The sequence below is a fragment of the Trachypithecus francoisi genome, unplaced genomic scaffold (assembly GCF_009764315.1).
Source record: "Trachypithecus francoisi isolate TF-2019V2 unplaced genomic scaffold, Tfra_2.0 Lachesis_group5, whole genome shotgun sequence".
Classification (NCBI taxonomy): domain Eukaryota; kingdom Metazoa; phylum Chordata; class Mammalia; order Primates; family Cercopithecidae; genus Trachypithecus; species Trachypithecus francoisi.
The window spans coordinates 39,602,864-39,747,042 of NW_022681470.1; the positions used below are offsets into that span (position 1 = coordinate 39,602,864).

The following is a 144,179-nucleotide window of genomic DNA, read 5'->3' on the forward strand; positions in this document are numbered from 1 at the left end:
AGAGGAAACTTTCTGGGTCCCACCCCTCACCCACAGTCAGTTCAGGAGCCTGTGATGGGGGCATCACCTCCAGCTCCAAGGACAGAACAAATGACTGTTCTGACGAATTTCATTGCACTGTATCTCCCAAGCACTTTCCCCTGCACCGGTGGATTTCAAATTTGAATTGTAGCAAACAAAAGTTGATGTAAAACCTCACATACATTTGTTTTAAACAAAGGAGAGTTGATGGTAGTAATATTTCCAAATTTCACCCTCTTGGCCTGCACATGGATAGACACTATGTCCTGCACTGTGGGAAAAACAAGGAATAGGACATGATGCCTGACTCGAACACCTTGCAGTGGAGTTGGGGGCAAGAAATAAAAGCACGAAAAGTAATGATGATTAAATAATACTATATAATAATAATAGAAGAAGAAATCTCACAGAGCCTGCTACTTACCAGAAGAGGGTTAGAGGCCTGCAGTTCAGCACTGAGCCTTTTGCTGTCTCTCTTCTTCTAAGCCCTACTCATTGTCTGATATTTACCTTGGCTGTGACCTTCCCCAGTAAGACATTTCTGGACCCTCCTGCCTCATCTCTCACACACACACACACACACACACACACACACACACACACATACACCCCACCCCTTTCAGCCCAGATTAGAGCTCAGTGTTCCTGTAATATCTCTGTACAGGTCTATCACTGCATTTACCATATTTTAAAAGTATGATGTCTCCCCGACACTTCACAGTATAGGCTCTGAGTTTCATAAGGGCACAGAGTGGATACTCTAAGAATGCAGTGAGATTCTCCCTACTCTATGCTCCTTTCTTCCATCTTTCGTTCACGGATGTCAGCCCTACATCAGTCTGCAGGATGTTCCTGTCTGCTCCAACTCCTTCCCCCAATAAGTCTCTCACACATCTAATCCCATCTTAGCATCTGCTTCTTGGCAAACACTAACAAATTATTATAAGGAATTACTTTGCACTACGATATTTATACAAAAAAAGTAGTTTGTTCATGCATTTAGAATATTGGTTTGTTGGTTGACAATGTTAAGCCTAATGACCTATACCTTTTCGGTATTGACACACTTAATTTTGCACTTATTAAAGTGTGACTTTCCAAAAACAAAAAAAAAACTTTCGTTGTATCATTAGGATATGGTATAAGACTTGTTAACATTACAAAAAAAAAACCACCTAAACCAAAAACCATGCTGTAGCCTTTGGAGAACTTGCTTCATGTATCTAAGGGTTTTTCTTTTTCTTTCCTTTTTGTATTTATTTATTTTTTTCCTGCAGGATAACATAGTGTTAAAAGCACAAGCTTCTGGACTACTTGAAATCAAACCACAGCTTAACCAGCTCTATGGCCTTTGGCAAATTACCTCAACTCTTTAAACCTGTTTCTGATCTGTAACATGGAATGATCCTTGCTCATCTGTAACATATACATTTATAAAACATGACCCACCAATGGGGTTATTTTAGGAATTAAATTTTATAACGGCTAGAATGGTGCAGGCTGAGTAAGCACTGAACACAGTACTTATTAGCTATTATCTCTGGTGCTCTGTGCCATGCAAGAACTATTAGAATACATTTAAAAGCACTTTGCAAATTGGAAAGCCCTTTTAACAATTTAGTTTCTCTAAATGTAATAATAAGCATCAGCCATCGCCTTTTACGGAAAACTGAGGTGGAATCACATCAGCAAGAGAAGACTGAGGACTTGTCTCTGGCTCTGTTCCTGATTTATTAACACAGTACATGATCCTAGAATAACAGACTCCTGATATTCCTGAAAGTAGAGGCGGTTGGGTTAAAAATACTTTTCCCTTTCAAAACTCTTTCAGATATTCTCCAAAAGAAGCCAGAAAAGCTCCTGAATGAGTAGATAATTCACTTTAAAATTCGCTCATCAATCCTTAACACGCGAGTCTGCAGGGCTGGTGCAGCGGCGTCAGCCGGAAGAGAGCTGAACGCCGATGGGCAGTTGGGGTGTCTCCGTACGCCTCGGAAACAGCAGCCCAAACCTCACAACGCAGAACCACGAGATAGCGGGGATTGCAAAGCCCTGCGCAAAAGAAGGAAAATTAAGACGCAGCGGAGCCCAGGAGGTGTCCGCACGCAGGAAGGACTGGCCTGCAGACGAGGCAGGGAGACGTTTGCACTCAGCGTGGCGCGGGTGAGCGGCGTGCTCTCGGGCACCCGGCTGCCAGTTCGGATGCTCCCGATCCTCGGGGAGCGGGGGCGCTGCGCCGGAGTCACTTCAGCCCACGTTGTTCAGGTGACACCGGGGAAGAGCAGACTCCAGGTGTGCAAAACGTTTCGGGGTTTTGGGGCTTCGGGGCCGGCGGTTCCGGGCGCGCCTCGCGGGCGGCGGCGCAGAACTACAACCCCCAGGCTCCCCGGCGTGGCGGCACGTGGGCCCGGGACGGGCGGCAGCGGATATAAAGCGCGGCGGCTGCTGCCAGGCGGAGCGGTGGCACGGACGGAGCGGAGGCCTGGTGGGGGGTGCGGCCCGCGACTGCGCGGGCGAGGACCGACGGACGCAGACGGCCAGACGACCTGGGCGTTCCGGCGGAGGGGCGCTGGGGCCTGACTTGCGGGTGGGTGAGACGGTGACGGACTCGGAGGAAAGGGGGAAGGCAGATACGCTAGGAAACGGAGCTGGGAAAGATGTGAATGCGAGAAGTGTCGGGATAGACCAGGGCAGAAGGACCCACTCCCCCGGATTGTTTGCAGACAGCGTATCTGCCGGGTATCAGAAGGTCCTTTCCTCAAAAATAGAGTTAGCAATTGAGCGGAAGGGAGCTTAAAGTTAAATCTGATACATCCCCCCTTCACTTTAGGAGAAATTGATGGTTTTCTGCTTTTTAAAAAATCCCTATTTGTATTTCCTCTTCTCCGAGTACCTGTCGCTTAAGATATTCTCTGCCTGGAGGTACATTCTACCCCTACTTTCTGTCTCTTGAAAAAACAACAACTTTGCCATTTTAAAAATAATTTGACTTAGGCAGCTTTAATTCTTTGCACTAAGTGTTCTTATCTGTGGATGGAGGTATAAGATTTCAAGAGTAATACCCCCTCCCAATATTTCAATAATAATATTCTAAATTCACATTAAGCCTTAGGCTGGAGAACATTTGAGCCATTCTCTTTAGCTACTAGCTCTGAAAACTTCAAAGCATAACATTCCCAAGTTTATCTAAAACTTGAATCTTAAAAATATTGGTAATTCTCTGTTACGCTTCAAAGTATAACATTCCCAAGTTTATTAAAAACTTGAATCTTAAAAATATTCTCTGTTAAAGACTTTTTTTTTGTTTTTGCTTTTGTTGTTTTAAGACAGAGTCTCACTCTTGTCGCCCAGGCTGGAGTGCAGTGGCGGGATCTCGGCTCACTGCAACCTCCACCTCCCGGGTTCATGCGATTCTCCTGCTTCAGCCTCCTGAGTAACTGGGACTACAGGCGTGCACCACCATGCCCAGCTAATTTTGTAGTTTTAGTAGAGACGGGGTTTGGCCATGTTGGCCAGGCTGGTCTCGAACTCCTGACCTCAGGTGGTCTGCCCGCCCCAGCCTCCCAAATTGCTGGGATTACAGGAGTGAGCCCTCACACTGGCCAAAGTCGTTTTTATCCCATTTCTTCTTGTAGGCATTTCACAGTTTGCAAAGGCAGCAAATTTTTACTTATTGAGTGTGTTGCTCTGTGCAAAGAAATTTCCGAAGCTGTCATTGCCCCCAGATGGCAGACAGTCTAGGAGAGGAGCCTAAACCACCCTGCTTAGTAACTCCGATGTAAGGTCTTTAATGAAAAGCCAGCATTTGGGGGAATTCTGAGGTTTAAGAAATTATTTTCGGCTCGGGTATCAGGGAGTCCCCTGGCTTTTAAAATGAGGGGTTTTTTTGTTTTGTCTTTGTTTGTTTGTTTTTGTTTTTAAGCTATACCTGCTGGAATGGATAAAGTGAGCTTTAAAAGCTGGTCAGACTGAAAAGATTGAAGTGAGAGAACCACAGAAACAAAGGCAAGCAGACAGACAGTGAAAGGTAGGTAGAAGGAACAGCAAACAGAACGCTGAGCAAGTGCAGTGCAGGCATGAAGATTTGAATAGAGACCCAGACCCCAGGGAGTTGGGTCTTTAGCCTACTGGCATTTTCTGAACAAGACAAAGACAAGACCAGAAATGCTGGTTTCACTGGAAGATTAACCTGACAACTGGTGTGGATTGAAGGAGAAGAGAAGAGGGATTAGGACAGTGATTCCTAACCCCTATCCTACACTCCCATGGACCCTGTGTTTTGAATTTTTGAACTAATCAAACTACATTTGTGGTAATTAGTTTTATTTCTTTCCATCAAAGACTCATATAAAACTGCCAATTTGAGCTTCTGATGAATCTAAGAACATCAGTGTTACTGTCCTTAGTGTGAAATAAATGCAGGCAAAAGCACAAGACTATGGAATTTTATTTAGCCTGAACAGCCTAGTAGTGTTGGATTTAGGAGATGTTTAATGCTGACTCAAGCTCTCAGGACTCTTATCACTTGAACCTTCTTGGGCCCTGTGGACCTGGGGTTTTGCCTATTTGTCTAGATAAGAGGTAACAAAGGGGCAAATTATAAAGTCGTAAGGAGGAAAGGAGGAATAGCAGAGGAAGAAGATAACAATTGAAATGACTTAGTCCCTAAATAGACAAGAGTAGTGAGAGTTGGAAAGGAGGCACCAGCAGAGCAAAGATAACTGGGAAGATGATGCTGGTAAGGGCATGATAGTATTTTCTGCTGTCCTATACACATCAGGCAAGACTTCATGGAGGGCACTGAACACGTACTCACTATGTGTCTAACGTTGTTAATTACTTTACATGAATTAGTTCATTTAATTCTCTCAACCCTATGAAATATAATTAGTATTATCCTCATTTACAGAAGCGGAAACTGAAGCAGAAAGAGGTTACTTAATGGGCTCAAGGTCACCTACCTGGTAAGTGGTAGAGCCAGGATGCAGATCCATGAGGTCTGACTCCAGAGCTGGCCATCTCGCCCCTCTACAGTAAGGAACAAAGGAGATGGCAGGTTCCCTTTCAGCATGTTAAGTCGAGATGCTTGTAGGAGTGTTAGGTGAAGATAGACAGCAGGCATAGCATCAATCTTCTTTGATGCTTAAACATCCCTCCCAGCGGGGAGATGGCCTAGGTTATGGGCCTTTAAGGCTCAGAGGCTAAGTGGCATGCTTTTGGACTGAGGGTAGTCACATGAAGCTCAAAGAGTGATTAGAGCCACATCTTATGATTTCTTATCTTGTGTTTTCCCATGGGCCAGGTTATTGGATTCAACTTTCTGAACTTCCATTCTGATTTTAGTCTCATGTTTGAACTAGGAAATACAGAGCAAAGCTACATGCAGGACTTGATTTTAGGAGCAACAGCAACTGTTGCTGGGAGGAAAGTATCATGTTGTCTTTCTGCTGAAAGCAGTCAGTGTTACTCAAGGGCTTACCTGAGCCAAGACTCTTGGGGAAGAAAAATAGAAGATGTGGTCGCTGTACTTCAGAAGTTTATTCTCCTATGTGGGAAGATAAGATGAACAATTAGAAGAGCAAACAAAACAAGATAGCTCATGACTAAGTACTATATTGTGTGGATTAGATTTAAGTATAGTGGGCATTGGGTTTTTGAATGTGCCAATAATGTCAGAACCATAGCATAACCCTTCTTGTTGGTCACCTATAGACATCTCTTTATTTGCTACAAGGCCACTGTCTTTTGTAGAATTGTCATCAAATACTATCTGATTATATTTTATTTTCATTTTCAATTGTTAGACATTAAATTTGTGGTTTGGAATTGCATTTGTGGCTTTTTATGTCTTATAGCTCAGAAAACAATAATGCTTCCATAACTAGCAAATGTCAGAGCTGCGAGTTGAACCACGTGGTCTGCCTGTGGAACCCAGGCTGTTAACCAGTCTGTTCTGTTGCTTCTTGTGGCCCATTCAGAGTCTTTTACACTGATTATGGGCAGGTACACTCTCTGCCAGATGGTGAGAGATCCTTTGGCCCCAAATGAGTGGTGTGAGTTTGATTCAGCAGTGAGCTCCCCGTCTGCGGAAGCCATGATCCAGCCACAGTCTGAACACCTCATTCAGTCACCCACATACTCTTCTCTCTTGAACACCTGGTGTCAAGCAGAGGACTCACTGCAGAGAGCAAAGACAAATGAAACATCCCTGTCCTGGGAGCCTGCTCTAGTGGGGAAGAGGGAGGTGTGAATATGCAGTCTACATGGTTAACTAAAACTAGGAAAACTGGACAAAACTGGGCAAAAGTAGGATATGAAAAGTTAGGTAAATCTGAAGGTAGTTATGTAAATCAAGATGAAACCTTAAGACAGTCAGGTTTGTTTTAGGTGAGATTCTAAGAATGAAGACAGTGGAAAGAGAAAATGTCCCCTTTTATGACCATATTTCAGTTTAAGTAATAGTGCAGTTGACCCTTGAATTAAATGGGTTTGAAGTGTGCAGGTCCATTTACACAGATTTTTTTCAACCAAATGCAGATAGAAAATCAGTATTTGCAGGATGCAGAATTCTCATATGCCAGGCTGGGGCTGACTGCGTGACTTGAGTAGGCATGGATTTTGGTATACACGGGGGTCCTGGAACTGATTTTCTGTATATACTGAGGCATGACTATAATTCACTGTATGTTTTACTTACCTGAGTTAGGTTCAAGCTCTTTCTTGGGTCTACTGCTGTTTACCTCTATCCTTTGAGGTTTTAGATTGCTTCCATCATCTGTGTAGATAAAATGGGAGGCTGTCCACATAGTATTTTCTCAGGTCTACCCTCTCCTGTCTTAAAGTTTCCTCCTCAATAGAATTAGGCTCTAAAATTTCACTGTCTTGTACTTGCTCTGTGTGTTTGTGTACTTGTAAGCACATTTTACAGTTCTAAACTAGAAATGGACTTTGCCTAGGAGTTTTATCATTGACATTCCTTGAAGAAAGAGAGAAATTACATTGTATGTTTTCCAGACCTACCAGCAGCTCAATGGCCTTCCCAAAGAAGAAACTTCAGGGTCTTGTGGCTGCAACCATCACGCCAATGACTGAGAATGGGTAACTATCATTTGGGGCCTTGAGGGGATCAGTTCTCATTCAACCAAAAAGAAAAGTTCTTTGTAACAACAGTCACTTAAGACCCTGCATCTCCGTGGAACTGTTGCCAAAAGGCAGCTTCTGTCCGTCATCCCTCTGCACTATCTCTGATCCCCAAGTCTGGGGAGGCATTATACCTCTGACCCCAAAGTCAGAGAAGCACTATATCACCTTGCAGACAGGGAGAAGGTGAGAAATGGCAGCTTGCCTTTCTCTCAGTGTCTGTAGAGCCACAGAGCAAATTCTCCTTGGATTTCACGACAGCTCTGGCCTTTCTAAACAGCACCAGTAGCATTGGATAAAAATCCCATTTTAGCATAATTGGATGTCAAGCACTGATCTAGCCCCTCTCAGGATCCTATCTCTAGACATCAGCATGATTCCACTTCAGGCTGTTCATAGACTTGATAAAAATGTCCTACCCTAAGGAAAGTGGGAAGTTATCTGCAAGATGGACTCCTTACTCATGTTTACAGCCTCATTTCAACATTGACTAGATGTTGGGCAGCGGGGGAAGGGAAGTAACAACAGTTCATTGTTGACTAATCATTACCCCAAGCAAGTATTTTGACCTCCAGATGAATACAGTGGCAGTCCTTCTGCTCAAAAATCAGATAATAAAAAGACCCTGTGACATAGGGAGCCATGCGCTATGTGTAACTCCTCCTTGAACATCACCCCGACAAAAGAGAGTTCATCCACCTCCTGGATCTGTATGTTTTTGACCCGTCAGAAGAGTCAGGCTGCCACAACAGTTAGAATGCTGGTTTATTTAATCTTCTCCTTTCTTTCTGTGTAGTGTAATAATCATACCTACATAATGAATTATAAACATTAAATGAGATAATTCATACAACAGTGCTTAGCACAGGGTCAATATGCACTTAGGTCAAAAAGTTTGAACTGTCTTTATAGCATAAGACAGAGGCAAAAGGAAGATGTATTTAATACACCTTTTACAAGGGACTGTCTTTTTGGTCTTGCTGAATTTATAAACCTTCATCTTACCCCTTTAAAGGAGATGAAATTTCTTATGTCTTTTAGTATTCTCCTTCAAAGCTGGCCATTTTGCAGTTCTGCCTTAGAGACTCTCCAGTGAGTCCAAGATTTCTGACTTCTAAGATCCATGAAAAATCACATCCGTACTAGGTCTAAATAAGATTCTCGCTGATATGGCATTTAGATTACTTAGCTGGTTAATAATTTTTTTCTGTTACTTCCCCTTTCCACAAGTTTTAAGAAAGACTGGCATCAGCTGTTTCTCAATGCATCAGTCATTTGTTCGCAGATCAAAACAGAAGACATGTGATTGCATGAATCGGCAGGATTTACTTCCTGTTACAGAGTGAGATCCTGCCTGTAATCTCCTAACACTGCATCTGGTCCATGCTACTTTAACCTTTTAATAAGACCCCTCTTATCCTGGAAGTGCCTTCTTAAAACAGTTTTGTTTGTTCATCAGGGACCCATGGAGAATGTCAGTGTGTTCTTCCTCCCTGTTTTGCTGTTTTCCTGGAAGGCCAGATCCTATGATTAGAGATAACTAAAATGACTGTTTTTCTGGATCTTTTTCCGTTTCCCAAAAACCTGTGGTCCTGCTGCTTCCATTTTACTATTTTCTCATCAATTCTGTATTTTTCTTCTAGGAACCTTACTTTCCTGAGGTGTGAAATCAAAAAAAAGAATGCATTATGTGTAGGCTCTTTAAGAAACAAATTAAATAGTGTAGGTCAGTGTATAACACAGAGTAGACAGGCATGTGAGCCATGTTAGTTCCCCTTTTCTCCCACCACCTGCTTCATCAAACATTCCTGTAGATACAAAGTAGTTTTGGAACACCCACCAAGAACATGTAGGCATTAATGTACTTACCCACAAGGGAATCTGCACTTCTGGCATGTTTCTAAGACACACGTTGGAAGGAAGGGGCACATGGAATCTAATACCTGGAAATACTGCCAGGTGACCTGCCACTGTGGGAGTTCTCCTAACCTGGCATGTACAGTATACATATCCTCCATAATTCTGAGTGGCTGAACAAGGACTATTTCCCTACATCCTTTATTTCTTCTCAATTCCAATGAATGCTCAGTAACAATTCAGCTTTCTGCATATAGGTTGATGTCCTGGAGTAGGGTAGCTGGCAGAAAGAACATGGATAAGTAGATCTTAGTGAAACGATCTGGTCCTGGATCCCAAGCTTTGCCATCAGTTAACTCTCTGACCCTGGGGAGATCTTGTCACCTTTTAAGAGCTCTCTTGGCCAGGCATGGTGGCTCACGCCTGTGATCCCAGCACTTTGGGAGACCAAGGCGGGCGGATCACAAGGTCAAGAGATCAAGACCATCCTGGCCAACATGGTGAAACCCCATCCCTACTGAAAATACAAAAATTAGCTGGGTGTGGTGGCGCACACCTGTAGTTCCAGCTACTCAGGAGGCTGAGGCAGGAGAATCGCTTAAACCTGGGAGGTGGAGGTTGCTGTGAGCCAAGATCATGCCACTGCATTCCAGCGTGGGCAACAAAGCAAGACTGTCTCAGAAAAAAAAAAAAAAAAGGCTCTCTTTCATATTCTCCAAAAAAAGTTCAACCACATTATCTCTATAACCCTTTCCAACTCTTAAGAATCTGCAGTCCTCTTGTGTTATATCATTGGACATATTGTGGGGATCACCATTAAATAAGAATGTAGAAAGTGCGTGTAATTCCAGTCCATCGTCCACACTGTAGCTCAGTGAGCTTATCCTAGCAAATAAATCTGATCATGTCACTCTCCTCTTTAGGGATCTTTTGACTATTTTGTCTGAGCCTTGCTACCCATCATATGGCCCATGGACCAGTTGCTCCACCACCATGGGAACTTGGTAGAAATGCACAATCTCAGGCCCTATCATACCACAGATCCGTCCTGCATTTTAACAGTGTCACAGATGATTCTTTAGCACATTAAAGTCTCAGATGAGCTGGTCTAAAGATTAAAGCCCAGACTCCCTGGGATAGCATAGGAAGTCCTTCACAGTTTACCTTTCCTGCTTCATTTGTCACCATACCTCTTCTATCCTTCATGCCTTTACTCATTCTGTTTCCTCTGCCTTTTCCTACCACCATCTTCTTTCTTGCTCCACTTGAACACTTCTACTCATCTATCAAAACCATCCTTAGAAATTCTTCCCCAATTCTCTTAAAAGGAGTTAGATGACCCTTTTATAGCACCCTGTCCATATTCTTCCCATGTGATCCCATAGCACACTTTTTTCATTGCATGAAAATTATGTTTATAATTATTACAATAACTTTTTGTTACTTGCCTGTGTCTTGCAGCAGGCTTTGAGCTGCTTAGCCCTGTTCAATAGATATTGAACACCAGCTAGTACACAAGGACTGAGAAACTATCTTATTTATCTTTGTATCTTAAGCATGTGGCATAGTTGTGGTAGCTTTTGTTATTTTATGAGTGAATATACTGCGGGAATTACTAGTGCTGAGAGTCAAGAAAAAGGGAAGGAAGTGAACACTGATTGATGCTATGTCAGTCATCATGTGGGCATTTCATTTACATATTCCCACTTAATCTTAACAACAGCTCTGTGGGGGAGCCATAGGTATCTCTGTCCTGGCAGTTGAAGAGACTGAGATCCTAAAGGCTAGCCCAGCTGCCCCAAGCCACACAGCTAGAAAGGGAGGATTTCTCTACCTATCCAGCCCTTGCCTTTTTATACACTAGCAAGTCTAATGAAAGACTTGCCTTTTTTTTTTTTTGAGACGAAGTCTCACAGGCTGGAGTGCGGTGGCACAATCTCGGCTCACTGCAACCTCCTCCTCCCAAGCTCAAGCGATTCTCCTGCCTCAGCCTCCTGGGTAGCTGGGATTAGAGGTGTGCACCACCCTGCCCGGCTAATTTTTGTGTTTTTGGTTGAGACAGGGTTTCATCATGTTGGCCAGGCTGGTCTCAAACTCCTGACCTCAAGTGATCCGCCCGTCTCGGCCTCCCAAGGTGCTGGGATTGCAGGCGTGAGCCACCACACCAGCCAAGACTTGCTTTCCTTGTTTGTTCTAAGAAGTCACTTTTTCTTTGGGCAGGCTCACAGTCATTAGAACAGAAAGTCCATTTCAGATCTAAAATGTCAAGAACAAAAGTTGTGTTTTTTCCCTCAAATGCTCTTGGCATCACCCTGGGAATCTTCACAACACCCTCTGGTAAAAACAAACCTGTTAACCCCAGTGAGAAAAGGCCTAGCCTGCTTGAGCCAGACTGTCATAGATTATTGTCTTTCTAACAGTGTTTGGGATGCGGGGACCCAGACTCCCAGAACAGAACATTTTCCACCTCCAGCAGGGTGGGCAGGTTAGTCCCTGCCTGCCTCCCTGCTGAAAGAATTTTAAAATAACCAGGTGGCTATTTTGCCAAGAGTACGTATAACTCCTATCTGATTGAATGCTGAGAGATAATGTATAAAAGGCAAAAGAAAATGGAAAATCAGGTTTTCTAATATGCATGCCACATCATGTCAGGTATGAAAATAGCCTGTCCTGTGGATTCTGTCTTCCCAGATGAAGTGAAAGTCTTTCATGGTGGTTTGTGCACCAGGAGAGGAAACAAAGAGCAATAGGGATTTCTCCCTGAAAAGCCACTTCAGAAAAATTCTATTACGCTTTTACCCTAAGAGAAGAGTTGTAGAGTCTACCTGCAGTTTCACAATCCACCCACTCTGGACCTCAATTTGTGGCAAAAAGACCAGAAGACTTTCTTCTGCTTATATAGTTTGGGCAAACTAAATGTCTAAGAACAGACAATTAGAAAAAGGAATTATATTCATCCATAAAATAGAATGTTTAGCCGGTATAGTATGGACAATCTAAAAATGTGGGAAGATGTTAAAATTAGAATGCTGAGTGAAAAATATAAAACTGTCTAATATGGCCATATTTATACAAGAAAATAATATGTGTATTTGTGAGTAGAAGAATATCAAATTAAGAGGAATCATCTCCAGAGATATCCTGAGTGGGTTTTCTTTTTTTATTGTATGTACTTAAGTAAACTATATAGCTCCTGTAATTAAAAAAAAAAAGTTAAATAAAATTAGTGGGGCACAGTGGCACACATCCATAGTCCCAGCTACTTGGGAGGCTGAAGTGGGAGGGGAGGATTACTTGAATTCAGGAGTTTGAGGCCAGCCTAGACAACATAGCAAGACCCTGTCTCAAAAAAAAAAAAAAAAAAAAAAAAAAGCCCCAAGACATGAACCTAAACCCAATGCAAAGAATCTGAATCCCCAGGAATTAAGACATTAAACTGGGTTTAAATATAAAAAGGACTACAGCAAGCATGGAATTTGGTTCTGGGTCACTCTTCCCTGATGTGCCCAGTTGTTAGATGTGTTCTTGGGGCTTGTGAAAGAAGAGAAGATGCAGTGCAGCCTATTCAAGTGAATTGACTTCTGTCAACTCACTTCTGTGAGCACTGACCTCCAAATGCCCAGTGGGTGGGCAGAAGAATAATTCAATCTCATTGTTTCCAGTCTCTCTAGTGACTTCCTGGTAACTGATCATGGATAATGGCCGCCAGTGATGAAAACAGACCTAGGTACCATGACAGTAGGGTGGGAAAACAAGTGAAGGGACAGGCTGGGCATGATGGCTCACACCTGTAATTCCAGCACTTTGGGAGGCCGAGGCAGGCAGATTACTTGAGCCCACGAGTTCGAGACCAGCCTGGGCAACCTGGTAAAACCCTGTCTCTACAAAAAATACAGAAATTAGCTGGGCATTGTGTCATGCACCTATAGTCCTAGCTACTGGGGAGGCAGAGGCCAGAGGATCACTTGAGCCTGGGAGATTGAGGCTGCCGTGAGCCGTGATTATGCCACTGTACTCCAGCCTGGGTGACAGAGCAAGACCCTGTCTCAAAAGAAAAAACAAAAATGGACAGAGTCCTCATGGAGAATTATTTTCACCCTCACCCTGCCTTTTGGGTGCCTGTGTAACAAATGTGGTAGCAGCCCTGGATGATTTCACCCCCCACTTGTGCCTAGAGCTGCTGAGCATCCCAGCCCAAGGCTGCAAACTTGCACCTGCAGAGTCAGGCAGGGATCTGAAATGCCTGAGGGACCTGGGGGCATCCAGTCCTCTGAAGTGGGCCTGCTGCTGCTCTTTCTAATTTCCAGCTGTATGAAAATGTAGCCCTGAGGTTTTTTGTTTTGTTTTGTTTTGTTTTTTGAGACCGAGTCGCTCTGTCACCCAGGCTGGAGTGCAGTGGTGTCATCTTGGCTCACTGCAACCTCCACCTCCTGGGTTCAAGCAGTCCTGCCTCAGCATCCCTATTACAGGCTGAGATTACAAGTGCCCACCAATACACCTGGCTCATTTTTGCATTTCTGGTAGAGACAAGGTTTCACCATGTTGACCAGCCTGGTCTCAAACTCTTGACCTCAAGTGACCCACCCATCTCAGCCTCCCAAAGTGCTGGGATTACAGGCATGAGCCACCATACCCAGCAGCCCTGACATTGTTAGATTTTTCTGGCTTTTCAAATACTCATTTGTTTAAAGAAAAAATATAATGTCAGAGTCAAACACATTTAGAGTTAGCCCCTTTTCAACCTAGATCTCTCTGAAGAGGTCTGGTAGTTCCAAAAGGACTTAAGTCCAAGAACATTTTCTGGATGATGGCCACCGCCTCCAAAATTCTGCCATTAGTGTCATTCTTGTAGGTTAGGGGCATTTTATAAGAAGCAGCAAACTACTTTCTCCTTTCTTGAAGGGGCAGATAATGCATAACCCATTAGACCTCTAACCCGGAGTGAAATTGTCAGCTGAATAGCCTGTCTCCCAGCAAGACCTGAGGGAGAGAGGTGAGTGTAGGTGGAAGCACTATCCAATGAGGCCATCAAACTGTGAAGTTCATGGAGGAAAAAAGAGCTTCCAGTTTCACATGCTGGCCTAGACCTGCCTAAGTGTGCAGCCAACTCCTTAAAAGAGGATGATACTAGAATAGGGCCAAGCAAACAGTATCTCTCAAGAATGTTGGAAGGGTCGGGCGCGGTGGCTCACAGTTGTAATCCCAACACTTTGGGAGGCTGAGGCAGGAGGATTGCTTGACCCCAGGAGTTCGAGACCAGTCTAGGCAACATAGTGAGGCCTCATCTCTACCCAAAATTTTAAAGTTAGCTGCACCTGTGGTCCCAGCTACTTGGGAGGCTGAGGCAAGAGAATCACTTGAGCCCAGGAGGTCAAGGCTTGCAGTGAGCCACAGTCATACCACTGCACTGCAGCCTGGGTGACAGAATTAAACCTTGTCTCAAAAAAAAAAAAAAAAAAAGTTGGAGGAGGGAAGGAGGATCATAGGGTTTTGTCCTGTTTATCTAGATTCAGCTCTTTGATGTCTGCTTTCCAGCCTCCCTAGCTGTCATTTATCAGTCCCTCTTCTGAGCCCCCATACAATTAATTTTTGCCTAAGTCATAGCCTTCATTATATTTTGCTATTTTAATCACGTATATTATCTTCTTTACTCAATTAATGTAATAGTGAAATTTCAAACTATTATGCAAGTGTGGTGCTAAGCAGCTTGTAAAGGCAGAGCTCATGGTGATTTTATCATTGTAAGTTCCCACATCACCACTCCTTTGCCCAGCCTTTGCTGAACACCTGGGCTGTTCCAGGTGCAGACTGAGGCCAGGAGGGAGCAGTGTTAGGATATGGGGCATGTGCCATAATGAGGGAGTTCGCTCCCCTTATAGGCTTTATAATTGCATTAACACACCTTTTCCCAAGCGGCAGGCTCAGGCCTGCTATCTTTACTCTGAGCTTATTATAAGCATGATTGCCTGTGCGTTCTTTGCATTTAGTAGCTTTCCTTTTAGCCTCAGAGTCAGCTGTTCTCTAGCTTTCCTCTTCTTGTTCTTATTCCTTTTGACATATACAATTTGATGTCTTTGTTTCCTAGATGCATCAGATTTTTTGTTTATTTGTTTGTTTTATTTTTGTTGTTTAAGGAATTACAGTAGATAAAGGTGAAAAGAATGTTAATAAGGCCAAACTTCAATTAGGATTCTCTGGCCCTATGGACAAAAGTGCAGTGGCAGCAGGCTAGCACTCTGTGTTCTTGGCAGCGTAACCATGGGCACAGTGTAACCATTTAACCCAGGCTTGCTGCACCATTTTCCTTTGGATTTCACTCTTCATTGCCCATCATTCCCCTCCTACATTTTGATTAAGGACAGGTTGCCTAATACAATTTGTGAATCAGTTCCTAGATTTTGAAATCAGTATGATTTTAAGAGACATTAATCTTAAGCATCAGATCCTTAACAAGGTTAGTGTGCCTCAAATTGCCAAGTGCATGCAGATCACATGGGGATCTTGTTAAAATTCAAATTCTAACTGGGCAGGACTGTGTGGGGCTTGGGATTCCACGTGTATAATAAAGTCCCCTGGATGCTGATGCTGCTATTCTGCCTTTGAGAGGCAAAGTGATGACAAAGTTCCTTTCTAACTACTAACCTTGTGCAATAAAAAGCCAGCAAATACAGATGGGTTTAAGACTCCATGTGTTGTCCCAAATATTAAGTGCCAAAATTCTTATAATATTAAGATTGACTCTTCCTGTCTTGTGAGCCTAAGAAATGAATGTTTCCATCCTCTGTAATGACTTCCTAATAATTGATCATGGATAATGGCCTCCAGTGATGAAGACAGACCTAAGTACCCTAAGAGTAGGGTGGGAAAACACAAGAAGGGACAGGCCAGGCATGATGGCTCCTACTTGTAATCCCAGCACTTGGGATCAAATGGCAAATGTTCTCATTTAACAAGGTCTCCAACCATCATTCTTCCCCCAAAAGGGCAAAAGCGCTGGCCATATGGGCTTTAAAGAGAGAGCATTGGGCAAAAGATAGTTCCATAACTACTTTTTAAATACTGCTTGTGATGAGGTGTAAGTATAAAGCCTGTGTTGATAACTAATAGTGTTTTGCTCATAGAAGTGAGGCATACATGGCTGAGTGGAGAAATCACCAGATTCAGGGGGGAAAAAAACCCAGGCATTATTTATAGCAGGCTAAGAATTTCACAAATGGAGTGGATTTTTAATAACCATTAGCAAGAGGGAGCAGTTTATATACCTGAGGATTTGTTGAATAATAATCTGAAAAAGACTAAATATGCCATTTTTTTCCATTTTTCCCATGTCTTCTAGAGAAATCAACTTTTCAGTAATTGGTCAGTATGTGGATTATCTTGTGAAAGAACAGGGAGTGAAGAACATTTTTGGTAAGTCAACTTTGGGGATGTTTCTGCATGTCTCCAGCTCAGTCTTTAGAAGGTATATGTCACCTGGTTACCAGCCAAGAGGTCATAGAGTCATGGTGTCACAAGTTATGATGGAGCCTGGCTAAGCTAACTAAAATTTGTGAATTTGTAGACCCACCAATGTTAGACCTACAAAGCACCTTAAGAGATTACCTATTTGATAGTGTGCCAATACTTAAGGTATTATTTTTTATCCCCATTTAGAGATGAAAATATGTGACTCAGATATACTCTAAGTTGCCCCAGGCCTTTCAGCCAAGAAGTGGTAGAATAATAACTAAACCCTCTTAAGTAACAACTAAACCCTCTTTTCTTTCTTATTTATTTATTTATTTATTTATTTATTTTTGAGATGGAGTCTTGCTCTGTCTCCCCCCTAGGCTGGAATGCAGTGGTGCGATCTTAGCTCACTGCAATTTCCGCCTCCCAAGTTCAAGCGATTCTCCTGCCTCAGCCTCCTGAGTAGCTGGACTATAGGCACACACCACCACACCTGGCTAATTTTTGTATTTTTAGTAGAGACAGGGTTTTGCCATATTGGACAGGCTGATCTCAAACTCCTGACCTCAGGTGATCGGCCTGCCTTGGCCTCCCAAAGTGCTGGGATTACAGGCAGGGGCCACCGCACCCAGCCTCTTCTCTCTCTTAAGAATGGGCTTTATTCTGTCTTCCCCGGCCTTTCAAATTGTGAATGGAAGGAATACTGTAAAGGTAGCACACAAACAAATCACAGGACTAGCAGTTATCCCCTTTTATTTCATAGAAAGTGAAAGTTTAAAAAAATTAGATCTTGAACATTTTAAGCCTGACAACTATATTTACCTGCGATTGGGCTGTCCCTTGCGTGGTGGTCTGGGCTTTTGGACCCTTGAATGCATTTTTATTCTGAGAACACTACACCTTGGCCCTGACCTATTGCTCTGCCAACAGGAGCCCCTCCAGAGCCAGAGGTACCTGGTCATAATAATCAGAGCAGATTAAAACTTGTGTGAAAAAGTGTCCTGGGCCACATGTCAAAACCGAGACCTGATTACAAAACCATTTAATGTCCCTCTACAGCACTAAGTCATAGTGGAGAAGGCAGATTCTTACTCCACAAAGGGCAGCAGATCTCCCCTGGGTATGAGGAAAAAGCAGGAACATCCCTATGACCAGAGCACACTTGAAGTCAAGACCCCAAAGGAGTGGTTAAAAATACTTTCCGACTCCCCTCCCCTGCCTCCCGAACCTCTCCTCTTCCAGCCCAGTGCTGAGTACTTAGAGATCCAGAGTGCCACCATATGCATGAGACCTCAGTAATGTATCCTACTGCCATAGGCATCTTTCTGTGATCCATTAAGAAATGACTGTAGTAGGCTGGGTGCAGTGGCTCATGCCAGTAGTCCCAGCACTTTGGGAGACTGAGGCAGGCGGATCACCTGTGGTAAGGAGTTCAAGACCAGCCTGCCTAACATGGCAAAACCCCATCTCTACTAAATACACAAAAAACTAGCTGGGCATGGTGGTGGGTGCCTGTAATCCCAGCTACTCAGGAGGCTGAGGCAGGAGAATCACTTGAACCCGGGAGGCAGAGGTTGCAATCAGCCAAGATCATGCCACTGCACTACAGCCTGGGCAACAAGAGCAAAACTCTGTCTCAAAAAAATAAAATAAAAAAGAAATGATTGTAGTAGAAGGAAAAGAGGAAAGAGGATGAGTTTTGGAATCACACAACTCTGGATTCAAACTTAAAGTATTTACTGTTTCAGACGTTATTTGCTGGGTTGTTAGAGTAAGTGGGTATGTAAGAGCACTTGATATAAGAAATATTAATATCCTTTGTGCTTTTTTGTGAAATATTTATTTAAAAAACAAGTTGTCCTAGAGCACTACCATCACGTCAAACTATAAATGGAGATAGTTTGAGATCTGTAGTATATAAAAGTACCCGCATGAGTAACTCCCACTTATTTGACATCCTGGTACTGGATGGTGTTGATTTCTCTGCCATTCAAGCCCAGATATAAAACTGGGTAGTGTGTTTGGAAATTGATGTAAAATGTGGGCAGTCATCTCTGTCTTTATTTAAAGTATTTGCTGACTGTCCCTAATATCAAGGTCAGATTTATAATTACAAGTCACAATTAACCTTCCCACTGCCTTTGACAAGGTGAAAGTGGAAAAAAGATGGAGCCTGAAGTGAAAATGGAAACATGGCATTTTCCCCTCCTGACCATCCTCAGTGCAGCGGTTTCTGACCCTGCACTTTCGGACTTGGGGTTGGAGGAGCAGAGGTGCTCCTTGGTCCCACTGACTTACTCTTTGTTTGAACAGTGAATGGTACAACGGGAGAAGGCCTGTCCCTGAGTATCTCAGAGCGTCGCCAGGTCGCAGAGGAGTGGGTGACAAAAGGGAAGGACAAGTAAGTGGCTGCATGAGGATAAAAATGCCCTTTGGTCATAGCTGTATTAAGTGAGCCTCTTCCCCAGAGGATATACCCTCCCTGCTTTCTGGTCAGAGCTGGGGCTTGAGGTCAGCTGGTGGGAAGATAAGCAGGGCCCTGGGGATCCTGGCTTCTTGGAGAAGAGCCCCCTCCCTTTCTGTGCAGAAGGGCAGCCAGAGTGCTAGACACACCTGCCACCCAGAGGTTCTGTTGGGAAACTGCTTACCTGTCTACAGGGGCAATCCCCTCACAGTTACCCGTCCTTGGGCTGAAGGATAAGAGGGGAGGGTGGTAATGGACTCTGCTGGTCACCTGGCTCTTCCACTGAGCAACTCACACCCCTTCCCTTCTCAGGATGAGTGCCTGATGCTTGTATTGGCCCACTTCTCCTTACAGGTCTCTATGCATCTGACTCAACGTGCTCTTTTATGGTGCTTCCTCTTGTGCTGTTGGAGGATTTTCTGTAGTCCATAAACTTCCGTGCAGTGATATATTTTTGTAACACCCAATTCATGCCATGGTTGAACAAACAGGATAGTATCAGTTCCAAAAGCACTTCCAGTTAACTAAGTTTGTTTTTTTGAGATGGAGCTCACTCTGTTATCCGGGCTGGAGTGCAGTGGTGTGATCTTGGCTCACCGCAACCTCTACCTCCCGGCTTCAAGCAATTCTCCTGCCTCAGCCTCCCGAATACTTGGGACTATAGGCACATGCCACCGTGCCTGGCTAATTTTTTGTATTTTTAGTAGGAATGGGATTTCACTGTGTTAGCCAGGATGGCCTCCATCTCCTGACCTCATGATCTACCCCTCTCAGCCTCCCAAAGTGCTAGGATTACAGGCGTGAGCCACCGTGCCTGGCCAACTAAGTTGTATTGATTTTCTATTATGTTGTTATATGTTATGTACTGTGCTAGGCACCAGCAGTATAAAGTAAGGGCTCTGCCTTCAGGTTGCTGACCATCTGGTGGGGATATTAGATCATGAAAACTAACACCCCAACCCTTCTGATGAATGTATAAAGAAAAAGGGAGTGATTGATGTTGTCTTAGGTGGAGGTAAAAGATTAGAGGTAAGTTCCAAGTGAGCAGAGGTGGTCAGTATGAAGTCCATAGTGTCCCTGGGAGTCCTTAATGGCTTCAGGGCACCTCCAGTACCTGAGATTATGTGCCAAATTTGAGTGCATATCCACAGAACCATTTTCTGGTGAGGCATCAGCTTTCAGTTAATTTTGTCAGATCTAGGGTCCAAAAAGATTAAGGACAATGGGCAGAGTATGAAAACAGGAGGGCTAAGGGCACACATTAAGAACAGTACCAAAAATGAGGGACAGGGAAGGTAGGCAGAGACAGAAAGCCCTCAGAGGGTAGGAGGCCAGTCAGGAGTGAGTCCTGTCACTGCAGCCAGGAAGAAGAATGATTTCAGAGACCGTCAGTGGAGCAGGGGCCATAGAGCCCAACTGCCTGAGTTTGAGGCCCAGCTCTGCTTTTTATTAGCTCTGGGAACTCAGGCATATCACCTAACTTCTGTGTGCTTCATCCCTAAGATAGAAGTAATAATAGTACCTCACTTATGAGGTTGTAGTGAGGATTAGAACAGTGCCTGGCAGGCACAGTTCACAAAACACATTCACACTAATGTAAGAATTCATTGTAACTATTTGCAGTAGATGCTATGTTCATTATAACATCAGTTATAATAACTATTAGACACCATGAAAGTCAGCACAGGAAGACTGGGAAGACTACTAGGTTTGACACATCATAGGAAGTCACTGATGACCTCTGAAAGAGCAGGGCCAGTCAGGTTATTGCAGAGAAGCCAGACTGCAGTGAGTTACAGAATGCAACAGACATCTGCAAGTGGGGGCAGTGAGTGCAGCTGATCCTCACAGAAAGTTTTCTGGCAAAGGGAAGGAGAGATGGAGTAGTACATTAGAAAGGAAGGAATAAGCAAAACTGAAAGAAGCATAGTTTTGTTAAGTGGAAAAATGTTGAGCGTGTTTCTATGCTGAAAGGACACTGCCATGGGAGAAGAGATTAAAGATACAGAAAAGACCGGTAAACCTTGGCTGGGTACAGTGGCTCATGCCTGTAATCCCAGCACTTTGGGAGACCAAGGCAGACGGATTACTTAAGCCCAGGAGATCAGGACCAGCCTGGGCAACATACGGAGACCCTGTCCCTACAAAAAATAAAAAAAAATAATTAGCCGGGCATAGTGGTATGCCCCTGTTGTCCCAGCCACTTGGGAGGCTGAGGCAGGAGGATCACTTGAGCCCGGGGGGACAGAGGTCGCTGTGAGCCAAAATCACACTACTACACTCCAGCCTGGGTGACAGAGCAAAACCTTTCTTTAAAAAAAAAAAAAAGTGGTGAATTGATACCTTTGATGGAAGGTCTTGGATAGGGGGTTTTGGCTAGGGATTTGAAATGCAGATGCTCCTCCACTGGTGATAGGATTACGTCCTGATGAATTGATCAGAAATTGATTCAACTTACAATTTACATTGAGTTTTAAAGACATAACCCTGTCATAAGTCAGGGAGTGTAATGATACTTTCACACCATTGTAAGGTCAAGCCATCATAAGCTGGGGACCATCCACACAACCCAAAGTAGACAGAGTAGCTTTAGAAGACAGCTGAAGGCCTGGCACAGTGGCTCATACCTGTAATTTCAACACTTTGTGAGGCTGAGGTAGGCAGATCACCTGAGGTCAGGAGATTGAGACCAACCTGGCCAACATGGCAAAACCCCGTCTCTACTAAAAATACAAAAATTAGCTGGGCGTGGTGGCAGGCACCTGTAATCCCAACTAATCAGGAGGCTGAGGCAGGAGAATCGCTTGTACCTTGGAAGTGGAGGTTGCAGTGAGCTGAGATCTCACCACTGCATTCTAGCCTGGGCGACAGAGCAGGCCGAAGTCTTAAAAAAAAAAAAAAAAAAAAAAGCAGCAGCTAGGAGGAAAGCAAATGGTGATGTAGCCCTGTGCACAGGTGGGGAGGAGGAAGGGTAAGGGAGTTTGTGAAAGCTTCTTCATCTTTGGTCTCTGGGACTGTAGGACATCTCAGAACAAGGAGTTGGGTAGAATTTAGAGCTTGATAGGAATAGTCAATATTTGGAGTAGCCACTCCAGATAAATGAGTCATGATAGCCAGAAGGCTTGTTGGAACCTCCTCCTGGATTGGGAGATTACTAGGAAATTTGTATTTTAAATTTCCAACAGTGGTAGCTGTGCCTAGCAGCCCAGGAGAAAGAGGAAGCGCGAATGGATGTTTGGCTTCACCTAAGCCAAGAGACAGGGGTAGTGAAGGAAGGGGTCTTGCAATAAAACTGCTGGTGAGAGTTCAACAGGTCAGTCAGCCCTCCTTTTCCCATTCAGAAGTCTTCTGTTATCCTTTAAAAATACAAAACTGATCATGTCACTTCCCAGCTAGGTCCTGTTTTACCTAAGACATAGCTAGCCAAGAACCCCTGGAGGACTCAGTGATTGGGCCTAAACAGGAATGTGGTGTCTCTGCCTCATGAGGGCATGTGTTTATTCAAGGTCCTTCAGAAGACTCACTGGGATGACTGCATTCACAGCTGAACATTACTAATCCCACTTTGAGAAGACCATTCTCACTGTGGCCTCTCCCCAGTTGGGAACATGGAGTACCCCCAAAAATGAACATCAGGGTGTCAGAGCAAATATCCCCTTTTGGCCAAATTCTGAGGAGATTTGCAAAATAGGAAATTGCTTTTTATAGTGAATTCACTTCTCACAGGACTAATTCCTGGTTATATTCTTTGAGGAAACTCTTTATTTTTATCTCCAACCAAAAATATCTCAGTATCATACCTATCTTCATGCACATATACCACCAAACACAGCATCTAAAACAATGCTTAACCAAAATCAGTACTCATATATTGTTTAATCAGTTATTGCTTTTCAAGTTCTGTTTGGTTGAACCTTAAATTCTATTCCCTGAACATTTTTTAAAATCCCTAATGATTCTTTACTGTTTTCTATATTTTTGCAGCATTAAAAGGCTCTATTCTTTTTTTTTCTTTTTTGTTCTCCCAAACTTGTTTTTTTTCTTTAAGTCTCTATTCTTAAGGCTTAACCGTAATAATTGCTAATATTTATAAAGCATTTACTATGTCATGTACCATGCTGTGTTTTACTTGCATGAACTCACATAATCCTTACAATAGCCCTGTGAGACAGGTAATGTTATTATCTGAATTATTACAGGAAGTTGAAGTTAAGATGTTAAGTGCCTTTCTGAGGAGTTCACAGCTGGTTCGTAACAGGATTCCAGCTCAAGACTCTAACTCTGGGATATAAGTTCTTAACAGCTATGTTGCACCACCTCCCAATTAGATTTCTTCCCTAGTGCTTGATTCACCATTGGCATCTTGATTTTTTTTAATTTACATTTGATCTAAGGCAACAAATATTAGCCAATGCCAGATACATGCAAAGCACTTTTATATGAATATATGCAATATCATTTACGTACAAAAATCATATGTAATATCTAACACATAAATTGATTCTAAACATGATTAAACTAGATCATTTACTTCCATTAGAATTTATTTGTTATTTATTTTATTTTTAATTTTAATTTTTTTTGACACATGGTCTTGCTCTTTTGCCCACCCTGGTGTGCAGTGGCATGATCTTGGCTTACTGCAGCCTCCACCTCCTGGGCTCAAGTGATTCTCCCACCTCAGCCCCTAAGTAGCCAGGACTACAGGCACACACCACCACACTTGGCTAATTTTTTGTATTTTGGGTAGAGATGGGGTTTTGCCATGTTGCCCAGGCTGGTCTTGAACTCCTGAGCTCAAGTAGTTCGCCCACCTCAGCCTCCCAAAGTGCTGGGATTGTAAGTATGAGACACTGCACCCAACCTAGAATTGATTTTTAAATTTTGTGTCTTTTATCACAACTTAGAAATGTTTTATGTAAGCATGTATATAAGATTAATTTCTACAGACTCCAATTTAAGATAATGGGCATGGACTAAATTATCTCTGTGATCCTCTGCCTCTAACTTAATGAGAGATGAATCCCATTTATGTACACGTTTAACAGTTTTCAGCATATATTCCTGCTGTTAGTGATATGAAACCTTCATGATACTGAATGAACATACCACCTTCCCACTGGCTCTAAATGAAGGCATTGCAGAAATGGCTGTATTCCTACAGAAAGGAAGAAATGGAATACCATTTTAACCTTGCCTTTAAATACCTCCTCTGGGGCTGAATATTCTCTGCTGTGAAATCAGAATCATCCTAGACACAGTCAAATCACAACCAACCTCTCAGTAACATAACAAGACTTTGATTTCAATGACCTATGTTAAAAAGATCACCATAAGCCCCTTTAGGTAGATTAAATATATTGCTATAGAACTTAAATAAGTGAGGTTAATAAGGTGTCAGTTAACTGCTAAAACCAGCACAAACCAGGATAGTGTAGCCCTTCTGCATGCCTCTAAACTCTAAGCGATGCAGCAGTGTTTTTTCTTTTGTAGGCTGGATCAGGTGGTAATTCACGTAGGAGCACTGAGCTTGAAGGAGTCACAGGAACTGGTATGTATGCAGCTCCATCTGGGAGAGACCACTCAAGGGGCCTCAATTTTTATGCTGCAGTTAAAATCAGTACTATATTTGCTATGTAGTGGATGGTGTGCCTGAAGAGATAAGGTGTGGGATCTCAGGGGCTCTCTGCCTAGAAGCAGGCATTGAGCCATGAAGAAAGGATTGTAGCTCTAAGTGATGATGACTATAGGATAGGAGATGGAGGCACCTTCCTCCAAGGAGAGTAAGGATGGATGCAGCTGTAGCTGAGTTTGCAGGTAAGGAGCAGAACTGAGCCAATTTCAATTTTCTCTGTGAAGTAGAAGGCAGTGCCATCTGCAGGGCACAGGTGGACAAAGCATAGAGTAAAGACTTTAAGAATGGCAAATGCGGGCCGGGCGCGGTGGCTCAAGCCTGTAATCCCAGCACTTTGGGAGGCCGAGATGGGCGGATCACGAGGTCAGGAGATCGAGACCATCCTGGCTAACACGGTGAAACCCCGTCTCTACTAAAAAATACAAAAAAACTAGCCGGGCGACGTGGCGGGCTCCTGTAGTCCCAGCTACTTGGGAGGCTGAGGCAGGAGAATGGCGTAAACCCAGGAGGCGGAGCTTGCAGTGAGCCGAGATCGCGCCACTGCACTCCAGCCTGGGCGACAGAGCTAGACTCCGTCTCAAAAAAAAAAAAAAAAGAATGGCAAATGCGAATTCTGCATTGGAGAAAGGGGGAGGGAGCTAAAACACAAAAGGATTGCTTGGTGGTACTGAAGACCAACTTAAGTTGTAAGTTATAAATTTGTCATACCACCCTTCAGCACAGTTGTGGAATTTTTTTTTTTTTCTGGGTACACTCTTTAGCCAGAATATAGGAACAAGAACACAGACAATCGGATTGCTCCAGCTTTAGGGATTAGCAGGTTAGGTGGAGCAGAAACAAGACAGGAAGCGGTTAAATTTCCTGGCAGAAAAGCAGGTGGTGTGGTGATTCTGAGGCCTGGGTGAATTGGTTAAGAAAAGAAGGCACACACTTTGGGAGGCCGAGGCAGGCAGATCACGAGGTCAGGAGTTTGAGACCAGCCTGACCAACATGGTGAAACCTTGTCTCTACTCAAAATACAAAAAGTAGCTGGGCATGGTGGTGGGCACCTGTAACCCCAGCTACTCAGGAGGCTGAGGCAGGAGAATTGCTTGAACCCAGGAGGCGGAGGTTGCAGTGAGCTGAGGTCATGCCATTGTACTCCAGTCTGGGCAACAGAGCAAGACTCCATCTCAAAAAAAAAAAAAAAAAAAGGCACAAAGATGTTCAAAATTGTTTATCAGAAAGCCCTGTACCTGGACTGCTACAAATTAACCAAGTTTCCAGAACTTAGATATATGACTTTTTCTGGCCCAGCTTCTTCTGAATGGGTTTTGCTTGTTTTGGCTATTTGGATTTAGAAATGGGATGTGTAATATACTTGCAAAAAATTGCCATTTAGTGCTTTAGGCAAGATGCAAAGGAAGATCTATCATTAGCCGTAATAAGTGTAGAATCAGAATTTAGAGACTTGAATTATTCCTCTTACATTTGATTTGCTTCTCTTACAAAAGGTTTTTCAACTAAGGCAGTATGGTGTAGGGTATATTTTTCTTTTTTTATCTTTTCAATTGCTTCTTTTCCAATGTATAATACAAATTTTAAAATATTATCATGTAATGATATGAATGACAGTATCATCCATTGGGCTGAACACCCAAATAGTATAGAAGTAATCTTGGAATGAATAATCCTCTGGAATAGGGATAATCTCCTGGTACAGGGGTAGTCTTGCCAAAGAGACAATAACATTGGCATCTTCTTAGCCATAACTCTTTATTGGATGATGCTTGAATGGACACTGCCATCAACTCTCTTAGGTGTTTCCTCTTTCCTTGCTTTCAGCTAAGGTTACTCTTCTGCTCCTTTTCTAAACAGAGTACTAATCAAATGATTTAAATATATCACATTCTGATCCTGTGTTAATGAAATTATTCCCAGTGCCTTAATTTGGCTATATCCCAGTCTTCTCCTTTTAACTATTCTAGTTTACTTCTGCAGAAAGATAATCACGTCTATGAGATATAGATATTACAAGTCAAAGTCTCAGAAGGAAGCCCTTTTCCCTTTTTAGAGAGTAGGGCATGTTCCGAAACAACCAACAAGCGTCTGCTGGTTCCTTGCTATGTGCCAGGCACCATGATTGACCTGGACTCAAGGGTAAGCAAGATCTGAGCCCTGCCCTGAGGGACTTACACTCTAGTTGGAGGACAGTCACCATACACAACTGCCTTACAACCTGGTAGGTTTAGGTATTTTACTTGAAATAGATACATAGTGTTATAAGGGTCCAGCAAGAGGAAATGTTACTTTTTTCTGGAGGAATTTGAGAAAATATCAGAAATATGGGGCAAAGTATCTTCTGTGATGTATGTAATCTTTTCCTTTTCAGCGTGTCTCAACTGCATTCCCAATCTAATATAAATTTTTAAATATGACTGTCACGTCATTGGACAGAAGAGACAGTATCAGCAATGGGCTAAACAGAAGAGAAATTACATCAGCAGATATCTCGAGTAACAGTTACAACTTATCAAAATGAACCACTTACGTCTCCTTAGCAAGGTTTTTTGTACTGACAAAATATGAAGTATAAGATTAAGTGCACAGCTCACCTTCATCAAGGAGCTCTACTTTGCGACCGGGGATTTTCCTGGCAATGACATTCATTAAATTTGGTTAATTTTCCCACTCTCCAGTGGTACATCAGTTGGCAAATTTGAAGAGCTTGTTACTGATCTTAGTATCTAAGCTATAGGTGACTGTAGTAAATCACTTGTTCCAATATGGTCTTCTTTCTTCCTTTAAAGGCCCAACATGCAGCAGAAATAGGAGCTGATGGCATCGCTGTCATTGCACCATTCTTCCTCAAGCCATGGACCAAAGGTAAGTAGATAGGCCTGAATGCATGGCACCTCACACGGTCCACTTCTTGCCTCCATTCAAAACGGTTATATTTAGTTTGTGAAAGTAAAGCACTATAGATTGGAGGCTTAAAGTTGCAATGGTACAGTGGTTCTCTGAAATATTTGCTCTCCCTGGATCCATAAAAGGGACTGCATTAAAGTACTTCAGTTCTTTTGCCCAGTAATCGATCTGATTGGGTCATCTGCTGAGCCCCGGTTGATGGATAGATGCCTATGTTTGGGTCAAGTGTCTGCTCCTGGACCAGTGAGTTGCATAGGGTGTCAGTCACATGGCAAAGCATGGGACCATTTTTCTTAGAAGAATATAAGTGATGGGCATTTTGAGACTACACATCCTATTCAAGGTTGAGTGAATGATGAATTTTAAGAGATTTCACAGAAATATTCATTGCCTTCCAAAATACAAAAGTATTGCTTTCTCTTTCTCTACTGTCTTCTCTGTGGAAACTATTTATGGTGTCTAAGTATACCAAGTCTTTTTAATCCTTTTTGATTAGCAAAAAAAGAAGTATAAATTTTAGAAGGATAAAAACAGACACTATTTGCCTACATGATTAAATAAATCCATAATTAAGTGCATAATAGGTCTAAATCGTCATGAAATATCACCTATTATTGATACATAGAAAATAATTCATGTAAGTAAGCAATTTAATATTTATAAATTGTGAGTTTAAAATGAACATTTTTAAAGTTTTTAAAATTTTTTAAATTATTCTTTAGAGATGAGGTCTTGCTCTATTGCCCAGGCTGGAGTACATAGCTCACTGCAGACTCGAACTCCTGGGCTCAAGCAACCCTCCTCCATTGGCCTCTCAAGTAGCTGGAACTTACAGGCACGTACCACCATGCCAAGCTAATTTTTAAAGTAATTTTTGTAGGGATGAGATGTTGGTATGTTGCCTAAGATGATCTTGAATTCTTGGCCTTTATCCTCCTGCCTAAGCCTCCCAAAGTGCTGGGATTACAGGCATGAGCCACTGTGTCCAGCCCAACATTTAAAAATTTTTTCACATGGCTTTACAAATTTTTACATGAATATATTTCCTAAAAGGAAAAATAATGTATACATAATAATTTGTCAGAAATATTATCATAGACTGAATACACATCATAACAGTATTCGGATGACGTATATAAAATTCTCCTGTTACCCAGTGGCATCCAAAGCATTGGAGTGCTGCCGGACCTATCATCTGCAGTAGCGTTGCAGGCGAAGCTCACATGAGATGATGCAGGAAACGCCACTTCCTCGGCAAACCAGAGTGTGCTCTCTTTTGTTGTATCTGGATTTCTCCCCAAAGGGAAAAGTACCAAATTTTGCTGGAATTCTTGCAAAATGTGCCACTATTCTTGCAAAATGTGCCACTACTCCTATAACTTCCCTCTTGAAGCAGATATTGTTTATCTTTTTGTTACAGGGTTTTCTCAGTTAAAATCTTATTATTGTCCGATAGTAGTCTCTGTTGTTTACTATCCACACTTAACCTTTTTGGAGTAAGAAGACAAGAGTCTCATGTGATGGACTTATGTTTTTCATCATCATCTCTTAATATATGGGAAGGTTTTCATCAATTTTTTAATAGAGTTTAGTATGGTAGGAGAATAATCATCTTATTTTGGGCTTTCTACAGAAGGAAAAGAAAACTTGAAGGAAGTGAGTTGCAAAAACATTGCAGTAGCAGTAGCAGGGATGGTAAGAGTGGTTGAGAATTTGAGGCTTCTGAGAAACATGGTTGTGTTTCATCAGATGATTCGTTTTTTTTTTTACCAGGGAAAGCCACTATTTTACACCTGTTCTCACCATGACTGTTCCTGCTGTTCTTTCAGATATCCTGATTAATTTCCTAAAGGAAGTGGCTGCTGCCGCCCCTGCCCTGCCATTTTATTACTATCACATTCCTGCCTTGACAGGGGTAAAGAGTAAGTACTGCTTCTTTTGATATTTCTTTCCTTCCAACTCTCACATTTTACCCTATTATGCTAAGAAACTCCACTCCATCCCACCCTACCCCATGCCACAAAAGCACACCACCACTGACTGGGCAGTTCCAGTTGCTTCTAAATGTCACTCTAAAGTCCCAGCCCTTATCAATCATTCACACTGCTGTATAATGGAAGTTGTTAGGTATGAAAGGAAATCTGATCTCTGGGCACTTGTAGCACATACCTTTCGTCTTTACCACACACACCCCTTCTTCTTATTGAGAAGACATGAGTCTGTAAGCCTCACTAGGAGAGGAGTGTGTCTACCTTGAACCTATTGTATTCTTAGTGCCTATAGCACATAGGAAAGTCCTCTGATCTCTTCTGACTTCTCTTCTAGCTTTTCTTTTGTTATTACTGTATTTCTCCAGAGAGAAGAGTTTTATAATTAGCTGAAATTTCTTAGATTATTTTAAAAATCTCACTCTTTTCTAAATTCCATTAGAGGAAAAATGGAGGCTGTACTTTATAAACATTCTGAAGGGAAAAAAAAAACTGCTTTTCCTGTTCTCTACTTTCATACTTAGCACTCAACGCAAAACATTTTACCTCTGGCCACCAAAATGCGTGTGGGCATTTCTCCCCACCAACAACCAATTCTTCATCAGAGACGAACTGGGTGTCCTCTAATTGGATTCAGTTCTGACACTGGCTACTGGAGTTAGCATTGAATCCCACAGGTTAAGGGCTTAGTCCCACAGTACTGCCCCCACTTCAATGCCAGTCTCAAGTCCCAGGTTGTGGCCTGTACTTCCTACCAGCTGGCTATAAATCAGGGTTCCAATTACCTCCTCCTTGAGTTCAATTAATGTGCTACAGCAGTTCGCAGAACTCAAAGAAACACTTTACTTACTATTGCTCATTTATTACAAAGGAAACAGATAACCAGAAGAAGAGATGCATAGGGTAATATATGTGTGAAGGGGCATGGAGTTTCATGCCCTCTCTGAACAAGCCATCCTCCAGGCACCTTCATGTGTTCAGCAACACAGAGTCCCTGTCCTTTTGAGTTTTTATGGGGGCTTCATTATGTAGGCATGATTGAGTACATCATTGGCCATGGGTGATCGACTCAATCTTTAGCCCCGCTCTCCTCCCCAGAGGCCAAGCGTGTGACTGAAAGTTCCAACCCTCCTAAGTACATAGTTGTTCCCCTGGCAACCAGCCCTCATCCTGAGGCTATCTAGGAGATCTAGTCATCAGTAAACTTCGTAGCATACAGAAATATACATATCACTTTGGAGATTCCAAGGGGTTTAGGAGATTTGTGTCAGATGCTCCTATCTCTCAGGAAATTACAAAGGTCTTGGGAGCTCTGTGTCAGGAATAAGGATCAAAGACCAAGTGTTAGAATAAAATACTCTCCTAGCACCCCTGTCTACAAGGGTTTTAGGTACTTTGTCTCAGGAACCAGGGACTAAGACCAAATATATATTTACACTTCACAAATATCCATCTACTGCCTTCAAGGAATGGGAAGTTTAGGATTATAATTGGACAAATACATAGGAGCTGCTAGTCAGGGAGAAGTGATTATGCCTAGTCTGCAGTCAGTTCTGGCTGACAGCAGCTTGTGGCAGCTCACTGCAGATGCGTGGCACTATATGAGATGTTATTTCCTGGAGATGTGCAGATTGATGAGGTGCTTGTTATTTTGAGCAGTTCGTGCTGAGGAGTTGTTGGATGGCATTCAGGATAAGATCCCCACCTTCCAAGGGCTGAAATTCAGTGATACAGATCTCTTAGACTTCGGGCAGTGTGTTGACCAGAATCGCCAGCAACAGTTTGCTTTCCTTTTTGGAGTGGATGAGGTAAGTCACCCCCTAGCATGTTGCAGCAGGTCAGTTCCCTCCAAAACAATTTGTGTAGCTATTTATATAGTAGCATCTCTTTTCTTTCTCTTTTTTATAAAAGCGAATATTCTTTGTTTCTGATTAGCAACTGCTGAGTGCTCTGGTGATGGGAGCAACTGGAGCAGTGGGCAGGTAAGCATGGCTCATTTTTTCCCAATGATTATAAAGTCCCCCATAAAGGTATTCATCACCAAAGTAGCTGTATTTCTTTTTTGTTGTTGTTGTTGTTGAGACAGAATCTTGCTCAGCTGCCCAGGCTGGAGTGCAGTGGTGTGATCTCGGCTCACTGCAAGCTCCACCTCCCGAGTTCATGCCATTCTTCTGCCTCAGCCTCCCGAGTTGCTGGGACTACAGGCGCCCACCACCATGCCTGGCTAATTTTTTGTATTTTTTTAGTAGAGACGGGGTTTCACCGCATTAGCCAGGATGGTCTCGATCTCCTGATCTCATGATCCGCCCACCTTGGCCTCCCAAAGTGCTGGGATTACAGGCATGAGCCACCGCACCCGGCCCAATAGCTGTATTTCTTACATTTGTATCCTTTCTAATAGAAGTTTCCTTTCTTTTCCACATTCTTCCAGTGAAAGGGAATTAAATAGTGCTTAGTTGTTTGTTAGAAATTCAGTCATTGGGCTGGGCATGGTGGCTCACACCTGTAATCCCAGCACTTTGGGAGGCCAAGGTAGGCGGATCACTTGAGGTCAGGAGTTCGAAACCAGCCTGGCCAACATGGTGAAACCCCCTCTCTACTAAAACTTTTAAAAAATGGGCCGGATGCAGTGGCTCATGCCTGTAATCCCAACACTTTGGGAGGCTGAGGCAGGTGGATCACGAGGTCACCAGTTTGAGATCAGCCTGGTGAAACCCTGTCTCTAGTAAAAATACAAAAATTAGCTGCCTGTAATCCCAGCTACTTGGGAGGCTGAGGCAGAAGAATTGCTTGAAACTGGAAGGCGGAGGTTGCAGTGAGCTGAGATCGCACCACTGCACTCTAGCCTGGGCAACAAGAGCGAAACTCTGTCTAAAAAAAAAAAAAAAAGAAGCCAGATATGGTGGCAGGCACCTGTGATCCCAGCTACTTGGGAGCTGAGGCATGAGAATCACTTGAACCCAGGAGACAGAGGTTGCAGTGAGCTGAGATCAAGCCACTGTACTCCAGCCTGGGTGACAGAGCAAAACTCCATCTCAAAAAAAAGAAAAAGGATAAAAAAGAAATTCAGTCATTGTTTAGAAGCATCTGTTGCAGTTAGAGGTGAGACACATGAGCACATGAATTGAGCACATGCACAGGGCCTAGACCTTAGCGGGAACTGACGCTTAGTGCTATAGACCCTGGTGACCAGTGTCTCAAGGATGGACTCACACTTTGTGAGTTCTATCTTTGTCAGAAGTTATTTGGTTACAAGTAACAGAAACCCATTTAAACTACCTTATGTACAAGAAGATACGTTATTATAAAATTCTGGGAAACCACACAGAGCCCAAGAGGAGGATGTAAAACCAGGCCTCAGAGAAGATGAAAGCCAAGAACTGCAGAATCTCAACAGCCAAGGCAGATTATCTTCCATATGTGGTTTTTTGGAGAGACTCACCGCTGTATCTTTCTGCACATCTCTTTATTTCTCTTCTCTCTCTCTGTATCCAAATGGGCTTTCTCTGCTTCAGCATGCACATGGCCAATTATGGCTGCCCAAGCGTGGCATTTTGGGACATCATTAGATAGCACTGCCTAGGCAAGTGTCCATGTCAGGTCCAACCAGAATCATGTGGCCCAATGCCTACTTAGCAAAAGACAGGCAATTCAATTAGCATGTCCACTGCACATGTTAACTTAATTCATTAGAATATGTTTCCAAGCAGATTGAATTAAATGTTTGCATTAACTGAAAGGTACCAGGGGAGCAAAATAACATTTATAACATGTCTTGGTGAGCCTGGCTGTGAGGAAGAGTGACTGAGTTGAATAATATAAATGGCTTGTTCACCAAGCCAAGATGGCCTATGACAGCCATTGTAACTACAGAGCTATTTCTACTGAGGAAATCTGAATGTTGTATTTGCTGACCACGTGTGTTAATTCATTCTCACATTGTTATAAAGAAATAACTGAGAAATGTATAAGAAAAGAGGTTTAATTGGCTCACAGTTCTGCAGGCTGTGCAGGAAGCATGGTAGCGTGTGCTTGGCTTCTGAAGGAAACTTTCAGTCATGGCGGAAGGCTAAGCAGGCACATCTTACGTGGCCAGAGCAGGAGGGAGGAAGTGAGGTGGCACACACTTTTAAATAACTGGATCTCACGAGAACTCACTATCGTGACAATGGCACAAAGGGGGATATGTTAAACCATGAGAAACTGCCCTTGTGATCCAGTCACCTCCCACCAGGCCCCACCTCTAGCACTGGGGATTACATTTCAACCTGAGATTTGGGCAGGGACACAGATCCAAACCATATCACCATTAAACCTTTTTCTGCCTGGAAAGTCTTACTTTTTTGGCTCCTGCTTTTTGGCCTCCATACTAAGCATTTTAATTCTGTCAACATAATCTATAAGGCAAGTACATTTGGTTAAACTTCATTTCTCCCTAGCTATAATCACCTTTCTGTCTAACCAAGGATAAGCCTAAGACCACTGGGATTCAAATTTTAGTATTCTGAAGCTCCTCAGACATTGTTCTTCCTTACTGTATTACCAGAAGATAACCTGAGCTTCACATTCCTGGAATTCCTTGCTGTTGACCCCGGTTCTATATATATAAGTCCAACAACATTTCTGTTATTGATACATCAAGATAAATACATTTTCTGATACTGACTTACTATGGGAGAAGCCATTTGAATTTAAATAACTTGGGGAAATATCCTTATTATGAGTTTCTATAACCTTTTACCTTGCTGGTTTCTCTAAGAATTCAGTGATTTATTTAAGATATTTATAGGTAGAGTTGGAGAGTTTTATAAGTCCACAAAAATATTTTATCAGATCAAATAACTATTCTCACCTTCATTTTTGTTGAATTGTTATAGAAGACAACATGAAGCAATGGAAAGTTTTTGTGGAAACTCTGAAGCCCTTCTTTAATCAAAATAAAAACCAGGCCTACCTTGCAGGGTTTTACAAGGATTAGACATGATTTATGTCAAGCACCTATAATATAATAGGCACTTAGTAAATGATCCCTCATTTTATTATCATTATTATTAATATTACTATCTAGAAACTAGTTTTTAAGTAATATACACATGAGCAAGGAATATGGGTAATTTGTTAGGATTTGCCTCTGCTTTCATGGTGCTCCATCCACCCAGTGTTTCAGCATAAGGCTTTTAGGACTCACCTCAGATGCTACATTTTATCCACAGTTCTTGTCTAGCATTGCACCTGTGTGTACCCTAGGGCAAGAGCTGGCCTCAGTCGCTTGCTAGCAAAGACACCTCCATTTTTTTTCTTTATCTTTTTTCCGCTTTTCTTCCTTTATCCCCTTTTGTCTCAATCCCTTCTCTGCAGTACTGCTTAGTATTGCTGGAAAACTCAGAACTGAAGACAGTCTGATCCCCTAATAGATTAGGACCCAAAAACAGACTTTAGGAGGACTAGGTGTATTTTTTCCCTTTTAAACAGCAGAGGGATTTGAAGATCTGGACCTTTCCTGTTGAGTTATTGAACCTACAGTATTTGTTATTGTCTTGCCAGTACCTATAACTACCTGGGAAAAAAGACAAACCAGATGTTGGAGGCTTTTGAACGAAAGGACCTCTCTTTAGCCCTGAACTATCAGGTAAACGTTTTCTTCCCTTCCCATAAATCACAGCCTTTTTTCTTCCCCACTTGAGGATTCTTTTTCTTCTCTCTACCATGCCTGCCCTCATTAAAATTGCCCAGCTGCCTCTTTCTTTACCTTTCTTCTGTTTTGTACTTTTTCTTGTCTAAAACCAAAGAAAGCTGTCCCCATTTTCTGTGTTCCCAACATGTCTAATCAGGACAGGACCCATACAGGGATGGCTCCTCTCTTCCTCCTAGAAAGGATCTTATTTTTACTCTATCTTCAAAGTACTTTTGTGACTATAATATAATGGCCATAGATTTCTGGGAAAATGACCACAGGCTGTCCCCTTGAGGACATCACACCAGAGTTATCACAGAATATGAGGAAGCTATGAAGATGGTAACCTAAAATGGGGAAGGCTTCATTCAAAGTCAGGGCAGGTCAGTCTTGTTCACCCTGGAAATGTGCTGAGAACTAGAAACATCCACCAGGAAAGAAATAAGAGCCTAGTGAGTGATCCAAAGTAGATACAGGATTTGAGACAAGAAGAAAAAACCAGCAGAAGCTGATATGTTGCTGGGAAGACTCCAGAGGACATAGTGGCTGCTGTGAATGTTCCATGGAGGACACCCTAGCCATCCAGGGAAGGAAGAGCCTCAGTTGAAGGGTGGAACAGTCTCAACAACTTGTTCTTTTTTATTTAGAGATAGGGTTTTGCTCTGTTGCCCAGGCTGGAGCTCAGTGATGTGATCATAGCTCACTGCAGCCTTGAATCCTCCTGGGCTCAAGCAGTCCTCTCGCCTCAGCCTCCTGAGTAGCTGGGACTACAGGCATGCGCCACCATGCCCAGCTAACATCTGGTTCTAACACATGGTTCTAAAGTGTAAATGGAATGAAGTAGCAGAAAGTAGGGTAGACATGAGAGCAAGACTTTTGGGTCTGAGAGGCATGAGGATTTTCAGGATAGTATAAGTGGTTGAGAGGTGTAGCCCAAGAAAATAAGTGGGAATGGAAAGACCTGACTGAAGCAAGTGGTTGGTCCTAATAAAGCTTGGCTGTGGGATCTTTCTGAACAGGACAGGCTGCCATCAGGGTATTCAGAGATTACAGATCAGAAGTACAAAGCATCCTGGGGGTTAAAGGGAGTGACCTGCAGCCCTAGCCCAGACAGAACATGAAGAAGCAGAATCCAGAGTGGTTAATTATTCCCTACCCATAGGCCTCAAAATTGAGCCATTATAAATCTTCTTCCTTAAAGTTTAAATACCATATGTAAGATTCGCCTTTATCTATCCTCAGACCAGCTGAAACTAAGAACAGGAACAAGGTAGGGATCTAGGAAGCTATGTCAAATCAACTAAACATTGACAAGACTTTGGTTTAGATAAGGGTAAGAAGAATGAATTGTGCATACTCTGCCATCTCCTTACACTGATGGTTCCCGCCACCCTGCCCAGTTTCCTAGAAAAGTTATTTCTGAAAATTCTAACCTGTTCTGAGCAGAACAGGGAAATCATAGATAGAGTAGACTAAAGCAGCTATAATGTTGACCCTTCCATTCAATGGCTTCTCTTATTGGTTGATCCAGTCTCCATCTTTTTTCCCCTCTTAGTCCCACTCTAAATAAAACATCCCATTGAAAACGATGTTGGTAAGGAACTTAGTTTACCACATTCTCTGTTTCTTCTTAAGAAGGCACGTGTGAGCGAGTCTTACTTACTCAGTACATAATTTCAGTGAAGGTGGTTTCTGCTCTTAAAGAGCTTTTAGTCAAGTGAAGAAGCAGACGAAAAGTTAGGTCTAAATTGATCTCGTTCACTTTAATGTACTTAAGTGCCCTCTGTTCTATTTACATGAGTGAAATTACAACAACCTGCACCTCCACTTCACGCCAATTCTTATGCTCATCAATTTTAGAAAACAGCATTTATGGAAGTTGAGGATCTAGAAATTGATTCCCATAAATCTTAACCTTGGCCACGTGCTCCTTAGGCATCCTGGAAGGTACCCCAGAGCTATATGTACCCGAGTTTAAAAACCACTGCACTAACTGATAAGTTTACCTATGTAAGCTAGATGGATAAGGGGTGTGATTCCCATCTTTACTCTCTTGTAGAATTCCATCATTGAAGCTTCTTTTCTGCATGGGCCCATTCTGTAAAGCCTACATGTATGAAAAGATCTTACCTTAGCCTGGATGGATCCCAGTCATCTTCACTTGGCTATTTTTCTCCACTCTGACAGACCTTTAGTAAATGAAGGTGTGCAAACTTTTTAGGGTTTCTGTAATTTGACTTCTACATTATTTACATTGTTTACACAGTTCAATAATACTAACTATAGATATGTTTGTTCTTTTCTAGTTTTGTATCCAGAGATTTATCAACTTTGTGGTCAAACTAGGTAAGTGCCACGTGTCTTCTGCTTTGTTTGCTGCTGGAGACTGTAAAGAAAATGGAATACCATCACTTTCTCTGAGGGTTCAACAAGAACTCTCTTTTAATGGTCTGCTGCAAGCAGAGTTCTGTTTCCCTTATTAGCCCTCGGGGCCAACCATATAAAACTGTGAAGTAAACCTAGTTGGAAAATCTTTGGCAGCCTTCTCCATTTTAGCACATACTTACCCCATTTTCCATTCTTTCTCTCCTAAACCGTCAGCACTCCCTCCCTTTACTTGCCTCTGCTTATTAAAATTCTACTACTGCATTGAGGTTGATTTCAGCCTAAGTGCTTGGAGGAAGGCAGTCTAAATACAGATCTTACTACATTGTGAATGATTGACAGCTCTCCCAAGAGTATTTACAATTTAAACAGAGTTTATTAACACAAGTAAGCTTAAATGGATAGAGGTTTGGATAATATGACAAAGTAAAATTGGGGAGCAGTGGTGGGGAGAAATACAGTGAATTTGAGTAGAGAAACCTCTCCAGAGTGTCTTAAATCTCTCATAACAAATGACAAATGCCACCATCCACTCTTCTTCTGCAAGAGATTGGCGCTTGGGCCAATTGAATCTGCGTTAATGCAGGAAAATTTTTAAGTTTATTTTTGGCAGGCCTCCCTGCTCTCTGTCAGTGTTCTGCATACTCCTGGCAACTCCTCCCTCTCTCCCAAGCACCTCTTGTGTGTTATGCCTCTCATTCTTGTAGGGTTCTCAACCTGCTCTCTTCCTCCCTCAAGGGCATTCTGTTTGTTTTTCCACTTTCATGATTTTTGCACATTTGTGTGCCTCCAGTGCTGTGAACTACCTGTTGTTCCCTTGTTCTAAGCAATGTTTTCACAAAATTGTGGGTTTGGTGTGATAATTATTATGTTCCTAAAGTACATTAAAATAGGTATTGAACTATTAAAATTTTAGACAAACTAAAAGATTGATGTGTGCAGTAGTGCCCACTTATCTCAGGGGGATATGTTCCAAGTGACCAGTGGATGCCTGAAATTGCAGATAGTACAAAACCCTACATATACCATGTTTTTTCCTGTACATACATACCTATGGTGAAGTTTAATTTATAAATTAGGCATAGTAAGAGATAAACAGTAACTAATAATAAAATAGAACAATTATAACAATATACTGCAATAAAAGTTATATGACTGTTGTCGGTCTCTCTGTCTCTCAAAATATCTTATTATTTTTGGACTGCAGTTGACCACAGGTAACTGAAACCATGGAAAGTGAAACTGCAGACAAGGGAGGCCTACTGTATATTCAATCAGGCTAATATTTTCCTTCCCAATGCTCAGTTTTTACTGTAACTAAGTTAACTTAGCAAAAGAAAGTTAGTTCTTATATCTTGAATCTGAAAGCAATAGCCAGCTAAGAAAACAAATTACAGACATTTTAGAAGATGAGGATTGGGGATTATGATGGATAATTATTAGTTATGCTTTTTACATATTAACAGTGTACCTGATCTTCCATCTGCGTCTCCAATCTGAAGGCTTTGTCTTTCTTTAGTTCTGAAAAAATTCTCTGTTATCCGTAAAGAATGTTTTGACTGCATGTACTCAAATCTGTCATTCTGAAAGTCTATTAGTTGTATTTTGGATTTTCTCAATCTGTATCTCAATTTAAAAAAAAATATTTAACATATCTTTCTATGCTGTATTCTGGATTATTTCCTTAGCTCTACCTTGAAAATCGCTAATTCTTTAGCTATGTTTTCACTGTTTGATTTCCCTAAATATATTTTTTTTCAATATTTCTTGTTGATTGTTTTATACTCTACCATTCTTCTCGTAGCCTATGACTTCTATTCCTCCTTTTATCTCTGAGAAGTCTCTTTCAGAATTTTCTGTCATCTACTATTAGGATGTAAGCTTTGTCATTTTTTAATGTGCTAGTTCTCATGCTGCTGCTTATCTTCATGCGCTTTGTAATTTTTAGCTTTTCAGCTCATCTTCAGAGACCATTGTTTTCTGGGTAACCCACTGAACATTAGGTTGTAAGGTACCCTATCAAGTGGGTTTACATTTGCTTCTGCTAGGACACTGTAGTTCCACCAGTTCTAACCAGTCTTTGGGTTAATTTCTTAGTATAGTACCTATACTAAGTGTGTAACGTACATTGGGATCCAGCATTCACCTTTGGCTCAGGCTTGAGATTTCTTTCATGAGATCGTTTCCATCCACAAGCCTAGTAGAAGTCAAGTTTTCTTCCCTATCCCCAGACCAGTGGGCTGGGTTTTTTTAATTGCTTTTCATAGAAGGCTGACTACCAGTTTTACATAGGGAGTTTAATTCCAACTTCTTACCATGCACAGATCTAAGGCTTCATTTTCCATTGCCATCCCAGCCGTATAACACCAGCATGAAAACAGCAGCGTTGAGTCATAAGCCACCTTAAGTACTGCATTTCTCAGGGACTTCCTAAATAAGCTTAAACTAAATTTCATCCTGGCAATAAAGTCCTACCTCCTTTGATCAACAATAGTATATTCCTAAATCAGATTATCCTCAAGGGCTGTTTGGCATCAGCTTCTCCTCACCTTTCTGACCTCTTTATTCCTGACACCTTTGGCTTCTCCTTCTTGGGTTTAAGATTAACCTTGAGTCTTCGTTTTCTTTTACTGTGATCAACTTTTAAAATTTTCCAGCATTTCTATGTGTTTGAAGTAGGAAGAGGGATTTCAAATGATTGCTCATCTGTCATATTGACTAGAAATGTTCCCATCTTTTGTTTTAATCTTACCTTGTTGTAGTAGTTGCTATTAGCATATGATCTCCTTCTTTGGGATGTTTGTGGAGAGACAGACAGTACCAGTCATGTTTCCTAATTTATTTTTCCTGTCTAGGTTTTGGAGTGTCACAGACCAAAGCCATCATGACTCTGGTCTCTGGGATTCCAATGGGCCCACCCCGGCTTCCACTGCAGAAAGCCTCCAGGGAGTTTACTGATAGTGCTGAAGCTAAACTGAAGAGCCTGGATTTCCTTTCTTTCGCTGATTTAAAGGATGGAAGCTTGGAAGCTAGCAGCTAGTGCCTCTCTATCAAATCAGGTTTTGTACCTTGAGACATAATCTACCTTAAATAGTGCATTCTTTTCTCAGGGAATTTTAGATGAACTTGAATAAACTCTTCTAGCAAATGAACTCTCACATCAATCGACAAGCATTGAGGTACCTATTGTGAGCCTTAAAAAGTCTTATTTTGTGAAGGGGCAAAAACTCTAGGAGTCACAACTCTAAGTCATTCATTTCACAGATTTTTTTGTGGAGAAATTTCTGTTTATATGGATAAAATGGAATCAAGAGGAAAATTGTAATTGATTAATTCCATCTGTCTTTAGGAGCTCTCATCTCAATTTCTGGTTCCTAATCCTATTTTAAAGTTGTCTAATTTTAAACCACTATAATATGTCTTCATTTTAATAAATATTCATTTGGAATCTAGGAAAACTCTGAGATACTGCATTTAGATGGGCACTTTAATACCAAACTATAACATGTCTCAACTATATATGACTCGAAATACACCAGCTCATCTGGTTGCTCAGTCTAACTCTAGAATGGATGCTTTTGAATTCATTTCGATGTCACCACTTTCCTCTCTTCAGAAACGTTGGGTCAGGTGAGGACTTGTTTCAGTTCCTATAACTAAGTAAAGGGTAGCTTTCTCATAACAAAGGAAAAGGTCTTCCCCAAAGATGAATTTAAGTCTCCACTTTTTGCTATACAGAAAACTCAAAGTTTCAAAGAACCAAAGGGCTCTTCCTCTAGGCACCACAATCTTCCCCTTTCTCCACTGAGAACACTGTCTCTCCCACAGGACCCTAAATTACTGAAATCAAAGGCCGACTTCCTTTCTGCAGTGAGCCTAGAGGCCACTGTTACTATCCTGTCACACTTGCAACCAGTTACTTTTCTTTAGTGATAGAAGATTTGGGGAGGACCCAAAGGACTCACAGCTTTCTCTCCATTCCTCCTTTTACTCTTTTCTTTCTGTGTAACATATCAACAACTGTTTAATCTCCCTTCTAACAAACCTTAATGTAAGCTTTCTGATATCAACGTATATTGACAGTTAACCCTTACTGATTTTAAACTTGACTATCCAGTCTGTTAATTACCTAAGATTTTGTTTTCATTTCATCTCTAATTGTTTTGGTCATTGGCAGAGAAAGAGTATTTGAAATTCATATCAGTTTAGCTCCTTATTTTAATCTCTTTGAATTAAAAATAACACTTTTTCAAAATGCAAATTTGAAATTATAAGTAGACTTCAATTATCTTTGCTAATCCTCTCTTTAATTAGCTAGTTAAAAGTGTTATATTTATATATCCTCAACCCTCTTTTTGCCTTTTTAGCTGTTAATTTCCTGAAAGAAGAAAATGAGTTTTTTGTTAGTTTTTGGTTCTGAGGATGTGATATCCTTACTTAATGATACTAAAGCCAAATTTAAATTTTAAAATTAATTCTTGGGTATCCAATAAACAAAGAACTATTTTTCTATTTTTGCTTTTGTGAAGTCAGTGCTTAGAGGATTTTTAAGATGGTTAATGAGCTTTTGTGAACATAAAGAGAGATATGATTTTAAAATGACCAGGTCTGAGTTTAGCTCTGTTAACATCCAGTAGCTTAGAAATGAATATCATGTAGCAGTAGGCTATTAATAGTGCACTTAGCAAGTAAAATTTTGGAATACTATGAACTTATTGTTTTGTTTATAATATATTCCTAAATTGTTTTTAACATTAAAACTACAGTAATGGCATGTGAAATATTTCATTCAACACAGTACTAAAAGCTGATTTCCAGCCTCTTTGTTTCAAGATAGAAATCTGAGATCAGTCCATTGGGGATGGTTGGAGGGACAGGAGTGATTTTAGGAATTGGTTTTACTTAGGATCTCTCTTGGGTTTATTCAAAGATGTAGGAAAATGCCATGGGGGTGAGGTGGCAGTAGGGTGGGGGGCAGTGGGAGTAATGTATATTTTTTCCTAGAAGGGTTATTTGCCACAACTTGAGAGAAATTTCTTCTTTCTGATCACCTGAAGGGCACGGAAAATCCAAACTCTTAGGAGGCTGATAGACGTCTAAGGCTGGGTTGAGGGACTTTGCGTAGTGACTGCAACCCAAGCTTAGGTCCCCACCTGAGCTCACCAAGGCTTTTCATACAGGGGAGATGGAGTTGGATCTACAAACCCATCAAATCAAGTAGAGGAAACAACACATCCAAGCCATTTAACCATTCCCTTATCACATGCTGGCTCAACCCTCAATTTCCTCCAGTGAAAGTAAGAGGGAAACTTGGAACCAAAATTATGCAAATAGCAGAGCTAAGCCCCAGGTAGAGGCAGAGCACTACCTCACACTTTGGGTTTCTGGGGCTGAGAAATGGCTATCTGGGTGAACAAAAAAACCCAAATCGTAGTTTCTCTGTGAACCCCCTTGGTGACTCTTAGGAAATTATTTGATATATAATACATTTTAGCATTTTAAGTTACACAACCAGAAGGAGAATCCTAAAGCATTTTCTTAAGTCTTAATCACACAATTAATAAATATAATGGAATGGATTCAACAAAATACATAGAGAACTATATCCAACAGGATGTGTTACCTTTATCTGTAGACCAGTTACAGAGAGTGTTGAAGTTTTATTCCAGAGGGACCACCTAAGGAGATTATACATCAATCACACGTTCACCTCTGATATGTTTTCTCTGATATATTCTGCTAGAATGCCCTTCATGAATATCAGCGTCCCATGTTTGAGCCAGATGTTGGGTTAGGCCCTATAGGCACAGAAATTGTCACAAATGCCAGCCTTTGGTGTGAGAGACAAGCCTTCTCATCTATCAGCAAGCACACAAAACAAGGTTATCTTTGAGGTCATGGGGAAGTGGGTTCCCACAAGTGGGCAAGTGCATCAGCATCTCAGTATGGTCTACAGTCCAAGTCCAGTTTGCACCATTTTAAAGTTATCCTACCTCAGGTAGAAGGAGGTGGGATAACGACCACATACTACGTTCTTAAGAATCCTCAGACTAGGGTGACACAAAGTAATCCACCCTCAGAGCTTGAATGAGTGGGCACATTTAAAGCATGTTAGTGAGAGTGGCAAATAATATTCACGGGCTGTTTTAGTTCATTCTCATGCTGCTAATAAAGATATATCTGAGACTGGGTAATTTATAAAGGAAAGACATTTACAGTTCAGCATGGCTGGGGAGGCCTCAGGAAACTTACAATCATGGGAGAAAGGGGAGCAAACACATCCTTCTTCACATGGCAGCAGCAAGGAGAAGTGCTGAGCAAAAGGGGGAAAAGCCCCTTGTAAAACCATCAGATATTGTGAGAACTCACTCTCATGAAAACAGCAGCATGGGAGTAACCACCCTCATGATTCAGTTAACTCCCATCAGGTCCCTCCCACAGCAGATGGGGATTATGGAAACTACAATTCAAGATGAGATTTGGGTGGGGACACAGCCAAACCATATCACAGGCCTAGCTGGTCTTCAGGTTGCAGTTACTATCTGAACTCCCCTGAACATTGACCAATTAGTATTGTCCTTTTCCTAAGGTAATAACCTCAATCAGGTTTGACTTCCCAATTTGAGCCGAACTCCAGAATCATTCAATTAAAACACTAAATATAGGTGCAGAAGAGGGACCAATTTCCACAAGGTGGTAAGAGGGGGCTTCTCTGGGTCCATTACACTTAATCTGAAATTAGAATGTTGGAAAGAAACCAGTCAGGTGAAGAGTAGCAGAGGGTGCATTCCAGGTGGTAGGATCCACATATTTGACAGTTCTGAGCCATGGGAGAGTCTGGAGTGTGAAGAACTGAACAGAAGCCAATGAATCAGAGCTCAGACACCAATGAGAAAGAGTAGGAAGTGATTAATGTAAAGCGACTGCAAAGGAGCCAGCTCCTGTAAGGTGTTGTAAGCCACAGGAACATTAAACTCACAGTGTTTTTCTGTGCTGTAACTTTAAGTGCTATAAATTTAGAGTGTAAAATAACTATAGGCCCCCCTAAAGACTGAAAAATTGGTAAAGAAGGAAGAAAGTTTACAACAAGCCTTCATTACATTATAGTTTGTAAACTGTCTTTATTTCAACTTGTTTATATAAGCTTGTCTCTGGAAAAATTGATTTTTTTGGTCTGAATTTGTTTAGTTTTCTTGGGTTTACACAGAATGCATCATGATTTTCCAGTGAAAATATTATTTTCATTTAGTGGCTTTTCACTTAGCAGTAGGGTTTTCAGGAGTGAATTAAACGTAATAATGAGGAAAAGGTATATTTCTATTCAGCAACAGATAATTCTAGTATCTAAAACATTTATAGATATCTGTCAGTTTTCTTTTTCTGCTGGCACTCAACTCATTGGACTTTATTTGTTTTTTAAAAACAGAGACAGGGTCTCACTGTGTTAGCCAGGCTGGTTTTGAACTCCTGGCTTCAAGTGATCCCACACCTCAACTTCCCAAAGTGTTGAGATCACCCACATGAGCCACTTATACCCTTCCACTCATCAGAGGTACTTAAGATCCTCACCTGTTTTATGATTTTTTGAACTTGAGCTTATGTTCAGTGGAATTTTATAGGAATTATTTGAGGTCTGGATAGAAGAATATTCCACCAAAGAGAATATAATTTTAATCTTTCTAAGTGATTTATCTCTGCTGATTAATAAACACTTTAAATAATTGACTTGAGGCTTTTTTGGATATCATAGGAAATGAGTCTTTTTTTTTTTTTTTTTTTCCTACCTAGCATCTAGTTTTTGATAGACACGTTTCCTTATTCCCCTCTTCTGGTTGGTTTGGTTTTTCATTGTTGCTATTGTTGTTCACTTTTCACTGAAGATATAAGGCATTCTGGCTTATGTGTAGGTCTCCTCTTAGCCTCTGCATGTTGGGCAGTCTCTTTTGTCTCCTTTCTCCTAAGCCCCAATGCAGCTTTTATTAAAAGGAAGCTCAAGTTCATTAAAACTCAGCAGACCCTTTCAGGGTAGGTGCTTACGTCAGGGTTCTCTTGCCTCTCTGGATTCATTCATTCACTTCATTAATGTTTACCTCTAAAGCATTTTCTTTCTTGGCAGCACAACAATGCATTTTTTTATTGTATTCAACATTTTCTGTTTTCAATGGTAAGTTTATTTAGGGCATCTCCATTTTTTTAAGCTTTTGGAATCTTTTGCTTTCAATTCGTCTTCTAAAGACAGCAAATTTATATTTTGCTACAGGTTCCACTCTGAGTCATTTTCTCTTAATAGATTACATCCCATTTACCTTTATTGAAAATCTTTCTAAAGTAGTTTGTAGAGGGAAACATTAATTTGTTCAGGTAAATAAATACAGTAATTCTATACTAGTATCCAGTAAGAAATTATAAATTCTAGATATGTGAAACTAATTAACACTGGAAAAAAGTAAAACCCCATAACCTTATAGAAATGTGTTCTTGTGGTGGCTCATGCCTGTAATCCCAGCACTTTCAGAAGCTGAGGTGGGAGGATCAGTTGAGGCCAGGTGTTTGAGACTAGCCTGGGCAACATAACAAGACCCTGTCTCTACAAAAAGAAAAGAAAGACATGTGTTAGTCTCAATTAAAGCTTGTATAAAGCAAGCAACAAAAATGCTCAAATATACAAATGCATGGGTAAATAAAGCCCTGAACTAACTTAATATGGGAACCATAAAAGCAAATGTGAATATGGCATTTCAAGACTACATAACTAAGAAGCAAGCCAAACTATAAATTAATTCCTGTAGAATAAATATGGAGAAAGCAAATACAACTGTAAAAATGGAGCAAAGCATGTTGCAAAATCCTGTGAATGTGAATAGATTTCTATATAGCCATAGAACTTGTAGATTAACAAATGGTTCAAGAAAAACTGATAAAATGGAGACAGAAAAATGATTTCCAATGTTATGATTGCCTATAGAAAAGACAAATATTCACTTATACATATGTACAACAAGCAATAAAAAAGAAGTCTAATAGAAATTAGCTGTTGAATGACCATAATTATATAACAAGAAAATAATTTTAAAAAGAATCAAATAAGTTCTGTTCTTCATTCTCAAAAGCTAGACTACCATTTCTGCTGGAATTCACATTATATACTTCATCTGTGTCACTCACTGCATTAAAAGCGTCATCAGTCCTTTAAACCAGCGGTCCCCAACCTATTTGGCACCAGGAACAGGTTTCATGGAAGACAATTTTTCCACGCACCAGGGGCCTGGGAGGGATGGTGTCAGGATGAAGCCATTCCACCTCCGATCATTAGGCATTTTCTCATAAGGAGCACGCAACCTAGATCCCTTGCATCTGCAGTTCACAATAACGTTCACATTCCTATAAGAATCTAATGCTGCTGCTGATGTGACAGGTGGTAATGCTCGCTCGCCCTTCGCTCACTTGCTTCTGTACGGCCCCGTTCCTGACAGGCCATGGACCAGTACTGGTCTGCAGCTCAGGAATTGGAGACCCCTTTGTTAAGAGATCAACCAGCTCTTCAATATGTGAAGGTTTATGTGGGTAATTATATCAGAGGAGAGAAGGTTCTGGTCTCATCCTCTTGTAAGGGCACTAATCCCATCATGGGGGCTCTACTGTCATGACCTCATCTAAGCCCAGTTATATCCTAAAAGCCCCATCTCCAAATACCATCACATTGAGGATTAGGGCTTCAGCATACAAATTTGAGGGAGATACAAATGTTCAGTCCATATCAGCATATGGATGGTGGTTGGAATATAGGAAGAATAAGACTCTCCAGGTAGAGGGTATATAGAGTGCTAAGAATAGAACCTGGGCATGACTTGCAATTGGAGTGCACACAGAGGAAGAGAAGTTGAGGAGGAGTCTAGATGAAGTGATCGGAAATATGAGAGCAGAACTATGCTCAAAGGAACTCCAGATGTCTTAAATTTGAGCGACAGTGGTACTCAGAGAACATTTACCTTTAGGAGTTTCATCCTGGAGGAGAAGATATCTTTGTATCTCTTGTTTCCCACCAAACTAAGTGAACTTTCATCTGTTATTTCTAGTCAAAAAGGTAAATGTGAAATGTTATGTAGTCCAGTTGAAGCAGACCTTTCATTATTTGATCATGAGTGACCTATAGCCTCAGTTCCAAATTCTTAATAGGGACAAAGTTACCTGTTTTATAATAAAGCTTAAAAAAATTTCCCTACCCTGCTCTGTCCTGCTTGATTAACCTCTGAAATCTCCCTACTTGGTCAGCTACTGGGAACAGGTAATGGTTGTGGTGAAATCGGCCCACTTTCCATACTTTTGGGACATGTTGTAAGGCTTCATCTGCAAATGTTAAGATTTTAGACAGTGCTAGTTGCCAAGGGCCACCTACAAAGGTAATGCCAGTCCTCGGACCCAAATCCCAGGGGACTGTAGGTCTCAGGTGCAGAGCCTGAATTAAGAACCAACTCAATAACACAATTCTTAATCCTTGGAAGCTAAAGATCCACCTTTGAAAAATATATTTCCATATAATATATTGATACTTTTGTTGTGCTCATTATATACTATAAAAGACTTGCAATTCATTTATGCTAGTTGAGTCTCTTAATTTACTTATTTTGAGATGGAGTCTCACTCTGTCACCCAGGCTGGAGTGCAGTGGGACGATCTGAGCTGGCTGTAACCTCCGCCCCCTCCAGGTTCAAGCAATTCTCCTGCCTCAGCCTCCCGAGTAGCTGGGATTACAGGCACCCACCACCTTGCCCGGCTAATTTTTGTATTTTTAGTAGAGACAGGGTTTCGCCATGCTGGCCAGGCTGGTCTCGAATTTCCTGACCTCAGGTGATCCATGTGCCTTGGCCTCCCAAAGTGCTGGGATTACAGGCGTGAGCCACCACACCTGGCCTTGTTGAGGGTTCTTGCATCTATCTTCATCAGGGATACTGGCCTATAGATTTTTTTTTCTTGTGTCCATATCTAGTTTTGGTATCAGGGTAATGCTGGCCTCATAGGATGAGTTTGAGAAGAATTGGTATTAGTTCTTCTTTAACTGTTTGGTAGAATTCAGCAGTGAAGCAATCAGGGCCTGGGCTTTTATTTGATGGGAGACTTTATATTACTGATTCAATCTCATTACTCATAGTTGGTCTTTTCAGGTTTTCTATTTCTTCTTGGTTCAATTTTGATAAGTTGTATCTGTTCAGGAATTTACCCATTTCCATTTGGTTTCCAATTTGCTGGCATATAGTTGTTCATAACAGTCTCTAATGATCCTTTGTATTTCTGTGGTATCGGTTTAATGTCTTCTAGGCCCCTGCTGCTTTCAACACCCTGAAGGGTACAAAAAAAAAATTAAGGTCTTTCCTTCAATGATTTTATTCTTAATTAAAGAGAACAATAACATGAAGAAAATAATGAGTAAATGCTAAACTATGTTGTGCTGATTTTAAGAATGACAGTTTTAAAGGTAGTGATCACTGTGAGCTAGAAGGATTAAGAAAAGTATAAGGAAAGAGGTGAATTATATCCATAGATATAATGAGCCCAGATAATTGATTATTCTGGATTCCCTGGAACAATCCCAGCTGGAAATGTTGTGTATCATTACCTTCATGGGAAGCACTGGAGTTCAAAATTTAAAGACGACTAGTATAATAATTAAGGATACAATTATTCCAAAGACTTGGAACACAAAAGTTTATCCAATTTAAACAAAAGCAACCTTGCAGATTTTATTCCTACCTTAAACTAGTTTGCTGAGCACTTAACAATGTTCCAGGCACAGCAGAGAGCGACCAGCGTTAGCCAGGCAGAATGCCCGCCTTCACTAAGCTTATTTCTTTCATGGTTTTTTGTTTGTTTTTGAGACGGAGTCTCGCTCTCTCACCCAGGCAATGGTGTGATCTCGGTCCACTGCAACCTCCGCCGTCCCCCCCGGCCCCACCCCGGGGTTCAAGCGATTCTCCTGCCTCAGCCTCCTGAGTAGCTGGGATTCCAGGCGCCCGCCCCCATGCCTGGCTAATTTTTGTATTTTTTTAGTAGAGACGGGGGTTTCACCACGTTGGCCAGGCTGGTCTCGAACTCCTGACCTCAAGTGATTCGCCCACTTCGGCCTCCCAATGTGCTGGGATTACAGGCACCGCGCCCGGCCAGTTTATTTCTTTCAAGAGACGTTGGCGTTGAGACTATCTGAATCAATACAGTAACTACGCCTACTGAACACCTACTACGTGCCAGGTATTGAACTAAGCCTCCCCTTCATATGCCATTTCGTGTAATTATCTCAACAACCCTACCCAGTTAGCAGCAAGGTTTCCAGTTCTGCCTTCAAAGGGAACCTCCTCTCACCAGAGAGCCCTGTGACAGACCCTGCGAAACATTTGCTGCATCAGTATGCTACAGGTCGTCAAATCCCTAACATGCGCAAAAGCGGGTAGCGGATTATCGCGGGTAGCGGATTATCTAGAGTAGCAGGCCTAGCCCGCTTCCCGCCTGGCGCAGCGCATCTCCCTAGCAACGAAACCCTTCCGCGCCGCGAGGTGGCTGAGCCCCGCCCCCTCCATTGGCGCGCCCTCACCATCCCCCGCCCCGGCGCGCGTTCTGCGCATGCGTACGCTCGCTAGTCCCGCCCCCTCGCGCCGCGGTCGGAGCCATTTCGCCGATTCCTCCATGCGAGTTGCAGTGCGTTTCTCTGTTGTCTCCGTGGAAGGCCAGAGTCACACACGGTCCTAAGAGCTGGGCACCAGGAAGCGAAGGCTGGTAAGGGAAAGACTTTCCGACCACCGTGCGGGGCGGCGGGGTCGCGGGCGGGCGGCGTGGACCGTGGCTCCGCAGCCGGCTTTGTTGCGAAGCGCGGGCGGCGGCGGCGGCGGCTGGAGGTGGGGGAAGGGACGAGCCGCCCGCGGGTCCCCGGATTGCGGGTTGCGTGCGCGCCTCGCCGAGGTGCGCTTGCGCTGCCCAGGCCGACTGTGGTCCCCTCCCCTTCGCCCAGCGGTTCCCGCTGCTGCCTCTAGCAACCAAGGCCCGCTTCCTCCTCTGGCCTGCGTACGCCGGGGCACCGCGGCGGCTGAGGGAAGAGGGTGCATCGCCTGTGGTGGTTGCCGCCGGGGCGCCACTCACCTAGGGCCTTTCAGTCATTCATTCAAGCCACAAATAACTGGCGCCGTCATGCAGGCCTTGTGGCTAGAGCAAAAAGGAATTAAAGAATGTAAAGGGAGAGCGCCTTTGGCTAGTATAGCGAGGTGAGGCGTCTCGAAGGAGGGAGGCTTTGAGCTGATAACCTCGGCCGACGCGAAGGAAAAGCAGAGCCTGCAGAAGCGGAAGGGATTAGCGCCTAACGGCAGAGACTGGGCGGGAGCTGAAAGCAGGCCATGTGACTGGAGTGTGGCGAGAAGGCCTTCAAAGGAGAATGGGTTTTAGGGCGGCAAGAGTGGAAACAGAAACCGTATAGGACAATATTTAGCCGGGTGTGCAATAGTGGTGGCAGGAGAGATGGGGAGAAACGAATGGTTAGGGGACGTATTTTGAAGGAGAAATGCGCAGTGGTGGAAGGTAGTAGATCTGGAGTCAGGCAGGCTACGTTTTCTGAAATTCTTGATTTTTTTTTTTTTTTTGACGGAGTCTCGCTCTGTCGCCAGGCTGGAGTGCAGTGGCGCGATCGCGGCCCACTGCAACCTGCGTCTCCCGGGTTCAAGTGATTCTCCTGCCTCAGCCTCCCGAGTAGCTGGGACTACAGGCGCGCGCCACCACGCCCAGCTAATTTTTGTATTTTTAGTAGAGACGGGGTTTCATCATGTTGGCCAGGATGATCTCGACATCTTGACCTCATGATCCCACCGCTTTGGCCTCCCAAAGTGTTAGGATTCCAGGCGTGAGCCACAGCGCCTGCCCGAATTATTGTTCTTCTAATTAGTAGCTCTGTCTTCCTGAGGCAAGATACTCTTTGTCTCAGTTTCCTTCTCTAAGTGGTCTTACCTATACAAGATTACTAAGGATTAAGTAAAATAGTTCCATTTAGATAATCTATTATGAATATTGTTTGACGCACAGTAAGGGTTCTACAAGGGATAACTGTGGAGAATCTTCAGGGAGTGGACGACTCTCAACTTGTGCCAGGAGTAACTTGGTGGATGTTGTGCCGTGTATGGAAACCGAAATGTAGGGTAGGGTGTTGGAACAGATTTGAGGGGAAATTTAAAATTCTGTTTTTGACTGAAATGCCAAGATAGCATGCAGATGGGTGAGTTAGTGCCACAGTTGGATGAACTTGATTTTGGACTTTAAAGAGAAACGACAGGCCGGGGGCTGTGGCTCACGCCTGTAATCCCAGCACTTTGGGAGGCTGAGGCGGGCGGATCAAGAGGTCAGGAGATCCAGACAATCCCGGCTAACACGGTGAAACCCCGTGTATACTAAAAATATAAAAAATTAGCTGGTCGGCCAGGCGCGGTGGCTCAAGCCTGTAATCCTGGCACTTTCGGAGGCCGAGACCATCCTGGCTAACATGGTGAAACCCCGTCTCTACTAAAAAATACAAAAAACTGGCCGGGCGCGGTGGCTCAAGCCTGTAATCCCAGCACTTTGGGAGGCCGAGACGGGCGGATCACGAGGTCAAGAGATCGAGACCATCCTGGCTAACACGGTGAAACCCCGTCTTTACTAAAAACAAACAAAAAAAAAAAATACAAAAAACTAACCGGGCGAGGTGGCGGGCGCCTGTCGTCCCAGCTACTCAGGAGGCTGAGGCAGGAGAATGGCGTAAACCCGGGAGGCGGAGCTTGCAGTGAGCTGAGATCCGGCCACTGCGCTCCAGCCTGGGCGACAGAGCAAGACTCCGTCTCAAAAAAAAAAGAAAAATTTAGCTGGTCGTGGTGGCGGGCGCCTGTAGTCCCAGCTACTGGGGAGGCTGAGGCAGGAGAATCGCTTGAACCCTGGAGGCGGAAGTTGCAGTGAGCCGAGATCTCGCCACTACACTCCAGCCTGAGACTGAATGAGACTGTCTAAAAAAAAAGAAAAGACTAAACCTTCAATATATATATTTGGGCATCGATAGCATGTAGTTGGTATTGAAAATTATGGGGTTGTATGAGACTAGGGAGACAGGAGTGTGATAGTATAGTCCTTCATATTACTCATTCACCATGAGGGCATGTTTAATTATTCACGAGGTGGAATTTCCAGATAAACATCTTCAGCTTTCCACGGCTTTTTTGTTAATAGGACATTCCCTTCACCAGATGGATGACCAGAGTTAGACTGGGACCACTCAAACGTAACAAATTTATGCCAGGGTACAGTTTGATGCATTAGATGTAGGTGCTAACAAAATGCATCAAACGTGAAACGTGAAGCAGACGGTTTAATGCTGATAATAGGATTCGTTTCACAGCAAAATAAATTCATAGCACATTTTATTTTCTCTGGTTATAAATGTGGTCTCAGATATCTTCCTTACAGTTTAGACTCAGCATTTAGACTGATAGGCTGCATATCTTCTGGTATTTTATAGACTGAGGCAGAGAGGAAGTGCCAAGACTGATTTTTGCATTTCAAGAAAACTTTAGTCTCCTCAAATTTTAATAAATAATAAGGCCTAAAGGAGAGATTTGGTATAGAATATTTAAGTTAATAATAGGTCACTGTCTTCAGTACTGAGTGCTTAATGTATTTGAACTTTATTATATTGTTAATACATGACCACAGCTTTGGAAACTGTGTGCTAATGGACGTAATTAGAATGAGAATAAAACATTGAGTTTATATGCAAATAATAGCTATTTCTTAATATATAGTTGTTTGAATTTGAATTTAGGCCTCTACTGTCGGTGACTTGAAAGTTACTTAACTTTCAAAGTCCTAGTTTAGAAAGGAAGGAAGTTTAGGAGGGAAGCTTCCTGAAAAGACAATGATAGTACCCACCATATCTGTGTGCCGTTGTTGTGAGGATGAATTGAGTTAAATAATAAGGTGCCGGTTGTAGAATGTAGGGCCTTATATAAAATACTTTGTAACAAAAGATAAAAATCACTCTTAGTCCCCAAGGATAACCATTTTAGGGGGTATTTCTTTCCAGTCTTGATCATGTATATGTACTTTTCATGTAGTTCAAATCATACCGTTTTGTATCCTTTTTCTTACAACATGTAAAAGTTTCAGTTATGTCATTAAAATTTATTTATGGGAAGTCTTAACAGCAACATGATAGAATATCCTATGTTTAACCTAGATTCAGTAATCCAGATAATTGGTTCCTCCCAGTTTTTGCTATTATAAATTGTGTTTTTAACTGACTTTTGTTTTCTTAGATCTGAAGAAGACACTTGAATCATGGGTGACGTTAAAAATTTTCTGTATGCCTGGTGTGGCAAAAGGAAGATGACACCGTCCTATGAAATTAGAGCGGTGGGGAACAAAAACAGGCAGAAATTCATGTGTGAGGTACTAAAGAATACAGTTTGCATTTATGTGATTTATGAGGTTCATTTTGGGGTTAAAGAATGTTTTCTGTTTGGAGATGTTAATGTGTTGCACATTAGGAAACGACAGTTTATTATTGTGACTTGACTGCTATTCTTAATCATTTTCAAGTCAGCATTGCTTTTAAAGCAATCTGGCAGGTAAATTATTCTAATTAGAGCCTGTATCTTCCTCAGCACCAGTAGTCGGGATGGGAAAAGTTGGATCAACTGTTTGCAGTTTTACAAGCACCTTTAGAAAGCAGAGCAATTCTTGATTGCTTCAAATCAAAGTGCTTAAATACAAATGAAGAGCTTGTTTGTGGATATTACAGAATCAGATTGTAATGTGAACCTTCTGTTATATGAGAAAAAATAGCTGAACCTCTTAACATTGTTTTTGTGTTATCACTATACAACACAATTCAAGCTTTTTCTTTCGAGTATATTTCCTAAAGTTAACTGTTTTGTTTTTTGTTTCTTTTTTTTTTTAAGGTTCAGGTGGAAGGCTATAATTACACTGGCATGGGAAATTCCACCAATAAAAAAGATGCACAAAGCAATGCTGCCAGAGACTTTGTTAACTATTTGGTTCGAATAAATGAAATAAAGAGTGAAGAAGTTCCAGCTTTTGGGGTAAGTATCTATGGCCAAGCAGTTGAGATGTGTGTTGCAAAGTTGTACAAACTTAATATGCATAAGAGACTCAGGATAATAATTTTTCACTGTTTTCATATATATCGTGTTTCTTAATGAAATTTGGTATCTTGTTTTCTCTCAGGACTGGACAAAATTTCTGAAGATGTGGATTGCATCCTTATTATGTACCTGCCTTAGGGGCTTGAGAAATTCCATTGATCTTTGTGTCTTATGGTTTTATTTATTTCATGTATTCATACACCAGAAATTTCAGAGTCTGTTATGTTCCATTCATTTCCAGTGATAATACTTTAAATAGAAAAATCAGTACTATTTTAGACATGTTTGCTCCCATTGACACTCCCTCTACCCCCCACCCCAGGTAAGCAATGAGTCCTTGCTCTGTCACCCAGGCTAGAATGCAGTGGCAACCATAGCTCACTGCAGCCTCAAACTCTTGGGCTCAAGCAATCCTTCATCCTTACCCCTCTTAGTAGCTGGACTACAGGTGCATGCCATCACTTCTGGCAAGTTTGTTTTTTGAGGCAGTCTTGCTCTGTTGCCCAGGCTGGAGTGATCTTGGCTCACTGCAGCCTCCACCTCCTGGGTTCAAGCGATTCTCTCCTGCCTCAGCCTCCAAGTAGCTGGGATTACAGGCATGCTCCATGGTGCCCCCCTATTTTTTGTATTTTTAGTAGAGATGGTGTCTCACCGTGTTGGCCAGGCTGGTCTTGAACTCCTGACCTCAAGTGATCCATCCACCCGCTTCGGTCTTCCAAAGTGCTAGGATCACAGGCATGAGCCACTGCACCTGACTGACATGTCCTTATATAACAAAATAGTATTTTATGCAATAGAGTATTTTTGTGTTTTTTATATCATGATTATTTTAATTATGTAAGTATGCAACAGATACCTCTGTCTAGTAGGTTGTTTTTTGGGGATTTTGTTTTGTTTTTCTGCGTTTTTTGTTTTTGAGGCTGGAGTGCAGTGAGTATTCATAGGCTCCGTCAAACTCTTGACCTCAAGCCATCCTCCCACCTTAGCTCTTCCCCAGTAGCTGGGACTGTGGGTATGTGCCGCTACACTGGGCTTTACTAGTACTAGTTTTTAAGAAATAAGCTTTATTTCTTTTTCTTTTTTTTTTTTTTTTTTTAAGATGGAGTCTCGCTATGTTACCTAGGGTGGAATGCAGTGGCACAATCTGGGCTCACCGCAACCTCCGCCTTCTGTGTTCAAGCAATTATTCTGCCTCAGTCTCCTGAGTAGCTGGGATTAACAGGTGTGAGTCACCACACCCAGCTAATTATTTTTATTTATTTATGTATTTATTTTGAGACAAGTCTTGCTCTTGTTCCCTAAGCTGGAGTGCAGTGGTGGAATCTCGGCTCATTGCAGTCTCTGCCTCCCGGGTTCAAGCGATTCTCCTGCCTCAGCCTCCCAAGTTGCTGGGATAACAGACACCTGCCAACATGCCCAGCTAATTTTGTATTTTTAGTAGAGTCGGGGTTTTACCGTTTTGGCCAGGCTGGTCTCAAACTCCTGACCTTGGCCTCCCAAAGTGCTGGATTATAGGCGTGAACCACCCCGCCCTGCCCACGCCCAGCTAATTTTTGTATTTTTAGTAGAGATAGATTTTCACCATGCTGGCCAGGCTTGTCTTGAACTCCTGACCTTAAGTGATCCGCCCCCTTCAGCCTCCCAAAGTGCTGGGATTACAGGCGTGAGCCACCACACCCGGCCTGTGCCACCACACCCGGCCTGTCTATGCCAGTTTTAACAGGGTCCTGTTACTGAATTTTTTTGTATTCTGACTCGTTATAAAAGAAATCTTATTTTCTTCCATTCCTTTGCCTAACGATAGACTTACTTTTTGGTAGATTAACTGCTGGATAATTATAGTATCTTACAGTCTTTAATTTCATTGGTTTGCCTCTGTAAAATGAAGGGATTGGGCAAGATGATCTTGAAAATGCCTTCTGGTTGAGAAAACAGTTTTACATGTTTGAAGTCCTTGAAGTCTCTCTTCATTATCTTTTAGGCTCTTCCGTATAGTCTTGTAGATCTGCTGGTGACAAATTCTCTTTATTTTCTTTTCTGAAAATACTTTTATTTTACCTTCTTTAAGAATATTTTCACCGGATATAGAATTCTGGGGTGCCAGATTTTTTTCCCCCTTTCAGTATGTAAGTGGGAAAAAAAAAAGTTTTTCTTCTTCTCTCATACCCCAATAATCAACGCAGAAGATTTCTGTGACTAAATGTGGGGCGGGGGTGGGAGGCTTTTTCCACACACACCAAGCCAGCAATCAGTTCTGCAGCAGACACTAGCTGGGTATCCTTCAGTTCAACTCTTGACACTGCTTGGAGATAGCGTCAGATCCCACAGGGTGAAGGCTCAGTCCCACAAGACTCCCCAGCCCCTTCAGACACCACCTGCAAGTCTGGGCCTCTAGAACTTCTGACTGACTAGCTTCAAGTTATGGTTTTCATGACTGCCTCTTTGGGGTCAGTTAATTTACTAGTGTGGCTTACGGAACTAAGGAAAACCTGCATTTATAAATTATAAATAAACCAGTTTATTATAAAGGATACTACAAAATACAGTTGAAGAGATACATAGGGCAAGATATGGGGGAGGTGGCAGGGAGCTCCCATGCCCTGCCTCGAACACCATTCTTCAGGAACCTCCATGTGTTCTGCTGTTTGGAAGCCCTCCAAACCCTGTCCTTTGGTTTTTATGGAAACTTCATTATTCAGTATTGATCGTTTGCCAATGGTGACTTGACCCTCAGCCCTTCTCCCCTCACCAGAGGTTGGTAGGTGGAACTGAAAGTTTCTAGCCCTCTCTTTTCCTTGGTCTTTCAAGTGACCATCCCCCACACTGAAGCTACCTAGGGCCAGCCTGCCGGCAGTCAACTCATTAGCATACAAAAAGTCTCCACTAGGAGATTATAAGGATTTAGGAGTTCTATGCCAGGGAAATGGGATTGAAGACCAAATACCCTTTTTTTTTTTTTGAGATGGAGTTTTGCTCTTGCTGCCCAGGCTGGAGTGCAGTGGCATGATCTTGGCTCACTGCCACCTTTGCCCCTGAGTTCAAGCAATTCTCCTGCCTCAGGCAGGAGTATCTGGGATTATAGGCATGTGCCACCATGCCTGACTAATTTTGTATTTTTAATAGTGATGGGGTTTCTCCATCTTGGTCAGGCTGGTCTCCAACTCCCAATCTCAGGTTATCTGCCTGCTTCAGCCTCCCAAATGCTGGGATTAGAGGCGTGAGCCACTGTGCCTGGCCAGAGACCAGATATGCTTTAAAGATAATATGACATTGTCTACTTCCTGTATTCTGTAAGAAGTCAGCTATAATCGAATCATTCTCTCCTATATATAATGTGGTGGTCTCTGTTTTTAAGATCTTTTCCTGTTATTTTTGGTTTTTAGTAGTTTGACTTACGTTGTGACCGGGCATGAGTTTTTTTGTGTGTGTGCACCATTAATTTGTTCAGGGTTTGCTGAGATTCTTGAATCCATAGATATATGTATTTCACCAAATTTGAGAGACTTGGCTATTATTTAAGATATTTTTTGTTGTATTTTTTCTTCTTTCCTCTTGGGGTTTATATTTAAGACTTTTGATATCCCACAGGTCCCTGAGGCTTTCTTTTTTTCTTTCGTATCATTTTTTCCACTCTTCAAATTGAATAATTTTTATTGATTATCTTCAGATTCTATGATAGTTTTTTTCTGTGCCTTCCATTTTGCTAAGGCCATTCAATGTATTTCAGACACTACCATTTTCACTTTTAAAACTCTCCAGCTTGTTCTTTTTTTAATATATGTTTTATTTCTCTGGTGGCTTATCTTTTCATTCATTATAAGTGTATGTTTGTCATATAAATACGGATTTCTTTTGTGACATGAAGCTTAATTCTAATAGCTGCTTTGAAATCCTTGCCTACTACTGTTAACATCTGAGTCATCTCAGGGTTGGAGTCTATTGATAGGTATATTTTCTTGAGGTTGAATCACATTTTCCTTTTTATATATCAAATAATTTTGGATTGCATCCTGGGCATTGGAATATTATGCTATGGAGACTCTGAAATAGTGTCATACTCCTCCAGAGAGCATTGATTTGGTTGTTGTGTTTTGTTTTTAATCAGGCATTTAATTTGATTGAACTCAAACTACAAGTGCTGTCTTTTGGGTGTTAACTCAAATCTCATCTCAGTTTTCTGATTATTTAAATAGGACAGCCATGGAAGAGTCCTTCAGGTCTCCTTTGGAATCTACCCTGTACATGTGTGGTTTTCAAGGGTTAGCCAGAGATTTCATATACAGAATTTGGGGCTCCTCCTCTCTGGCTGTTTCCTTTCCAGCATTCCCTCACTTTCTAGCAGCTTTGCTTTCCCTGAACTCTAATCCTGATTCTTCAGGCCAAAAAGATGGTTTCCTTGGAGTTTCAGCTGCCTGGGATGGCTTCCCTCAGGCTAAAAGCTACAAATAAGCTGGAAGTAGACCCTTGATACTCTGTGCTTCCCCATTTTAACTTCTCTCAAGAATCTACCTGCTATTTTTTGGTCATTTTTTTATTGCCTGCACATAGTTCTGGTGTGTTGTGTGTGTGTGTTTGTATTTTTTCCCCCTAAAGTTTATGTTATTTGCAGGAGGGTCAGTCTTACAGGAACTTATTTCGCTACAACCAGAAGTAATCCCATATGTCATTTTTTTATTAATGTTTTAACATGGCTCAGATGTTTTCTATTAAATGCTCTGTGGATTTCCTACTTTTCTTCCTTATTTCCTCTGTTCCAGCTACACTGTACTTCTTAATAGGTCTTCAAATATGCCGTCATCTTTCTGCCTCAAAACTTTTATACCTGTTTCTTCTACCTGAAGTACTCTTCCCCAGCTGTCCTATTTTATATTATAAATTCACTGTCACCCTCAGATTACTTCCTAAACCCCTTCAGTGCTTCATTTTTCTCCATAACACTTACTTTTAACTCAGTGTTTCTCAACTGAAGACAATTTTGTCCCCCCAAGGAACGTTTGGCAATGTTTGGAGATATTTTTGTTGTTGTAACTGGAGGCGGCCACTGACATGTAGAAGGCGAAGGCCAGAGATGCTGCTGATAACCAACAGTGCACTCGACAGCCTCCTACAACAAAGAACCAGCCTAAAATGTCACCAAGATGAGAAACCTTGTTCCAATGTAATTTATTTTTGTTTGATTGTATGAGAATGTAAGTTCATGAGGGCAGGGTTTTTTTTGTTTTTAGTTCATTGCTCTATCCCCAACATTTAGAATGGTTCCTGGTCTATAGCAGACCCTTGAATGTTTTTTGGTTGACTGAATAAATGAATGGATGAATTTGGGAGAAGAAATTATAACAACTCATTTCTACTTTTAACCCCATAGTCCATTCTTGCATTGCTATAAAGAAATACCTGAGACTGCATACTTTATAAAGAACAGATTTAATTCGCTCACAATTCTGCAGGCTTTGCAGGAGGCATGGTACTGGAGTCTGCTTGGATTCTGAAGAGGCCTCAGGAAACTTAGAATGATGGCAGAAGGTGAAGGGGGGAAGCAGGGATGTCCAGGAGCAAGAGAAAGTAAAGGGGAAGATGCCACACACTTTTAAATGACCAGATCTCAAGAGAACGCACTCACTGTTGCTAGGATAGCAGTACCAAGGAGAGTGGCACTAAACCATACATGAGAAACCCACCTCGTGATCCAGTTACTACTCTTCAGGCTGTACCTCCAACATTGAGGATTAAAATTGGACATGAAATTTGGGCAGGGACATGTAACCAAGGTGTTACCAGCTACCATCTTCATCTTACCTCCTCATTCTAGGCAAATCCTTTTTCATTTCACTTATTTCATCTGAAACTTGCCCTTTCATGCAATAAATTACATTTGCCAAAAGTGAGCGTGTAGAGGATATTTTAAAATTTTTTTGCTGTGGACAGTTGTAGAATATTGAAACTCTGTGTTTCAATCATCTGGCTGCAGCACTTTCAATTTTATTCATTTCTAACTGCTACCCTTTCTTAGATTATTTTGGAGCATCCCAACATCTTATTCATCTGTTAATATTTCAGTTTTTAATTAAAACAATCCTTTTGTTAAAAAAAAAAGTGTTATAATCAAACCTAAAAGAAAAATTTAAGAATAGTGTCTTAATATAATCAGATATCCAGTTAATGTTGAGATTTTTCTGATCGTTTTATAAGCTTTACTCCTTATGGGAGGTTTGGTAATGTCTGGAGATGTTTGAATTTGAAGGTGTGCTGATGGCATCTAGTGGGTAGAAGCCAAGGAGTTAAAAACTCAGAAAAACTTTCTGCAACAAATTATCTGGTTGAAATGTCAGTGGTGCTAATGTTGAGAAACCTTGATCTGTAACCTCATCACTAGTTTTAGATAACTTATACTTTTAATTTGCTTTTTAAAATTATGAGTGAAATCAAACATCTTTTGAACTTTAAAGGTCATTTACATACATATTTCTGTGTACTGCCTGTACGTGTATCTCCCGTTTTTTTTTTCATTGGATTCTTGGTCTTTTCCTCTGCGTTTGTTTATATATTAGCAATATTAACTCCTTATCTGCGATGTGTCACAAATATTTTTTCTCATTTTGCCCATTATAACTTTACTTGTGTCTTTTGTCGTATCAAAAAATTTTTTTCAATGTAAAATATGCGCACATACCCCCCGTTTTTTTAATTTCATCATCGTTCAGCTTTATTGATCACATCCTCCAACCCAACACATTTTTCTGTTTTCTCTGGCACTGGATTCTCTAATTATCTTTCTGTCTGTGACTGCTCCTTAATTTTTTTTAATCTTCCTCTTGGTAGAATGTGGAACCATATCCTTAAGTATTCATACATAATACTACTACAAGCTTGGGTATTCTGTCAGATACTTGTGTCTTTTTGTAATGAACACATCAGGACTTGACTATTACGTAGGCTAAATCATCCAGCCTGGGTGACAGAGCCAGACCCTGTCTCAAAAAAAGAAAAATGGCATGACAGCTCACACATGTAATACTGACACTGGGAGATAGAGGCAGGAGGATCACTTGAGTCCAGGAGTTCAAGACCAGCCTCAGCAACCTAGACCCCATCTCTACAAAAATAAAATAGAAATATTAGCTGGGAATGGTGGTGGCTGCCTGTAGTCCCATCTACTCCAGAGGCTGAAGTGGAAGGATCACTTGAGCCCAGCAGGTTGGGGCTGCAGTGATCTGTCATTGCACCATTGCACTCCAGTCTGGGTGATGGTATGAGACCCTATCTCAAAAAAAAGTTTTAAAATGGGAACAGATTGTGAGAATAGAAAAAGAAATAAATGGCCTATAGCATTGTCAATGTTGCTAAAATCTGTGTATTTTTGTTTAAAATGTATATTTTAATGTGATAAATATATGTTGTGTATGTTATTTTTATAACCTTGAAAAAGTATTTTCTCATATTGCTGACTTGACTAGGCAGAGCCAAGATTATGTACTGTGACACTTTGAATACTCTTTATACCTAACCTATTTTAATTTATTTTGAAATGTTAAAAAAGGAAATCCTCCCCATCACTGGAAAATAGAAGTTGCATCACTCAGACACCTCAATTCTCATAGGTTAGGAATTTTCTTTTAGGTTGGTGTAGATAGAGAGTGGGGTAGAGAGGAATTTGAGGCCCTGGAGTGGCAAGGTGGTAGAGGAGGACTAGTTAGCATTGTGGTGCCAGTACTGCCCACTGAATTTTTCTGGGCCTTGGTTATTAGGGCTGACCCTTGAGTAGGTTCTACTTTGTCTCCATAACCCCAACCTTGGAGGTTATCTCAAGGTATAAGCTCTCTAGAGGAAAGCAGAAAAGAAAAAAATTAACAATTCTAGCTTTAGAAATGCTGACGTACATACTGGCAGAAGCAAAGTGGTAATGTGAAAAAGTAACAAAGCGGCCAAAAACCCTAATAGACAATTGGAAATTTGAATTTAGATCTAAGTGAAAATTTTTTTTTTTTTTTTTTTTTTTTTTGAGACGGAGTCTCGCTCTGTCCCCCAGGCTGGAGTGCAGTGGCCGGATCTCAGCTCAGTGCAAGCTCCACCTCCCGGGTTCACGCCATTCTCCTGCCTCAGCCTCCCGGAGTAGCTTGGACTACAGGCGCCCGCTACCTCGCCCGGCTAGTTTTTGTATTTTTTAGTAGAGACGGGGTTTCACAGTGTTAGCCAGGATGGTCTCGATCTCCTGACCTCGTGATCCGCCCGTCTCGGCCTCCCAAAGTGCTGGGATTACAGGCTTGAGCCACTGCGCCCGGCGTGAAAATTTTAAATTATGATCATAGACTATTTAGATAACAGTGTCTGTCAAAACTTGGGAATGATAAGAGGAACAGTCATTTATTCAAAAGAACATTGGTTACACTATTGCACAAAAAACAGCTTTTTGAATGAATTTTAGTAAGCTTTCATCTCAGAATAAAACAGGAAGAAATTAATAGCGATAAAATCAGAAATTGCTGAATTAGAAAGTAAAAATAAGTGAAATTTTTAAATATTCTTTGCAAGCAGAAATAGTCCATCCCATCTAGTTAAGGAAAAGTTTACATAGATCTCAGTTCTTTATCCTAAAACCCATGTGGTTAGATGGGTTTGAGAATTCAGAATTTTCCTTAGTTTAGAAAACTAATACATTTTATGTAACAGCACATCTGAGGCAAAACCCTGTGATTAAACTTTCCTAATACAGCGCATTAATGACTTTATAAGAAAAATATCTACTTGGTGATCATTTTAATAAAGGCTTTGGAAAAGGCATTTGATAAAAGTAAACACTAATGACCAATAAAATACTTAAGAAATGGAGTAGAAAAATACTTTCTTGACTGCTTTAAAGGGTATTATCTAAAATCAGTACTAAACACTGCACTAAAAATGGGCCCCGGAGCAGTGTTACTCAAAATTTTACAGTTTGTGAGGAGGTAAGTACAGAAATAAGTAGACATTTAGAAATACAGTATTGTGACAGGTTGTTCCCAGTGGATTAGGGGAAACATTCCGCCAGTTCTTCATTTTAGACAGTTTGAGATGCACTGCTCTACAAACTTAACCTCTAAACAAAGATGGTAATATTACAAAGAAAGGAGGCATGACACATGGGTCTCTCTTAAATATTAAAAGAATGTATTAGTCCCTGTGAAGTCGAAAGCACTGACAACTGCCTTGACTTTTTCTCTTGCAGGTAGCATCTCCGCCCCCACTTACTGATACTCCTGACACTACAGCAAATGCTGAAGGAGATTTACCAGCAACCATGGGAGGACCTCTTCCTCCTCATCTGGCTCTCAAAGCAGGTGAGGGACTTGAATGCGTGCACATGATGGAGAATAAGATATATACAGTCTTGATCACCATCTCTGTTTCTCATTTTGGGTAGAAAGAACTGCAGTAAACTCTTGATGCTAAGAGACAACCCAAGGCCTTCATAAATTTGCACATACTACCAGATCGTTTATTTTTTTCTTAGAACGTGTGGTACAGCATAGTTGTTTGCCATCATTAGCTTTTACTAAATTTTTCTCTGAATAAATAGATTTTGCATAGGCTAGAATATTTGGTGAAAGAATATTATGAATTGCCTTTTCTTGTTCTTTATTCTTAATACATTGTTGACTTGTTTACCCTGTGGATCCTGGCCATTGCTGAATTCTGTATGCAGTAAGTCCTCAGTAGGTTCTTGGAAACTGCAGAATGACTTACAGCAGGTCCTAGAATAACTTTATTTCCTTCAATGTTACTCTCTTACAACATTGTTTAAAGTCTTCGTTTCCAAGAATCTAGCAGTGACGTTAAGTGAGGACTTAAGTGTATAGTCACAGCTTGTATTGGTATGTCTACCATATGGTAGATTAACTAGGATTTTGGTCAGATTGCTTAAGTCTCACATCTGTTATTTATTAAATAACAGTAGTATCTGCTTCATATGATTGCTTTGAGGGATAAACTTTTTTAAATGCATGTAATAAACTTAGAGTTAATAGTGCTAGCTGCTGTTTTTACTTATTTGGCGTTTTCATCAATAGTTACCTTATTTCCGTCGTTAGTCCTAGCAGGTAGCTATCTTTTCAGAGTCACATTTATCAAAGAAATGGTTTTATTGTTCAATCTGTTGTTACATATGTAACAAGTTTAAAACAAAGCTATATTGATAATATATGCTAAATTAGCCACTTCCTGTTACAGCCACTTCTGTCACTCACTACTAAGCTAGCTTCCCCCTGCGTATTAGCCTCAGAATTTGTAGTTGGAACCTGTACTTCAGGGATTGATGTAACACTTTTCAAGTAAGCCATGGACATTTCAGGCTCCTTTCCAAATTGAAACCATAAATTTCTAAACATGGAGGGCCAAAATATAAGTGAGGATAATTCTTTTTTTTTTTTTTTTTTGAGGCAGAGTGTCGCTCTGTCACCCAGAATGGAGTGCAGTGGTGCAGTCTTGGCTCACTGCAACCTCTGCCTCCCAGGTTCAAGTGATTCTCTCACCTCAGCCTCTCTAGTAGCTGTGATTACAGGCACATGCCACCATGCCCGGCTAATTTTTGTGTTTTTAGTAGAGACAGAGTTTCACTGTTTTGGCCAGGCTGGTCTCAAACTCCTGACCACAAGTGATCCACCCTCCTCAGCCTCCAGAAGTGCTGGGATTATAGGTGTGAGCCACCATGCCCAGCCATAAATTAGGATAATTATTTAATGTATTTAGGATTTTTCTACAGTTACGACTCATTAAGAGAACAATTTTTTTTCTTTTAACAGAAAATAATTCTGAGGTAGGGGCCTCTGGCTATGGTGTTCCTGGGCCCACATGGGACCGAGGAGCCAACTTGAAGGATTACTACTCAAGAAAGGAAGAACAAGAAGTGCAAGCGGTAAGGCCAGCACCCTAGGTTACATCTCTGAGAATGTGATTTGGGACTTAGTTAACAGCAAGGCTTAGGATATTAACAAGTTAGTAATTGGGTGCATTTTTTAAGAGGTTATTCGAGACTACTTATTAGCACAAGTCATCATAAAGCTAAGCCATCCATTTACTCTTGTTATTCACATTGCCTATGGAGGAAAGAGTATTTTTTCTTGGTAATAATAAAAAGGTTTCCTCTTCAACTTTATAGGAAATGTAATTATCTCAGGGGACCTTATTTTATGAGCACTTAGAGTAAAAAATGTCTTTAGTAGTATAGCTTATTTTTCCATTAAATGTATTCAGAGTGTTAAAACAAGCACAAAGAAGTCACTTTTTTTTTTTTTTTTTGGAAGAATTTAAACGCAATGTATTAACCAATAGCTTGTTTATATAATAGGGCCTTTAGATGCAGTAGAAACTAATTCTGGTTCAGTTTGACTAGGATTATAAACTATCAAAACAGCTTTTGCATTATAAAGGATAGTACAAAGATGTTATTAAAACTTTCTGGGTCTTAAGTATGTATAACTAAACTTAATGCAGCCAAATTTATCATTGATTCTGCAGACTCTAGAATCAGAAGAAGTAGATTTAAATGCTGGGCTTCATGGAAACTGGACCTTGGAAAATGCTAAAGCTCGTCTAAACCAGTATTTTCAGAAAGAAAAGATCCAAGGAGAATATAAGTACACCCAAGTGGGTCCTGATCACAACAGGTTTGCTTGTTTCGTTCTTTTCCTTCTGTAGTAAGTTAAGGTGGTTTTGGATATTCACTGTTGAATATAATCTATTTTTGTACATTGGTTAATTGTGTGGATTAGAAGTGAGTTGTTAAAAGATACGTTGATTTGCCGAAGAATAATTATTGATATGTATTGTGCAGTTTCCATGGTTTTCACGAGTGTGAATTTTAGCTGTGTAAGAAGTTCAGCGTAAATCTGCTTTTTGTCATGCTAGACATTTGAGATGCTCCTTTGAATCTTAGAGGCAAAAGTCATAACCACAAGTGCTAGTTTGTCCCTAGTTGATTTAAAAACCAGCCAAAGGTGGTGATTTTTTTCACCTTGGTATTGTTAGAGGCCGTTACTATTTCTTTAATGGGTCAGGTTAGATACTTAAGTTTTGAGTCCCAGAAGTACATTGTATTGCATCTACATCCACATTTCACTTAAGCCTTGAAAACTGCCAGCTTTCTTAGGAGTCCTATTGAAATTTAAGGGCTATAAGGTCGAAAAGGAACAGCCTTGGTCTTTGTATGTGGGGTGTACTTTTTTACTGTTAAATATATAAAACTGAATGTAAAGGGAGATCGTTTTAACAGTATGTTTCTCAGCCTGCTTGCTGTTCTTCCTGAGAGCATTCCAGGGTGTAGTAATTATTACTCCCAGGAAGGCTCATATGGATTAGACTTTTCTGGGGAGCGATGTATTTTTATTTGAAGGGAGGGGAGGTTGTAATGGAAACCTTTTTGAATGATTCAGTTTGCTGTCCGTACTTACGAAATAAATTATCCAAATATATTAAAAAATATTTTTATCGAAAATCAAAGTGTTCTCCCTTGGATGCATCTAGCGACCCTGAAATTATTATTATTAATACAAAATTTTGTCACTGATCAAAATGATATTTAGAGCATGGTTCCCCCTTCCTCCCACTGTTTTGTTCAATCCTGAATTCTCAAATATTTCTGGTGTCAGCCTTTTAAAACCCTCAGGTTGCAAAGGAGTGATACATTTGTTGATGATTTGTTTTCTTTCATATTTTGTCTTTCTGAACGGATTGGGCTTGGTAGCACTTGGTGACTTTAAGAACAGTAAGATAACTAAGTGTGCCTGAAGCTCATCGTTGCAGACATTTTTTGTTATCAGTATCTTACCATAGATTTCTGATACAAAGCAGTGAAGAATTCAGGAAAAGACAATGTGGGAGGCACAGACAATTGGGGGAACCAGGACAGCATTGCTCTTTGTATGTCCTTTTATTTAAAGGCATAACAGACAGCAACACCAGAGGTCTGTGTTCATACACACATGTGCTGCTGCTTAGGCTGAACTAAGCAATCACATGGGAAACTATTGTAAACTGATTTCTGGTGTCGCTGTTCCCCCTAGGTGGAGGAGAATGAGATTGAGTGCTGACTTTAAGCCTGGCTGAGAAACATACTGGCATCGATGTCATTAATGAAAGGGTGGATGTTGTTCCCCTGAAAGCCAGTGGCCTTTGACCCCTGAAGCCGCTGTGCCTGAAGGTCAGTTCACACGAGGTATAGGAAGGAGTCTTAACATTTATTTTTTTCTTAAGCCTCGCCCAGCCTTTTATTCACACCACCAAGTCTAGGTTAGAATGTATCTGAGCAGTGAAGGGACCAGAATGCATAGTTTTCAAAGGGCAGTTTTTCCCTAACTAAAACCTAAATTCATTTTTTAGACTCTGCTAGCAGTTTTAGATGTAATGTTACAACATGTGTTTTATTCTCCAGGACCTGATTTAAATAAATGTGGTAAAAATAGGCTAAGTTTTTTGTCATCCAGGGCTGTTTCCAACTGCAGGCAGACATGAGAACTCTGCCTCAGGAGCCATTGATTATGCACAAAGTGTATGTACATGTGTGTTTGTGTATATTAGCTTAATAGATCGCAGTCATTAATGGGTGGCCTATGCAAAGGACTCTTAAAATAATTATAACCGTAATGTAAAACATTTGGGGCCTGCTTTATTTCTTGGCTCCAAGCTAAGTGGAAAATTCCTTTTCGTGGAATGTGTTATAGCTCTTGAGACTCCAGCCTTTGGAATAAGAGTAAGTAAATATAAAATCTAATACCCTAACGTTTTCCTTTCATGAACAATTGGCTCATCAACTTTGATTATAGTTGTCTTATGCCATGTTGTATATTATATGAAGTTTATATACTTCATTTGTTCTAGGGTTGGGCAGTAATAAATGTTGGTAATTTTTTTTTTTTTTCTGTGATTTGCCTAAGCAGTTGGAAAGCCTGCCTGACTTGGGAGACCTGGATTTGCCAGTTTCTAACAGTGAAATTTCTAACCTTGCTTGTATATGTTGTTACAGGAGCTTTATTGCAGAAATGACCATTTATATCAAGCAGCTGGGCAGAAGTAAGTGTTACTGTTTCCCCAATATTCCAAGTCTTTGTATAGAGAAGGAATCTTCACATTTAAGTCTTGAGCCACATACACAGAAGCTGTATTATTGAAAGAGCACATGAGATAAGATAGCATCTAGAGTATATTTTAGAATATTAGTAATTATAAATTAGAGGCAAAGTCTCCCAGTTTGCATGTGACAACAGACCATGTTAGTGTAGTATTTCAAAGGTAAGACACAGTGGGATAATTAGGAGTCTGCCAGCGTCAAAGAATTTTAAACTTTTTTTTTTTTGAAACGGAGTCTTGCTCTGTTGCCCATGCTAGAGTGCAGTGGTGTGATCTCGGTTCACTGCAAGCTCCGCCTCCCGGGTTCACCCCATTCTCCTGCCTCAGCCTCCCCAGTAGCTGGTACTACAGGTGCCAGTCACCATGCCCAGCTAATTATTTTGTATTTTTTAGTAGGTACAGGGTTTCATCATGTTAGCCAGATGGTCTCAATCTCCTGACCTTCTGATCCGCCCCCCTCAGCCTCCCAAAGTGCTGGGATTACAGGGGTGAGCCACTGCGCCTGGCCTTAAAACATTTTTTCATTTTTATGTATAAAATGAGTTACTTTGAGTGGATGGCTAATACTAAGGGAGAGAGGATAAAGGCAGGCTAACTTATGTCAGCTCGCTTATCGAGGTTAATGAGGCTAGTTAGGCAGAAAGATATCTTTGTACTCCTTTGCTTTATATTCATCTCTCCTAAAGCTGAATGATACTGGAGGAGAGGAAACTTTCTATTAATATTTTCTTTAAGGATATGAGTAACTTAGCTTTAGTTTAATGCTGAAGTCAGCAAACTATAGCCCTCTGGCCAAATCCAACGTACTGCCTGTTTTTATAAGAACTGTTTTATTGTGTAACATAGCTACACTCATATTTTAGACTTCACAGGTCACACATTGTTGTTTTCGTTTAATTTTACAACTCCTGAAAAACGTAAAGCCATTCCCAGGCCTGTGGTTTGTCAAACTCTGTTGTCAGTAACTGCTTTCACACATTAAAGGCAGAGTTGAGTAGTTGTGACAAGGGACTATATGGCCTGCAAAGCCTAAAATATTTATTATTTGACCCTTTATGGAAAAAGTTTCCCAAATCCTGGTCTAGTTAACCACTCTGGACCCAGTTACTTTTACTGGTTTATTTTTTACTCTTTGTCTTTTCAAACTGTGTTTTCTTCCCCTATTTTAATGCCCGATGATCTTAACAGTGACAACTTTGTTGAAATAGGTTATTTGCTTTTATAATATTGATTTGTATGAGTCCTAGTATCAGCCCGTAATCAAAACAGTTGGTTATTTAGTTGCTAAGCTGTTGGGCAATTTCTTTTGTTTAGCAGATATTAATAGAATAAAAATGAACTAGAACCCATGGCATACATTGTATTTGAGGGCTGCTTGTGTACGAAAGCCCATAGTTTCTTGTGATGTTTCTTCAGTTAGATGATTTCTTTCTGATAATCCTGACCTTACATTACAGGGATTTTTGCACGAGAACATGGATCAAATAAGAAACTGGCAGCACAGTCCTGTGCCCTGTCACTTGTCAGACAACTCTACCATCTTGGAGTGGTTGAAGCTTACTCCGGACTTACAAAGAAGAAGGAAGGAGAGACAGTGAGTCTTTAGATTTAATAGACTTGTGAGATAGTGTAAGATTCAATTTAGCTCTTGTTTAGTATTTGGCTAAAGAAGTTTAATTTCAAGGAATCTTACCTCAGGAAATGAAAATGGTCCTGCTAATCATCTCTCTCTGGCATGATGTTCATAATAGGCAGTGAGTAAATAATCATTGAAGTAATTCTTGCACTAAAGGGAACTGACTGTTGGTTTAGGAATATTGTAGACTTAGTGTTGACTGTATAGTCTTAGCCCCATTGTAGTAGATTTGAGTAGTGTTGTTATTTGTGATCCTTTTTCCGTAGGTGGAGCCTTACAAAGTAAACCTCTCTCAAGATTTAGAGCATCAACTGCAAAACATCATTCAAGAGCTAAATCTTGAGATTTTGCCCCCGGTAAGCATAAAGCTGTTTAGTTCACATTTGCCTAAAACACTCAGTAGACAAGCAAGTCATATTTTTTTTTTCTTGTTTTTTAATAGCCTGAAGATCCTTCTGTGCCAGTTGCACTCAACATTGGCAAATTGGCTCACTTTGAACCATCTCAGCGACAAAACCAAGTGGGTGTGGTTCCTTGGTCACCTCCACAATCCAACTGGAATCCTTGGACTAGTAGCAACATTGATGAGGGGCCTCTGGCTTTTGTGAGTGCAATATTGTTTTTGAGATGAGACTCTTGTGTTTTACTCTTGACTATACTTCATTAGTATGTCTAGGTAAAAAATGGATTTATTTTGAAGCCGAATTACATGCTTTTGTTTGACCATGTTGGCTTTTTGTTTTACAGGCTACTCCAGAGCAAATAAGCATGGACCTCAAGAATGAATTGATGTACCAGTTGGAACAGGATCATGATTTGCAAGCAGTAAGTGTGAATTATTTAGACATGTAGTGCCCAGAGTTTCAGAACGTTCTAGGTTTGGGTAAAAAGTCAGAGAATAATACATTTTGCCCTTTTTAGGATGGCAAACCAAAAGATATGTACCGAACTGCTTAATCCTAGTTGGCCCAGAAGTTAGTTGCTGTGAGTTGAGGGCCTGGGAGATAATTTCACTTCTTAATGTAATTTAATAAAAGTGGAGAGATTCAGGGCAGTAACTCCTTTTGTTGTTGGGTTTTTTGTTGTTGTTTGTCTTTGTGTTTTCCAAATAAAAAAGTAAAATGTTAGAAAGAGTGCATGTGCGATGTTCAGGGACAATGAGAAAATTTAGTTTTTGGACAACACCAAAAGATACATTCTTCAGAAGTTTAGTGAAAAGAAGCAGTTCTATTAGAGAAATTTTTCTGAAAAAAAAAAAAATTTTATCACTAAGCCAATGGAAATGAGTAAGTTTTTTAGAGATGGAAGTTTGGTTTTTTTGTTTGTTTGTTTTCTCGAGACAGTCTCACTCAGTTGCCCAGGTTGGAGTACAGTGGCATGATCTCGGCTCACTGCACCCTCTGCCTCCTGGGTTCAGGCCGTTCTGCCTCAGCCTCCCAAGTAGGTGGGATTACAGGCGCACGCCACCACAGCTGGCTAATTTTTGTATTTTTAGTAGAGACGGGGTTTCACCATGTTGGCAAGACTGGTCTCGAACTCCTGAGCTCATGATCGTCAGCCTCCCAAAGTGCTGGGATTACAGGCGTGAGCCACTGCTCCTGACCTCTAGAGATGGAAATTTTTTGAAGGATCAAGACAGTTGCTTCTAATGTGTTGGTAGAAATTTAACTAAAGTGTGACTTTTCTAATGCAGATCTTGCAGGAGAGAGAGTTACTGCCTGTGAAGAAATTTGAAAGTGAGATTCTGGAGGCAATCAGTCAAAATTCAGTTGTCATTATTAGAGGTGCTACTGGGTGTGGGAAAACCACACAGGTTCCCCAGTTCATTCTAGATGACTTTATCCAGAATGACCGAGCAGCAGAGTGTAACATTGTAGTAACTCAGGTAAGTAGTAGACCAACCATGAAATACCTAGAGACCAGAGTATTTCTAATTCTTTCTTTAAGTACTTTTTGTAATTATATAAGGTTATGAGAGTTAGAGTGTTGTGCCCTTGAAATTAAATTTAAAAAAAAAAAAGAACCATAAAAAGAACTTAAGTCTTTTTCCAATCTCCAGTATGCTACACTAGTAAGCAGAACTGGACTATGAGGGATTCTTTTTATCTGGGCTAAAGGGAGTCTCTGGGCCTAGAATCAGACTGTCAAGATTGAGAATTCTTTGTCCTAACGTTCATCCAAATCTTTATCATCTCTGTCTTACCACCTTGATATTGAATAAAAACCAGTAAAACAGGTAATGGTTAACTTTACTGTATGCCATGTTCTATATTAAGCAGTAGCTTTTAAGAAAAAACTCAATCGAAGTTCGTAATGACCCTAAGATGTAAGTACTATTTCACATAGTATTTCTCTTTCAGTAAATTAAGGCGCAAAGAAGGTAAAATGCCCACGGTTAATACAGAAAGAAGTAGAACTAGAATTAAAAAACCAAGCAATCTGCCTTTTAGGATTCTTCCTTTTAACTAACACTGTATTACCTTACCAGCAATGAGCAGCGCCTACGAGTTTGTCCCAGTACTTAGGGAAGAACTGATTAGCTGTTCTCAGGTTAAAGCAGTTCCATTGTCTCTACCCTGTACTTCAGGCACTTGGTGGGAGAGCATTGCAAATAGCTAGGTACTACCTCTCAGGCAGGTACCTCTCAGTGAGTGCTTAGTACGTATTATTAGAGCTACTTCAGTTAAACCAGTCAGAAGTGTGAGAAAGAGGTTAGCACTTGGAATTACCTACTACTATGGCTGGACTCCAGGCAAGAGTAGTAAAATTCTAAAGAGAAAATGAGATAAGCAGATGCATGCAATGAAAATTAAAAGAAAAGCACATATCTGGAGGAGAGTTGGAACTATTCTTCCAACTTTCTGTTGGAAAAATACCTTTTACTTTCATCAGTGATACTGTCTAACTAGTCTCATTTTTGTCAGTTCCTGTTTTATTTTTAGCATATTTACCAATCCAAGTGTAACATAGTTAAAATAATAAAAGGTAAAGTAATTGGAAAAAGGATTATATTGAGAGTAAAGAAAATTTGAAGTCTTAAGTCATTTATGTGTCCTTAGGCAAAATCACCTCTTTGAGCTTGTGTTTTTAATCTACTAGAATGCAGCAGGAATAGATTTTACTAGTATTCTGAGGCATAAATAAGGCATATATGCCACCCTGGTTTTTACTGTTATATTACACAAATATGATTTCTAGATGTCTTTGTGTTCTTGATTCTTATTTATATTTGAGGAATATAGAATATGTGTATATTCTTATAATAGAAGTGGCCCTACAGGTATAGGTAGAACTTGTTTTACCTATAAGCCGTGCCTTGTATTTATTCACTGTGGCAGAATATATAAAATAATTATTGAGGCACAGAAGATCATGGGAAAAGCGATAGATTATTTAAGGGATAAGGAGAGCATCTTCATACGCTGTAAGGTGGCATGCAGTCTGAGAAGTGTTTAAATATTCATTGATACTCTCAGGTTGAGCATTGTCATCCCACACAAAATGCCTGTCCTGTGAATATTTCTAATGAGCTAAGAATTAATAATTAGAATTTTTTTAAATTGCTTTTTGTGTACTACAAGAGTAATACATACACCTTGGGGAAATTTTAAGAATAGAATAATTTTTAAAAAATCCAAAACCCAGGCCAGTCTTGGTGACTCACACCTGTAATTACAGCACTTTTGAGAGTTCAAGACAGTTGGATTATTTGAGTGCAGGAGTTTAAGACCAGCCTGGGCAACATGGCGAAATTCCATCTCTACAAAAAATACAAAAATTAATTAGGCGTGATGGCACCCCAGTGTAGTCCCGAGTACTTTGGAGGCTGAGGTGGGAGGATTGCTTGAACCTAGGAGTAATTTTTTGTTTCTTGAGAGACAGGGTCTTACTCTGTTGGGATTGCAGGGACACACCATCATTGCTTACTGCAACCTCAAACTCCTGGGTCGAGCAACACGGCAGCCTCAGACTCTGGAGTAGCTGGGACTAGAGGCCTCTGTCACCAGACCTAGCTCATGTTTATTTTTGTAAAGATAATGTCTCACCGTGTTGCCCAGGCTGGTCTTGAACTCATTGCCTCCAGCATTCCTCCTGCCTTGGCCTCCCAAAATGTTGGAATTCACTGGCTAGCTACTGCACCAGGCTTAAAGATGGTTTCTGATATTTTCATATGTATGCTGGGATGAACATACTTGTATACTCTTTGATTAATTGGATTAAATTCCTAGACACAGAATTGTTGGGTCAGAGGGTATGCATATTTTAACTTTTAAGCATTTTGCCACACTCCCCTCAAGAAAAATTACAGATTTCTAGTCAAATCAACGAGGGATGAAAAATTTCTCTTTTTAATATGTATTTTAAATGTTTCTTGTTTAAGTCAAGAGCTGTTGAGGAAACTGGAAGTTGGTAAATCAGAGAAGCATACAAAATATGGGAAAGAGATTGCAGGGTCATTTATTTCTTTGCTGTTGGAATAGTCTTGAAATTAATGTTCTAGTCATACTTACAAATTTAGCAAAAAGTGTTTCTGATCGTGGTTTACAGGCACCCCTTGTAATTAGTAATACGTGGTAATACAGGCACCTCCTGTACTAGTATTTAAAACCTCTAACGTGGCTTCCTTGGGATTTAAGATGTTTGTGTTTTGTGGGTAGTTAAGAACTAAAATAGATAACTGCTTGGGAAACGGGCCATCTTCTGCGCATATTCAGTTTAGGAGTAATCTGGAAACCACAAGGATCGTAGACTTGAAAATAAGGTGACAAAGCCATCTCTGAGTACCAGTAGCCTGTGAACACAACACCTCAGAAGAGTCAAATATCCTAATATTTTAAGTCTTTCTAGAAGCCAGCTGTTAGTGGAAGTCTTAGAAAAGAAAAAAAGAAGAAAAACTACAGGAAAGACAGTAGTAGAAAAGGGGGGTGATAGATTGTAGAATGCAAGCAACTTTTTGAAAGTATGCAGAAAACTTGGTGGTTACATTTTATACCCTTAATGAAATATCATTTTCACATTCCTTGACTCAAGTATGTAGGACTCTTGATGGAACGATACAGAGCTCATACTTTCATGTAACACTATTTTTCAGGGTAACTGAGGTGCAGAGCACTGTGTATCTCATTTTGTTCTCACTAAATCTCTGGATGAAAGTGTGTATATTTGATGTGTTGATATTTAAACAGCTAATCTGACTTAGAGAAGAACCTTCAGAACTTTGGTAATTTTTATGAAATATAGAGAAATTCAAGAAAATGGTGAAATAGCTGGAAAAATCCTTATCCATTGCTAAATAAGATTATTGAAAGGATTGTTTAGTACAAAGAAGATAGTGATCGGTAAAAGCTACCAAAATTCTACACAGTGTGTTCAACAAAGTAGCTTTCATTCTTTTATCTTTATAGGCAGGATAAATATGAGCCCGGTGATAGTGTACTTTTACATGTTACTAGCCTCATACCCTAATTAACTCTTGTATTAGGAGAATAGAAATTAAAATCATGTTTTATATTAAATATTACATCAGCCTCTGGTTTCCTAGTCCTGTCCTAACATGAGATATCAAATAGGTACTTAAGTATGAAACTCAGAAAAAGTTTTCTCAAACAAGGAACTGAAATCTAACCTGTCATCAGGAACTTTTAGACAGAATCAAACCCAAGGCAACTTAAAAGCATGCAGTATATAAATCTTCGTGTACCTCTGTAGCTGTGCATTAGGCATGTCCTCATAGTATCCACCAAGTAAAGATTGTTTTTGTACTTAGAAGACATGGAACACTTCAGAAGAGTTTTCACAAAAAGGTTCAACACTTAATCTATAGCATTTCCCTTAGAGTTTTGTAGATTGATTGTTGGAAATAGCAATACACAGTCAGTTTTTCCTGCTATGTGAGCTCATCAAAAACAGTGATTTCAGTTTCCTGTCTCTAGCACCTTCTCTGGCACCTGATGCAAAAGTGCATTGAATGTTTGTTTACTGAGTTAATAACTGAGCAGAAGGTGGTCACAGTACATATGGCAAAGAAGGCAGTTGTTCACCTTCCTGATTCCCATAGGTCTCAGTTAAATAATTTTCTAAAACTCTGTTTTTAGTGTGGCAATCAACAAAAACAAACCCCCCTACGTATGGTGTGCCCTGTTACTTACTGGAAAATCACTTGGAATTCTATTTAAGAGTTGAAGACAATGACAAATTATAGAATCATTTTATATACAAAATGAAAAACAACATTTTTTAAGTTAGTCTGCCATAGAATCAAATAGTATTTTTTGTAGATTTATTGTTTCTGTTAATTATTCAGCTGGATTACTACAGTAATCCAAAAATGCTAGTAAGTGTATCTAACTTTGTAGTTGTTAAGTCGCTTTACTTTTTTTCTGTCTCAGCCCAGAAGAATCAGTGCAGTTTCTGTGGCAGAGCGAGTTGCATTTGAAAGAGGAGAAGAGCCTGGAAAAAGCTGTGGCTACAGTGTTCGATTTGAGTCTATACTTCCTCGTCCTCATGCCAGTATAATGTTTTGTACTGTAGGTCAGTAATGTATTTTGATCTTTCATTTTGGGGTCCATATTGTGGTGTTAGTGAAGAAAACTTGATAGCAGAACAGAATGACTGTAAAGAAATAATGAGCCAGGCTCAGATTTCTTGTTTAAATAAAACTTGGCAGTTTTTTCCTTCATGGAAAGTATGATATACCCATTAGATCTTGTAGCTTAGAGAAAATGAAATCTAAAATCATTGGAAAAAACTATATTTCATAGTACATTATCACTTTTTAATAGTTTAAGTGTACATGTGATTGTTTTCTAAAATGATACTGGGGTATCCTAGTTGAAATATAATTGTCCAGAGATTTGCTTCTTTGAACTTTTCTATAGTTTGTTGCTTGTTTTTCTTTTCAAGGTGTGCTCCTAAGAAAATTAGAAGCAGGCATTCGAGGAATCAGTCATGTAATTGTAGATGAAATACATGAAAGAGACATTAATGTAAGTAACTTGAGAGGTACAGTAAGGTACTAATTCTGCTATTTCTAACAGAAATCAGTAGAATGTCTTTGTTTTCCGTTTCCCCCATTTTTATCATTATCAAAACCATGAACTTCAATCACTAAGATGTTGAAAATCCTTTTTTAGGGAGATTATTCAATTTTTTTTTTTTTTTTTTCTGTATTAAACTTTACACAAAGCATTCGGGAGGTGAAGACCTATGTCGTAAAGTATAACTGCAGTAATAGCTGCCATAGTTCAGCAATTGAACTAATGATTTATGACTAAATAGCTGATGGAATTGTTATGATTCGTTTTTCCTTGAATTGGAAGTTTATGATAGATTTTATAATGGTTTTTTTTTTTTTTAGACAGATTCTCACTCTGTCACCCAGGCTGGAGTGCAGTGGCACGATCTTGGCTCACAGCAGCCTCCGCCTCCCGCATTCAGGCAGTTCTGCGTCAGCCTCCTGAGTAGCTGGGACACCATGCCTGACTGATTTTTGTATTTTCAGTAGAGACAGGGTTTCATTGTGATGGTCAGGCTGGTATCGAACTCCTGACCTCAGGTGATCCACCCGCCTTAGCGTCCCAAAATGCTGGGATTACAGACATGAGCCATTGTGCCCAGCCTATAATTAAGAGTCTTTTTAGATGCTTTCAGCTCTGATCTTTTCAGATGTTAATGAGAATCATGCCAAAATTAGGAAGAAACTAGAATTTATTTCCAACCCCTCCCTCTTTTGTCCTTGGCAAAACCTGTGTAAAATCAACTTGCTGTGCAATTAAGTGATATGAAACAATATCCAAGCCAAGTAGTATAGTGTCTTTCAAAGGTTTCAGTGCATGGGCAGCATGCTTATATAAACTGTCAACTGTGACTCAAAGCATTTCTTTTTTTTTTCTTCTCCCATCCCCCATCCTGAAGTTACCCAGGGGCTATCAGCCGTAAGTTCAGTCAATCATTAGCAAACACAAGACATAACTTCAGAGTTTCTAAGTGTTTTAGGAGTTATATGCCAGGAAAGGGGGTCAAAGACCATTAAATATATATTTCATAATATCACAAGTCATAAAATTGAATAGTACTTAGCAACAAAAAGAAATAAAGTACTAATTCATCCATCAGTATGGATAAATTTTAAAACATTATTCTAAAAGAAATAAGCTAGAGACAAGAATACCTACCACATAATTTTATGCATATGAAATTTTAGAAACAGGCAAATCTGATCTGTGGTGACAAATCAGTAGTGTCCAGGGATTGGGAATTTCCCAATTTCAAGCATAACAGTCAAAAAAATTTAACTGTTATGCTTGAAATGTGACTTTATTTGATGTACTTTCTATTTAATAAAATTTAAAATAAGGTTAATAAAAGGATTTGGATTTTAGATCTTATGATAATCTGTAACACTTATTTTATTTTTTTATTTTTTTGAGGCGGAGTCTCAGCCTTATTACCCAGGCTAGAGTGCAATGGTGCGATCTTGGCTCGCTGCAACCTCTGCCTCCCAGGTTTAAGTGATTCTCCTTACCTCAGCCTCCCAAGTAGCTGGGATTACAGGTGCCTGCCACCAGGCCTGGCTAATTTTTTTTATTTTTAGTAGAGATAGGATTTCACCATGTTGGCCAGGCGGGTCTCAAACTCCTAACCCCAGGTGATCCACCCTCCTGGCCTCAAAGCATTTCTTAAAAATTTCTCCTCTTTTTTATCTGTTCTTGTTAAACATCTTGAGTTTTGGCAAAACTAAGCTAAAGCAAATAAGATTGGTTAATGTAGCTGTGTTCTTAGGGTTTAAATTACTCCAAACACTGGAATAATGTCATGGATTGTCCTTGGTATTTTTGTAAAACGGTAAGTGGTTTTGGTCAGCTTAAAAGACGTAGGATGTAAGTAAGTCTGGGCCAGGCACGGTGACTCACGCCTGTAATCTTAGCACTTTGGGAGGCTGAGGTGAATGGGTCTCTCGAGGTCTGTGTACTATTCACAGTGAAACCTTGTCCAGTCCAGTCCTGTCCAGTTTGGTCCAGTCTTGACCAGTCTTGTCTGGTCATGTCCAGTCCGGTCTGGTCTGGTCCAGTCCTGACCAGTCTTATCTGGTTCAGCCCAGTCTTGTCTGGTTTGGTCCGGTCTTGTCTTGGAGTTTCACTCTTCTGCACAGGCTAGAGTAAAGCTGCTGCATCTCAGCTTACTGCAACCTCCACACCCGAGTTCAAGCAATTCTGCCTCAACCTACAAGTAGCTGGGATTGTAGGTGTCCACCACCACACCTGGCTACTTTTTGTATTTTTAGTAGAGACGGGGGTTTCACCATGTCCAAGCTGGACTCGAACTCCTGACCTCAGGTGATCCGCCTACCTCTGCCTCCCAAAGTGCTGGGATTTACAGGCATGAGCCACCGTGCCCTGCCTACAGAGACTTTTCACGTTCTCTATCAAGAATCTTACCTAGTTCTGTCACCTGACAGAACACCCAAGTGCACTTATATACCAATTACTACAAATAATAGAATTTAATAGTATGGCTGGATAAAAGGTTAATATACCAAAGGCAGCTACAGTTTTTATACTTACACAAATAGCTAGAATAAAACTAAAAAAAAAAAAGATATCAGTGCAGTAGTCAAAGTTTTCAGTACCTAAGAATAAACAACAAAAACATGTAAGATCTCTACAAGAAAAATAAGTTTTATTACAGAACACTGAAAAAGAAAAGACCATGTTTATATATAGAAGGATTTAATAGCATATCAATTATTTTCAAGTTGATTCACATTTTGAATGCAATTCTAATTAAAATCCCAGCAAGGTTTTCCATGTAACTTGAGGTGATTATAAATACTTAAAAAGATAGATTTATGGCCCCAAATAGCCAGTACTTCTAAAGAAGAGCAGAATGGAGAATCTTTCCTTACAGATAACAAGACTTGTTTTGAAGCTAAAATAATCGAGACAGTGAGGTACATGAGTTGACAAATGGGATAAGGCAGGGCACAAAAGTACATTGTATGTTGTATGTTACATGCAACAATGTTAGGAGACGGTGGTGGCATGTCAGAGCAGTGAGAAAGGGAATAAGCAATTAAGTAAATGGAACTGGAAACTAATGTTTATTTCAAAGTAGTTGAAATCGGTTCCCTACCTCATAACTAAGTACAAAAATCAACTCCATATAGATTGAGAACTTTAAATATGTTGACGTGAGTTTTTCAAACACTGAAGTAGAAAATACAAAAATATAAATAAGCGTCTTCTAGACAGTACTGTCCCAAAGAAATATATAAGCCACATAGATAATTTAAATTTTTCTAATACGTTTAAAAGGGTGAAATTAAACATATTTAACCCAGAATATCTAAAATATTTACAACATGCTGTTAATTTTAAAAGTTACATTTGAGATATTTTGCATTATTTTTCTTCATATGATGTCTTCAAAATTTGGTACGTGTTTTACATTTAGAGTACATCTCAATTCAGATTAAAGCTACTGTATTGGGCAGCATAATCTTAAACCTTCTGAAAGGATTGCTGAAAACATGAAATGCACTAACCTTGAAATAAAAGATCAATGTTTTCTTCTATATTAAAATTAAGGTCATTTGTTTAATCAGAAGATACTTTAAGGAAAACCACAAGCTCGAAGATTCCAATATGTTAGTATAGGAATATATAAGCAACTTCTACAAATCAATAAGAAAAGTTTAAACAACTTAGAAAAATGAGCAAAAATACAGGCAATTTATAGAAGAGGAAACATTTGGCTAATAAACATGGAGATAATCTCGTTGGGACTAATAGGAAAGTGTAGGTCTAGATCACAAGACACTGCTTTATATCCATTTATTTAATAAAAAGTGACACTAAAATTGTTGGAGAGTATGAATCAGCAGGATCACTTATCCAGTCACTGATCATGGGGATATATAAATAATGGAACCACTTAGGAAAATAGTTAAGCATTGTCTCCTGAAGTTCTTAGCAATGCTGTTGTATGTAAAAAAGGAAATCCCAACACAGCATAAAATATGCATTCCCATAAAGTAAGTAAAATTTAAAAATACAGTTGGCTGAGGCGGATGGATCACTTGAGGCCAGGAGTTTGAGACCAGCCTGGCCAATATGGCTTGGCTCACCACAGCCTCTCCCTCCCGGGTTCAAGTGATTATCCTGCCTCACCCTCCCGAGTACCTGGGATTACAGGCATGTGCCACCACACTGGGCTTAATTTTGTGTTTTTAGTAGAGACAGGGTTTCTCCATGTTGGTCAGGCTGGTCTCGAACTCCTGACCTCAGATGATCCACCCGCCTTGACCTCCCAAAATGCTGGGATTACAGGTGTGAGCCACCGAGCCCGGCCAATAGCACTCATTTCTAATCTCCACAACTATTAGGCTACAACTGTTCTTAAAAATTGTTATTGATATCTTAAAAATTGATAAAGGACCCACTGTGATCCTTTATCTTGCACTTATGAGCCATCTAAGAAACTGAATTTAATTGATGTCTTGTGGCTGTGTAACTCTTTTAGGGGTAGCTTGTTGTATAAACTTAATGTAATTTCAGACATTTTGTTTGTCTTTTAATAGACTGACTTCCTTCTGGTAGTACTGCGTGATGTGGTTCAGGCTTATCCTGAAGTTCGCATTGTTCTTATGTCCGCTACTATTGATACCAGCATGTTCTGTGAATATTTCTTCAATTGCCCCATCATTGAAGTTTATGGGAGGACTTACCCAGTTCAAGGTAATATTGTGGGGGCGGTATAGGAACAGCTTTTGTACAGTAGGGTTTGTATTTTCTTAATCCTGGAGATTGAAGGTATAATTTAAAGAATACTTAAAATACAGACCAAATTATAGTATCAAATGTATCGTAGCATATTTGAGGAGTTTCTTGTCTGTAATTTTATACAGTAGTGAGTACAGTCTGAGAAATGAGACCTGGTTTCATTTACTACTTGAGTAGCTTGCATATCCACTAAGTTTCCAGGCCTTTACTTATGAAGCCAAACTTTTAAAAATTAAAATGTATGGTCAAAGGGAAATCACTGTGGTGTGTAGGTAATTATAGGAATTACTATTAAAAGTTTATGCAGCCAGAATCAAATTAAGAATCCCTTTTAGAGCCTGAGCAACTAGATTTTGAATTAAGATTAAGGGATGTATATCAAGGTTATATATTTCTGATAAGTGAGAGTTATTTAGTATCTTTTTGTTTTTCTGAGACAGGGTCTCACTCTGTCGCCCAGACTGGAGTGTAGTGGTGCAATGGCTCACTGCAACCTCTGGCTCCCAGGCTCAACCAGTCCTCCCATCTCAGCTTCCTGAGTACCCATGACTACAGGTGCACACCACCGCGCCTGGCTAATTTCTGTATGTTTTGTAGTGACAAGGTCTCACCATGGTGCCCAAGCTGGTCTCAAAGTCATGAACTCGGGCAGTCAGCCTGCCTCAGCCTCCCAAAGTGCTGGGATTACAGTCTAGAGCCACTGCGCCCAGCCTTCTTTGCTATCTTTAGGAGTTGTTATCACAGTTTTCTAGGATAGTCATCTGGTAGCTGTGGGGGAATAAAAAGAATTATGGCACATTCTAATTGAGGGCATGAAAATAAGAGAGAAACAATGTAGATAGATATGAAGTGATGTTATGGCTAAGCCAGTGTAATTCAACCAGGTTAATTCTAAAACTGCTGAACATGTGTACTGGAATTGACATACAAGTAAATGAATGGCAAGTGGTGGGAGCTTAGTTTCTTACTACTAGAAAGAGAAGTAAGTGGGATTGCCAGAACAAACCATATGGTACTGGATTATACTCAAAGAGATCAGTATGAACTGTGTTTAGCTAAATGGAGATACAAATGGATAGATACAGAAATAATTACAGATAGATGTGGATACATGTGTTAGTATACATACACATTTTTTCCTAGCTCTGTGTGCTGAGTGGGAGTAGAAACAGTGACACCAAATAGATAGGGATATGCCCCACATCCAGATTTTGTTTTTAATGCCCTTCTCCAGTTAAAGGAACTAGAGAAATGGCTGCTTCTAGGATGAAACAGTATATACAAAAATGAGCCTGGGGCCGGGCGCGGTGGCTCAAGCCTGTAATCCCAGCACTTTGGGAGGCCGAGACGGGCGGATCACGAGGTCAGGAGGTCGAGACCATCCTGGCTAACATGGTGAAACCCCGTCTCTACTAAAAATACAAAAAACTAGCCGGGCGAGGTGGCGGGCGCCTGTAGTCCCAGCTACTCGGGAGGCTGAGGCAGGAGAATGGCGTGAACCTGGGAGGCGGAGCTTGCAGTGAGCTGAGATCCGGCCACTGCACTCCAGCCTGGGCGACAGAGCGAGACTCCGTCTCAAAAAAAAAAAAAAAAAAAAAAAAAATGAGCCTGGAACATCTTGTTCCTTAAAGTAAGGAAGTGCCTAAAAGTCCATAACGATGGGGATAAGGAGACACAGGAGCCAACTTGAAAGAGCTCCCAATGGTCAAACCTGGAACAGTTTGAGAAAAAAAAATAACATGGTATTAGATTACCAAAATATAATGTGTCTATACTGGTATGTAAATAAGTGGTTTAATAAAAAGAATAGCGACAAGTGTCGCTTACAAAATAATTTTAAATAATTTATGTAAATGGTCTCCCCACTTTTCAAACAAGTGAGCCTGAACTACCTAAGCCTTGAGTGGGCTGTGTTTAATAACTTCTAAAGAGTACAGTGTGGGAAGAAGGGAAAATGAGTAACTTTACGGTGGAGAAACTTGGCAGGCACTACCACAGGTGATCAAGTTTTAACATTATGAGGAGTAAGTCATATTGATAGGATGTGCCCTTAAATATGATGTGATGAGAATGGCACTTTGGGAGTCTTGGATATAGAGGATGTTTCGATTATAAAAAGACATTCTGGGGACATCTGAGAATCTCAAGCATAATTGATCAACAGATCTTCCAGTCCTTGCATTGAGATCCTTCTTCAGATTAACTAGAAGCCATTTTGTGTGTGCCTACTGATAGAGGAAGGATGGACTATGGTATATTGTATTGAAGTTACTTCTTCCATGTATAACTCCCACACAATGGAAATGTATAGATAAATGTTTGGTTGAATGTTATACACAGAGGATACCCCAACTGGCGCTGTGGGAACATGTATAAAAGATACCTCACCCTCCTTCAGTGTCTAAGAGAGGGAAACACTGAGTTTGATTAGGAAAATAAGGTTATTGCTACTGGAATTTTTTGGCATTTGTGAAGAATTAGACTGGAGGGGTATTAAAGTAGTTTTGAACTGTTAATTAGCAAATGAATTTGAGTCTGCCCCATTGTGAAAGTTGATAGTACTTAACCTGACTGGATTGTCCCTGGCAGAATATTTTCTGGAAGACTGCATTCAGATGACCCACTTTATTCCTCCACCAAAAGACAAGAAGAAGAAGGATAAGGATGATGATGGTGGTGAGGATGATGATGTAAGTGGATTTCATGAAGAATTTCCATTATGGGCAAATTGTCAATGCAGAGAAAAAATGAGTTAATATAACATGCAGTGTATTAGCATTACAGAAAACTTTTTAAAAAACTGTAATGTCTGCCTTTGGATTAATTGATGTATTTTACTGCAAAAAATTCCAGGTTCAGTGACAAGCTGTTTTCTATCACAAGTTAAATTATTTCTGGCATAAAGGTCAAAAGAAAAAGAAGAAAGAATACGATGTTTAAAGGCCAGGCATGGTTAGAGACAACACTATTGTATAAGGTTTTGCTACTCAAAGTGTTTTCAGTAGACTGCAGCACCTAGGAAACTGGTAGAAAGGCAGAATCCTGTGCCCCACCCTAGATCTACTGAATCAGAATCTACAGTTTAACAAGATCCCCGAGTGATCTATATATACAATAAAGTTTAAGAGACAGCAGCTATAGCTTTAGCTACAGGAGACTGGAGATGACATTATTAGGTGGACGGAGTATTAAATCAGGGAGCAATGAGGGATTTCCTAGGAGAAACAGGAAAGACTTACTTTGTCGTGCTTGAGAGTTGGACAAATGATAGTATAAGAGTGAATTATCTGGAAATATAGACTGAGCCAGCCAGCAATACAGAATTTGCTAGAAAACCTAAGATTATATCTTTTTAATCAAAAGATCTGAAGATGTAAATGAATAGCAGATTAGAAAATTTAGCAGGGAAAAAACAATTGTAACAACTTTCTCAACTTGTTTTATCATTGATTCTAATGTGAACTTTTTGGAAAATACCGCATTATTTCAGTAACAGTAAAAAAGAAATATACTCGGTAGAAGGCTCCATGAGAGGTTTGAGTCAAATTTAAAAGTTTGTGCTTGAGTTTTAGTCCTATCCTGTGAGAAGTACTAGTTAGTAGAAAAGTTCAGTATATTGATGTAAGCTCTGTGTTTTTGGAAATTAAATTTCTTCTGTATTCTGTAGTGTGACTAGTCAACTAGAATAAATAATGACATTACAAGTCATTAGAGTCAGTGGAAGAAGTCTAGAAGCCTTATCTCACGAGCTGTAGTAACTGAGACAATCCAAAATATGTCTCCCCGTTTTTTATAGGCAAATTGCAACTTGATCTGTGGTGATGAATATGGTCCAGAAACAAGGTTGAGCATGTCTCAATTGAATGAAAAGGAAACTCCTTTTGAACTCATCGAAGCTCTACTTAAGTACATCGAAACCCTTAATGTTCCCGGAGCTGTGTTGGTTTTTTTGCCTGGCTGGAATTTGATTTATACTATGCAGAAGCATTTGGAAATGAATCCACATTTTGGTATGAATCTTTGAATTCTCACGTATTTGAGAGTGAAAATGAATGTTTTTGCTAGTGCCTTAGCCAGTATGTGAAAACAAAATTTTATGTTGTCTCTACTTTTGAATAGAAGTATGTATAATGGAGAGCTGTTTGAAACCAGCTCCTGTTTTTAGTCCCTGATTGTTCTGTATTGTTATATAGGAAGCCATCGGTATCAGATTCTACCTCTGCATTCTCAGATTCCTCGAGAGGAACAGCGCAAAGTGTTTGATCCAGTACCAGTTGGAGTAACCAAGGTAAATATTAAACATTACAGTGATGGGACTGGAAGTGAGGTACATACTAAACAAATGTTATAGGCCTTCAAAGAGCTAACCAAAAAATTGTAACCCATCTGAATTGAGGAAGAAAAAAGGAGTCTTCATTAATCAGTTATTGGGTGATGTTTTTAGGACTTCTGTAATTTTCTTGTCATTTGTTACATAAGGAAATAAGTCCTTTCGGGTATATAATAAGAATGTAATTTTTCTTCACAGGTTATTTTGTCCACAAATATTGCTGAAACAAGCATTACCATAAATGATGTTGTTTATGTCATTGACTCCTGCAAGTAAGTTACTGGGAAACCTATTTGCCTGTTCCAGTATTACCAACTGGAAACTTCTTACCAGTTAACAGAATCAAAAACACCTTATTTTTAAACTCCTGTGTTCTTATATCCCCAAAATTATTGTGCATCTATATAGCATTATAAGTAATTGATAATTAGGAGTAGTTACTTGTGTTGATTACTGCAAATCAGTTATGGTAGAAAGTGACAAAGCTTCAAACTGTAACTGATGATTACTTCTCATTGCTCTTGGCTGCTGGTGTTTCGCTTATTTCCCATTGGGTATTTCCATTGATCTCTACCATACTATAGCATGCTATTTGATGAATAAAGATAACCAGTGTTTAGCACATGACAAATATCCTACCTTGAAGGACCCTCCTTTATGGATTAAAGGTCTTCATTTTGGTATGAGATGAGCCTGGAAAATATGCCAGGAGGCATTCTGTGTAGATACAGGAATCACATGGTAATCAGTTGAAAGGACAAAAACGTTGAAACTTGGTTATATCTGGTCAACTTGTGCCCCATGACTTCTCTGTATAATTCCTTAGTGTGTCCTGACAGTGAAAACAATTTGCTGCCAACATCCATTTTAGGAAATGTTGAATAGCATTCTCTGCCCAGTCCCAGTAGTTTAGTGGCAACTGTCTCTGTATGTAACGTTGAAGGAATCTGAGGTTGCTTGGGGGTTCAGAAGGACCACACAGTCACCACTACATATAGATATCCTAAAAGTTACACTAAACTTTGGAATAGAGATGACTTAAATAATTATTTTATTTTGTGTATGTGCCATATTCCATTTAAATGCTTTGCATTTGTTAATTAATGTTTACCCAAAAAAAACCTCTTATAAGGTAGGTAATGGCATAGAAAGTTTGGCCAAGGCAGTTCAGCTGGCAAGTGGCAGGTGGATGTTACATTGCCTTTTAGTAGGTTGACAACTAGGAGTGTGCAGTCAAATTGCTAATTTTTACTTGTGCCATTCATGAATAGACATCACAAGTAAGCATGACTTTAACTACATAGTGGAAAGGATTCACTACTTAGTGGATATGTAATAGTTATTGATAATACACGAGTCTTAGAATTAACCAGTCTTTCCTATGTAGGCAGAAAGTGAAACTCTTCACTGCTCACAACAATATGACCAATTATGCTACAGTATGGGCATCAAAAACAAACCTTGAGCAGCGAAAAGGGCGAGCTGGCCGAGTACGGCCTGGATTCTGCTTTCACCTGTGCAGCCGAGCTCGTTTTGAGAGGTAAGACCAATTCTTGACCTTTAGTAAGGGGTTCTGTTCTCTGTAGGGACAGACATGTGCAGTTATGTAAACCTGCCAGTTTAAGCTGATCTAAGTTTTGCCAGCCATGTTGGAATCAGGTGTAGATGTTTCTTAAGAATCTTCATCATGAATCATTTATAGAGAATAAGCCAGAATTAGAAATATAGAGACCTAGATTTTAGTATTATTTGTGTCTAATATGTTGTATAACACTAAGTGGTTACTCCTTAAGCCTGCGTTTTCCTCATTCTATAAAATACTAAGTTACTTAATCTCTCTTGTTTCCTCTGTTGTAAAAAGAATATGGTAAATAATGCCTAACCCATAGGATTAGTATAAGAATTAAATGAGTTAATAATCAGTGTCTGGCACATCATGATCTCCCAATAAGTGTTTGCTATTGTTAATTTACATAGGTCAAATACCTCTTTTAAAACTGAAATACTTGGGACCAGAAGTGAATTTTTATTTATTTGTAATATTTGCATTGTATTTACCAGTTTGGCATCCCTAATCTGAAAATATGAAATCCAAAACGCTCTAGTGAGCATTTCCTTTAAGTGTCATGTCAGAAGTCAAAAAGTTTTGGATTTTAAAGAATTACATCTGTAAGAGCCTTTCTAGTGGCACTAAAATTACATGAACTAGGAAGGTGGGAGGTTGTAGAGAAATGTTAGTATGAGTTATCCTACAAAAAGTGTTGTCGTTTTTAACCCATGTTTGTCAACAGGCAAGGCCTGAAGAGACCATGGGTGAAGCTAATAGCATTCGAGATTTTGGATAATTTTTTCATTTTTCTTCTCAGCCGGAAAGGCCATCAAGCTATGAGGATAAGTCAGAAACCACTATGCAACCAGATTAAATTTTGTCAGTAGTGTGTATAGTGAATGATAAAAGGTTCGATGATAATTGTAAAATAAAAGGATGAGGAAAGGGCAGCTCTATCCCTGATTACCTTGCTGCAAAAAGTTTATTAAACTAGCATCTGTATACACAAGGAGGATGGTTATTTTATGCTTGTTTTCTCTCAGACTTGAAACCCACATGACACCAGAGATGTTCCGAACACCATTGCACGAAATTGCTCTTAGCATAAAACTTCTGCGTCTGGGAGGAATTGGCCAATTTCTGGCCAAAGCAATTGAACCTCCCCCTTTGGATGCTGTGATTGAAGCAGAACACACTCTTAGAGGTACTTAACAAATACAAACCTACTTGACACAGATATTAATCATACCATCTGTCTTATCCTAGCAGATAACACTTAACAAATGAATCAAGATGTAGTCAACAGGGCTGTGATAATAATAGTAAGGCTTCCAGTCTTACCTTAGGTACTTAATATAGCCACTGTTCTAATGAGCAATGAGAGGGAAGAAAGGGACAGTGAGTCTTACTTTACGAAAGAAAACTTAAAAAGGCATCTCTTAACTATGTACTAAAGATCAGAACATAACTTACTCATGATACCCACAGAATTTCATATGAATATCTTATAACTTTTTTGAGACGGAATCTCGCTCCATTGCCCAGGCTGGAGTGCAGTGGCGTGATCTCAGCTCACTGCAACCTCCACCTCCCAGGTTCAAGCCATTCTTCTGCCTCAGCCTCCCGAGTAGCTGAGACTACAGGCATACACCACCACACCTGGCTAATTTTTGTATTTTTAGTAGAGGCGGGGTTTCACCGTGTTGGCCAGGCTGGTCTGAAACTCCCTACCTCAAGTGATCCACCCACCTCAGCCTCCCAAAGTGCTGGGATTACAGACGTGAGCCATGTCCAGCCTGGAACATTTATGTTTTCTTGCTAAAGTTGTTTTAGAAGCAGTGAAAATAGTGCAGTGAAAATTAAGGGCATTGGAGCTAGATCTGAATTTGAATTTTGAATCTAGCATTTATCTGCTATGTAACTTCAGAATTTTCTCCAGATTTTTTTTTTTTTCTAAAACATTAACAGTTGAGTGTCAGACTTCTTATGGCATATAGAAACTTCTGCTATTATAGTTAATACTGTATTTATAGACTTAATATGAATTGTATTTGTTTTTATAACCTACGGGATATAGTTGTAGTACCTTCCTTATGTTGAGTGCTCCAGATTTTGATTTTGTTCTATTTTTGAGTAAAGAGAATTGTTGGCTATAGACATGGTACTAGCAATTGGTTTGACAGAAGAGGAAGTCTAAACTATCTTAACCTTAATTTAGAAAGTAATGTTTTGTCTGCCTAAAATTAGTGTTCATTTGTTTCTACTTAAAAAAAACTATCTCCCCACAGAGCTTGATGCATTAGATGCCAATGATGAGTTGACTCCTTTGGACGAATCCTGGCTAAACTCCCCATTGAGCCTCGTTTTGGGAAAATGATGATAATGGGGTGTATTTTCTAGTAAGTGCTTTGTTTTATTTCTCTTCGTTAAGTGGTAGAATAATTTCTGAATCTTCTTCTCCCTGTAAAAGCAGTATTGGCCCAGATAAAAGAAAAAAATCCTGAATGTTCTTAAGGGAAGTGACATACCTAAATATCGAGAGAAGTGTAACACGAAAAAAATGTACACTTCCAGTAGGTGGATATCTGGGCCCAACATGGGGAAACGGGCACTGATTTCTCATAAGTAAAAAGTAACCGCAGGCCAGGCAATGTGCCTCACACCTTTAATCCTAGCACTTTGGGAGGCCAGGGTGGGAGGGTCCCTCGTTATTAATAGTTGGTCTTCAAAGAGCAGCATCAGGAAAAGAGGTTAATTTTATCAGAAAATGTTGAAGATTAAGAGATTTGGTATGATGAGGAAGAGAGAATATAAAAGGAGAAATATACTTGGTCATAATTTATGGTAAGTACATGACCATTGGAGCATCAGAGCACCTTTTTTTTTTCTTTCTGATTCTGAAGAGAGCAGCTGTAAAGTTCTTTGTTAAGCCAATTTCATTGAAAATAAAAGTAGAATCGTAGCCATAAAGACTGCAACCCACAGTCGACAGTACTACCTGAGCTGCTGGCAACAATATTGTGATCTAGTCTGAATTTAACTGTCTGTGTATTTCAGCGTGGGAGATGCTATCTGTACCATTGCGGCTGCTACCTGCTTTCCAGAGCCTTTCATCAATGAAGGAAAGCGGCTGGGCTATATCCATCGAAATTTTGCTGGAAACAGATTTTCTGATCACGTAGCCCTTTTATCAGTATTCCAAGCCTGGGATGATGCTAGGTATGAGTAAGATTTGGGTGAGCTGACTGTAGTTTCTCATTTATATTTAGTTCTCGGGTCTTAGAGAATGATTTCTCATACCAATTTATTTTAGAATGGGTGGAGAAGAAGCAGAGATACGTTTTTGTGAGCACAAAAGACTTAATATGGCCACACTAAGAATGACTTGGGAAGCCAAAGTTCAACTCAAAGAGATTTTGATTAATTCTGGGTTTCCAGAAGGTAAGACTCCCATTCTTAAGATATCTTTAAAGTGACATTTATATAGTACATGCAAATTGACAGCAAAGTGTATTTTAGCTTCAAATTTTAGACCCTATGATTTTTATATATTCCCAACTATTTCTTAGTTCTCATGGATACTAGTCTAGCTCCCAGAATGAGTACTTTGCTGATAACCTTATAGTGGTTTGCAAAGTAATTGATTAGCATTTAGACTTGAAGTAAATTCTACCACATTAAATTTTAAATGGCTTTAATTTATACTTCTGGTGTACAGATGAGTAGAGGACCTTATGACATCTAACGTAGAGAAAAACCAACTCATGTTTCTTGATATAAAGATGAGCTGTAGTACTCTTCTTTTCCAACTAGGTTAAAATGTAGAATTATTTCCTAAAACATTGAGAACTGGAATGCATAACCAGAAATAAGACTGTTGAGAGACAGAAGGTAGTTGGGCAAGTTGGTAAATTTTTAACGGCTGTGATTGGAATAACTTAACAGAGTAGCGAGTGGTTCTTTTCTGTCATAAGCCAGCTGAAATGTTAGTTTTTCCTCAAAATTATAAGAGGGAAAACTTCTTATGTGCTAGAGTCTTGAGATGCATTTTATAGGTAATGAAACAGGCACCAAGGTATAAATTGTCTTTAATTTATCCAATTAGGTTATAAGACTAGAACTCGTTTGTCTAGAACAAAATATGTCTGTGTTTTCAGCGGTTGACTGTCATGTTTTCCAGTCAGTAGCTAAGTACTGATAAAGTGTAGACTGGGTAAAAACGTCAACCTTCATTCCAGTAGGTGTCCTCTTAGATTATCATTCCATCTTCTCTACAACTAACAGCTATTGAAGAGTAGCAGATGAGAAAGTTTTACAGACAGGTTATGTGAAGAGAGGAAGAGTCAGTTTTCTGAATTTTCTTGAATAGTTTGCATGTAATGTGAAGATCAGCCCGTTATCTGATTTTTCTTTTCACTCTGCTCCTCTTAACAGACTGTTTGTTGACACAAGTGTTTACTAACACTGGACCAGATAATAATTTGGATGTTGTTATCTCCCTCCTGGCCTTTGGTGTGTACCCCAATGTGTGCTATCATAAGGAAAAGAGAAAGATTCTCACCACTGAAGGACGTAATGCACTTATCCACAAATCATCTGTTAATTGTCCTTTTAGTAGCCAAGACATGAAGTACCCATCTCCTTTCTTTGTATTTGGTGAAAAGGTAAGAAAAGACTACAAAAGTTAACATTGAAAGTTGAAATTGTCTTCACAATCATTAGGAATATGAATTTTGATTTTCAAAGCATAGTATATGGCAATATTTGGAAGTTGGAATGTCAACCATTTTGTACTGTCTCTTTCTCCATTTGCAGATTCGAACTCGAGCCATCTCTGCTAAAGGCATGACTTTAGTTACACCCCTGCAGTTGCTTCTGTTTGCCTCCAAGAAAGTCCAATCTGATGGGCAGATTGTGCTTGTAGATGACTGGTATGGATTTTCAGATGTGAACTCCAAACTGAATCCTTAGAATTGTAATACGGAATTCAGCTGCTAATCTAATTAATTATATACTAATTATAACTTAAATAGATACTAACTATATCTAACTTAATTGCATACTATATACTTAAACGGATACCAGTAGAAGCAGATGCATTAGAAATTTGAGCCATGTCTAACCACTATGCACACCACTATGGAATCAGTCTAAGTGAAGCTTGAATACACTTTCACATACTCTCTATATTGATTCAAAACTAGTGGCAAGCACTGGGCAAAAATGGAATAGAGCTTAATGGATAGCCAGTAGGCTCAGCCATCATATTCTTGAAAACCTAGAAAATGCCAGCATTCTGGGTCTCTTAATTCATTCTTTTAAAGTCTGGATGATCTGCCTGGGTGCCACAGGTCACTTGGGCTCAGGAAGTTCGAGATCAGCCTGGACAACATGGTGAAACCTGTCTCTACTAAAAATACAAAAAATCTAGCCTAGTGTGGTAGCGCACACCTGTAGTCCCAGCTATTCTGGAGGCTGAGGCAGGAGAATCACTTGAAACCTGGGAGGCAGAGGTTGCAGTGAGCCAAGATCACGCCACTGCACTCCAGCCTGGGCAACAGAGCAAGACTGTCTCAGAAAAATAATAATAATAAAGTCTGAATGATCCATATTGCTGGACTTTTTTTTGTTTATTGTATATTACATATATTTTTGTATTTTATTAGGCTTGATAGACTTTATGGCTTAAGATTCCTGCTAGTAGCAGTGAATTTTAAGAGGCTAGTGCTGATTATTACTGCTCTTCATATCTGTTTGCCTAAGTTTGGGGCCATTATAAGTAGTTTTTTAAAATATTAGTGCTTAAGAAGTTAAATTTATTCTTTAACTTGCCATGTGTGAAGTTGAGAGATAATGGTCTTTTTCTTCATATACTCCCTCTCTTATTTTTAATGTTTTTCGCCACTTTAGGATTAAACTGCAAATATCTCATGAAGCTGCTGCCTGTATCACCGGTCTCCGGGCAGCCATGGAGGCTCTGGTTGTTGAAGTAACCAAACAACCTGCTATCATCAGCCAGTTGGACCCTGTAAATGAACGTATGCTGAACATGATCCGTCAAATCTCTAGACCCTCAGCTGCTGGTATCAACCTTATGATTGGCAGTACACGGTGAGTACCATATTAACTTCTCATTGAACCAAGTAGAGGGGAGAGATCTTTTGTAGGTCTAGAATTCCTAGAGTTAGTGATAGAAGCCTTATTAAGTAAAATTCTAGATACAGATAGTTTACTTCCGTCTGACAAACTCAGAACAAAGAATGTCATTTACTTTTGTTAGTCCCTTTGTTAGTAATTGGTCTGCCGCATCAGTGCATGTTGGTAGTGTTAGAAAAGGATCTTACAAATACACATACGTAGTTCAGAGTAGGTCACATGACAGGGAAGTGACACAGCCCGGATAGCCCTTTTTCCATGGTACTGTTTTGGCATCTCTAAAGAAAAAATACTGATGAAATGTTAAATTGCTTCTTTATCCAATGTGTATGTGTTTTTGTTTATCTTAAACAACTAAGAGCATGGATATCCTAAAGCAAAGAAATGAGAAATTTCTCTTAATTCTTAAAATTTTTATTTGCTTCAGGTTTTAAAATTTTTTCCTTTGCCCATGAGTTTTTATTTACAAATACTTGATACTTGCCAAAAAGGCAGAAGAGTGATACAATGTATAGCCATATAGTCTTTGTTTAGATTGACTAATTTTCAGCATTTTGTACATTTCCTTAATCATTTGTGATGAAGTAGTAGGCACTACCACATTTTACATCAATACACTTCATATCTTTTAAGAATATGGTCACAATACCACAATAACACCCCAAAACCTTAAATGTTTTAGTAATACTATAATATGCTAATGTACTAAAATCCTTCCAGTTATCCAAAAATGACCTCTAATTCCTCATCAAAAATGATTTATTGCATTTGGTCTGTCTGTAAGATGGGTAGATGGTTATCCTCATCCTCTTTAATATAGATAAGGAAACCGGGCACAGATAAGGCTCAAGGTCATACAACTAATAACTGATAGAACCAGATTCAAACCCAGGCAGCATGCCTCCTGAAACTGTTCTTACTATGCTTTACTGTGGCCCTCCTAGGTGGTTAAATGTATAGAATAATTCAGTAAGCATCATAAGCAGATAACAAATGAAGTATTCATGGGTGTTTAGGAGAAGACAGATTATTTTTGGTAGGAGGGCTGGTAAGCAAGGAGCCTTTGTATATATAATCTGTTTCTATGAGGGACAGTAGTCCAGAAACTAGAAAGAAAGGGATATATGTAAGAGAGTTTAGGATATATGACTATGTGGTGGACTAAATTACAGTAGTAGATAGAATTTTTCAAAATTAGATAGACATTTTTCAAAATCATATTTTAGAATTATTGCAGGAGGCCGGGCGCGGTGGCTCAAGCCTGTAATCCCAGCACTTTGGGAGGCCGAGACGGGTGGATCACGAGGTCAGGAGATTGAGACCATCCTGGCTAACACGGTGAAACCCCATCTCTACTAAAAAAAAAAAATACAAAAAACTAGCCGGGCGAGGTGGCGGGCGCCTGTAGTCCCAGCTACTCGGGAGGCTGAGGCAGGAGAACGGCGTAAACCCGGGAGGCGGAGCTTGCAGTGAGCTGAGATCCGGCCACTGCACTCCAGCCTGGGCGACAGAGCGAAACTCCGTCTCAAAAAAAAAAAAAATAGAATTATTGCAGGAAAACTTTTAGTGATAACGACCAAATAGTTTATTGGCAGCTCCAGGAACCCTCTCCTAATGCTTGCCTTCTTGGAACACTATGTTGTTAACTTGAGTAAGAGCACTGTCTTAAAGTTGTAATGACATACTGCCAAAATTCAAAACCTTTGAGATTGAACCAGAAAGAACTTCAGAAAAACAGATGGATATAATTGATGACTGTTTTAGAATAGCAGATCAATTTTGTTTCAATTTCGATTTGTGCATTTGGCTTCATTCCCTTTATGTATTAAATTTTCAAATATAACTAAATGTATGCATTTGGTGAGTGGTTGGGAAATAATAAGAATGCTTTGCTGAAGTGATGGTTTTGTGCTTTTCCTAGGTATGGAGATGGTCCACGTCCTCCCAAGATGGCCCGATACGACAATGGAAGTGGATATAGAAGGGGAGGTTCTAGTTACAGTGGTGGAGGCTATGGCGGTGGCTATACCAGTGGAGGCTATGGTGGTGGAGGCTATGGTAGCGGAGGCTATGGTGGCAGCCCCAACTCCTTTCGGGCAGGATATGGCGCAGGTGTTGGTGGAGGCTATAGAGGAGTTTCCCGAGGTGGCTTTAGAGGCAACTCTGGAGGAGACTACAGAGGGCCTAGTGGAGGCTACAGAGGATCTGGGGGATTCCAGCGAGGAGGCGGTAGGGGGGCCTATGGAGCTGGTTACTTTGGACAGGGGAGAGGAGGTGGTGGCTATTAAATCTTGGTTATGTCAGTTCCTGTGTGTAGACAGTAAGGAAAAAAAGGCATGCTATGTGTTACGTGTTTTTTCCAATATGTTTATTTGCCACCAAAAAGTAAATGCATTTTCACCCATTCTGTGGTTCATTGTAGTTTAAGGAAACCAAGCCTATAGATGCATTAGTGATTTTGTTTATATTATGTAAAATATAACGATCTATCTTAAAAATACCACAGTTTGTATTTTTTCTTTAAGGAGTAAAGATTTGCCTTTAAATAACTTGGTATTTTCCTGGCTTTCGTTTAATACAGTAGAAAATAAAGTATTACACCGAATACTTGCCGTGTAGTTTGTTTGTTGACCTTATATATTAGAAAATTTTATAATGCCAGTTACATCTGTTCATTTTAAATGTCAGAGAAGTTGTACCATGTTTCAAAAGTATACTAAGTGATACTACTTGTAATAGAAAAATCACCTTGGAATTGAATTGTTACCTTTTGAAGTAAATACTGGCAAGTGTACAAGCCACATAAACCTGAATAAAACTTTCGATCTAGGGTTGAACATTTGGCTTCCTCCCATATTCTGTCTTTGAATAAGACCAAGGCCAGCATTTTCTTTTCTAAGTGAGTTTCTACTATGACAATTAAAAGCAATATAATCACTCCATAGAACTCTTAAGCCTCTTTAATAGAGATGTTCATACATTTATAACACTTTACAGTTTCCAGTGAATTTTCAGATTTCTCATTTGAGCAGGATACAGTGAGAGAGGGCAAAGGTATTGGATTAGACAGAACTGGGTCTGTCTTAATTCTTTTCTCCACCATGTGGATGATCTTGGGCAAGTTATATTTTTGTCTTGGTTTCCTTTATCCTGCATATATGTTGTAGATCACCTTCAGCAGTTGTTAAGCTGATGGCACCTATTTACAGACGCACAAGTCTGTCTCCAACGGAGATTTCCTTTCTGAGCCATGTAAGCAGCTGCATACTGAACATGTATCTCTGCTTAAATATCCCATAGAAAAAAATCCTCAGTGCTTTCCAAACTGACCTCCTTCCTTCCCCTCCCAACCTACCCTATGTCCTGACAGTACTGTGTTCTCTGCTCTGTTTTCTTTGGAGTTTCGGCTGCTTAATTTTAAGCCACCACCTCTAGTCAGCTCAAAACATCTTTCAATATAATTTTATAGATCAGTTGCCTCTGTTCTATTCAGTCTTAGTTTGAACATACAGTGCCACAGCAACCACTTAACTGATCCTGCCTACAGGCCTGCCTCAATCTGATCTCCACTGCAGCTAGAGTAAACATTCCCAAACGAATCTAATTTCATACCCTCTTTCCTGACTTAAACCAATGGTTCTTACTGCCGGCAGGGTAGAGGCTAGACTCCCTTCTTAGCCCCTGACTCCAGCTCTACCTTCATTTCTGCTGTACAGCTGTAGCTAGCCATACTGAACTAGCACCATCGATGGATCATGCTTTCTCTCCCATTGCAGGTTGTGAAAACTCCCATAAAAGGTATAGTAGCAGGACAAGCCGCAGACAAAACTCCTCTGACACCAAGTTAAAGAAAGAAGGGGTTTTTTCAGCCGGGGCATCAGCAAGACTCCTGTCTCAAGAGCCGAGCTCCCCGAGTGAGCAATTGCTGTGCCTTTTAAGGGCTCACAACTCTAAGGGTGCGTGTGAGGGGGCCATGATTGATTGAGCAAGCAGGTGGGGGCTGCATGCACTGGTAATTAGATCAGAAGAAAACAGGATAGGGATTTTCACAGTGCATTTCTATACAATGTCTGTAATCTATAGATAACCGATTAGGTCAGTGGTCAGTCTTAACTACTAGGCCCAGGGTGTGGCGCCAGGCTGTCTGCCTGTGGATTTCATTTCTGCCTTTTAGTTTTTAATTCTTTCTTTGGAGGCAGAAATTAGGCATAAGATGATATGAGGAGTGGTCTCCTCCCTTAGTATAAAACCAATAATGGTTCATTTGAATGGTACTCATCCCTCCAACAAATTCAATTAGAAATGTGAAATTGAAAAATGGCCAAAAGTTGTCAAAGTGCATTCTCTAAAGGTTGGAAAAAAGCCCTAAGACATAGTTCTAATTTTTTCATATTCAGCTGAAGACCTAAGGAGCTCCATATGTAGCTCCCCACTGTGTGTGCCCCACACATACCAGCTGTCCTCCCCAAACTCGTTTGTCTCTTAACTGCAGTGCTCTGCTTGGTACTTTCTCCCTCCGCCATGACCCAAAAAGTGCTTCCACATAGTCATGGGCTTGTCTCATTGTTTTCCTTATTGGGGGATCACAGTTCTGCATTGCCTGTTGTCTAATGTCTGAAAGCAGCTGTTTCACTAGTTGCTTACATGGGAGGTTAAGTGCCATTTGTACTTGTCATAATTGTAAGTGGGAATCCACTTCACTTGTCAAAGAATCCATTAAAAGGTCCAGAAATCATTCCTTTTCTTAGATGAGACTTAAAAGAGCAGAAGGCTACATAGAGTGTTTTGTGGTATATTAATACCTTCAGACATCAACTACTGTTGAATTTCTGTTTTGAGGCAGGGTCACCCAGGCTGGAGTGCAGTGGCGCAATCTCAGCTCACTTACAACCTCTACCTGCCAGGCTCAAGCGATCTTCCCACCTCAGCCTCCTAAGCAGTGGGTAACTGGGACCGCAGGCACCTGCCACCACCACACCCAGCTAATTTTTTTATGTTTTGTAGAAACGGGTTTTCACCTGCCTAGGCTGGTCTTGATCTCTTGACCTCAGGCAATTCACCCGCCTCAGCCTCCCAAAGTGCTGGGATTACAGGCATGAGCCACCACACCCGGCCTTCATTTCCTTTCTTAGTCATCTCTACATTCTGCTTAGAACAAAGACAATAGTTAAAGAATGTCACAGCAGGTGTGCAATGACTGAAAGTTCTTCCAAAATGAGAGCTTGAATACATACGGTTCCCATCCAGGAGATGGGAGAGAATTTGAGAAAAAAATACGTAGAAAGGTTTCTGCTTACCACCCCTTCTCTCACAGCACGTACCTACTGGAGTTTGCAGTAGTAGAGCTGGCAGTGACAACTGAGTCTGCCCTTCTAGAAGTTCAGACAGGAAAGAGTGGCCTGAATTGCACCTGTTTGGTCTGTGGTTGGCAGCTTGAAAGTTATCTGGAAGAAAAAGCTGATGTGCCAGTTTGAGGAAGCCAAGCTGCAGACCTCTCTGTGTTAACAGAAGGTGTAGGTACAGTGTCCTCAAGCAAGCAGCTACAATTTGATGGGATCTTCTATGCTGTGGAGCTACACTCCAGACCCTCTGAACGTCACCTATTCCATAGGAACAGATCACAATATGAATAGTTGTGCCAACTTAGGGGTCAGCCCAAACAACAAGAAAGACATCAACTTTAGCCAAGCATGCATTTGAATTCCAATTTTCCTCTCTCTGAATCTGGAAACAGAATTGGGACAGGAGGATAGTAAAGAAAACCAAAAATGGAATTTCTAATTTGATTGGAACTGATAAGAATTTTGGTTTTGACTGGGAAAACAGTTCCTGAATTCTTCTGTATTTGCCAGAAAGACTTAGACTTGAATTACTGTCTAGAAGACAAAAAGGGAAGTTTTTTAAAGTTGTATTTGTGTAACTTTAATATTTGCAGACTGTCCTATCACATGCAGTATAAAATATTTCTGGACCATGTGGGGAAAATTTAATATTGAATCTCAAAGTTAACCGAGGTTACCTGAATTTCTGAGACTATGTTAGTGATAATTTAGCTTTTAAGAAAAGATGTGAGGAGAGGTGGAGCAAGATGGCTTCATAGAAGCCTCCAGTGACCATCTCCCTGCAAGAACACCAAACTGAAAACTATCCACACAAAACACCTTTGTAAGAACCAAAAATCAGGTGAGCGACCACAGTACCTGGAAAGAGGTATATTGAGGAAAGAGGCACGGAAGAAGGTAGGAAAGACAGTCTTGACTTGCCTACATCACCCTTTCTCTGTGCCCTGGCAGCGGCCGCATGGCGCAGACAGAATCTGTGTGCCTGGCAGTGGGGGAACAGAATGTGAGACGTTGCATTGGAACTGAGTGCTACTTTATCACAGTGCAAAGAAGAATTTAGCCCATGCCCTTGGAGGAAACATTTATACCTAGCCAGAGATGGCTAGGTATATTGGTACCTAGATATTTATAGCCAGAGATGAATTGTCCTTCCCAGAGGTTGGAACCTGACTTCTGACAAGCCCTGCCACTGTAGGCTTAAGTGCTCTGGGTTCCTAAATGAAAGGCAGTCTAGGCCACAAGGACTGCAATTACTGGACAAGTCGTGGTGGTGTGCTGGGCTCAGCCAGTTCACTTGTACACACAAGCTAGTGAGACACCAGCTGGGGCAGTCAACAGAGTGTTTACATCACCCCTCCCCCAAAACCAAGCACAGCTTGCGGCTTCTAGAAAGACTCCTTCCTTCATCTGAAAAATGGTTCAACATATGCAGATCAACCAATGAGACACATCATATCAACAGAATGAAGGATAAAAATCATAATAATTTCAAGTGATGCTGAAAAAGCATTTGTTAAAATCCAACCATCCCTTCATGATTTAAATAAAACACTCAAAAAACTGGGTATAGAAGGACATACCTCAATACAATAAAATCCATATATGACAGACCCACAGCTAGTATCATACTGAATGGGAAATGACTTTCCTTTAAGATCTAGAGCAAGACAAGGATGCCATTTTCACCATTGTTATTCAACATAACTGGAAGTCCTAACTAGAGCAATCAGCCGAGAAAGGGCATCCAAATTGGAAAGGAAAAAGTTAAATTATCCTTGTTTGCAGATGATATGGTCTTATGTTTGGAAAAACCTCAAGAATCCGGCAAAAAAACTACTGGAACAGATAAATACGGTAAAGTTGCAGGATACAAACCAACATACAAAAATAATAGCATTTCTATGCCAGCAACAAACAATCTGAAAAAGAAATCAAGAAAGTCAATTCACAATAGCTACAAATAAAATACGAATAAATTTCACCAAAGACATGAATGATCTCTACAATAAAAACTATAAAACGGTGATGCAAGAAATTGAAGAGGACACCAAAAAATGGAAAAGTATTCCTGTTCTTTGATTGGAAGAATCGGTATTGTTAAAACATCCACAGTACTCAAAGCAATCTACAGATTCAATGCATTCTCTATCAAAATATCAATGACATTCTTCACAGAAACAGCAAAAATAATTCTAAACTTTAAATGGAACCACAAAAGACCCAGAATAGCCACAGCCATCCTGAGCACAAAGCTGGAGAAATCACATTACCTGACTTCAAATTATACTGCAGAACTATAGGAACCAAAACAACATGGTACTGTTAGCAGCAGAACATATCTGAGTCACACAACACCAAAGTATGTTACTGGCAGTGAATTCATATGAGTCTGCAACAACCTCATTTCTTGCCTCCTCAGAGGAAAAATTTGACTGAGGGGCATAAGGCAGAAGAAGAGACTTAGGCAAGTTTTAGAGCAAGAGTGAAAGTTTAAGAAGTCTTATAACAAGGCCAGGGGTGGTGGCTCATGCCTGTAATCCCAACACTTTGTGGATCACCTGAGGTCAGGAATTTGAGACCAGCCTGGCCAATGTGATGAAACTCCATCTCTACTAAAAATACAAAAATTAAGGCTGGGTGCAGTGGCTCACACCTGTAATCCCAACACTTTGGGAGGCCGAGGTGGGTGGATCACCTGAGGTCGGGAGTTCGAGACCAGCCTGACCAACATGGAGAAACCCCATCTCTACTAAAAATACAAAATTAGCAGGGCGTGGTGGTACATACCTGTAATTACAGCTACTCAGAAAAGTTGAGGCAGGAGAATCACTTGAACCCAGGAGGCAGAGGTTGCGGTGAGCCAGGATTGCACCATTGCACTCCAGCCTGGGCAACAAGAGTGAAACTCTGTCTCAAAAAAAAAAAGAAAAAAATTTGGCCAGATGCGGTGGGGGGCACTTGTAGTCCCAGCTACTCAGGAGGCTGAGGCAGGAGAATCGCTTGAACCCAGGAAGTGGAGGTTGCAGAGAGCCAAGATCATGCCATTGCACTCCAGCCTGGGTGACAAGAGTAAGACTCCATCTCCCAAAAAATAAAGTTTTATAACAGGAATAAAAGGAAGGAAAGTACACTTGGAAGAAGGCCAAGTAGGTGACTCAAGAGGCAAGTGCACGGCTTGACCTTTTGACTTGGGGTTTTATACATTGGCATACTTCTGGGGTTTTATGTTACTTCTCCCCACTTGCCAAACTCCTGAGCTCTTATCAGGAAGCTGCTTATCACCAGTTTCAGGTGTTTTCTATTTATTAGAAGAGCCTGCCTTTTCTTGGCACTGGCTGTAACCAATTATTAATTTAGAGAGATAGTTGACCACCTGACCATCATCTGATGGTTGCCTGACACTCCTGGTGTATCGCTGGGGGGTTGGGGGGGGCGGGGAGTGGGGCGGAGCTCTCTTCTGCCCCACTCATACCTGACTAAGCTACCCACTGTAACATTACTTGCATAAAAACAGGCACATAGACTCATGGATCAGAATAGAGAAATTAAAACAGCTGAACTCATGGAGATTAATGGTTACCAAAGGCTGGCAAGGGTAGTGGTGGTGCTAGGAAAGTGGGGATGGTTAATGGGTACACAAATATTGTTAGATTGAATGAATAAGATTTAGAATTTGGTAGCACAACAGGGCAACTACAGGCAACAATAATTTACTGTACATTTAAAGAAAACTAAAAGTGTCCTAGCCAGAGCATCAGACAAGAGAAAGGGCGTCTGAGTCAGTAAAGAGGAAGTCAAACTGTCCCTGTCAGTGATGTAATCGCATACCTAGAAAACCCTAGGTATGCAGTAAGACTCATCCTAAAAGCTCCTAGATCTGAAAAATGAACTCAGTAAAGTTTCAAGATGGAAAATCAATGTATGCAAGTCAGTAGCACTGCTATAAACCAAGAACAACTCAGCTGAGATTCAAATCAAGAACTCAATCACTTTTACAACAGCTGCAAAAATAAAATACTTAGGAATATACCTAACCAAGGTGGTGAAAGATCTCTGCAAGGAAGACTACCAAACACTGCTGAAAGAAATCATCGATGACAAAAACAAATGGAAACATATCCTATGCTCATGGATGGGTAGAATTAATATTGTGAAAATGACCATACTGCCAAAAGCAATCTATAGATTTAATGCAATTCCCATCAAAATACTATCATCATTCTTCACAGAACTAGAAAAAACAATTCTAAAATTCATATGGAACCAAAAAAGAGCCCACAGAGCCAAAGCAAGACTAAGTGAAAAGAACAAATCTAGAGGCACCATATTACCTGACTTAAGCTATACCAGGCTACAGTTACCAAAACAGCATGGTACTGTTATTAAAAAAAGGCATGTAGATCAATGGAACAGAATAGAGAACCCAGAAATAAAGCCAAATATTTACAACTAACTGATCTTTGACAAAGCAAACAAAAACATAAAATGGGGAAAGGACACTGCATTCAACAAATGGTGCTGGGATAATTGGCAAGCCACATGTAGAAGAATGAAACTGGATCCTCATCTCTCACCTTATATAAAAATCAACTCAAGACAGATCAAAGACTTAAATCTAAGACCTGAGACCATAAAAATTCTAAAAGATAACATCGGAAAAACTCTTCTAGACATTGGCTTAGGCAAAGAGTTCATGACCAAGAACCCAAAAGCAAATGCAACAAAAACAGAAACAGATGGGACCTAATTAAACTAAAAAACTTCTGCATAGCAAAAGAAATAATCAGCATAATAAACAGACAATCCACAGAGTGGGAGAAAATATTTGCAAACTAGGTCTAATATCCAGAATCTACAAGGAACTCGAATCAGCAAGAAAAAAAATCTCATCAAAAAGTGGGCTAAGGGCATGAATAGACAATTCTCAAAAGAAGTTATACAGGCTGGGTGCAGTGGCTCATGCCTGTAATCCCAGCACTTTGGGAGGCTGAGGTGGGTGGATCGCCTGAGGTCAGGAGTTCAAGACCAGCCTGGCCAACATGGTGAAACCCCATCTCTACTAAAACTACAGAAACTAGCTGGGTGTGGTGGTCGCGCACCTATAATCCCAGCTACTCAGGGGGCTGAGGCAGGAGAATGGCTTGAACCCGGGAGGCGGATGTTGCAGTAAGCCGAGATTGCCCCACTGCCCTCCAGCCTGGGCAATAGAGCAAGACTCCGTCTCAAAAACAGAAAATAATAAAATAATAAATTTTTTAATGACCGACCAATGTAAAGATTATATTTCTCATTTGCAGCTAAGTGTAGCCATGTAATTACATTCTAGGTAGAAGCACGAAAGTCAAAATAATGTGTGCAACTTTGAAGAAAGGTTCTTTCCCTTCTGCTGGCTGAAAACCAGACATGCAAGCTTGATTACCAATTGCTGTCTTGGATCGTATGGTGATTTTTCATGGTAATCTTATAATCGTGAAACAATATAGAAGAAACTTGAATTTCTGACAACGCAAAACACCTATCTACCTACATACCTACCTCCCAGCCCTACGATGAGTTCCCACAAAGAACATCTCTTAGCCCTATACTGAGTACCCCTGCGCTTCTTGACTATGAGGGAGAAATACGTTTCTATACTGTTTACCTCTCTTATTTTGGATTTCCTTGTTTTTTGCTGTTGAATCTATCCTATTTTTTTCTTTTTTTCACTTTTTTCTTCTAAAATGTATACCTACAAGAATGAGTTTAAAGAAACTATCCTATTTTAATGTATGACATATTATCTTATTCTGGTTACTGGGAATTAGCTATAAATTAAATTTTGTCTTTTATCTATATAGAACACCTAATGCTTTTTGTTGGAGGAGTATTAGAAAACAATATTTAAAACCATATTTGTTTCTGGATTAAATAGTGATGACTGTACCATATACTAAAAATATACTAATATCATTGAATTGTACACTTTGTAATGTGTGAATTTTATGGCATGTGAACCACATCTTAATAAAGCTATTATTTTAAAAATATGTTAAAATGAATCATTCAGTGAAAGCATTATGATATTTAAATATTTTTTAATTAAGCTTTGAATTGAAACTACCATTTCAGTGGGATATGAGAATCATTTATTAAACAAATTTGTGAAATATAAAACTTTAACATCAATTCAGACGCTTTAACTTGTGACTATTCTGATATCCCCCTTGACGTTTGCTTCTATCTTATTATTATTCATTTCCAGATTCAGGTTTTGCATTACTTTGAAGAGCATTTTATCATCTTTTTTATCTCCTGAAGCAGCCCTTTTGTTGAGAGCTTCTTCTGCTACAATAAAAAACTGTTCTGTTGGTTGAAGAATGCTTACTCCGTAGCCTTTGTTGCTATAAATATGATTATTTGTCATCTTCAATTTGGGTGCTGGAAGAACCTATTAAATTATTTGAGGAAATTAGTTTTTCAATAATTTTATTTAAAAAATGAAGTAATGAACATATAAAAATTAGCTTAGACTTTATTCTTGGATTAACAGATTTTTTAAAGCAACCAAGACTCTCAATTTTGAACAAGTGTTAAGTGCTATTTTCATGACACCAACTAACGTAATATTAACTACAAAAATATTTAATAAGAATTTTTTTGGCCGGTCGCGGTGGCTCATGCCTGTAATCCCAGCACTTTGGGAGGCTGAGGTGGGTGGATCATGAGGTCAGGAGTTCAATACCAACCTGGCCAAGATGGTGAAACCCCGTCTCTACTAAAAATAAAAAAAAAAATTAGCCAGGCGTGGTGGTGGGTGCCTGCAATCCCAGCTATTCAGGAGGCTGAGGCTGAGAACTGTTCGAACCCAAGAGGCGGACGTTGCAGTAAGCCGAGATCATGCCACTGCACTCCAGCCTGGGCGACAGAGCAAGACTCATCTAAAAAAAAAAAAATCTAAAAAAAAAAAATGTTTTTTTTTTTTAGATGGAGTCTTGCTCTGTCGCCCAGGCTGGAGTGCAATGGCACGGTCTTAGCTCACTGCAACCTCCGTTCACTGCAACCTCTGCCTCCCGGGTCAAGTGATTCTCCTGCCTCAGCCTCTCAAGTAGCTGGGACTACAGGTGCGTGCCACCACACCTGGCTAATTTTTGTATTTTCAGTAGAGACAGAGTTTCAATATTTTGGCCAGGCTGGTCTCGAGCTCCTGACTTCATGATCCATCCGCCTTGGCCTCCCAAAGCGCTGGAATTACATGTGTGAGCCACCGCGCCCAGCCAATAAGAAAATATTAAATGAGCCAGGTGTGGTGGCTCACGCCCTGTAATCCCAGCTCTTAAGGAGGCAGAGGCAGAAAGATAGCTGGAGCCCAGGAGTTCGAGACCTGCCTGGGCAATATCGCAAGACCCCATTCTCCACAAAAAGAAAAAGAAAAAAAAATAAGTGTAAGAAAATATTAAATGAAGTTTTCAATTTACTTTTATCAGTTATTGACAAAAACAACTAATTCTGTATGGGGATACAACCCATGAAGTCAACCTCTCATAACATAATAAACATGAAAATAAATAATTTCAAATAATATGTGAGTTGGAGAAAATCAGGTAATGTGATCGTATGACTGGGTGGGGAGAGGTTACCACTTGAGTGTTCTTTACATTAAAGGCTTCTTTGAAGAGGGACAATCACATTCAGATAGTAATAAGAAAGTCTATAGAAAGAGTGCTTCAGGTCAGGGGTGGTGGCTCACCCCTATAATCCCAGCACTTCGGGAGGCAGAGGCGGGCAAATCACCTGAGGTCAGTAGTTCGAGACCAGCCTGACCAACATGGAGAAACCCCGTCTCTATTAAAAATACAAAATTAGCTGGGCGTGGTGGCGCATGCCTGTAATCCCAGCTACATAGGAAGCTGAGGCAGGAAAATCGCTTGAACCTGAGAGGCAGACATCGCGGTGAGCCAAGATCGCGCGCCATTGCACTCCAGCCTGGGCAACAAGAGCGAAACTTCATCTCAAACAAACAAACAAACAAACAAAGAGTGCTTCAGGTGAAGGTAACAGCCAGAACAAGGTTAATAATTTCTGGGAACACAAACAAAGCCAGTGTGGCTCGAATATAATGTATAAGAGGAAGATTGGAAGGAGATTAAGTTGGAGAAAGCAGAGGCCAGATCTTATCAGATTTTATAAACCATATTTATCAAATTTTAATGTTACGTATATATCATTTGGGAGCTTGTTAAAGACCACATTTTGTTCAAATAGTCTGGCGTGGGGCTCAAAATTCTCCACTTCTAACAAACTACCAGATGATGCCAATGCTGCTGGTCCATGGCTCACACTTTGAGTATCAGGAATATGATTCTTAAAGTGTGAGTTCAACCAGCAGTACCAGCATCACCTAGGAACTTACTAAAACAAATTCTCTGGCTTTACCCTAGACCTGCTGAATCAGAAAGCAGAGTGGACCTCTGCAAGAATGATTCTGATGCTTGCTAACATTCAAGGACCACTGAAAAATTGAAAAATATTTAAGAACAGAAAAAATGTTTTAAGACAAATCAAAGATTTTAAAACTGCGGCCGGGCGCGGTGGCTCAAGCCTGTAATCCCAGCACTTTGGGAGGCCGGGACGGGTGGATCACGAGGTCAGGAGATCGAGATCATCCTGGCTAACACGGTGAAACCCTGTCTCTACTAAAAAATACAAAAAACTAGCCGGGCGAGGTGGTGGGCACCTGTAGTCCCAGCTACTCGGGAGGCTGAGGCAGGAGAATGGCGTGAACCTGGGAGGCGGAGCTTGCTGTGAGCTGAGATCCGGCCACTGCACTCCAGCCTGGGTGATAGAATAAGACTCCCTCTCAAAAAAAAAAAAAAAAAGATTTTAAAACTGCTCCCATTTACCATTTGTACCTTCTTTTCTTTTTTATTTTTATTTTTTTGAGACAGAGTCTCGATCTGTCGCCCAGGCTGGAGTGCAGTGGTGTGCTCTTGGCTCACCGCAACCTCCGCCTCCCGAGTTCAAGTGATTCTGCTGCCTCAGCCTCCCGAATAGCTGGGACTACAGGCATGTGCCACCACGGTTGGTTAATTTTTTGTGTGTTTTTAGTAGAGATGGGATTTCACTATGTTAGCCAGGATAGTCTCGATCTCCTGACCTCGTGATCTGTCCGCCTCAGCCTCCCAAAGTGCTGGGATTACAGGCGTGAGCTACCGTGCCTGGCCTTGTACCTTATTTTCAACCAATTCTCTGACTTAGCGTCCAGAATCATACAGGGAGTGGGAGGCTACTAGCAATATATAATACAATTCCTGCCCTTAGATAATTTATAATCTGTTTGAGGAGACAAAATGTACGTTCATAAAACAAAGAGTTAGAATGTTCTAGAAAAAACTTCATTAACATAAGAGTTCATTAACTACACAAGCCTAGAGAGGGACTTAGAAAGACAGGATTTATAGAAGCAGAAAGGATGGAAGACAATTCACCTAGAAATTATTGCTGTTAATGTTTTAATTGGTTAGCTTAAATCATTTAACACAACTTTGAAAGTAAGACTTCAAATGCTTCTTAATATATTATTATTCTTAATTTGCTTTACTTTGTAATTTGAAATAAAAAAATGTATTACAGATCTGATCAAAGAAAACTCTAAAATGTCTTTAAGAGAAAAATCTATCCCATTTCTCATATTCAGAGTTATTTGCAGAGTTTAAGTGCAAATAATTAAATTAGGTAAGGCTAAACTTATTTCCCATCAGCCATTATTTAACCATATTTTATTACTTGTACTATTCTTTTCCAAATCAATGATAATATTTAGACTACCTTTTAAGACTAAAACTGGTATTTTATTACTTATAATTACTTACAATTCTCATAACAATGCTACATCAAGAAATAAGATAATACCTTCATATTAACTCCACCTAAGGTGCTTTTTGAACTGTCACTGGTTCTGAGGTTATTACAGTGATGAATTTCATTTCTTTCCAAAATGGCTATGCTTCCAGGATACAGTTCAACACCAGCACCCTGTAAATTAAAAGCAAATAAAACTATCTACAAAATAGATACACAAATCTCTCTCCAAAATCTTCTTTAGATTTGAAAATTGTAATTCTGCATTACCAATATAAACATTAAGTTACATGAAAATACATGATCATGCATGCAACTGTTAATTGTAAAGATAATATTTAAAAATATTGAAAATTTAAATATGTTAGAGAATCATTAGACTTAGAAGGTTGAGGTCATATAATCCATTACCTTATTCTTCCACCCAAATGATTCTCTAGAAAGGAGTCCAAAACCTTTTTAAGCAATTGTTTCAATAGTTACGAAAATTTATATCTACTGTAAATCCCACGTAATGCCACTAAAGTATATTTCCTCATTTTAGTGGAAATTTAAAAAATTCTTTAAAAAGGTGCTCTTGGCCGGGCGTGGTGGCTCAAGCCTGTAATCCCAGCACTTTGGGAGGCCGAGACGGGTGGATCACGAGGTCAGGAGATCGAGACCATCCTGGCTAACATGGTAAAACCCCGTCTCTACTAAAAAAAAAAAAAAAATACAAAAAACTAACCGGTTGAGGTGGCGGGCGCCTGTAGTCCCAGCTACTCGGGAGGCTGAGGCAGGAGAATGGCGTAAACCCAGAAGGCGGAGCTTGCAGTGAGCTGAGATCCGGCCACTGCACTCCAGCCTGGGCGACAGAGCGAGACCCCGTCTCAAAAAAAAAAAAAAAGGTGCTCTTATTTTTCTACTTCCTTTAATCCTTTTTCTCATTCAATTCTCCAGTCCTTCAATGATCTTTGTGATTATTATCTAAAGACTCAAGCTCTTAATTTTTAATTATTTATTTATTTATTGTTAAAGACAAGGTCTTTCTGTGTTGCCCAGGCTGGTCTCAAACTTGGGCTCAAGTGATCCTCCCGCCTCAGCTCCCAAAGTGCTGGGATTACAGGAGTGAGTCACTGTACTTGGCCTCAAGTTTTTTATGTCCTGATTATTCAGAAGCTGTCAGAACTAATCACATCACCTAACAGCAACATCTGATAACTTACATGTCTTATTTCTTTAAAGATAAACTGTCAAATGATTGACTCATGATTTATGTTATAGCTACTGTTTTCCAGATTTTAAAAAGTCACACTTATAAAACAAAGCTAAATATTCTTTACTTTGGACCTAGCATTTCATTTTTCCTAAACGTACTATGACACTCTAGTACTCATTTTGTTGATGTCTACCAGTTACTAAGTTTAATTAGAATTCCACTAAAAGATGAAAAAATTGCTACCCTTTATTTGTATATTAAGATCACTCAAAGCTGTTATCTATAGTCATATAAAGCCATACTTTTTAAAGAATGAAATACCTGGGCACCAGTTATTTCACTGTCTGTAATTGTCAAAGCAGCCCCTGTAAGAACACACACTCCTGTTCCTTCACATTTTAATATGCAGTTTTCTAGAGTCATGTGACCAGACTCCACCACCACGATACCATCAACCGTCCCTTGTTGTATCAGAGATAGATGCATTAGTTTCACATTGTCAGCTTTGGACACCACAAAACTGTCACGAGAAGGTTCAGAAGTAATCATAATTTCCTCTCTCTTTCCAACTCCTGATTCACAGGGATAAAAATACATTAAATCAGTAATCTCCCATTTTAAGGCCTTTTAGTCATTCAATAATACTGCTGTTACTAAAGTTTTTCAGTGTGTGCATGTGTGTGTGTGTATGTGTGTGTGTATGTGTGTGTGTGTGTGTGTGCATTTTTAGAGACGGGTCTCGCTATGTTGCCCAGGCTAGTCTCGAACTCCTGGGCTCAAGTGATCCTCCCGCCTCACCTCCTGAGTAAGTTGGGACTACAGGTGCATAGTACAGTGCCCAGCTTCACATATTTTTAACAAATAATATAGTAGCTACATAACTATAGTGTAATCTTTTTCTTTTTTGAGACAGTCTTGCTCTTTTGCCCAGGCTGGAGTGCAGTGGCTTGATCATGGCTCATTGCAACCTGGACTCACGTGATTGTCCCACCTCAGCCTCCCAAGTAACTGGGACTACAGGTGTGTACCACCACATCTAGCTAACTTTTGAATTTTTTTGTAGAGATGGGGTTTCACTATGTTGCCCAGGCTGGTCCCAAACTCCAGGGCTCTAGCAATCCACCTGCCTCAGCCTCCCAAAGTGCTGGGATGTCCTTCTTTTGTTGTTGCTGTTGTTGTTGGTTAGACAATGAGAATACTCTTACTTCAAAGTCAAAAAGAGAAAGTTTCTAAATATGTTCAGGATCTAAAAGAAATTTAGTAAATTCTGCTTTTCTACTTCTGTTTTGGTGAGTTAGCATGTGATACTGGCCTTTTTGAGAAAATGATGAGCATATTTTAATATAGCATTACATCTGGGTTTTCTTAGTAAAGTGATATGAAAAGCAGTAAAGATAGATAAGAAAAAAGTGGTTTTAGTAAAAAATATAAATGGAGCTAATAGAAAATTGATGAACATGTCTTAATTGTAAAAGGAATATAAAGGATTTTTGTAAAACATAAATTATATTGTAATTTCTTATGATTTCATTAAGCATGTTTAGAATACACAATTTGTCCAGTATACATTGCTGTAAAAAAACTACAAAGGATGCTCTGCTAACCCTTTATAATGATGTCATCTGTCAACAAAGCAAGATTTGCAGCTTGATATTCTCCTGGAAAAATTATTACTGTATCTCCACTATAACAATTATCCAAAGCCAAATCCAAATCATCATGCTGTTGGAGAAGCGTGTCTGAAGATAAATCCTTTATCTAAAAAGAAATAAAACACTTGCACTTTCAGTAATAAGTTAAACTTAAATATGTCATTTTAATCAGTTACTTACGGGACAAGTGCTTTTCCCAAAAGACTTATCATTTATTAAAGATTAGCAAGTATTAAATGCTCAAAGTATCAGTTCATTGATTAATGTTGAAATGAAATTTTTCTTTACACTCATTCATCATTTTATAACTATTAAATACTGAGTATTAGCTATGTGCCATATTTTGAACTTTACATATTACCTCCTTAAGCCTTGCAACAGTTCCTTGACATATTATTACTATTATTTTGAGATGGAGTTTCACTCTGTTGCCCAGGCTGGAGGACAATGGTGCGATCTCGGCTCACTGCAACCCCTGTCTCCCGGGTTCAAGCGATTCTCCTGCCTCAGCCTCCTGAGTAGCTGGGATTACAGGCACCTGTCACTGCGTCTGGCTAACTTTTTGTATTTTTAGTAAAGATGAGGTTTCTCCATGTTGGCCAGGCTGCTCTTGAACTCCTGACCTCAGGTGATCTGCCCACCTCAGCCTCCCAAACTTCTGGGATTGCAGGCATGAGCCACCGCACCCGGCGATGTAAGTATTATTATACCTGCTACAAGGTTAAGGAAATTGAAGCTTGGCAAGATTAAATGAATTGTCAAAATTAGTAGTGATGCCAAGCTTTAGATACAGTTCAATATGACACCAGATTTCATGCTTTTCCCTGTGCATCATTTTGTTTTCTTTAACTCAAAATGACCCTCCAATTTTAGTAAATGAACAAAACTTTTTTTCTTTTTCTTTTTTTTTTTTTGAGACGGAATTTCACTCTTGTCACCCAGGCTGGTGTGCAATGGTGTGATCTCAGCTCACTGCAACCTCTGCCTCCCAGGTTCAACCAATTCTCCCACCGCAGCCTCCTGAGTAGTTGGAGTTATAGGCGTCTGCCACCACACCTGGCTAATCTTTGTATTTTTAGTAGAGACAAGGTTTTGCCATGTTAGCCAGGCTGGTCTTGAACTCCTGACCTCAGGCTGGAGTGCTCAGGCTGGAGTGCAGTGGCACAATCTTGGCTCACTGCAACCTCCCGGGTTCAAGTGATTCTCCTGCCTCAGCCCCCCGAGTAGCTGGGACTATAGATGTGTGCCACCGCACCCGGCTAATTTTTGTATTTTTGGTAGAGACGAGGTTTCAGCATGTTGGCCAGGCTGGTCTCGAACTCCTGACTTCAAGTGATCTGCTCACCTTGGTCTCCCAAAGTGCTGGGATTACGGGCATGAGCCACCGCACCCAGCCTTTTTTTCTTATTATAAAAGTGGTACTTGTTATAAAAACATGGAAAAGAAAGCATAACAAAAGTTGAAAAATTAACTTGTAAATTCTTAATTAAAGAAAACCTTCATTTATATAGATATTTCCTTCTAGTATATTTCCCATGCATATATTCATTTATTCATATGCTAATCAATCCTACCATACATTGTATATATTTTTGAATTCTGATTTTATCATTATACTGTATCACCTTCCCCATGTCTTTAAATAATTTTTCAAAGCCTATTTTTTTTTAATGATTATAATTTCAACTTATTTTAGATACAGGGGTGTATGTGCAGGGTTTACTATGTTTGTTTATTGCACCCAGTTATTGAGCATAGTACCCAATAGGTAGTTTTTCAACAGACATCCCTTCCCTTCTTCTTCCAGCACCGGTAGTTAGCAGTGTCTATTGTTCTCATGTTTGTGTTCACATGTGCTCAATGTTTAGCTCCTGCTTGTAAGTGACAACATGTAGTATTTGGTTTTCTGTTCCTGCATTAATTCACTTAGGATAATGGCCTCCAGCTGCATTCACGCCACTGCAAAGGACATTATTTCATTCTTCTTATGGCTGCATAATATTCCATTCCACAGTGTATATGTACCACATTTTCATTATTCAATCCACCATCAATGGGCACCTAGGTTGATTCCCTGTCTTTGCTATTATGAATAGCACATCAAAGCCTAATTTTTAACAATTACATACTAATGTATCAAACAGATATATTACCACTTATGTTATGAATTTCTCACTCTTATTTAGATGGTTTATGAGTTTTCAACATTATGAAAATATTACAACAGATCTTTGTATGTATGTATCTAGTTATTTCTTTAGGAAACATTACTAGACGGGAAATTGCTGAATCAAAAGGTATAAACATTTTAAGACTCTTGGATATACTTTGCCAAATTCCTCTCCAGAGAAGCTTAATCAATTAAAACTTGGGTTAAGAATGCTTGTTTTGTTATAAACAAAACAACATGGGAGTTTTAAAAAATGTGTAAAATATTTGACATTTTAATGGACAAAACTCTTCCCACCTCATTTTCATTTTCATTTATTTGATAAGTGAGAGTGAACACTTTTTCCAGATATATGTAAAATTCCTATAAGACTTACTAAATCAGCAACCCACAAATTCAGGTATTTGTCCAGGTATTACATACATTGGAAGCAGATAGCACAAGACTACCTCTGTAAATAAATAATTTGTAAGAACTCTGAAACCCTCCTCACTCATATTTTTTTTTATTCACTGAAATAAGAAACACAGGAGAAAGAAAAAAGTGTGATAGAGGAAGACAATGAGTTTAATTTTGGTGCCAACAAATTTGAAGTGCCAGTGGAGTCACTCGATAGAAGTATCCAGCAGACTATGGATATAAGGGTCTAGAATATAGGACCTGACTAGACATAAGGTCATAGAATTATTTACTTATATTATAATTTGAGCACAGGAATGGATGAAATTAGCTACAAGAATGTGTAAAGAGGGAAAGATAGCAACCTAGAACAGAACACTGAGGAATATTAAACTGGCAGAAACGCAAGATCTCACAAAGAATACTGAGAAGTAGGCAAAGAGGTAGTAAGAAAATCAGGAGACTAGGATGTGATGAAAGGAGGAAGTACAGTCGACCCTTGAACAACATGGGTTTGAACTGCATAGACCCACTTATACACAGATTTTTTTCAACCAAACATGGATCAAAATACAGCATTTGCAGGATGAAAATCTGAGTATATGGAGAGCAGACTTTGACGTTTTTGTATATGTGGGTTCTGCAGGGCTGACAGCACGACTTGAATACACACGGATTTGGATACGTGCCAAGTGTCCTCGGACTAATCCCTGTGTATACCGAGGGACAAATGTAGTTGGTAGTGTCAAATACTGCTCAAAGATTAACAAGATGGTAATCTCTGAGTTGTACCTACTGCAATTGGCCAGAGGGAGATTCTACATTACCACAACAGTATTTTCAGTGATATTCTGGAGACAGAAGCCAGATCACAGTGAGTAGAGGAATAAATATGAAAGAAATAGAAATAAATGCAGATAAATATTTCAAGTAGTTTTTCTCTGCAAGGTAAGAAACAGAGATGTGGCGTTTAGGGTAGATATTGTTTTGCTATTTAAAACAGAACAGAATTGAACATAATTCACTGTATTCAGGAAGGAGAGAGTAGAGAGGAGAGGTTAAAGACACAAGGAAGAGATGACAGCACAGAAATGGTGAAGTAATGGCTCTTCCACTGAAGCAAACATAAGTTGGCAAAAACTATGGAATCAACTTTTGGGAGCTCTAGAATCTAAATCAAACATAACAACAAAGGAAATACTTAAGGAAGTGGCTGCTAAAATTCAGTAAACAAGTGTTGTGGCATTGTTTTTGCTTACCCACCTACCATCCCCAATCCCCTGCTCTGCAGCAGCAAGGAAATGGCAGCTCACATTCCTGGTGTAGCTTGCTGGTGCCAGCAGGCCACCAGGTGGTAGGGTGCAATATAGGCCTTGTTCTCAAAATACTATGGTTGTAAATTCTGACCTATCTGGTAGTTCTCTGATGGACTGGCAAAGAGGATAATCTTTTTTTCATCCCTCAGGCTGGAGTGGCTTTCCCTTTGCCCCAAAGATGCCCAGCGCAAAGAACACAGAAAGAGACAAGCAAAATTCCTCAAAGGAGGGGCTGAGGAGAAAGATTTTTGGAGGAATAAGGGCTGAATAGAATTAGGGCTTCCCATACACTAGGAAATCAGTAGTAAAATGCACATGCACTGCAGGGCTAGATGTATGCTCAGAAGATATCTGAGAAGAACCTAGGCTTGCGCCTTTGGCTGCTCTTTGGGCCTTGTGCAAACAGGAAGCAAAAGCTAATACAAAGTTTTGGGCAGCCTAGCTTAGCTTTGAAGGAGTGTCTCAGCTCAGAGATAATCTGCAAACACTGGGAGAGTTTTTGCTTTTGTTTTTTTCTACTTATTTATCTATTTTTTTTTTTTTTTTTTTTTTGAGATGGAGTCTGGCTCTGTCACCCAGGCTGGAGTGCAATGGCACAATCTTGGCTCACTGCAACCTCTGCCTCCCGGGTTCAAGCGATTCTCCTGCCTCAGCCTCCCAAGTAGCTGTAATTACAGGTGTGCACCACTATGCCCAGCTAATTTCTGTATTTTTAGTAAAGGTGGGGTTTCACCATGTTAGCCAGGCTGGTCTCAAACCCTTGGCCTCAAGTGACCTGCCTGCCTCAGCCTCCCGAAGTGCTGGGATTACAGGTGTGAGCCACTGCACCTGACCTTGTTTTTTATTTTTAGCTGAGCCATTTAAGGAAATCTCTGTTAGATTACTATCTACTGAGATAACACAACAAAAACTTCAATTGCCACACCAAAAAGGAATACAGCCTTTGCAAAAGTAGTTTAGAAAAGTCATTAAACAAACATACAGCTGTAGTATTCAACAACTGAAACAAACCCTGGGGAGGGGTAGAATCCAGTTTCCAGAGTTACCATATCATAATATCCAAAAAGTCCAGTTTTCACAAAAAATTGCAAGGCATACAAAAAAAATAAGATACCGTGACCCACTCACAGGAAAAATAAATTGACAGAAACTATCCCTGAGGAACTTTGGACTTACTAGACAAAGACTTTAACTCAACTGTTTTAAATGTGCACAAAGAGCTAAAGGAAACAATCAAGAACTAGAAGCAACCAGGAGAACAATGTCTGAACAAATAAAGAATATTGATAAAAATATAAACAAAATAGAAATTCTGTAGTTGAAAAGTGTTATAGCTGAAGTGAAAAAATTCACTAGAGGGGTTCAACAGCAGATTTGAGCAAGCAGAAAAAATAATCAGCAATCTTGATGAAAGCACAATAGAAATTATCCAGCCTGAGGACCAGAAAGAAAAGAAGTATGGAAAAAAATGAACAGCATCAAAGGGACCTGTGGGATACCATGAAGCATATAAATATACTTACTAGGAAGTGTCAGAAGAAGAGGAAAGAGAGAAAAGGGTGTGGTGTTACTTTGTATGTATATATGGGTTTTCATTCACAGCTTGTGACTCATAACTTGAACAGGCGTGAGTCACTGTGCTTGACCTTAATATCCTTTATAATAAACTGCTAAACATAGGCCAGGCATGGTGGCTCACACCTGTAATCCCAGCACTTTGGGAGGCTGAGGCGGGTGGATCACAAGGTCAGGAGTTCGAGATCAGACTGACCAATATGGTGAAACCCCATCTCTACTAAAAATACAAAAATTAGCTGGGTGTGGTAGTGTGCTCCTGTTATCCCAGCTACTCAGGAGGCTGAGGCAGGAGAATTGCTTGAACCTGGGAGGTGGAGGTTACAGTGAGCTGAGATCATGCCACTGCATTTCCAGCCTGGGTGACATAGCGAGACTCCATCTCAAAAAATTAATTAATTAATTAATTTAATTAACTGGTAAACATAAATGTTTCTCTGAGTTCTGTGCACTGCTCTAGCAAATTAATTAAAACTAAAAAAAAAAAGGGAGTTGTGAGAACCCCAACTTGAAGTCAGTCAGTCAGAAGTTCTGGAGGCCTAGATTTGTGACTGGTATCTGAGGGACAGGGGCAGTTTTGGAGGCTGAGTCTCCAACCTGTAGAATGTGACACTGTCTACTGGTAGATATGTTGAAATAGAATTGTAGGATGCCCAGTTGGGGTCTGCTGGAGAACTGATTACTTGCTGGCAGGGAGAAAGCCCCAATATTTTGGGGTCACAAAAGTCTTCTGTTGATAATTCTTGTTTTGTTGTGAAAACAGAAGGAAAATATGGTTTGAGTGTTTTCCTAACAAAGGTAGAAAAAATATATGAAAACTAACAGCTGAAAACTTCCCAAATTTCATTAAAGACATGAATCTACATATCCAAGCAGTGAAATGGACTTTAAGTAGGATAAACACAGAGAAACACACATTAACATACATTACAATCAAACAATTAAAATCCAAAGATAGGCGGGGCATGGGTGGCTCACACCTGTAATACCAGCACTTTGGGAGGCCAAGGCAGCAGATCACCTGAGGTCAGGAGTTCCAGACCAGCTTGGCCAACACGGCGAAACCCCCTCTCTACTAAAAATACAAAAATTAACCAGATGTGGTGCCACATGCCTATGATACCAACTACTGGGGAGGTTGAGGTAGGAGAATCACTTGAACCCGGGAGGCAGAAGTTGCAGTGAGCTGAGATCATGCCATTGCACTCCAGCCTGGGCAACAAGAGCAAAACTCCATCTCAAAAAATAATAATGATAAAAAACAATCCAAAGATAAAGAGAGAATCTTACAAGCAGCAAGAGAGAAGCAATGCATTAAGTATAAGAGATCCTTAATAAGATTAAGGCTGATTTCTCATCGGAAACCATGGAAGCCAAAAAGCAGTGGGATTTTAAAGTGCTGAAAGATGAACAGCCAACAATTCTACATCTAGAAAAATTATCTTTTCAAAATGAAGAAGAATGTGGCTCCAGTGGCGCAATCGGTTAGCACACGGTACTTATAAGACAAAATGAAGAAGAAATTGACATTTCTAGATAAACAAAAGTTGGGCCTATCCTAAAAGAAATGCTAAAGGAGTCCTTCAGACTGAAATGAAATAAACAGCAGAAGTAACTCAAAGCCATATAAAGAAATAAAAAAATTCCAGTAAAGGTAAAATCAAGGGTAAATATAAAGGCAGTATTACTATATTTTTGGTTTGTGACTCCTCTTTTTGTTTCCTATATAATCTAGGATACCAATGACTAAAACAATACTTATAAATCCATGCTAATGGGGAAACAATGTATAAAGATGTAATTTGTAACAATAACAACATAAAGGGAGGGATGGAGCTGTATGCTATTAAAGCAAAGTTGGTATCAATTCAAACTCAATCATTATAAATGTAGAATGTGAATTATAATTCCTTTGATAATCACCAAGAATATAACTAAGAAATACACACAAAAGGAAATGTGGAGTAAATCAAAATGGTACACTAAAAAAAATTCTTAATAAAACACAAAAGAAGATGGTCCTGAAAGCACTGCATAACAACAACAACAACAAAAGATATTACACGTAGGAAAAACAGTAGCCAATGGCAGAAGTAAGTCCTTCCTTATCAGTAATCATTTTAAATGTAAATGGATTAAGATCACCAATTTAAAAAGACTAGTAGAAAGGATAAAGAAAAATAATCCAACTATATGATGTTACAAGAGTCTCATTTCAGGATGGGCATGGTGGCTCATGCCTGTAATCCTAGCACTTTGGGAGGCCGAGGTGGGTGGTTCTCCTGAGGTCAGGAATTCGAGACCAGCCTGGCCAACATGGCAAAACCCCATCTCTACTGAAAACACAATAATTAGCCAGGCAATGTGCCTGTGATCCCAGCTACTTGGGAGGCTGAGGCAGGAGAATCACTTGAACCCAGGAGGCAGAGATTGCAGTGAGATGAGATCGCGCCACTGCATTCCAGCCTAGGCGACAGAGCAAGACTCAGTTCCAAAAAAAAGAAATCCATTTCACGTGCAATGACACCCACAGGCTCAAAGCAAAAAGATGGAGAAAAATCTACCAAGCAAACGGAAAACCAAAAAAAGCAGGCGTTACTATTTTAATTTCAGACAAAATAGACTCTAAACCAAGAATGATTTTAAAAAGACAAAGAATGGCATTACATAATGATAAAGGGTTTGATTCAACAAGAAGACTTAACTAACTTAAATATATATTATAATACCAACACTGGAGCACCCAGATTAATAAAATAAGTTCTTAGAAATCTATGAAGAGACTTAGATAACCACACAATAACGGTGCAAGACTTCAACACCCCACTGACAGTATTAGACAGATAATTGAGGCAGAAAATTAAGAAAGATATTTGAGACCTGAACTTGACACTTGACCAAATGGACCTAACGGACACCTACAGATTACCTGAGGTCAGATCACCTGAGGTCAGGAGTTTGAGACCAGCCTCACCAACATGGTAAAACCCCATCTCTGCTAAAAGTACAAAAAATTTAGCCAGGCATGGTGGTGAATGCCTGTAATCCTAGCTACTCAGGAGGCCAAGACAGGAGAATCGCTTGAATCTGGAAGGTGGAGGTTGTAATGAGCCAAGATGACGCCACTGCACTCCAACCTGGGTGACAGAGTGAGACTCCATCAAAAAAAAAAGAGAAAGATCAATACTAAAGAAGACCTCTCAAAACCATACAATTGCTTGGAAATTAAGCAATCTGCTCCTGAATGACTTTTGGGTAAACACTGAAATTAATGCAGAAATCAAAAAATTCTTTGAAACTAATGAGAACAAGGATATAACATACCAGAAACTCTGAGACACAGCTAAAGTAGTGTTAACAGGAAAGTTTAAGGCTGGGTGCAGTGGCTTAAGCCTGTAATCCCAGCACTTTGGAAGGCCGAGGCGGGCGGATCATGAGGTCAGGAGATCGAGACCATCCTGGTGAACACGGTGAAACCCAGTCTCTACTAAAAATACAAAAACTTAGCTAGGCGTGGTGGCGGGCGCCTGTAGTCCCAGCTACTTGGGAGGCTGAGGTGGGAGAATGGCATGAACCCAGGAGGCAGAGCTTGCAGTGAGCCAAGATCGTGCCACTGCACTCCAGCCTGGGCAACAGAGAGAGACTCTGTCTCAAAAAAAAAAAAAAAAAGAAGAGGAAAGTGTATTCTGCTAATCGCTCACATCAAAAGGTTAGAAAGATCTCAAACTGACAACCTAATATCACATCTGGAGGAACTAGAAAAATAAGAGTAAACCAATCCCAAAACTAGAAGAAGAAAAAGAACCAAAATTAGAGTTGAACTGAATGAATCTGAGATGTGAAAAACCATACAAAAGATCGGCAAAACCAAAAGTTGTTTTTTGAAAGAATAAATAAAATAGACTGCTAGTTAGACTGAGAGAATATTCAAATAAACACAAACGAAACAACAAAAAGGACATTACTACTGACACTGCAGAAATACAAAAAAACCCTCAGAGACGATTACAAACACCTCTATGCACAAAAACTAGAAAACCTAAAGGAAATGGATGAATTCCTGCAAACATACAGTCTTCCAAGATTGAACCAGGAAGAAACTGAAACTCTAAATAGACTAATAATGAGTTCCAAAACTAAACTAGTAATAAACAGCCTACCTACCAATCAGAAAAAGCCCTGAATGAGACAAACTTACAGCTGAATTCTACCAGACTTATAAGAGTTGCTACCAATCCTACTGAAACTATTCCACAACATTGAGGAGGAAGGACTCCTCCCCAACTCATTATTTGAGGCCAGCATGATTCTGATACCAAAACCTGGTAGATGCATCAAAAAAAGTAAACTTCAAGCCGATATCCCTAATGAACACAGATGCAAAAATCCTCAACAGAACATTAACAAACTGAATCTAGTGGCACATCAATGTCCTAAGTGGCCCTTAATCAAAAAGCTAATCCACCATGATAACATTAGCTTTATTCCTGATACGCAAGGTTGGTTCAACTTACAAAAATCAATAAATGTGATTCAGCACACAAACAGAACTAAAAACAAAAACCACATGATCATCTCAACAGATGCTGAAAAGGCTTTCTATAAAATTCAACATCTATTCGTCTTAAAAACTCTCAACAAGCTAGGCACTGAAGGAATATACCTCAAGATAATAAGAGCCATCTATGACAAACCCACAGCCAACATCATACTGAATGGGCAAAAGCTGGAAGCATTCCCCTTGAAAAACAGCAAGACAACGATACCCACTCTTACCACTTCTATTCAACACAGTACTGGAAGTCCTAGCCAGAGCAGTCAGGCAAAAGACAGAAATAAAAGGCATCCAAATAGGAAGAGGGGAAGTCAAATGATCTCTTTAGAGACTATAAGATTTTATACCTAGAAAACCCCATAGCCTCTACCCAAAAGCTTCTAGATCTGATAAACAACTTTGGCAAAGTTTCAGGATACAAAAATCAATGTACAAAAATCCGTAGCATTTCTACACACCAACAATGTCCAAACTGAAGAACCAAATCAAGAACACAATTTCATTCACAATAGCCACACACACACAAAATAAAATACCTAGTAATACAGCTAATAAGGGAAGTGAAAAAGCTCTACAACAAGAATTGCAAAACTACAAAATGCTCTTGAAAGAAATAAGAGACAGCACAAACAAATGGAAAAACATTCCATGCTCAAGAATAAGAAGAATCAATATTGGGGTTTTTTTTTGTTTGTTTGTTTTTGAGACGGAGTCTCGCTCTGTGGCCCAGGCTGGAGTGCAGTGGCGCGATCTCGGCTCATGGCAAGCTCCGCCTCCCGGGTTCCAAGCCATTCTCCTGCCTCAGCCTCTCCAGTAGCTGGGACTACAGGCGCCCGCCACAACCGGAGGCTAATTTTTTTGTATTTTTAGTAGAGACGGGGTTTCACTGTGTTCGCCAGGATGGTCTCGCTCTCCTGACCTCGTAATCCTCCCGCCTCGGCCTTCCAAAGTGCTGGGATTACAGGCATGAGCCTCAGCGCCCCGCCAAAAGAATAAATGTTGTTAAAATGACCATGCTGCCCAAAGCAATGTACGGATTCAGTGCTATTCCGATCCAACTAGGAAAGAAAGGAGAGAAAGAAAGGAAGGAAGGAAAGAAAGAAAGAAAAGAAAAGAGAGGGAAAGAAAGAGAGAGAAAGGAAGGAAGGAAAGGGAGAGAGAGAAGGAAGGAAGGAAGGAAAGAAGAAGGAAGGAAGGAAGGAAGGAAGGAAGGAAGGAAGGAAGGAAAGAAGGAAGGAAAAGAAAAAGAAAGAAAGAGGAGAAAGGGTAGGAAGGGAAGGAAAGAAAGGAAAGGAAGGAAAGAAGGGAAGAAAGAAAGAAGGAGGGGGAGGAAGAGGGATCGCCTATGAAATAGTAAACAAAGTTAACAGCAATGACAGTGATCATGGGCAAGCAATGCTCCTAGCATCCCCTAAGTAGCAGTAAAGAGCACAAAAGGAAGTGAAAAAGCCTAAGGAATGGGGGGTAAAAATCTGCAAAGCATATATCTAATAAGAGTCTAGTATTCAGAATATACAAATAACTCTTATGGTCAATAACAAGAAGACAAACAACTCAATTACAAAATGGGCATATGAATTTAATAGACGTTTCTCCAAGGAAGATACACAAATGGCCAACAAGTCCATGGAAATATGTCCAACATTTTCAACATCATTAGTCATTAGATAAATGAAAATCAAAACTACAATTAAATACTTCACACTCACTAGGATGACTGTAATTTTAAAAATAAAAGAGAAAAAATAAATAAAAAACAACAAAAAAAGATAAAAGTGTTGTTGAGGACTGGAGAAATTGGAACCCCAATACTTTGCAGATGACAATGTGAAATGTTTCAGCCCCTGTGAAAACAGTCTGGCAATTCCTCATAAAGTTGCACACATGATCCAGTAATTCTAGTCTTAGGTATATACCCCAAAGAATGGAAAACAGGTAGTCAGACAAACTCTTGTACACAGATGTTCACAGCCCCTTTTCCCTAATAGTCAAAAGGCAGAAACAACTCAGATATCCACCAACTGATGAATATATAAGCAGATTGTTGTATATACATACAACAGGATATTATTCAGCCAAAAAAATTAATGAAGTACTGATAAATGCTACAATAAAAGCCAGACATAAAGGTTGGATATTTTATGATTCCATTTATATGAAATATCCAGAATCATAAATCTACAGAGATAGCAGATTGTTGATTGTCAGGAGCTGAGGGGAAAGGGGAAATGGAGGTATGGAGTTCTGGTTTTGGGTAACGAAAATGGTTGGGAACCAGATGTACACAGCATTGTAACTCTACTAAATGTCACTGAATGTCACCTTAAAACAGTTAATTTTGCTATGTAAATTTCACCTCAAGTTTTTTAAGAAAGGAAAAAAGATACAAAAAAAATAAGGAATAACTGAGGGCACATTGTCTCTGAGGAGGCAGGTGGCAACAGAATCAGTAGTACAGATGGAAGAAAACTGATGAAATTCTTCTTTGTACTTTGTATATTTTCAGACATGGTTATCACCTTTTGTAGCACTACAGGAAAAATCTGGCAAAAATGATGGCTATATTATTGGGATATGAACTGCAAAATAGTAATAATAGTATCAGTTGACATTTATTTATGTGCTAGGCATTTTGCTAAAAGATTTATAAAAATTATTTCACTTAAGCCTAACACTCTATGGGACAGACTTAATTACTCTCTTTCACAGATGAGGAAATAAAAGAAACGATGTAATTTGTTTAATCTCATAGAAATATTAAGAAGCAAAACTGTGAACCAAATCCAGGTTTTTATAATCTTAAAGTCTATATTCTCCAACATCACACTATACTGTCTCCAGATTGAAAGAAGGAACAGCCTGTGATCAACAAGAGGGTAGAGGCCTATGATACACAATGGGGATACCACTGTTTCTTGTAGATCTAGGAGAATGACTGATGTTTAACTTTAGTTCAGAAACTGAAACAAGGGGTAAACATTTATTGAGCACTTACTATATGCTGGGCATTATTCTGAGCATATTACAAATGTAAATAAACATTTAATCTTTACAACAACTTATAAATATGGAACATAGGATTATTATCCCAGTTTTACATATGAGAAACTAAAGTATAGATGGGTTAAATAATTTGCTGAAAATCACCTAACTAGTAAGTGGCAAAACCAGGAATCCAGGCAATTTGGCTTTAGAGCCCATGCTCTTAACTAGCACAGTATATCTATATTTTTTATCTCTCTCTTTTAAAGCATTCTACAAGTAAGGAAATTGAGGCTTAGAGGTTATGCACTTTGCCTAAGATTACTTATTAAGTGGTCTCAGATAGGGTATTTGAACACTGGGTATCTGACTACAAAGTCCATGCCTTTCCACCGCACTGCTTATAAAGATCACCAACATAAGATGATGGGCATGAATAAACTGTGTCTAAGGGGTGTATATAGAGCAAGAATTCTCAGTCAAGAATCTTCAAAGGTGAGGAAATTATTAAAGCTTATATGTACAGCTATACTACTATCAAACTATAATATTTCATAAACCTCAAAAGTAAATCTAAAATCCAAGGTTTAAGTAAAGTGGAAACTGATGATACCTTCTCCTCACAGTAGTCTCCCTCTCATTATCCTGGCCTCCAAAGTTCAGGTATAACTTCACAAATGAAAACAGGATTGCAAAGCAATGAGCAAAAAAAAAAAAAAAATCATAGAAATTCTGTCATATAAGAAAGTGAATAAAGCCAGGACCTATTAAAAAGTGAAAAGGAGAAGTAAAAATAAAAATGACAAAATAAAACTGAGGATAAAAGCAAGATTTATACCTTTTTAAAAAGATGTTTTAAAAGGTATTTATAAAGATGTTGGAGAATAATCAACATGATTGAATAATATGCTCCAATAAGTAATTAAAAGGAAAATTAAATTTTGTTGAAAAGAATACAAATTGGTAGAATAGCAGACAAGACTGTCGAATATGCCAGCTTTATCTTTCATCACTCTTTTAGATGTTAACCACCAGCCTTGGTGGCCTTCTTTCAGTTCCTTATATGTACTAATCTCTCTTGCCACATACACTAATTTATTGATTCACCAAAAATTGCTGGGAACCTACCATGTACCAAGCATCATGCTAGGTGACTGGATGAGTGGTAAATACTCTTTGCTCTCAAGAAGTTCACATACTAGTGAAAGAGACAGACATTCAATAGATAGCCACAAAAGTATTAAATGTAGTCATGATAAAGGAAAGTGCCAATAAGGAAAAATACAAGGTACTATAATTGTATACAGCAGTCTAATGTATTATGAAAGGTTGAGAAGGCCTTTTTTCCTGTGGAAATATTTAAATCAAGACCTGAAGGATGAACAGTGGCTCAGCAGGCAGAGGAAACACAGCTTATCCCAGGATGTGGGGTGAGTGAAGGAAAAAAGTGAGTGTGTATGAAAGTGAGGAGAAATATGAGGAAGATAACTCCCAGAAAATTGTTATTAGCAGTCAAGTAGATGATGGTACCATTTATTGAAACAGAGAACTCCAGAATAAAAGCAAGTCAACGAGATAAGGTTATGAAATTAATTGCAGACAATTAATTGATGTACTGGTGAGGCAATTAAGTGGTCATAAGCAATAGGCAGTTGGACACATAGGTTTGGAGCTTAGAGAACAAAAGTTTGGGCTATGCAAATACATTCTGGAAAAGTACCTATATATATAAGTGAAGTTATGGGGGAAGATTAGCTAAATCACTTCAGGATAATATAATGCATAAAAAGACAAGTACCAAGCATTTAGAGGACACGAGAATAAAAGTAACTATAGAGAGAATGAAAACCAGGGAAGTATACTAACATAAAACAAGGAAAGAGATTATTTCAATGAGAGAGCTTTGAAATGCTACTGAGAGGTCAAGTGAAATTAAAATATTTGCTCTTTGTCTTAGAACATTTGTTTGTTCTTGAGCTGGATAAATTTATATTCATCCTTCACAATTCAGCTGAGTTATTTCTTTTATCCAGCATTTCCAGACTCCTAATTCTGTCTTATGTACCCATCCTACAGGTACTCTGTACATACGCTTATCATAGCATTTATCATTCTGTGTCATAATTGTAACTGCTTATATATTTGGTGCCCATATTTCCACCATGCTTGAAATTTTCAAATGTGTGAAGAAGGAAGATTGTGGGTCTGGATCAACATTTTGTCTCCCCTAAATGCAGTCTTTCTCATGTTTATGTCTCATCTTCACCATAGCAACTAACATAGTACCTGGCAACAAGGTTAGTACTCAGTAAATAGTTGTCACTATGTATTTATTTAGTATCTATGATATGGCAATAACTGAGCTGGAGCTAGTTGAGAAAATAAGGCATTAATGATTAGATAAGGACTCCACCCTCAGGGAGCTTCTTTTCCGATTATACACAGCTAATACTTAAATAACAAATAAGAATAGTTTATTTCTTACCATTTCAGTAGTCATCACTTTTGCTACAATATGTGTTATAGTTTTTCCAAATTCTCTTTTTCCTTTCCTACGCCTCAGAATTCTTGGAAAGAAAGGTCCATGAACTCTATGGTTGCAAATATTTAGTTGTAATTAAATTAACATGAAAAAGACTGACCTTGTCCTTATTCGGTAAATAAAAACTTGGTACTAAGCATCTTTGAGAAATAGTTTTCATTAATTATAAGTTCCTTGAGGGCAATGAGCAACTTGAGAGCAATGTAATGATTCAGATCTTTTAGATAACTGCATGTTTAAATCCTTAAACTCTAAAATATTTTCATTTTAATTGACAGTGCCTGGAAATCTGCATGCAACCCACTACAACCATTGTCTCAGCTACCTCAACCTTCCAATGCAGTAGAAAAATTTCCTGGTTGTACTTTCATAATCCATTGAGTTGTAGACTCACACAAAGATGGGTTATGCCTGTCACAGTGAGGCATCAAAATGTTAAAATGTTTTTGAATATGGCTAATTTTAGATACTATGCTCAATTAGCGTATCATTTTGATTCAAATATTATTATCCGCATAAAATAGTTGGCTGTTGGCCTCCCAGCAGAACTAGTCCAGCTTCTCTCTTAGTTGTTTTTATATTGTTTGCTATTCAGCACTTCTAATTAGTTCTTTCTCTTCTTCCTGCTTTTCTTTATGTTTCCTGTTTCCTGTCTCTATCATTTAAGTGTCTCCAACAGAAGAAGTTTTAGTATAACTGTTGGCTTTTATCATTACTGTCAGCCAAAAGGGACACTCTTTGTAGACATGGATTTACCAGTAATCACTTTAGTATAATCTTTTGCATTCTCTGCAGCACTTTGATTATTGCTTTATGCTAACAGGATGTGGCTTTAGTGTATGTATGTATATATATATGTTTTCTTTTTGTTTCTTTTTTTTTAACTAAAGACAGGGTCTTGCCCTGGAGTGCAGTGGTGCAATTATGGCTTACTGCAGCCTTGACCTCCTGGGCTCAAGCAATCCTCCCATCTCAGCTTCCCAAGTAGCTAGGACTACAGGCATGTGCAACCTTGCCTGGCTTTCTTTTTTTTTTTTTTTTTTTTAAGAGGCAGGGTCTCATTACATTGCCCAAGCTGGTCTTGAACTCCTGGCCTCAAGCAATCCTCCCACCTTGGCCTACCCAAGTGCTAGGATTATAGGCATGAACCTGGCCAGTACCAATATTTTTGAACTGTATCTCAGTTACTATATATTTTTGTAAAACTTATGATTTCAGGAAACTTTCTAATAATTTTCTCTGTAAGTTATTAAAAACTGAATTTAAACATATTAGCAGTATCCTCCAAAAGTTTCATTAAACATTTCAAAATCAAACCCACTCAGCATTTTTATATCTATTTAAGCAAGTGGTCTTGATCTTGAGAAACAGGAAACCATTCATACATTTTTTTTTTTTTTTTGCTATTTACCAGTTAATTAGCTGCTCCAAAAGTAAGGCATCCTAAACATTCAGGAAACCACAGTAGTTTATCATGCTATCCTAGTTTTAAAATCAAAGGTATAGATAGGTGTTTTTTAATCAAGTGTATTAAGGTATAATTTACATAAAAGGTAATCATTTTAAGTGAACTATTCCATGAGGTTTCACAAATGCATATATGCTTTTAACTCAACCACAATAATAAAGACATAAAAAATTTCCATCACACTGATAAGTTTCCTCATGCATCTTTGCAGTCCTGAGCAAACACTGGTCTGCTTTCTGTCATTATGTATTTCCCTTTCTTTGAATTTTTTTTTCAGCCCAGAGGTCTTTTATTTATTTATTTTTTTAATACCTATTATGCCATGAATTCACAGGGAATAGGTTCCAGCAGCTCAGGCTCCTTCCCATTGGTTCTCACAAAGTGTGCTTCTCTGGGTGGAGCAGGCTGGCGCCTCAGTTGAACCCAGGTACCTTTCTCTTTGGCTTCTTTTTCTGATCATTTTCCTTCACGTGTTTCAGGAAGCTAGCTCGGCTCTTAGAGTGCTTAATGTGCTCAATACACACATTAATTCTCTTGGCAAGAATCTTGCCCTTAACTTGTTTGTTTACAGCAATGCCAACAGCATGCTGAGTAACATTGTAGACTCTTCCAGTTTTGCCATGGTAACACTTGTGGGGCATTCCTTTTTGAACAGTAGCCATTCCCTTGATGTCTACAATATCACCTTTCTTATAGATTCACATATACTTGGCCAAAGGAACAACTCCATGTTTTCTAAAAGGCCTAGAGAACATATATCGATGGTGCCTCTCCTCTTTCCCTTTGTGTTCGTCATTTCGGCGAATTACTGGAAGATGGCCGTTCCAGCTGAAAGGAAAACTGAATTTTTCTTAATAGGCTTTGTTTTTCAGAGCAGTTTCAGATTTTCAGCAAAGTTGAGCAAAAGGAAGAGAGTTCCTGTGTATCCCTTGTTCCCCCCCGCACACACAACCTGCCCCACTATCAATATCTGGCACCAGAGTGGTACACTCGTTACAACCGGTGAACCTATATTAACACATCATTGTCATCCAAAGTCCATTGTTTACATCAGAGTTGACTCTTGGTGTTGTCCATTATAGGAGTTTGGACAAATGTATAATGACATGTAGCCACCATTATAGTATAATACAGAAGAGTTTCAATGCCCTAAGAATTCTATGCTCTGCCTCTCCATTAATACTTGGGAACCACTGATTTTTTTTTTTTCTGCCTCCACAATTTTGTCTTTCCAGAATGTCATACAGTTGGAGTCATACAGTATGTAGCCTTTTCAGATTGGTTTCTTTCACTTAGTAATATGCATTTAAGTTTCTTCCATGTCTTGTCATGGCTTCACAGGTCTTTTCTTTTTAGTGCTGAATAACATTCTATTGTCTGGGTGTACCACAATTTATACATCCACCTGCTGAAGGACATTTTGGTTGCTTCCAAGTTTTGGCAATTATGAATAAAGCTGCTATAAACAACCATGTACAGGTTTTTGTGTGAACATAAGTTTCCAACTCATGTGAGTAATTATCAAGGAACATGATTGCTGGATCATATGATAAGAGCATCTTTAGTTTCGTAAGGAACTTCTAAACTGTCTTCCAAAGTGACTATACTATTTTGCATTCCCTCCAGCAATAAGTGAGAATTCCTGTTGTTCCATACCTTTCTAGGAATTTTTAATGGAATTTTATTGTTTATTTATTTATTTATTTTTGGGTCAGAGTCTCGCTCTGTTGCCACGGCTGGAGTGTGATGGCACGATCTCAGCTCACTGCAACCTCTGCCTCCCGGGTTCAAACGATTCTCCTGCCTCAGCCTCCCAAGTAGCTGAGACAACAGACCTGCACCACCATGCCTTGCTAATTTTTCTATTTTTAGTAGAGACGGAGTTTTGCCATATTGGCCAGGCTGGTCTCGAATGCTTAACCTCAGGTGATCTGCCCACTTCAGCTTCCCAAAGCGCTGGGATTACAGGCGTGAGCCATCGTGCTTGGCCTCTCAATGGAATTTTAAAGTGGAATAATATACTATGCATTCTTTTGCGTCTGCTTTTATCACTCAATCTATTTTTGAGATCCATCCATGTTACTGTTACTGTGTGTGTTAGCAATTTACTTCTTTTTTTTTTTTTTTGAAACAGAGTCTCGTTCTGTCACCCAGGCTGGAGTGCAGTGGCGTGATCTCAGCTCATTGCAACCTCTGCCTCCCAGGTTCGAGCAATTCTCCTGCCTCAGCCTCCTGAGTAGCTGGGATTACAGGCACACGCCACCACGCCTGGCTAATTTTTGTATTTTTAGTAGAGATGGGGTTTCACCATGTTGGTCAGGTTTGTCTCGAACTCCTGACTTTGTGATCTGTCCGCCTCGGCCTCCCAAAGTGCTGGGATTACAGGCATGAGCCACCTCGCCCGGCCAGCAATTTACTTCTTTATATTGCTGAGTAGTATTTTATTATAGGATTTTCTATATACAAGACCATGCCATCTGTGAATAGAGATAATTTTACTTCTTCCTCTCCAATCTGTATGCTTTTTATTTCTTTTTCTTGTCTAATTGCTCTGGCTAGAACCTCCAGTACAATTTGAATAAAAGTGTCAAGAATAAATATCCTTATCATGCTCCTGATTGTAGGGGGAAAAAGATCTATTCTTTCACCATAAAAATTGATGACTCTAGTTGTGAGTTTTTCATAGACAGCCTTAAACAGGTTGAGGAAAATCCCTTCTATTCCAAGTTTTTTTTAGAGTGTTTATCATGACAGGATGTTAATTTGTCAAATGATTTTTCTGTGTCTATTGAGATGACTCTGTGTCTTGTTTTTTCATTCTATTAATATTATGTATTATACTGATAGATTTTTCATATTTTAAAACAACATTGGATTCCTGGGATAAATCTCACCTTGGTCATACTGTCTGATCTTTTTATATGTTGCCAGACTCCATTTGTTAGTATTTTGTTGAGGATTTTGTATCTATATTCATTAGTGATACTCGTCTAGGTTTTCTTTTCTTGTGATGTCTTTGCTTTTGGATTCAGAGTAATATATTGTCTCACAGAATGAGTTGGGAAATTGTTACCTTTTATTTTCTGCAAGAGTTTTTGAAGAATGTTGATTCTTCTTTAAACATGTGTCACAATTCACCAGTGAAGACATCTAGTCCTTGACTTTCCTTTGTGAGTAGTTTTTTATTTGCTAATTCAATCTACTTAACTTGTTATAGAGCCAGTCAGAATTTATGTTTCTGCTTGAATCATTTTTGGTAGATTGTGTCTTACTAGGCATCTGCTCATTTATTCTAGGTTATCTAATTTGTTGGGTTGAGTTATTTATACTATTCCTTTGTAATACTTTTTATTTCAGTGTAGGTTTTTATGTGGATGTAAAATTTCAAATTAATTGGGTAATTAATCCTACCAAGTAGGATTGCAACTGCTGAGTACTATGGTTAAACTATGTTTCGCTTTATAAGAAACTGCCAAACAGTACTCTAAAGAACCAGTACCATTTTGCATTCTAACCAGCAAAGAATGAAAGTTCCTTTGCTCAACATTCTCAGTAGCAATTAATATTATCAGCCTTTTTTTTTTATTTAGCCATTCCTAATAGGTATGTAATGGCATCTCATTGCTGTTTTAATTTGCAATTTACTAATGACAAATGAGGTTGAGCATCTCTTTATATGCTTTTTTGCTGTCTGTGTATTTTCTTCGGTAAGGTGTCTATTCAGATCTTTGCCCATTTTTAATTGGGTTGTTTGTTGTTTGAGTTTTATGAGCTCTTTGTATATTTTAGATACAAGTCTATCACATATATATTTTGCAAATATTTTCTCCTAATCTGTGGCTAGTTTTTTCATTCTCTTAATAGTGTATTTTTCAGAGCAGTTTTCAATTTTAACAAAGTCCAACTTACGACTTTTTTCTCTCACAGAACATACAGTATTGTTGTGGCACCTAAAAACCCACTGCCAAACACAAGAGTATCTATAATTTCCTACAAGTCTTATGGTTTTGAATTTTATGTTTAGGTTTATGGACCACTTTGAGTTCATTTTTGTGAAAGGTCTGTATCTAGGTTCACGTTTTTGGATATAGATATTCAGTTATTCCAGCACCATTTGTTGAAGAGAATATCCTTTCTCTATTACATTTCTTTCGCCCTTTGTCAAGTCGGTCTACTCTATGTGTGGATCCTATGGACTCTCTAATCTGGACTATATAAGGACTCTATTTATGGACTCTATTTCCTTCCACTGATCTATATGCCTCTTCCATTAACCTATTCTTTCACCTATACCATACTCTTTTGATTACTACAGCTTCATAGTAAGTCTTAAAATCGAGTAGTAGTAGTCCTTCAACTTTTTGGCTATTCTAGGTTTCCTGCCTTTCCATATGAGTTTTAGAAACAGTTTGTCAGTCTCTACAAAATATTTTGCTATGAATTTCACTGGGATTGCACTGGATCTACAGATCAAGTTGGGAAGAACTGACATTTTTTAAATATTGGGTTTTCCAATCCAAGAACATAAGATATCTCTCCATTTATTGTCATCAGTGTATTGTAGCTTTCTGCATTATAGGTCCTATATTTTGTTAGGTATATACCTAAGTATTTCACATTTTTGGTTCTATTGTCAATAATTTTTAAAATTTAAAATAAATTGTTCATTGCTGGTTTGTAAAAAAGCAGTTGATTTTTGAATATTAACCTTGCTTCCTGTAAACTTGCTATACTCATTTATCGGTTTCAGGAGTTTTGTTCCTTTTTGATTCTTTGGGATTTTCTACATAGACAATTATGTCATCTGCAAATATAGTTTTATTTCTTCTTTTCCAGTCTGCAGACCTTTTGTTTCTTTTTCTTGTCTTATTGCATTATTTAGAACTTCTAGTATGAAGGTGAATAGGAGTGGTAAGAAATTGTTAATCTTCCTGGAGAACCAAACCCTTTATCATCATGAAATGTCCCTTTTTATCCCTGATAATTGTCCTAGTTCTTAAAGCTGCTTCATCTGAAATATAGCCACACCAGCTTTTTATTAATTAGCATGAGCATGAAATATCTTTCTCCATCCCTTTACTTTGAACATATCTGAATCTTTATAAAGTGGGTTTCTTACAGATCACATATAGTTGGGTATTGTTTTCTTAAATCCATTTTCATAATCTCTGCTTTTTTTATTTAGACCATCTACATTTAAAGTTATTTTGACATAATTAACATTTACCATATTGTAGCTGGTTTCTATTAATACAGAGGTTGCACCTATCCTTTGTTTCCTTTTTCCCTCCTTTTCTGCCTCTTCTAGCGTTTTGGTTGCTTTTTGGGTTTTTTGTGTTTTGTTTTTGTTTTTGTTTTTGTTTTTTGAGACACAGTCTTATTCTGTCACCCAGGCTGGAGTGCGGTGGCATGATCTCAGCTCACTGCAACCTCCACCTCACAGGTTCAAATGATTCTCGTGCCTCAGCCTCCTGAGTAGCTGGGCATGCACCGCCACACCTGGCTAATTTTTATATTTTTAGTAGAGATGGAGTTTCGCCATGTTGGTCAGGGTGGTCTGGACTCCTGACCTCAGGTGATCCGCCCACCTTGGCCTCCTAAAATGCTGGATTACAGGTATGAGCCACCACACCCAGCCCTGCCCCTTCTAGTTTTAATTTAGCATTTTATTTTGTTCCATTGTGTCTACTCTCTTAAATCAATTATACTTCTTTTTAAAAAAAAAAAAAAAATAGTATTTGCCCGAGAGATTGCAACATATATTCTTAACTAATTTATGTCCACTTTCAAATAACACTAAACTACTTCACATGTCATGAAGATACCATATAACAGAGTATTCCAGGCCGGGCGCGGTGGCTCAAGCCTGTAATCCCAGCACTTTGGGAGGCCGAGATGGGTGGATCACGAGGTCAGGAGATCGAGACCATCCTGGCTAACACGGAGAAACCCCGTCTCTACTAAAAAAATACAAAAAATTAGCCGGGCGAGATGGCGGGCGCCTGTAGTCCCAGCTACTCGGGAGGCTGAGGCGAGAGAATGGCGTAAACCCAGGAGGCGGAGCTTGCAGTGAGCTGAGATCCGGCCACTGCACTCCAGCCTGGGCGACAGAGCGAGACTCCCTCTCAAAAAAAAACAAAAACAAAACAAAACAAAACAAAAAAAAACAGAGTATTCCAATTCTATCCTCCCATCTTCTATGATATTGTTTCATTTATTTCAGTAATCCATAAGCTTTAATTACCTAATGAATCATTACTACTATTATGTTAAATAGCTATCTTTTAGATCAATCAACAATAAGAAAAATAGAGGCTGGACACAGTGGCTCACACCCGTAATCTCAGCACTTTGGAGGTCGATGTGGGAGGATCACTTGAGCCCAGGAGTTTGAAATCAGCCAGGGCAATATAGTGAGACCCTGTCTCCACAAAAATAAAAATAAAAAAATTAGCCAGGCATGGTGGCACACACCTGTGATTCCAGCTACTCAGGAGACTGAAATGAGAGGATCACTTGAGCCTGGGAAGTCAAGGCTGCAGTGAGCCATAATCACGTCAATGCACTCAAGCCTGGGTGACAGGGCAAGACCCTGTCTCAGAAAAATAAATAAATAAAATAATAATAAAATAATTTATGTTACCTTTATTCCTTTTCTCACATTGTTCCTTACTATATGCAGACATGAGTTTTTGTCATTTTTCTTCTCCCTGAAGAACTTCCTTTAACCTTTCTTGCAGAACAGGCCTACTAATGATAAACTCTCAGTTTTGTTTTGTTTTGTCTGAGCAAGTATTTCTTGCTCACATTTGAAGAATAATTTCACTAGATACAGAATTCTAGTCTGGTGGTTCTTTCAACATTTTGAATATTTCTCTCCACTCTCATCTTATTTTCATAGTTCTTTCTGAGAAATTCTTGTTCACTATAGTAGGTAATGTGGGTTATTTCCTTTGGCTTCCTTCAAGATATTTTTTCGTTATTTGTAGCTTTATGCAGTTTAAATATGATATGCCTAGGTGTTGATTCTTTGATATTTATCCTGTTTGGTGTTCTCTGAGCTTTGTGGATCTGTGGTTTTGTGTCTGTATTTAATTTTGGAAAATTCTCATCATTATTAATTCAAGTATTTCTTCTGATCCATTTGCTCTTTTTCTTCTTCTTCTGGTATTTCAGTTACAAATATGTTAACACCTTTTGAAACTGTCCCACGGTTCTTGAATGTTCTCTTCAGTTTCTTTCATTCTTTTTTCTTTGCATTTCAGTTTGGGAAGTTTCTATTTGACGAATCTTTAAACTCATTAATTCTTTCTTCCCACAATAATAGATCACGTATCCCAGTTATTGATGAATTTTAAATTCTCTGACTGATGAATTCCAAAATCATACCTGAGTCTCTTTGTGAAACTTGCTTTGTTTCTCTGAACTGGTTTTTTCTTGCTTTTAGCATGCTTTATAATTTCTGTTGAAAGCCAAACATGACAAGTCAGGTAACAGAACAGGTTAAAAGGCCTTTAGTGTGAGGTTTTATATTAATCTGGCCAGGTTGTATTTAATGTATACTATAGCTGTAAGTGTCAGAAGCTTCAAATTCCTCTAGTTTCCTTGTTTTTGTCCCCCATCTTGTCTTTGTGCTTTTCCTTCTTTTTTTTTTTTTTTGTGACGGAGTTTCGCTCTTGTTGCCCAGGCTGCAGTTCAATGGTGAGATCTCGGCTCACTGCAACCTCCGCCTCCCAGGTTCAAGCAATTCTCCTGCCTCAGCCTCCCGAGTAACTGGGATTACAGGCATGCACCACCACGCCCGGCTAATTTTGTGTTTTTAGTAGTGACGGGGTTTTCCATGTTGAGGCTGGTCTCAAACTCCTGACCTCAGGTGATCCTCCCACCTCGCCCTCCCAATGCTGGGATTACAGGCGTGAGCCACCACACCAGGCCTATGCTGCTGCTGCTTCTTTTATTTTTTTCTTTTAAGAGACAGGGTCAAACAACAACTAAGAGACAGGGTCTTGCTCTGTTGCCCAGGCTGGAATGCAGTAGCATGATCAATGCTTACTGCAGCCTCAAACTCTTTGGCTCAAGTGAGCCTCCTGCCTCAGCCTCCCAAGTAGTTGAGACTACAGGCACATGCCACCACATTTCTAGCTAAATTTTAAAAATCTGTTTTGTTTTTTTTTGTTTTTTTTGTTTTTTGTTTTTTTTTTTTTGAGGCGGAGTCTCGCTCTGTCGCCCGGACTGGAGTGCAGTGGCCGGATCTCAGCTCACTGCAAGCTCCGCCTCCTGGGTTTACGCCATTCTCCTGCCTCAGCCTCCCGAGTAGCTGGGACTACAGGCGCCCGCCACCTCGCCCGGCTAGTTTTTGTATTTTTAGTAGAGACGGGGTTTCACCGTGTTAGCCAGGATGGTCTCGATCTCCTGACCTCGTGATCCGCCCGTCTCGGCCTCCCAAAGTGCTGGGATTACAGGCTTGAGCCACCGCGCCCGGCCAAAAATCTGTTTGTTTATTGTAAAGATGGGACCTCAATATGCTGCCCAAGGCTGGTCTCAAACTCTTGGCTTCAAGTGATCCTCCTACCTTGTCCTCCCAAAGTGCTGGGATTACAGGTGTGAGCCACCATATCCAGCCTGTCTTTATGCTTCTTTTAAAAACTGTTCTGTAGACAGACTCTGTCTATGTCTTGCTACTCTTTTAGCTATAATCCAGTTTTCTTATTTGGTTCACATATTATATATAGAGGAGGTCTACTTCTTCCTTTCTTATGCTTTGGCCAAAATCAAAAGAGTTAAAATGAAAGATAAGGAAGGAAATGGATTAATGAGTTCTTTTGGTCAAAAAAAAACAATGATTTTAGTGAATTCAGCTAATACAAACATAATTTTCCAATGCTGATAATTGTACCTTGTGCTTACTTCATAAATTAGACATCTAATTTTATACTTCACTTTAATCAGAACATATACCACAAAATAAGTGCTATGATAAAATAACCATGTAAATTTTGCTTCTATTTGAAATAGAGCAAATTATTACCGGAGGCGTAAATCTTCCCACATTTTCAATAATCCACAGAGCATGACTATCTCATAGTATTTTTTCCAGCATTCAACAGCCTCTGCTGCAGATGGATCTTCTTTAATATTGCTCTGATACTCCACGAGTTCGACACGTTTGTTTTTATATTTCTCCAAAGTTTTTTTAAAACGTTGTGCAATAGGACCAGGTATTGTTCCATCCTGTATATCACACCACCTGAAAATTATCAACATAATTACAATGTTTATTTTTTCTAACGTGTGGCATAAGTTTATAAACTATACTTACAAATTAATTCTTTCTTCAATAAGTGCAGCATAATTCTCACAACTTTCTTCATCATCCCAGTCTCTCCAAAGAAAGTCATAAAAAAACCTACAATAAACCAAATTGACAATAATCAAAAAGAGCCACTACTGATTTAGAGCTAAACAGATATTCTGATGTCAGAATTCTCTACCTCAATCTTAATTCTTAAGCAAAATATTTTAAAATGACCTTTGAGTCAACTAAAAGGTAAAACTTTAAAAATTAGATGACTTGCATTCTATTTTTTTTGTTTGTTTGTTTGTTTGAGACCGAGTCTTGCTCTGCCACCCAGGCTGGAGTGCAGTGGCCGTATCTCAGCTCACTGCAAGCTCCGCCTCCGGGTTTACGCCATTCTCCTGCCTCAGCCTCCCGAGTAGCTGGGACTACAGGCGCCCGCCTCGTCGCTCGGCTAGTTTTTTGTATTTTTTTTTTTTTTTTTTTTTTTGAGACGGAGTCTCGCTCTGTCGCCCAGGCTGGAGCGCAGTGGCCGGATCTCAGCTCACTGCAAGCTCTGCCTCCCGGGTTCACGCCATTCTCCTGCCTCAGCCTCCTGAGTAGCTAGGACTACAGGCGCCCGCCACCTCGCCCGGCTAGTTTTTTTTTTTTTTTTAGTAGAGACGGGGTTTCACCGTGTTAGCCAGGATGGTCTCGATCGCCTGACCTCGTGATCCGCCCGTCTCGGCCTCCCAAAGTGCTGGGATTACAGGCTTGAGCCACCGCGCCCGGCAACTTGCATTCTATTTTAGGTTATGGTAAATGAGATAATGAGTGGGACTGTAAAATTCTGTTTCTAAATTTTATAGATTTTGGATATCATTTGCTCAAAAAATAAATAATATGTAAGATACTACCAAATGTGTATGGGAGGAAAACATTAGAAAAACAAAAACATGCCAAAAAAAATTCTGTATTTTGTTTGTGGATAACTTCCCTCAAATTGTATCAACTTATAAGAAGCAATCATAATGTGAATGATGATATCTAGTATTTGTAATGCCTTTAAATTTGAGAAATGAATGCTAATAAATTTAAGATGCTTAAATATGAATAGAAGTTAATGTTACTTATTTCAAGAATTCTTTTAAATTTTATTTTTATAAAATTTAAGATTAAAAAATTGCAAACTTTTCATTACCTATATATAATGTTTCTGCAAGAAAATGTTTTTACTAAAAATTACAAATACAATTGTTAATTTAAAATGGACAAATTTAATCCAGCAGTAGTGAATGAAGATTAAATCAGTAAATGCTTATAAAGTGATTATATGAGCAAAACTTTTACATTAACTTTTGGATATGATAAATGTAACTTTCAAAAGTAAAGGCCCTAATACCTGACAACTTCCAAGGCCAAAGCAATATCATGTATATCAGTATCTTGTCCCTCAACAGGATACACTTCCAAAAGAGGCACACTGTGTTCCAGTTCCTCCAAAATGTCATCAACCAAATCTCTTGGAATATTTGCAATGTTGGAAGAAAAGGGCTCAGCAACAGAAACAGTAACTTTGAAACGAGATGATGAGTCTTGGTATGGTTCACAAGTTACCTAAGATAAATATCATAAGAGATGTAGTTACAAATACCAGTAAGCCACAGGATTTCTTTCTCATATATGAGCTCATTATAAAGTTTCTTCTTTTAAGTTTATGACTTCTTCAACAATCAACATATAGAATAATTATAGACCAATATTAAATATACTATCAATAGTTTTTCAAACCCTACTTCTTAAACACATTTTTTTCAGTTTCATGAAAGGAATTCTGTATCTCCTACATTATTTGTTTCTAAGATTGAGTTGCCAGACTTTGAGATTTCATAAAACAGTGTGTATGTATATATATATATATGGCAGGGTCTTACTGTGTTGCTCAGGCTAGCGTGCAGTGGCTATTCACAGGTGTAATGATTGCACACTCATCCTCGAAGTCCTCAGCTCAAGCCATTCTCTTACCTCAGCCTCCTGAGGACCTGGGACTACAGGAACATGCCACTGTGCCCAGCTAATATTATCGAAAAAATTTTGGGCCGGGCGCGGTGGCTCAAGCCTGTAATCCCAGCACTTTGGGAGGCCGAGACGGGCGGATCACGAGGTCAGGAGATCGAGACCATCCTGGCTAACACGGTGAAACCCCGTCTCTACTAAAAAATACAAAAAACTAGCCGGGCGAGGTGGTGGGTGCCTGTAGTCCCAGCTACTCGGGAGGCTGAGGCAGGAGAATGGCGTAAACCCGGGAGGCGGAGCTTGCAGTGAGCTGAGATCCGGCCACTGGACTCCAGCCTGGGCGACAGAGCGAGACTCCGTCTCAAAAAAAAAAAAAAAAAAAAAAAAAAAGAAAAAAATTTGAACACATTTTGCCATAAAAGCATGTTAAATATAATAAATCATAATTATAAGCTTCCAGTGGGCATCTAGCACATAGTAAGCACTGAATAAAGTAGCAAAATAATAAAAATGACAATGATAATAACAAAAAAAATAAACAAAATACCAAACAAAGAGCAGGCTGAAAAAAAAAAAAAAAAAAAAAAGCCCTGCTATCTGTATTACACCATTGGTGGAAGAATGGCTATTCAAACATCAAAAAATAAATAAATAAATAAATAAAGCAGAAAAGACATAAAGAGTAAAATTCTTTTTTTTTTTTTTTCCAAAATTGAGATTTTATTGGTCGAGGATCAGTACAGACATTTCAATTTGTACACAATTCTTAACATATGTAACGAAAATCTAAAAAGCCACTTATTGTAATTCTTTTTAAAAATTATTCCAGTGACTTTCCAGCTTAAAATTTGGAAGCAAATTTTCCTTAAGAGGCTATCAAGTACCAGTATCTTCACATGTTGGTCAGCTGTTACATACGGGCCACCAGTTCACAACTGAATAGCACCTACACTACATATTCAAATTTGTAAACTTTCACAGCACAGTAACAAAGTTATTAGGAAAACAGGACTAACAACCAAAGATGTTAGTGAGTGCACACAATTCTGACAGGGAGAGCCATGATCAAAGAGTGGTTTTCTTTTGGAAAAACTTCTACTGAACAACATGGGAATAGAAATAATTAAAAATGTTGAAGACAATAAATGCAGGACTGACTCCATATTGCCATTTAATATGCTTCGTATTATAGGATATAAAAACTAACCTCCCACCTGTGGAATGTTAATCTGACACCCGAGACAGTCAAAGCCTCCCATAATTCAATATCCCACACTACTTTCCGGTTGTACCAAAAAATAAACAACCAGCAAATGATTCCACCTCTTAAAAAAAAGCATTTACACTTAAAAAGTGGGATGAGGTGGGATTCCCTCATTCTTAAAAATGTTTCTAGAGCTACTAAAAAATTGGCATTTACAAAATAGTTGATAAAAAATATTCTTCTGGATTGCACAAGAAGGGAGACAGGGACCACTGGTAAGACATGGTGTATGGTATTAATCAGACTTGGCTTCTTTCTCTCCTGCTTCATGAGAGGCTGGACTCTCCTCAGTTTTCGTTTCCCTGTTTTCTGCAGGTAAATCTTTAGTTTCTTGGTTAGCCACTTCGGCCTGTTTCCCTTTGCTCCCCTTTTCCCTTTTGTTTGCACATTTTTGTCTGAAGATTTATCCTTCGCTGCTGCCTTTTTCGGCTTCACTTCCACTTTTGCAGGAGGTTTAGCAGACAACCGTGCCGATCTCCTCTTGGGCTCTTCTTTGGCGGCCCCTTCGGCGGAGCTGACCATCCTCTTGGGCATCCTGGCGGCAGGGCGGGCGCCTGCCGGGTGCCTGCGGGCGGCGGGGCGCCCAGAGCCTTCGCGAAACTGGACTGCCTGGCCGCTGCCACTCCTCCTGCCTCCCGGGCTGCTGAGAGCCACCAAGAGTAAAATTCTTAAGTTGATTTAGCTTCATGAACAACATGCTATATTGTTTATTCATCTTATTTCACCATAGTATGGTGATACTTCCCTGCACTTGTCTGAAAATCAGTGCTTCAGAACCAAAGTTGATAGTTTTTTAAAAAATTTAATAAATTACATATTAATACAAATTTCAAAATATTGGCACAAATTAGTGTTAACACAAACACTTCCAAAATCTGTTCTGAAAATTTTCAAGTACAGCAAATGAAATTCTCTATCTTTTGGTAGAGTTATGTCAAAAAAAATTTTAAGTATCAGCAAGTGTTACCTCATCAGTACCTAAAACAATAATCATTTAAATACAGGAAATATTTTCAAATCACTAACCAAACTTTGAAACACAAAGTTTATAATTAATTAAATATAAATTCTATTCTTCAAAGCAGTTATGGGACAGAAGAAAACTTAAAAAATAGAATAACAATTTAAAACTGGGTGCTTGAAGATAATAAATGACCTGCAATCCATATTTGTGACAAGACAAAAATATATTTCCAAAGAATCATTATGAAATATGATACTGAGCTTTATATTTTAATATTTTAGTTCTCTCTCTCTCTCTTTTTTTTTTTTTTTTTTTTTTTAAGAAACAGGGTTTTACTCTGCTGCCTAGGCTAAAGTGCATTGGCATGATCATAGCTCACTGCAGCCTCGAACTCCTGGGCTCAAGCAATCCTCTCCACTCAGCCTCCCAATTAGTTAGGACTACCTGTGCCACCACACTCGATTTTTTTTTTCTTTTTTTCTTTTTTTGTTACAGACAGGGTCTCACTACGCTGCCTAGGCTGGTCTTGAACTCCTGGCCTCCAGTGATCCTGCTGTCTCAGCCTTTCAAAGTGCTAGGATTACAGGAATGAGCCACCATGCCCGGCCTAGTGTGGTTTTTTTTTGAGACAGGGTCTCACTCTGTTGCCCTGGCTGGAGTGCAGTGGCTCAATCTCAACTCACTGCAACCTCTGCCTCCTGGGTTTAAGTGATTCTCCAGCCTCAGCCTCCCAAGTAGCTGGGATTACAGGCATGTGCCACCACAGCCTGGCTAATTGTATTTTTAGTAGAGATGGAGTTTCACCATATTGGCCAGGCTGCTCTCAAACTCCCGACCTCAGGTGATCCACCCAACTCGTCCTCCCAAAGTGCTGGGATTACAGGCATGAGCCACTGCATGTATAGTGATTTAGTTTTGATTTTTTTCAGTATTATACATGCATACGGTTTAGAATCAAATAGCTGTACCAGGTTTGTTATGAAAAATAGAATTCAGGCTGGGCGCGGTGGCTCACGTCTGTAATCCCAGCACTTGGGGAGGCTGAGGCAGGTGGATCACCTGATGTCAGGAGTTCAAGACCAGCCTGGCCAACGTGGTGAAACCCCGTCTCAACTAAAAAATACAAAAATTAGCCAGGCATGGTGGTGCATGCCTGTAATGCCAGCTACTCAGGAGGCTGAGGCAGGAGAATCGCTTGAACCTGGGAGGCAGAGGTTGCAGTGAGCCGAGATCACACCACTGCACTGCAGCCTGGGCAACAGAGCAAGACTCCTTCTCAAATAAATAAAGAAATAAATAAAAGAGGCCGGGCAGAGTGGTTCACACCTGTAATCTCAGCACTTTGGGAGGCCAAGGCAGGCGGATCACCCGAGGTCAGGAGTCTGAGACCAACCTGGC

General features: G+C 39.8%; 3 protein-coding genes, 1 long non-coding RNA gene and 1 pseudogene across 10 annotated transcripts in view; 2 read left to right on the plus strand and 3 right to left on the minus strand.

Moving 5' to 3' along the window:
* Positions 1-2,472: 2,472 nt before the first annotated feature.
* NPL (N-acetylneuraminate pyruvate lyase) lies at positions 2,473-42,331 on the plus strand. 5 transcript variants are annotated; one of them, XM_033200776.1, is made up of 13 exons: positions 2,473-2,608; positions 4,931-4,985; positions 7,036-7,119; positions 16,355-16,428; positions 18,781-18,868; positions 24,425-24,482; positions 27,356-27,431; positions 29,303-29,395; positions 31,121-31,269; positions 31,397-31,443; positions 35,006-35,090; positions 37,442-37,481; positions 40,376-42,331. In XM_033200776.1, exons 3-13 carry the CDS (start codon positions 7,052-7,054, stop codon positions 40,558-40,560), a joined length of 963 nt encoding a protein of 320 aa, XP_033056667.1. In that variant the 5' UTR covers positions 2,473-2,608; positions 4,931-4,985; positions 7,036-7,051; the 3' UTR covers positions 40,561-42,331. The 5 variants fall into 5 exon arrangements, with proteins under 5 accessions (XP_033056667.1, XP_033056669.1, XP_033056665.1 ...); XM_033200774.1 differs by lacking the exon at positions 2,473-2,608 and adding an exon at positions 3,938-4,048 and having other exon boundaries at positions 40,376-42,032; XM_033200775.1 differs by lacking the exon at positions 2,473-2,608 and adding an exon at positions 4,196-4,333 and having other exon boundaries at positions 40,376-42,032.
* LOC117076849 lies at positions 3,918-8,826 on the minus strand. The gene is made up of 4 exons (XR_004434493.1): positions 8,167-8,826; positions 6,719-6,796; positions 5,501-5,566; positions 3,918-5,049 (listed from the first exon to the last, which is right to left on the minus strand). It is a non-coding gene; the product is annotated as an uncharacterized LOC117076849 (long non-coding RNA).
* A 7,799-nt stretch (positions 42,332-50,130) lies between the features above and the next one.
* DHX9 (DExH-box helicase 9) lies at positions 50,131-96,834 on the plus strand. The gene is given in 29 exon segments (XM_033200773.1): positions 50,131-50,285; positions 53,831-53,963; positions 54,476-54,616; positions 63,882-63,993; positions 65,455-65,567; positions 66,170-66,318; positions 68,673-68,719; positions 70,234-70,370; positions 70,679-70,768; positions 70,855-71,016; positions 71,160-71,237; positions 72,106-72,297; positions 76,802-76,943; positions 77,316-77,398; positions 81,991-82,147; positions 84,782-84,882; positions 85,989-86,202; positions 86,386-86,480; positions 86,721-86,794; positions 87,910-88,062; positions 89,115-89,275; positions 90,360-90,395; positions 90,398-90,470; positions 91,129-91,290; positions 91,385-91,512; positions 92,506-92,735; positions 92,887-93,002; positions 93,982-94,182; positions 96,149-96,834. Coding segments are annotated over 28 exon segments (3,825 nt in total). The 5' UTR covers positions 50,131-50,285; positions 53,831-53,852; the 3' UTR covers positions 96,516-96,834.
* Positions 96,835-105,626: 8,792 nt separating this feature from the next.
* SHCBP1L (SHC binding and spindle associated 1 like) overlaps positions 105,627-144,179 on the minus strand; it is a 44,149-nt gene continuing 5,596 nt past the window's right edge. Inside the window, exons 3-10 of one of the 2 annotated variants that reach the window (XM_033200780.1) lie at positions 139,940-140,154; positions 138,583-138,669; positions 138,292-138,510; positions 127,739-127,844; positions 112,209-112,362; positions 110,926-111,176; positions 109,458-109,580; positions 105,627-105,996 (exon numbers count right to left, since the gene is read on the minus strand). In XM_033200780.1, coding sequence (XP_033056671.1) covers positions 105,745-105,996; positions 109,458-109,580; positions 110,926-111,176; positions 112,209-112,362; positions 127,739-127,844; positions 138,292-138,510; positions 138,583-138,669; positions 139,940-140,154 — 1,407 coding nt within the window. In that variant the 3' untranslated portion in view covers positions 105,627-105,744. The remainder of the gene's footprint in view (positions 105,997-109,457; positions 109,581-110,925; positions 111,177-112,208; positions 112,363-127,738; positions 127,845-138,291; positions 138,511-138,582; positions 138,670-139,939; positions 140,155-144,179) is intronic. The other variant, XM_033200781.1, reaches the window with a different exon arrangement.
* LOC117076855 lies at positions 141,258-142,311 on the minus strand (annotated as a pseudogene). Its single transcript, XR_004434494.1, has one exon. The product of XR_004434494.1 is annotated as an uncharacterized LOC117076855 (transcript).

Coding starts and splice junctions, on each gene's coding strand:
- NPL (XM_033200776.1), top strand. CDS start 7,052: ATGGCCTTCCCAAAGAAGAAACTTCAGGGTCTTGTGGCTGCAACCATC. Junction 27,432..29,302: donor CCTCAAGCCATGGACCAAAG/GTAAGTAGATAG, acceptor CTGTTCTTTCAG/ATATCCTGATTAATTTCCTA. Junction 29,396..31,120: donor TGCCTTGACAGGGGTAAAGA/GTAAGTACTGCT, acceptor TATTTTGAGCAG/TTCGTGCTGAGGAGTTGTTG.